This window comes from Pinus tabuliformis, chromosome 1_2 (assembly GCF_031772625.1).
Source record: "Pinus tabuliformis cultivar Carrire ecotype Pingquan chromosome 1_2, CPIR1, whole genome shotgun sequence".
Lineage (NCBI taxonomy): Eukaryota > Viridiplantae > Streptophyta > Pinopsida > Pinales > Pinaceae > Pinus > Pinus tabuliformis.
Window position 1 is genome coordinate 212,367,137 of NC_142298.1, and position 144,179 is coordinate 212,511,315.

Below are 144,179 nucleotides of genomic sequence, written 5' to 3' on the forward strand. Positions count from 1 at the left end.
ACACTCTCTCTTAACTAGGGAGGTATTCATAATACATACAAGGTACTTGAACATTCTCAATCTAAAGGATTCTCATAAGAGTCGGATTGGTAACCCATCTCTTTAGCATCATATCATCTAACATTGTCACATAGAAAGGCCTTGACTAACAGCTCTATCTCTCCACAATATCATAGCACAACGCTGGTGAGACCAATGATTTATAGACATTGACATCATTGTCTCTCAAGGAACATACCCCACCCAGTTGTTCACAGAGTATGTCCTTCCAACACTGATCTTATCTTGGATTCCTAGTCCTCAAAGAATATCGGTCCTCTACGACTACTCTTATCTTGGATGCCCTACCACATATTCAAAGAGTATCGGATGTTAGATGCTTACCCAATCCTCCATTCTTTCTTCCCAAAGTGAAGACAAGAATGATGTGTCTATCTCTCCCTCTCAAGTGGGGGGGGTTACCCATTCCTATAAAGGAATGTACTCATTCCTACAAAAGGAATGTGCCCAAGTTCCCTCTCATCTTGGAACTTGTCTAAGCTCCCTCTTAACTAGGCACTTGTTTCCAGCAACACTGATCTATTCTTTAGTGGAGATCATGGGACCCATATCATTTTGTAGGGCTTCTCCTTTCGATGTCATGAATTTCTTCTTCATTATTATGGAGCCTTCATCTTTTCTTTGTAGGGCATAGACCATCAATCACTTTCCTTCACCAACAATGTCAGTGATGTCATCATTTTCTTCATCGAAAAGTGATCTTCTAATCCACATCTGGTTTTCCTTCACACAGGTACCTTTTCCACGTCATGTTTATTTAAGGATCTTCTATCCCAGCACATGAGTGCTAGTTGTAGGTGACATCTACAACTCTTTTTCTAGTAGCCTTGCATTAACCCGTCCAGATGTTGTTCAAAAATTAAAAATATGAACATCAAATAAAAGTTACCTTTTGTGATGGCCCTTCATCATGACATCTGCTTATAGTAACATCAACCTCATGCATACATATTGATACATATCCAAGATACTCAATGTCAAGGGTCTCCTTTCTTTCCAAACTTCATCAGAGTCTATACCTTTTCCATGGAGATGTCATGGTCAATTCTCCTAGTCATTGGATGTTGATTTCCTTTTCTACATGCTCATGGTTGCATCTTTCACGATATTTTTTTTATTTCTTCACATATTGCTCCCTAGGAAATTTCATTCATAGTTCCTTCATCTTTGTCAACAACCTCATATTCCATATGAGGACATATTATGTTGATTTCATCTAGTCAATATGTGAACCATGCCCTCATGCATCTTTCCAAAGAAGGAGATCCATTTTCTTTGATCATGATCATGAGATAGAACATTTACTCATGCAACTGTTGAAGAAAGTGTAACTAGGTTCGGTCTTCATGACATTGTAATTATGATTTTTGTAAACAAGAAAATGAATTATTTTTGTATGCCTTGTTGCATGGGTTTCATGAGAAAGAAGTTTATTTATTCGTGGCTCCCATTGAGAGCCATAAGATTTATTATTAAAAATTCAAAGTCATGAAGAGCTCTTCTTGAGCAAATATGAAATGTATATGAGTCAATCTAGTGTCTAGATCAGCCCTCCAAGACAAGCACAATCCTCTTGAAGAAGACGGCCAACAAAACGAAGTAAATAGTCATGTCGGCTCAAAAATGAAGACACGATAGTTCACTTGGTCATGTCAGCTTAATATGTGGGTCAAACCACTATCAATAGGTGTGTAAGTTCAGAATTACAGTCAAGAAATTTCGGTCAAGTCTCTGCAACTTCGGATGAGGACAGAACCTCGGCATATCTCTGAAATCTTGGTCAGGTTCAGGGGTACAGGAATCTCGAATGAAGTAGTACAGTGTTTCGGTTAGGAAAAGGATCCCAGTGGTTTTCGAATAGGTATTACAGGGGTACACACTCTAAATATACTCTCACAATTTCGCTTAAGAAGGAGCTCAATAATTCCACAGTGATGTATTCTCGGCATAGTCATGACAATTAAGATCTCGGTGAAGATCTTAGTGCAATCATGATGAACATAGTTACATTCTCGGTCAAGGTGCAGTCATGATCCTAACATGGTTATGATCTCGGTGAAGGAACAGCTGTGATGAGACAGTCATGATCTCGGTGAATTAAAATGCAGTTCTTTTATACATATCTCAATACGAAGATCTAGTTGATGAAGACCTCAATGAAGGTACAACAAATATGTTGCAGCAGTAATGAAGTGGTGCAGTAGTGATGGCCTCAATGGTGTAGCAATGATGATGGACTTAGCATTGACAAAGAAGAGGATTGATGTCTTGGTATTGAAGTGGTCTAATAGGTCAAGGGTCATGGTGTTGGTATTCGTCAATTGGAATCTCTATAAGAAGAATTTTGTGCGGGTTTTCCTCTCAAAGAGTGAGAGGTTTTGGCCCTTGCAAAAAGCCAACATCTTGTGTTCTTGTCTCTTTGTTTTGGTAGCTATTTGATGAACTAGAGAAGACACACTCTAATAATAACAAATGAAGATTGTGCTAAGAAGAAAAGTTAACATACCTCACAAATAGTTATCATGAAAGAAGAATCTCATTAACTTTAATTGCCCTAGATTCTTCAACATGGTATCAGAGCTAAGGTGTTGAAGTCAAAGGAAGGGCAGAAAAAAGAGACATTCAAGGATCAGCTTCAAGAAGGGCGTCAAAACAAGTTGAAGGGCTTTGACAAATTTGAGGATCAGTCTACAACAACATTCTACATCAGCGAAGATTTTTGTCTATGCAATCAAGGAGACAGTCTACAACAGAAAGAGATTTTATCTCCATAGTCATCATCAAAAGGAAACCAAGACCCTCATCAAGTTGTCTACAAAGTAAGGTAGCTCAAAGGACCTCAAAAACAAAGATTACATCATCTTGGAGAAGATCGAAACTCTAGGAGCAATCCTGATCTACAAGAAAAGGAAAAATATATTGAAGGCAATAAGGCATGGTCATCTTCAAGAAAGAATCATCTCCTTGCCCTAGAAGAAGATCACCCAAGGAAGCAACAAATCATCCTCATCAAAAGGAGCAACCTTTTCTATTGAGGAAAGGCTTTCTCATTTAAAAGAAGATCATTCAAGAGGAAGCTCTAATGCATCTACCACTTCCAACATGATCAAGGTGAAGATTTCATCTTCACATCTCAAGTAAGTATTTTCATTAATCAATTTGGTAAAATGACTTCATGATTGCAAGGAGATCTATAGGTTGGATGGGTCATCAAAATTCCTTGCATGAAGAAGGAGGATAGACATAGTCCTCTAAGTAACTAAAGTCATTAAACACATCAAAAGGTCTCCTCTAAATCCATGGAAAGAGATACTTGTGAAAGATCCCCTCGTTGGAGAATTAAAGAGATGTCTATGATAAACTCATTCTCTAAAGGTGCAATGGCGAAGGTCACACGAAATTTGATCTACATAAAAGTAAAGGGTATCAAAGGATGTAGGATATCTTCATAAGGTCCCATCTACAAGATCTAGGAAGGAAGATAGCCATCATTGATTCATAATGCACTAATAATCAAGGTAACAAATATCCATGGGATAAGAAAGTTACCTCATTCGACAATTTATGGTCTCTATGCTAAATAGAGTAAGACAAGTTGATGGCAAAAGTATTGAAGGTTAAAAGAACTCAAACATGTGCAGAAAGGAAAGGCAAGTTTGGTCCTCAAGCAAGACAGAGTAAGTATAGCTAAGATTCAATGCTATGGAAAGATTATAGAAAGAAGCTCATATCATTGGAAAGATGGAGGAAGCTAAAGAAAAGGGGCCAAGGAAAGGGGGAGTAACAAATCTCTACTATGAGTAAGATGGTATCCCTCTCAAAAGGGTCCTATCATAAGCTCTTAAATCTTGTATTATAGATATGACCAAGATAATAAGATGCATTGTGGCATCATGGAATCATTCGAACTCGTGACATCATCATAGGAATCATGAAGGACAAAACCCATGGAAATCAAACATGAAGGATATAGCTCTTGGGAATCTCATTGAACATTGAAGGAAAGGATGAAGTCATCCAGGACAAGGTTCATCATTCATCAAGGCAAAAAGGAACCATCTACCAGATGGGGATATACAAGATCCTCAAGATTCTCTGATGAAATCCTCATCGGAGGGTTCACTAATCTAGAAAGGAAGGAAGTGTTTCAACAGAAACTCCAACTTGTAGAATTTGTGGATGATGTTATGGTGACATAAGAGAAGAAACAGATCAAGGGGTTGAAGAAACTTCAATCAAGGAAGTTGTTGGAAGAAACCTAGATGACCTAAAGGTAAAATAAGGTATGTATGCTTGTGTTTAATATTATAATGTCATGTCGTATGGTTGCAGGTAACATGGATCATTACTTCTATCTTAAGAAGCATGATCAAGAGAAACGGGATCTCCTCCTCTGAAAGGATGCAAGAAGGCATAAGACACACTAGATGAAATCAACATAATATGCCCTCATATGAAGTATGAGGTTGTTGACCACAATTAAGAAACTCTGATTGAAAGCACCTGGGAATGGAATGTGTGAGAAGGAAGAGATCGTGAGATATGCAACCCTGATGAAGGTGATCAACATCCAAAAGACTAAGAAGACTTAACTAGAAAATCTCCCCAAAAAATAGGAAGACTCTAATGGAAAAGATGAAGACCCTTGATACCTACAGGAAGATGTCATGATGAAGAGCCATCTCGTAAGGTACGATTTGATTTAATATGATTTCTTGATTTCTTGAATAATATCTGGATAAGTTCATGCATAGTTACTCAAACAAGAGTTGTAAATACAAGTACAACTAGCATTCAAATGGTGGATGGAAGAAGCGTGATGAGAAAGAAGTAGTCATATGACGAAGTTTCCATATATGATGAAGACCACTTTCCATGAAGAAAGGAATGACATGACAAACTAAGGATGAATGTGATCGATGGTTGTTTCCCTACAAGGAAGAGGCTCAACTAATTTCCATGACATCAAGGAGAGAAGTTGATCAAGCAGTTGAATGACCCACGAAGAAGTTGTTGATGTCTAGAAGAGTCCCTAGCTAGGAGGGAGCTCTGACAAGTTCTTGATTAAAAGGGAGCTTGGGCAAGTCCCTGATCAGAGGGAGCTTGGGCATATCTTCCCCAATTGAGAGGGAGAGATAGACACAACATTCTTGTCTTCACTATGGAAGAAAGAATGGAGGATTGTGTAATCATCTGGCATCTAATGCACTTTGAGGATGTGTAGGGCATCCAAGACAAGAGTAGACAAGAGGACCGATATTCTTTGAGGATTGGGAACCCAAGATAAAAATAGTCCTAGAAGGTCATACTCAGTGGACACCCGGGTGGTTATGTACCTTGAGAGACAATGATGAAGGTGTCTATAGTCATTGGTCTCGCCAACATTGTGCTCTAATCTGATGAGAGATAGAGTTGTCAGTCCAGGCCTTGTTGTTGGTTACTATGATGCTATACAGATGGGTTACCAATCCAATTCTTCTCATGAGAAATTCTTCAGATTGAGAATGACCAAGTACCATCATGAATACCTCTCTAGTTGAGAGAGAGTGTTGAAGAAAGTGTAACTAGGTTCAGTCTTCATGACATTGTAATTATGATTTTTGTAAACAAGAAAATGAATTATTTTTGTATGTCTTGCTGCATGGGTTTCATGATCAAGAATTTTATTTATTAGTGGCTCCCATTGAGAGCCTTGGGATTTATTATTAAAAAGTCAAAGTCATAAAGAGCTCTTCTTGAGCAAATATGAAATGTATATGAGTCAATCTAGTGTCTAGATCAGCCCTCCAAGACAAGCATAATCCTCTTGAAGAAGAGAGCCAACAAAACGAAGTAAATACAGTCTTGTCAGCTCAAAAATGAAGACATAATAATTCACTTGGTCATGTCGGCTTAATATGTGGGTCAAACCACTATAAATAATTGTGTAAGTTCAAAACTACAGTTAAGAAATTTCAGACAAGTCTCTGCAACTTCGGATGAGGACAAAACCTCGGCATATCTCTGAAATCTCGATCAAGTTCAGGGGTACAGGAATCTCGGATGAAGAAGTAGTACAGTGTTTCGATTAGGAGAAGAATACCTGTGATTTTCGGATAGGTATTACAAGGGTACACACTCTCAGCATACTCTCACAGACTCAATTAAGAAGGAGCTCAGTAATTCCATAGTGATGTATTCTCGGCACAGCCATGACAAGTAAGATCTTGGTGAACACAGTCACATTTTTTATGAAGATCTCAGTGCAATCATGATGAACACAGTTACATTCTCGGTCAAGGTGCAGTGATGATCCTAACATGGTTATGATCTCGGTGAAGGAATAGCTATGATAGACAGTCATGATCTCGGTGAATCAAAATGCAGCTCTTCTATACATATCTCAATATGAAGATCTAGTTGATGAAGACCTCCGTGAAGGTACAGCAAAGATGTTGCAGCAGTAATGAAGTGGTAAAGTAGTGATGGCCTCAATGTGCAACAATGACGATGAACTTAGCATTGACAAAGAAGATGATTGGTGTCTTGGTCTTGAAGTGGCCAAATAGGTCAAGGGTCATGGTCTTGGTAATCTCTATAAGAAGAATTTTGTGTGGGTTTTCCTCCCAAAGAGTGAGAGGTTTTGGCCCTGGCAGAAAGCCAACATATTGTGTTCTTGTCTCTTTGTTTTGGTCATTATTTGATGAACTAAAGAAGACACACTCTAATAATAACAAATGAAGATTGTGCTAAGAAGAAAAGTTAACATACCTCACAAATAGTTATCATGAAAGAAGAATCTCATTAACTCTAATTGCCCTAGATTCTTCAACAGCAACCATATTACGACATTACTCAATTAAATACATGCATACATACTCTTTCCTTCTTTTGGTCACCTAGGCTTCCTTCAACAGCTTCCTTTCCTCGATTGAGAGTACTTCAACCATATTGACATGTTGCATTCCTTTGTCATCATACCATCATTCTTCGAAACAATGAATCCCATACAAGGTTGAATTCTCAGTGAGGCACTTGCTTCTTCCTAGAGGTGAACCTTTGAATGAAGATTCCAACAGAGTATCTTGATTATCTTCATCCTGCAAATGCTTCTTCCTAATGATGTATGATGATCTTTACACTAGATGACTTTCTTCTAACCATAAGTACTACTTATGCTTTCAATGAGGTTACCAAGAGCCACTTTCTTCTATGATGACTGCTATAACCATGTAGACTTCAACTCCATAAGCTTTTATAAGGATGTCTCGAGCTCTCACTTTAATCGTATGCTTCTAACATGATTCCATCTTCTATCTCATCATAATGCTTCTCATCTTGATTGCCATGGTGGAGGTATTTTCACCTCCCATTTCTCCTTGCTATGAATTGGAGAAACCCTAATAGTGAAGATCTATCCCTTTGGATTTCTTCTCATCGTGTTCTTCTACTTCTTCAGTGATATGAGCCTCATTTCTTTCTTTCCTTTTGTTTTCCTTCTTGAATTTCGGACAATCTTTCTTGTGATGCCCATATTCCTGACAGCCATAGCATTGGATCTTCGACATATCCTTCTTCTTCTTTTTCTGAGGACCAAATTTTCCAAACCTTCCTTCTCTCTTAGTCATGGCAACAAATGCCTGAAATTGTTCACCTGGTCCCACGTCGCTCTTTGCTTTTAACCTAGTCTCTTCAATTTTACACAATGGCCAAAGTTTATTGAAAGAGGTGGCTTCCTTCCTTCCAAAAATGCTTGATACTAAGTTGCCCCATTCATCAGGCAGTGCATTGAGCACCACAGTGGTCATTTCTCTATCCGACATTATTTTCCCCAACTCTTTCAGTTGGTCTTGTATTTCTAACACCCTCATGAAATATGAGGCTATTCCTTCTTCCTTTGATATCTTCATCTTGTAGAGCTTGAGCTTCTTCTTTTGGCATTTCGACAATTAAACCCTTAACATGACCAATGAGTTCATTTTCTATGAGGATCAAATTTGTCCTCTTTTTCCATGCAAGATAGTTTGTTGACCCAACCAATTTGTTGCTCTCCTTGCAAAATGAAGTCATTTTGATAGATTCAAACATAAATATAAAGATACTTACTTGTGAAGATACTCCTTGATGACAATATCTTCAACTTGATGCCTTCTTGATTTTTTATGATGATGTTGATAATAGAAGATGTCTTCTTGATGAAGATGTCTTCCTTCAAAAGTGATCCTTGACTCAAAGAGAGGGAGATCACCTTGAATCCTTGATGATGATGACAACGCCTTCTTCTCGCTTCCTTGAATTGGAGACTTCAAGATGCTTCAATGTGTAATCCTTCTTTGAGTTGATGTAGGGTCTTTGAGGTCTTCTTTTCCTTGTGATGGAGATTACAAGCTTCCCAATAATGCTTCAGTTGAAGAACCTTATCTTTGAGTGAGCTACGATTTTGAGAATTTTCTCCTTGTTGCTTTGAGTAGTCCTTAATGCTTTTTAGTTTGTTCGGCCCTTATAAATCCTTTCTTGATGATTTGATGTCCTTGATGTTGAATGATTTTGTGCTTTGACCCTTGTGTATCCTTCTTTAAGTTGCCCTTCCTTGATGTAGTCACCTTATCTTTGATTCCATGTTGAGAAATCTAGGGGCAACAAGTGTAGGTGATTTCTCTTACTTTGATAATTGTTTTTGATGTGTTTTTACTTTAACTTCTTCTTTGCTTTATTATTATTAGAGTTCTCTATCATCAAACAGCGACCAAATCATAAAGAACAATGCGACAACAGGACACAAGATGTAGGTGATCAGCCATGGCCAAAACATATCCAACTGAGAGGAAAACCCACCAGAATTCTTCTCTTCTTATAGAACTTCAAATGAGAATTCCAAGACTTATGATCCTTGACCAAAACCCTCCATGACCTAGTCAACCATCCTTTTTGATGAGTTTTCCTTTCACAGCGTCCAGCAACAAACTTTGACCTTCTAGCAACTTCAACCCCAGCAACAATTTGTACAACTTTGACCTAACAGCTTCAACAACTTCGACCTAGTCCCTTCATGAAGGTCAACTTGGTCTTCGCAACATGACGAGGTCTTGGAGGGTCTTTTGACTTTTTTTTTACTCAAATTTTCTTTACAATATGTAACATGCCCAAAATGGTCTTTCATACATGACAATGACTCAATTGACTTGTAGACTCAATGACACACCCTAGAAGCACTCAACGGGTGCTTGACCTAAAAATAAATCTCCCTTGAGCATGAAACCCATGCCTCAAGAATAATAATAATTATTATTATTTTCATTATTTCATTAAATACATAAAATCATGATTACATAAGTCATTATGAAGACTAAACCTAGTTACATATTTCAACACCTTAGGCTAGTGCCAACAGCGTACAAGCTAGTGCCTAGCAGGAAACTTAAGACTTAGCAAGGACCAAGACATCCAGAGACAAACCTACAAGGGAGGTCCCTCTCACGAAGGGGTGGTTTACCCTTCTAGCCTTATCACAAGGGAACAACATGTCATTTTTTGGGAGTTGAAACCGGGTGGGGAAGAAAACAAATCATCTGCACAACCACCCGAGTTATAAATCCTTGATTTTTATGCAAACCTTTATTTTTTTAAACAAAATTAGATTTGATAGGGAACTAGCAACCTCCCCAGATATATGCAACACGCTGCAAGCCACATATATCAGGAACTCATAGTTCAGCTTGCCAAACCCACAAATCCTAAATGTAAAACAATTGTCGAACTGCACCCACTCCTGAAAATTTCTGATACACACCCATGAATTGTGACCTTCGTGTGACCTTGTTATTCACAGAGTTCGTCCTCGTGTAGTAAGCATAGAAATGAGATCATATTTAAAGGAAAAAAAAAAAAATTACTCGATGACTACCTCATACAATGTTCTATCATCTACATTAGCCTAGTGTAAGACCTGTTTGTAAATATGTCAATATTAGTTACAATTGTCATCAATGTCTGCCATTTTTTAAGTCAGTCTGAGGCTTGTCCTTACTCCAAGGTTTTCTTTAATATATTCTCAACACCAATACTTTGTACCCGTTGCATAATAGAAACAGACACAAACCAAAGCTTGCAACCTATGTCCATTGCCATTCACTTGTACCCAACAATTCCGATGCAACTTGAAGTGTTCAAAAAAGAGTTCTTGATTCACAAAAGAATCCACAGAATCTAGAACTCAATTGTTGCCTTTCAAAATCGAAATTCAACGATTTCATGATGCACATCAAAGTGTTTGAATTTCAAATCAAAGAGTTTGTGGAAATCCTGTGTCTTTCCATATGACAAATTAAACAAAAAGGAAAAACCTTGCATCAGCATAAATTTTCATGTTGAAATATCCAATTTATTATTCAATATTTAATAGACAAAAAATTAAAAAATAACATATATATATATATACACACTACCTTAAAGGTACCGAAAAGATTCTTAGATTTAATGCAAAGCTCTTGCATTATATTTTTTAAGTCACTCTGAGGCATGTCCTTACTCCAAGGTTTTCTTTGATATATGCTCATCGCCAATACTTTGTACCCTTTCCACAATAGAAAACAGACACAAACCAAAGCTCGCAACCTATGCCCATTGTCATTCACATGTACCCAACAATTCCAGTGCAACTTGAAGTGTTCAAAAAAGAGTTCTTGATTCACAAAAGAATCCACAGAATCTAGAACTCAGTTGTTGCCTTTCAAAATCAAAATTCAAAGATTTCATGATGCTCAGACCTCAAGATTGTGGGATGCAAAGCATCAACAACAACAAAACCCAACATAGCTTCTAGGCATCCAAAGAATGTTTGTCAGATGTTCTCACTGAAGGCCTATATAATACATTGTAGTAAAAGGTGGTTTTTCAACGACCATTCCACTGCTCCATGAGCATAAATAAGGGTTCATATAACTTTTACTTGCTCTTTCAAAAAATCGAAGGTTTAATCCTCTCCAAATCGAGGGTCATAAATTGGAATAGGTTTACAATACAATTAAATCCAAATGGAAATAGAAAAAATAAACCAAATACAAGTATAAATATAATTTTTTGGATCAAATTTTCATCTAGTATCTACAAAAAACAACCAATGAACAAATCAAGCCCCAATAGATAACCTTTATTGTTAGCAAGCAATGGCAATATGTGTTCAATAGAGCTAGAAGTATGAATTGCAAATCAAAGAGTTTGTGGAAATCCTTTGTCTCTCCATATGGCAAATTAAACAAAAAGGAAAAACCTTCCATCAGGATAAATTTTCATGTTGAAATATCCAATTTATTATTCAATATTTAATAGACAACAAATTAAAAAATAATATATATATATATATATATACATACTAGGAATGGAGAATAACAAAATAGTCATCAAATTGCTACTGTGCAAAAATAAAATATTACATGATATGAAATATTTTTTCCTTTGTGCAAAAATGTTAAGGTGGAATTCAGTACGCTCTCCTGTGTCTCTTGCCTTCGTGAATGGGCTAATAGGCTCCAAAATTAACACCAATCAGGATAATTTTGTAGGTTTAATGTGTTTCACTTTCAACAACCTATTATAGACTACAGTAATGCATCTGTTTATAGGCTTGTCATCTGATGGAAATCGGTGATGCAATTCGCATTACATATTTTATAGTAGACATCGTCTCAAACCATAATAGCTGTTTTTTATTCACTTCACCATCAACATCTAACTCGAGATACAATAAAGCATGCATGGACCCCTCTTGTATTGGCTTCACAAGCATTGATGGCATGTCAGAGCAGAGTTAACCGTAACAGTAATCAATGACTCAAGCATGTGGGGAGATTCTGCTATCGCGCATCAGTTCATGACATGTAAACCACACTTAGTCAGGCATGAGAAGCCTCATATGTATTGGTTTCGGCAATTGAAAATCCGTTTTGCCATTCATTGACATGTTTTTACATGGCAAACTAAACACATACGGACACCATATAAAGCCAACCATTTCCCTTTGTACACAATCCTTCATTGAGCTCTAATTTCTATAAACTTCAAAATAATTGTCAACCCACGTGAATTTTGTTAAGCATTCCTAAGACTTGAACTCATGCATTGATCAAAATGAACTAGCACAGTTTAGTAAAGTTGACAGCTATTACATAACCTTCCTTGCAAATAATGCATCAGAGTAAAGACAACCAACCTCCCATGGTAATAGAGGTCTCATCTACTGGCCCATATCACTGATGCCAATTTCACTCTTCCATGTATATATGGCACGACTTAGAGAAATGGAATTCATTACCAGCTGGCACAACCACCAGCTGTTCATCGCTATAGCACACTTGCTTTGTTGATCTATTCAGGATAGATGCTAACATATTTATAATTTACAGAAACAAAAGTGGAAATTTTAGCATTAATTCTAGCTGTTACCCAGCCACTCCAGCATTGTAACTCACTTTTTCCTCCAGTTCATAATTATCCCAGAAATGGAATATTATGTCTCAGTGCTTACTCTGACATAGGAACAGTTCCACCAGCTTCTACAATCTGTTTCTCAAGCTGCAGTTTAAGAGAAATGTATCCCATCAATGATGCAGAAACTCAACAACAAACATTGAAGTCTGGGCTCATTTCAGTAAAGCAAAAATCAGCCAACCAATGCAGTAGTTCCTTAACCAAAAATCAACTTCTCAAGATAACATTCACTTGGGAGAAGAGTCAGATATGTTAGAACGGTAAAAAATCCAGGCTTCGTGTTCAAACTAGTTTGGTAAGGGACATCATTTAACACTTTGCACATCTCTTCCAAATACAGTTTGCCAACAATCTGTTAGATATTTCTCATGCACATATTTCCCTTCCACGCTAATATATTTTCCAAACATAATGACGTGATATAATTGAAATTTTCAAAATTCATTACCAAAGCATGAGTGTAACCAGCTTACCTGAAACAAAGTCTCCAGCTTGTTTTTCACGAGGTAACACTCCTGCTTCATTTGTTGTAAGCAATATAAGCATCTGCATATGAAGTGCATAGAATTAACAACTACTCAAGAAGCCTCACACCCTCGGTTGACAAGATAGAATGCAAAATAGGAAGATCTTGAAGCTTTGCAAAGTAAAAACCATCAAATTTGATTATTTCAGAAGAAAGAACAAACAACAATGGAGGAAATAACAAATTCTGTTGATGACATAGAAGAAAGAATCCAACTTACCCTTCTCTATTTTTATCTTGACAAAATGCACGAAACGTTACACACGTATTCATTACTCGCCGCGCTCCTATACTGTTGCCATACAATAATTTCAAATCAGCGTTTTTCAATAAACAGAAATTACATTGATCCCAGTTCTCAAACATATGTACTTTATTCAAATTCTGCATCAAGTTCAGGTAGAAAATTATGACACTGATTATTTGTAAAGGATGACACTGCTTTCATCCAAGCCATTCAGCTACAATCAAGATATTAGAACTAGCAAAACAGAAAATTCTCAATGCATAAACATTCTCCGTTTCAACATAGAAAACTGCAAAATGCTCAATGCAATAAATTTGAGAACAGAGAAGGAAAAACTCAGAAAGATGTTGAAAATTGAAGTAGAACATAGATAATTCAAAGCCAACCTTCCATAGAAGATGAATTCCCCAACTTTCATACATATTTTGAATATCAACATTATCCATATTAGACCTCAATACTATGATGATTCACCTGGTATGTGCTTCCCAGCATTAGCCATTTCTTGTAGAATAGTGAGACAATTCACGTGCCCAAAGTAGGTCTGGCATAAGTCAGTATACATATGCTTAAAATAGCTACACCTAGATATATACTTATGTGCCCACAAATGTGCAAACACATGCCTGCATGTATTGCATCTCAAAATCTGGACGGTGATGGGTCCATCTCCAAAAACCACTACCTTCTAATTCTAATTCAAGTTGGAACAGCCCGTGTATAAATATATATATATATATATATATATATGTTTGTATTACAAGGTTGACTCTGTTTATGCCCAAGAACACTTCAAAATGCAGACTGTACAGTTTTGCATGTCTGCATTTTGAAGTGTCCTTGGGTATAATCAGAGTCAACCTTTTTCAGCATGAACTGTACAGTATATGCACGCAATATGCCCTACACAAGACATACACTTGTCTGGTTTTAAAAATATCATTTCTGACTTGCTATACATCAAATGTTTATGATCTCTACAACCTAGCATAGGTTGGAGCTCTTAATTTATTATTTTTGCCATGAATATTCTCATCTTCTAAAACTTTAAATTCAGAAAAAATCATGACTACTTTATTGTAGTTATCTTTCTTTCCTTTATCATAGTGATCTTTCTTCGACATTCAAATGAGTGCTTGCTAATATTGTAATGTATGCATATTAATTCACGTACAACTAACACTAAACCATAGCAAGTTCTCTGCTACATGTTACGACTACTGTCTATATACATGTAAATCACTTAATACAACTCCTCTGTAAAAGCAATATAGAACAACATTAAAAGCAATTTATATGCGTAAACATCGCCTAATGCAATAATATTACACAGATATGCATATACAGGGTAACGTAGGCATGAACGGGTATAGAATATAAACAGTAGATATATAAGAGACAGCAAAAGACAGATGTAGATGATTTTAAATAACAACTTATTTCAAAAAAACATTATGTTTGTCCTTTAAATTTCATAGTTATTCATGCTCTCATTTTGACTTTTAAGGGCCTGAACCCTGCTGCATTCCTATTGTCTAAATCCTAGATATTTTGACAGTCCAACATCTGCTTCTGCATTCCTTGTAACTGTATTTTGCCTATTGCAAAGAATTTCTGGGAGATAGAGATCAGAGTATGATTGTTGAGTTTTAGACCATAGTAAACAGATTCTGCATTCAGATAGATTAACCTAAAGCTAGGTAGCTTTAAAACTGAAATCCTCAGTCAAAAACAGCAAACTCTGAATATGTTAATCTACAAAAACATACTCCTGGAAATTACTAACAGCAAATACACAATACTAAACACTCCATACTGCATCTATCTTCTATTCACTGAAAAAAGGAAATTACATTGCTATACCTCGAAACTAAAACTCACCAACCAACACAGCAGTGCGCCCTATGTCCCTGGAATAGAACAAAAGACAGAGGAAAGATACAGTAATACAATGCATCTGGCCACAAGCATGCAGCACCCAAACTGACCCAGTCAAACCCCAACCCTAATCTACTCCACCTATGTACCCTCCTGCATGGATAGAAGTGCCAGAGATATTCCACCCCAACTAGAGGATAACTATCGCATGCATACGCCCTCACCCTCTCCCTCCTACATAACTCCAGCACTGCTCCCAAAAACACTAGTGCTGTCCCATCATACTGATCCACTGCAATCTCATACCGACTGCATAGGAATAACAGTAGCCTCAGTTCAAACCACTATGCCATATGGAACAAGAACCAACCATCCAGAAACAAGCTAAAATTCTAACATTCCTTCTTTGCAAGGAAGGTGTTCTCCACCAAGCCCAGTGTCCCCTTTGACATTTAACAAAAACCTTCATCAGTGGCTACATTAAAATATCTCTAACCTATGACTTTGAAGAAACATACTCAAGAATCACCTCCCCTTTCTAAACTTTGTCCATGAAGAAATGGTGCAAAATGTCTATATGCTTGGAGATATCATGAAACATTAAAATCTTAAAGAGAGTGATACAATTTTGAGTGTCACAATATACCATAGTGCATTCCATTCTCTAATCAGTTAGCTCTACAATCAACTTGCAAAGCCAAATCACTTCACAACTAGCAGAACTGGTTGCCATGTACTCTGCCTCTACTAAACTAAGTGCCACTAATGCTTGCTTCCTTTTGAACCAATATATCATACCTGAACAAAAATTGAAGTAGAACCTTGAAGTACTACTCTTCATGGCATTTGCATCATTTGCCCAATCAGAATTTACAAAACCATGTAGCAACAACTCACCATCTCCAACATACCTAAAACCATAATGTACTATGCCCTTCAACTATCGAAGCACATGCTTTGCTCAAAGGGTTTAGTGTATTACCCCTCATATAGCATGAGGATTTTGAGCCAGGTTGATGACCGTACCCAAGCAGGCTTTGTTGGAGTTGAGATGGCTTAAGGAGCCATATTTTTGTGATCTTGGATGCATATTGTTCATGGATTATAATCTTTTGTTGACATAATCATCTCACACTTTGAAGGTTTGCATCTAGCACATATGGATATTGATAGTGTTGGGTGCCTTCACGGGGTGTTCCTTGGAGTAATGCACTCTTGATTAACCCCTAGCACGTTCAAAGAAAAAATAACCATCAACTAAGGGATTTCCTACGTAATATTGGTTATTAGCTGCTCCTCGATGTTGTGCATTGGTGGCTTGGTGTGATTACATGGTTTCCCTAAGTTTATTGTGTTATTATTGCTTCATTATGTTGTTTGGGAGCTCCTTGAGGTAATGCTTGGTCTACTTTACATGTGCCATTCATATTGGTCTTGGTGCACCTTGAGATTTGTGATGATAGATCAGATGTCTTTTTGAGGAGCACTTACATATGCACACTATCCTAGAGCACCCTCATTCTTTGGGGTTTTTTGGTTGTTATGTACAGTCAAACTCTCATGTTATGCACATTCTCCTAGCTCCTCCCACTTATGGCTTGTGGTTTGAGGAAAATTGGTTGTTTGCATGTGGATCTATGTCTTCGCACATATTCGTAGGACATCCCTCTCTTGGAGGTCGTTATAACAACCAAAGTGGACCTTCTTGCACATATTTCTATGGCATTTCTTGAGGGACGAGTTAATTATTGCATTGGAGAAAATTCCCTAACTATGCTATCATTGGTATTGTTTTGGCATCTCAAGGTGGTTAAGTAACTTCTCTAGAACAGCGCTCCCATTTTGCACATTTATTGAGCATGACATAACTACCTTGCACCTCTATCTAGGGTGCTCAAGTTGTGGATGATTATTTTATTATTGTGGTCCCAGATCAAAGGGAGGCTTTAAATACTACTGGCACACTTCTCAATATGGGCATAGTCAATGTGGTCCCATAACCACCCTTCGCAAACATCTCAAGGGCACACCTCTTCTAGGGGGATTATATTAGTATTTTGATTGATCAAGGCCCACCTTAGAGAGTGCTTTATTCCTTTTGACTTGGCATATATTTTATTGAAGGAATTTAATGATGATTGTTTTGAAAGGCATTCTAAAGGAGAAGATGACAAGTGGCACCTTGCATGGTGAATAGGTGAAAATTGGCATGTCCACTCTTGTCTCTTATTTTATATGTATTGTTTGACTTCTTGTTTGACTTCTCCATTAAGAGTTGGTTATGAGATGGTATTTGTTTATGTTTTCCTACGAGAATTATAGGATCTAATTCATGGGTATTATTACCCTATTTGTATGAGGGTTTGTGCTTCAACTCTATACAAGTGAAGCCCTTCCTATTGTAATTGTTGTTGGAGAATGAAATAGAATACTGTAAAGTTTCACTTTTTCTTATTTTCTTGGAAAGACTATATGAGTTCAACGGTATTCCAATTATGTGTGGCTGACCAGTCATCCATTTTTGCTAATTTGATATGAATAAGTCTAAAATATTATAAAATTTGGACTTTAATGGCAATTACCACTGGAATCTTACTATATAATTTTTGGTCATTGCGATTTTTCATTACTGAAATTGCATTTTTTGAATGCATAAGTGAATCTCACACCCTCCAATACCCCTATTGCACCCAGATTTTGCAATCTCAATAATTGATATCTGCAATTCCAGCAATTATTTTGAATTTTTGACTCGATTTTGGGCAAAAACAGTTGGAAAAAATGCAACTAGAAAAGCTACAAATTCATAGCATGGTTAGACTAAATTATTTGACATGCTGGAAGATACAAATTAATTCTGATATAATAAGGTCTTCAACTAGACAGATTTACCATAGACGAAGGGGACTAAACAAGTTGCAACCTTTTTACTACTTGTTTCTATTTTCAGATAGGTACATCTATGTTATCGCATTTGAAATTTGAATGAAAGAATAATTGATGCATTTTATCCTAACGTAGAACCTCACCCTATTGATCCAGCATGTGCATAAGTAGTGCACCTTTTGGGGCCTACATATCATATAATTTCCAGGAATGTTCCACCAAATTTTTGGGACACAAAAGCATGGGAGTAGGGAACACACAAGGGGGACGTATGGAGACACACCCCAAATTTTAAGGAAATTCAAGGGAAACAGGGGGACATTGGGATCCCTAGCATGGGGGGCATCCCTAAAATTATATAAATTAAAATTAAAATCCCAATAATAAGAATTCATCTCATTTGAATTCATCATCATGCAATGTCATACTAGGTTCAAATTTGTAAACGATATATATTATAAACAAAATTCAAAATCAGATTCGGAAACGAAATACATTTATTCAGAGTCATCATTCATCATTCTATATAGTACTAGGCAATGTGTTTTGCAGCCTGATACCCACCACTTGTCGAAATATATATAGGAGAATTTTTTTCTCCTAGATGGTCCTCATCCGGCAGCCAGCAGCCTCTTGCAGCCACCGGATAGCTCAATGTGCCATTATCTTCGCCACCTGAGACAGCGATGTGGTCCCTCGCCCACTTCTTATGATCATATGTTTGAAGGTGGGCAACCAAAGGTATGACTTTTCACTGGTATAGTTGAGTAATTTTTCTTACTTGTCATGGGCACTTTGGGCATGGATTAGTGGGGGGATTCGGCAGAAAGAGTGGGCTAGGTCTGTACTCTTGTCTCCAATGCCCGATTTTGTGGTTAGCCTTGTATCCTAGTCCCATGGGATCTCCTTTACTGGCCTCTAGCTTCATGGTTGGCACTACTTTGGAAATCCTGACTTTGGTTGTGTGGTCCCACTGCTAGACACCACATACATTCCCCCCTTCCACTCATTTTAGCCCATTCAACTCTTTTCCCATCCGGGTCCACATGGGGTTAGTCTCCCCCTCCCCTTCTCCACACCTTGGATCGGGCCTAGAACGATGCCCCGGAGGTTGATGCAGCTAAAAGAAAAGGGCATAATTTGGCCACTCTCAACAGAAAAGGTACCACAAAATGCAAAAGATGGTCAGGACATACAAATTTAGCACGTGGGCAAAAGTCAAACATGAGCTCTACCCCTTATCCATGGTCATCACCTTGGTTCCTATGGGCCCTAGATGAGCCCCCTCCATCATTAAGGAACCCATGATTGTCCTACCCGTGGTGGGCGATGAACTGCCCCACCTTAAGGGGGTATCCACTATTATATACTACACATCATGCTCACATCCCCTGGAGCCCCAAGCAGTTATGAAGAAAAATCAGTCAAAGGCAAAAGGCATATGAAGAAGGGTGGAAAAACAAAGGCCGGGGTAACCCATGTACCACGATTTTCTCCCTCCTACACTCATACCAAGGTGTGGGTTTCCCTTATTATAGCTACCCTTGTACCATGACATGTGGTCTAGATGTTTCCCCTAATGCCCACTTTATTCCATTACTATATCATTTGCCACCTACCACTTGGAAGATGTAACATGGATATGTCACCCCCTTTAGAGGTTGAAAGTTGAAACCACCTAATAGGGTCCTTGATTAACCTCCTTATTCAGTTTGGAGACATTTGTACATGCCAAAGCCCACTATGGAGGGGCATACCACCATGAAGTGCCACATTGGTTCCATGACTTATAAGCCCTTTTACTTGATTATTCTTATGATTTGTTGTATTGGAGAGCAAGGGGATGCATTGGATCTTATGCAGAATTGCAAATGGGTCCCCATTTAAGACTTGGTCTCCCTATACAAGGTCCTTGCCCTCCAGAGGGCCACATTGGTACTTGTAGAGAGCCATGGACCTCCACCATAGCAAAGAGTACTTCATGGATCCTCAACACCACTTATTGATTGCTCGTGTTCCACCTTTTGGATGAGGACGATGCACCTGGTTTACCACACTTGCACCATACATTTGGCACATGATTTGGGGTCCAGATGAGGGTTATGTCATCATCCTAGCCCTTACAGATGGTCTACAGGTGTTTTCGATCCATTTGGAGACCCATGAGGTTTCCTTGTGCCCCTCACACCGACTTGGGTGTACCACAAGGATTTACTTCGAAAACAAGGGCCCAACCCCTTGTCCATTACGTTTGAGGTCCATTCTTGCACTATGGCACACTCAGGACTTCATTAGGCCTCCTCAAAGGCTCAAAGTTCACTTTATTGATCATTCTACCCTCTTGAGAGGCTTATTCTTATGTTATTGAGCAATTCTGGTGGGCTTGTCACCAATATTGCACATTATTTTATTATTTGGGGCTCAATTAGGCCAAAATTAGGCAAATTGAACTCATTAGAGATTGTATAAATAGATGAGAGGTGATTCATTCTCTCATCATCACTTGGATTGGATTAGTATCTCTTATGAGATTTTCGCACTTTTTGCTGGGATGATTTTTTGGAGCTTTCCTTGATGCACTATTATGTTTGGATTTCGCTATTGTCTTTGGAGCTAAGTTGCACGAAACGCCAAAACATTTCGGAGTTTCCGAAACGAGTACGTTTAGAAAAGTCACCTCCTGAAAATGGGAACGTTGGCATATATAAGTGAATAACACATTATCTTGCAAGAAAAAAGGGAATAAGACCCATAGATGACAATTTAGAAGGAAAAACAAGTTTATATTAACTATCATAGATTATTATATGATGGTCGAGTTTTGGCCAAGTTTCGGAGTTTCGAGTACGGGTACGGCCCGAAATGTCGGGTTCCTAGAAGTTTCATGCAACATAGCTTTGGAGCTTCTCTAATACGAAGTTGATAAATGGATATACACTCTCTCTCATGTAAGTCGAAATTTTGATGTTATTCTTGTTATCTTACTGGTTAACTGCATGTATTTGTTATCTTTATTCTTGTATGGGTTAAATTTAATGTGAAATTCTTCTAGGACCTTGAATAAGTGATTAAATGCATGTGTTGACCTTTGAGGGACTAGGCGAATGTTCCTAGAAGCACCTCTCAGGTTAAAGACCTCAAAACTTTGTCTCCTTCGCATATTTGACCTTGGAGAAACTAGCAAAGATCAATTAGGGCTCCTTAGCTCACCAAAATTCATGATCTATGTGTATCTTGACTCCATTAAGCCCAAGCAATAAGGCACTGATCCTCGTATCCCTTTGGTGGTCAAATTTACCTCGCTTTCCTTCACTTCTCCAATTTCTAGGCCTAACCCTAGAAGGTCACCTAGGGCATCAAACGAATCTCTTTATAGCCATCCAAACACCTTGAAAATTGGTCCACTACAGTGTTATAATTTGCTCAAGGGGTCCTCCAAATTTCAAGCAATTCCGACATCCCAAGATATAGCAAGCCATAGCCTCGTGACCATCTCTTGGGTTAGTGTCCTCACTTGGGTGATTGTGTCTGTGTTTCAAAAGAAAAATCATCTATTGATCTTAATCTCCTCCCCAATTAGGTCAAGCCCCTCTTTGAGTGATCAACTCCATACCCTTGACCTAGTTCGAATCCACTTGGTCTTTGTGGTGCCACAACTTTACAACTCTAATTTCACAAAGATCACATAAAGGCCAATTCTCCATAAGGATTATCGGGTCTAGGGAACCTCTTGGCACAATATACTCCCAAACCCTAGCCTCAAGAATCCTCCTAGCCTTTCCTAAAGGGCCTTCACCTTGCTTTCCAAGCAAGAAAACCATATTATTGAGTCTCTTTTGTGAATGGGCCTTGGGAATCACCTTTCGTCCTTTCATTAACCTATTCCTTCTCACGATTCCTAACACTGGGTCTCTTCCCATCAGTGAAAGTTCATAAAGAGCTAGGATCCTTAGCTGAGGTGACAATGGGCTATCGCTCCATTGTTGTCCCTTGACCTAGTGGTTGCTCTATAGGATCCCCTGCTAGTTTGAGCAGTAACACAGCTCCAATGTGTTTTGTACCATTCATCATTTTCTTAGCGTCCCTACGAAATGTGTTTTGCATATTGGCAAAACGTTAGTGTGCATTTCCCTGCATTTTGGAAAAAGGGGGATATGCTGAAATGTTTCACTAGGTGCCCTTAAATCCCCGAAGCATGGGAAGCATGAAGCGGGTGCCCCTAGCCCTAAGGGATGCATCCCTGTGGATGCAGTGGTTTCCAAAGATCTATTTAACAGCCATAGATACACTTTGCATGCTTTTAACAACACACCATCCATAATCACATACTTTTCAGCCCTCTTGGTCACCTATCGACTCCATCAGCTCAAATGGGTTTTTGGTACTAGTCAACCACCATAAAAGTAAACCTAATCAATCATTCAAATTTCTATTTTGTTGAACTAACTCTTTACATCACCTTGAGCCTTACTTGCCTAAACTTAGCAATCCTAGCTCTAGGTACATTGTTAGACTTTCCTGAAACCAGCACCTGGTATTCGGCTCCCAACAATTATTGACTGAATGAATACAAGGCTAAGTTCCTAACCAAATACATTTAATAGAAGCAAGATTACTCGATCTAAATCACAAACACGTAAACAGATTTCTACCCAGTAAACAACTCTTAATTAATAAATTAATCATGGAACTTACTTGGGCTCCCATCTTGGGATAATGGTCCAACTGAGAAAATACAAAACTAATCACTAGCCTCACTACACTCTCTCGAACCCAAGCACACGCTCACTGAGAAACCTCTCTAAATCTTGTGTTGTTTTTGTGTCTTGGCTCCTCACTTTAGGCTCAACTTTTACCTTTCCTAGGCTAAGATTGACAGCCAAAATTAGCTTGTCAAGTTAACTGAAGGTAAGTAACTTTACATTAGTTAACTATCCTATCTTTATCTTTCTCTACTTTAACTCAAGTACAAGTCATAAATTTAGCTTGCTTTACATGCACATCTCATTTATGTCACATGTAACACATTTGCATGCATGCAACTCACTTGCACACTCTGCATATCGCATGCAAGCTCCTAACGAGGCAAATCAAGGTCCTTCTAGACAATGCACAAGACTAGAAGTACATTCCAAGCTACAAAACTCAACACTCCCTCTTAGCGAGGGAGGTACTTCTAGAAGAATCTCCTCCACCTAAAATTGTCTCCAACACCACCAAGTCATCTGATGTTGTAGTTGCTCCCTCTAAACTAGAAAACTTCCATGCAATATGTTGCATAATCTAATCTGAATACCTATTCCTTCCAACCATGCTCCTAGGATCCTGCTCCTGAGCATCTAACAATGTCATATCATACCAGCTGAGGCTCCTGGTAGTACCTAAAGAATCACTCTTTCTCGCCACCTCTTCCCTCTCAGTAACTAACATCGATCCTGTATCCAAGATCCCCTCAGATATACCCACAAGCTATCCCAACAACCTATATGACTGCCCCTGTCTAATGCCAAGCACTACAGCTACATCCAAGGTTGGAAGCACTTGTTCATCTTGAAACAAAACTCTATATCCAAGATCCCCTCAGATATACCCACAAGCTATCCCAACAACCTATATGACTGCACCTGTCTAATGCCAAGCACTACAGCTACATCCAAGGTTGGAAGCACTTGTTCATCTTGAAACAAAACTCTATATCCAACATCCTCCAAGGTTGATACTAAGAGCACGTATATCTTCAACCCTGGAACAAATAATATCCCTGTCACCTCCAGAAATCCTCCTAACTCTAGTTGGAATCTGACACATCCAAACCCCTTCACGGCATACATGGTACTAGTCCCACTAAACACACTGCAGTTTGAGCCAGTCTCTAAAACACTGTTGAACACTAACCTCATCCCTGTCACATGAGGTATATCATAGTCTTTAATGGAGTCCAGGATTATTCTCTTGGCCTTCACGTTCTTCTTATTAAACTCAGCCCACTAACTGGGATATGCATGAATTGGGATAGCGTTTTCCACGATGTCCCACAACACCTGCTCCTCAAATAACTGAACAATTTGCTCCTTCCATGTGTTGAAATTTCCTACCCTATCCAACTGATCCTTAAAACATAACCTAGTAGTCATCTCAAACCCCATCGCGAACAGTAATTTTCACCCATTTTTCCTTAAAAAAAAGCTAGCCCATTTTTTTGCGTTTTTATTTCGCTCGTAAAAAAGAATCCTTGGCCTCCAAAATTATAAAATAAAATAAAAGAACTCACAGCCTTAATAAAAATTCCATTCGTATGATCCCAACCAACTTGGCTCCAATGATCCAACACAAACCTGACCCCTGTAATTCCGAGATCGAGTCAGAGTTGGGGCTCTAATCCCATGTTAGACTTTCCTGAACCTAACACCCGGTATTCGGTTCCCAACAGTTATTGACTGAATATATACATGGCTAGGTTCCCAATCAAAAATATTTAGCAGATGCAAAATTACTTGACTGAATCACATACACGCATAGATTTATGCCCAATCAACAGCTCTTCATTAATAAATTAATCACAGAACTTACTTGGGCTCTTATCCTAGGATAATGCCCCAACTGAGAAAATACAAAACTAATCAACAACCTCAATGCACTCTCTCGGACCCAGCACATACTCACTAACAAGCCTCTCTCAATCTTGTGTTGTTGTTGTGTCTTAGCTCCTCACGTTAGGCTCAATTTATAACTTTCCTAAGCTAAGATTGACGACCAAAATTAGCTTTCTCTACTTTAACTCAAGTACAAGTCATAAATTTAACTTGTTCTACATGCACATCTCACGCATGTCACATGTAACATATTTGCATGTGTGCAACTCACTTGCACACTCTGCATGTTGCATGCAAGCTCCTAATGAGGCAAATCAAGGTCCTTTTAGTCAATACACAAGATCAAAAGTACCTTCCGAGCTACAAAACTCAACATACGCCTCACTTATGCCAAAGAAAACCAGCCTAAAGCGAGAGAGGGAGACACTTTGGTGACAGTATGTAGCCCCTTTTAGTTCCCTCAAGGTTGCACTAGTGTTTTGGGGCTTTACCACTTAAGGCGCAATTTTGGGAGGTAAGATTGTGCAAAACAAATACCTAGTTTATTCATCAAATATATGAGGTAACCTTTCAACTACCTATACACAAATTGATCTACCAAATCTAATGATAAATTTAGATTTGATATCATAGAAGTAACCATTGGTTATCCATCATCTGAAATCTCTTTAGAATCTCAACTATAGAGTACCTACTTACCTTTCCCAAGGAAGACCTTACCACGCCTCTAGACCCAAGAAACAGTGCTAAGGTTGATGTCTTTCATATCGAATTTGCATGCCAACATAAATTTGCACCATGTTATCATCTCCTCAAAAATACTTGCGAGTATAAGATATCTACATACAACAATAAAATTTTAATGTTCTCAAGGTTTTTAATTTGTTAAAATAATTTATGTATTTATAAATGTGATTTAGATAATGTAAAAGTTGTGGTTTCATTAAAAATTAAGTTGTCATATAAAGTAATAAAAGAGATTTCTGGTGAAATTCAAAAACTTAAAATGTTTCAAATCTTTGCATATTTATTAAATTTTATTTGTATTTGTATTTTATTATTTTATCTTTTATTTAAATTTTCAAATTTTAATCATAGCATGTGAATAAAATGCAGAAATATTTGCAATGGAACCTCCAAAGTCAAGAGCAGAAGCATGGAAATATGTGGAGAAATTGGATGGGGCTCATGGGAGAAATTTGAAATGCAAACTATGTAATGTCGAGTTTGTTGGGTCTTTAACTAGAGTGATAAATCACTTGTTGTTTGTCTCTAATGGTAAAAGGAGGTGGTGTTTATGGTTGCAAGAATGTGCCTTCAGACCTCAAGGAAAAACTTCAACAAGATTATGACAAAATGAAAGGTGCCAAGCAGGTGAAAGAAAACAAAAGGCAACGTGTTCAAGCAGAAATTGCAATGAATTATAGCTCCTTTTCCTCACTTTCATCAAGCATGGTTGGCATTGGAAGTTCATCTCAGCCAAAAAGCAATAAATCAAGTGGGATAGCAACATTAAATTCTCTTTGGAAGCCCGCACAAAAGCAAGATGTTGATAATGCTATAGATGATATGTTCTTTGAATCTGCCATTCCTTTTAATGTTGCAAGAAGTCCCTATTTCATCAATGCCTGTAAGATGATAGCAAATTTTCGTAAAAGTTATGCCCCTCCTAGTTCTGAGACTATAAGGACCACTCTTTTGAAGAGGTCAAAAGAAAGGGTGACAAATAAATTGCAAAAGATCAAAGAATCTTGGAGGGAAACAGGGTGCACAATTCTATTGGATGGTTGGTCAGATATGAATCATAGACCTCTAATTAATGTGTTGGTTTATTGCCCTAAAGGGGTACTTTTTTTGAGGGCAGTTGATGCATCAGGGCACAAGAAAACCTCTTAATACATTTTCAAGATTTTAGAGGAAGCTATTTTTGAAGTTGGAGAAGCAAATGTGGTCCAAGTTGTAACTAATAGTGCTTCAAATTGTGTGGGAGCAGGAAAGATGATCATGGAAAAATACAAAAAAATATATTGGACACCTTGTGTTGCTCATTGCCTTGACTTATTGTTGCATGACTTGGCAAAGTTCCCATGGATTAATGAGACAGTTCGGAAGGGGAAACAAATTTCTTACTTCATATTCAACCATCAACTCACTTTGAGTTTGTATAGGAGTAAAGCATCTAGAGAGCTGCTAAGGCCTTGTGACACCAAATTTGCTACATATTACATCACTCTCAAAAGATTGGTTGAAGAAAAATCAAGCATAAGAGGTGTTTTTTGCCACAATGATTGGGAAAACTCTCCCCTTTCAAAGGAAGCTAAAGGAAAGGAATTGGAACAGGTGATTTTAGGGAATGCTTTTTGGGACAATGCTCTAAAGGTCTTAAAAGCATGTGAACCAATTGTTGATATGTTTCGCATGGTTGATAGTGATACTCCTTCCATGGGTTTTGTTTATGAGGGTATGGATCATGCCAAAGAAGCCATTGCAAAATCTTTTAATAATGAGGAAAATGAGTACATTGAAATATGGGAGGTGATCGATGAAAGATGGAAGATGTTACATAGCCCTTTGCATGCAACAACTTGTTATTTGGATCCTAGACTCTTTGGGATAGAAAGAAAAAATGATGCAGAAGTCATGAATGGCCTTTATGAAGCAATTGAACAGTTGATTCCTGATTTAGAAGAATCCAGGAAAATTAGAGAGCAGCGTCGGGCATACAGGTGTGAAGAGGGAATATTTGCAAGGACCAGTGTTGTACAGGATAGGCCCAATGTTCCTCCAGGGAGATGGTGGTAGTTTTATGGATCAGAGACCCCTGAATTGCAACGTTTTGCAATTCGTGTTTTGAGCCAGGGATCAAGTGCTTCTGCTTGTGAAAGGAACTGGAGCAACTTTAACCATATTCAATCCAAGAAAAGAAACAAATTATTGTCTACAAGGTTGGAAGACCTTATTTATGTTTGCAGTAATTTGAAGTTGGCCTTGAGTAGTGTGGCCAAAGATGCATCTAGTTCTTCTCAATCGTGGTTTGAGACCATGCCAGAAGAAGATGATATTAGCATTGATGATGACTCACTAGATGATTTTGATGATCACCATTCTAGTGGCTTTACTAGGCCATGTGCTTCTGATGATTTAGAGCTTTTTTTATGTTGTAAGTAGGCCATAAGGATAGATCATCTATGCTTTTGAATTTTGTAGAACAATTTTATGGATTATAACTACTTGACATTATGGACTTCCTTTTTAAAATTTTGAAATTTGAAGATGTTCTCCATGATTTTGCAATATAATTCTATTGTAATGTGTATGTTTAAATTTTGAATATGTTTTAATTATATGATTTTTTTGAGAACACAAGTCTTTGACATTATAGTCATTCTTTTAAATTTGGAAATTGGAAATTATGCATCCCTTTTTGTATTTGCACATTGCAAAGTTGCAAACTACTATGGTGTATGTTTACATTTAACTAATGTCATTGATAATTAGATGCTATAGTATGATTAAGTTATTCATGTATGCATACCAATGAGAATTCTTACTCATATAGCTTTATTGATTGATTTCAATTTTTTTATTATTTCATGTCATATATATGTATATATATGTTGAAAAATATGTATAGTCGAACTTAATGTCGAACCTCATACAAACCTCATCCGAAAATTCGAATTCGAATCGAACCTAATCATTGCCGAACTCGAATTCAAACCTGAAACGTGTGACATAGAGACCAAGTGACTTGTAATAAAATAATTTAGCCAATTAGCTAAAATTATTTTCAAGTCACTTTTACAAAGACTCGATCTAGAACACTAAGACTCGCCTAAGATCTTGACAACAAAATCCACCCTAGCTTTTGGGTGAGGGTGGAGGAAAAAACTCTCTCGATCATCTAGAGACAGATGAATCAATGAGACAAAAAACCTTCTAGAATGGAAATAGTCATGAAAACATTAGATTTACCTAGGATGTTACATATAAACGTGGTCATACTAGGATTATTTACTTTATACACATGCATAATCGGTTGACATATTTACAAAAATGCCGACTAATGATGAAATCTGAAAGGTGCAAACACTTGAACACGATAGATCCATTTTGCGAACAAATAGGTGTATTGCTATGGGGTCGTTGACACAGAGTGGTCAACACTCCCAAAACCTATTCAATACCACTGCGTCTTAGAGAGTCCCTAATCTGCTTCGGTCCTACATTAATTCTTCTATAGTTGCCTCAGAAAGTGCCCCTCCAAGCTCTGTACAAGAGCAACAAATTTCTTCAAAATTTCAAACCTATTTTAAAGCACAAATAAATCCTGAATGGCCTTAGTAATGGGGTTCGACTTTGGCTTGGATTGGCCTCCTTTGATGGTCAAGAAAATTCAGATTAATTTGCCTCAGAATAATTATGTAGATGCCCATCCTTAGGGTTTTGTCTTCCTCTTAATCGTGACAATAGTCTGCCTCAGATTGTTCTTCTTCTGCCTCAGGATGAACTCGTAGGGAATCAATCTCAGAATAATTCGATTTTCTGCCTCAGTATAAATCCTTCTAACCTTACAAGAAATTAGGATGCCTTTGTTTGCGACTTGACCTTGTAACTACGTCCCTGTGGCTCAATGCTATGGCTCGATTCTGCGACTCGGCCCTGTGGCTTGGGTCCTCACATGCTTAGGTATATATATGTGGGTCCTCGCTGTAACATTCATCACTTGTACATTTTTATATATAATAAATTATTATTACAAAATACCTTTTGTGTATTTAACATTTAAATTCAACAAGCTATAAGTTTTGTCGCTTCACAACGATACAGCCTGCCACAAAGAAAAGCCTAAAGCGAAAAAAGAAAAAGACTAAGGAATCTGTTTGATGCATCTGATCCCCGCGAGCAGCTCAATTTTCTGATAAGACAAAGTCCTACCATATGCAGGATTGAACATGGCACATTTGAAAAACAACCCACCGATTTGCCTGAAAGCAGGCAAATGCTCAGTATGCACTATATTGAACACATCTGATGCCACAAGGCATCCTTTGTATTGTATCTGTAACCTTACACCCTGTTATTTCAATATTTTCACTTTGTAGTTAGATTAAATTTATATTTTCATGTTAGTAGAATAGTTAATGGTAGAAGAGCTTCTATTTTCATGTGCTTAATGTTATATGATGATTTTTGGATGGAGCCTACTTATGTAATCTTGTGTGTTGTTTCGATACAGATTATGAATTCTCACATTCCTCCGATGAAGCAATATGTACCCAAGTACAGCCAGATGTTGACCACTTTGTGTCAACGACCCCATAGCAGTACACCCCTTTTTTCGCAAAAGGGATCTATCATGTTCAAGTGTTTGCGCCTTTCAAATTTCATCATCAGTCGGCAGTTTTGTAAAGATGTCAACCCATTCTGCATATGTATAATGTAAATAATCCTAGTATGACCACATCTGTATGTAATAGCCTAGGTAAACCTATTGTTTTGTTGACGATTTCCATTCTATGAGGTTTTTTGTCTCACTGATTCATCTGTGTCTCTAGACACAAATGATCGACAGAGTTTTTCCCTCCACCCTCACCCCAAAGCTAGGGTGGATTTTGTCATCAAGATCTTAGGCGAGTCCTAGTGTTTTAGATCAAGTCTTTGTAAAAGTGACTCAAAAATAATTTTAGCTAATTGATTAAATTATTTTATTACAAGTCACTTGGTCTACTAGATTATATTTTGTATCGCATAAATGGGTAAATGTAAGGGGTCTATAACGAACAGGTTTTCCCCCTTCATATATTAAAATGTAAAATCTTCATGTAAAAAAATATTTTAGTGCATGGTCCCTCATATTTAGACACCATGGCTAAATTATTTGAGGGTTGGAAAATTTATTAATCCCCCCATGTATCAAATAATTAAATTTTCTGGCAAAAAATCAATTAAAAAAATCTTAGGCCAGAAATTTAGTTGATTAGAATCAAATTAAAGTTAATTAATTAAATTTTCTGACAAAAATAAATTAAAATATTAAACTATAAATTTAATTAATTTTGTGTCCTAGGAAAAATTAATTCTCCAAATTAAAAAAATCGTGGGTCCCAAAAATTTTAATTTTTGGAGGTCCCCAGCCAAGGGAATATTGAAAATTTCAAGAGATTTTGGACCCTTGAGTCTTGGTAGTTAAGTCAAAGTCAAGTTTTCAAGGAAATCAACTCAAAATAATTAATTTTGAGTTGATTAAAATTCAATTAAATGAAAAATTCAAATTTCCTCGAAATAAAATAATTTCGACGGAAGAGATTAAAAAACAATTAAATATTTTTTAACGGTCAAGATTACTTTGACAGGGATCAAGCCAACTAGTCGTTGGAGTATTAATCTATAAATTAGAGATCATTTTTCATTTGAAATCATCCAATCTTTTGATCATGTACTAGCTCTTGAAGCTCTTGTAAACTTTTATGGAATAAATGCAAAAGTCTTTGAGGTTTCAACTTGCAGTGGTGTTCCTCTTCATGAATTTATGGTAACATTGTTTTAATTTCTGCTTAATATTATGTGAAAACTATCAATCAATAGCTCTCTTCAAATAATCTAAATACATGTATCCTATTCAGTTTGTTGGATCTAGGGTAACATTTTTAATTTTGATTGAAGTAGAAGGTATCTCTATTTCCTCATAATTTCATTGTTGTTCTATTTCTCTACTTGATTTGATGGTTGATCTAGTGTTTGCAGAAGATTTCTCAGGTTCTCATTGAGCGTTTGGGGACCAGCCAACTCTTAGCACATATTTTCTGAAGAACCTACTTCATATAAGCCCCAGGATTTATCTAACGATTAATCTATTTTTTGTAAGGTGTTTTGGGGCTGGTACCTCTCTAAACTTTCAAAATTTATTTTTATATAGTTTTTGGAAAAATTGATAGATCTTTGGCTATTAAGAGCCTAAGATTATCAGATCTGGGACTGGAGTTGGACTCATACTCCTCATATCTGATAGATATGTAAATTATTTGTATACATTTGTTATTTACTTGTGTAGATCTGAAATTTTATAACATAATTTTGAATTTTAACACTTGGGTTTTTGGGACTTTCTTTATTTTTGTACATATTGGGTATTGGGTTCTTCTCTTTTCACTTGTGCAAGAATAGATATAAGAAATCAGCAAAGGAAATCTCCAGATCTAAACCCTGGAGGGCAAGATCTGGGCTCAAAGATTGCTTGCAGGAATAGATCTAAGAAATTAGCCAAGGAAATCTTCAGATTTGAGATTTTTTAAAAGAGATTTGAAGGTTTTAAGACAAATCTAGGCCGTGGAAGGCAAGATCTTATCCCAAGTATTTTTGTAGAGCCATCCATTAAATATTTTGCAACAAATCTGAAGATTTGAAGCAAAATAATTTTTTCAGAACACGGGTTTCAAGTTTTGGGGCTCCTAAGCCCAGATTTGCCTTCTCCTAGCCCAACACTAATCCTATTGGACCTAATGCCAGCGCTCATTGGCCCTAGATTCCCCTTGCTCCATTTCTGATCTAAATATATAATTTTCTAAAGCTAATCATTGGTGGTTTTTGCAGAAGAATTGGTAAAAAATTGTGTTTCAGGTATTGAAATTTTTTTGGCAACTTGGGCAAGTGATCTTTAAGGCCTAGGGCCTAAGAGTTTGATCTATAAACCCTCTTTTTCCTCATTGTTTGCTACAACAGTCTGTTGAAGCCCCAAAAATTGGGTCTACAAAGGGGATACCCACCCAGTCCGGACCTTGGTTAACAACTCCTTTTCTGTTTGGTATAGTGGGTCCGACTGGGGATATGGGACCAGTTTCCCAATTTATGTGTGTGTGTGTTGAGAATTGATATTTCCTTCCTAATAATTTCTAAGAAAAATGCTTTTATTCTAAATCTAATGTAATTGTATTCTAACGAACAGAAATATCTAATTCTAAAACTAACCCGGGATTTAATATTTCAGTTATGCGATCTAAAATGATTTCAAATGGCAATTGGTAATAAAGATCATTCAACTGCTATGAGAAAATAATTCAATAAAGATAAATCGTTTCGTATAAAAAGTTAGACGAAACAATTGTGAATAACATATCGCGTAATAAGTCACTCATATATTAAGCATAAATAAATAGCTATCACCGTATAAAGTGCCAACTGATAACTCAAGCATTCATATATAAATAATTGAACATGAATATCACCTTAACACATAAGCAGAAATAGTTAAGAGATAAAAGAACCATTTATAACTAGTTCTACTCATGAGCTTCAGCAATAATGATCTATCTCTTCTTAATCCAACATCTACTAAGAGTACAAAAGTGCAACATCAGTAGTAGATATTAAACGCAGATATCAATAAATCATGTTCCATTCATTCATCAAAACCTCCTCGGAGGGTGCAAAAGTACATGTTTTGAAGACAAGTTTTTGACAAATTTCAAGACCCTTCTCTAAATGCATGAGAAGGGTTTAAATACTACTAGCTAAATATAAAAATAATTTATTACAAAAATGTAGGATACGGTTTAAATGACCGTCCTCATTTCAGGCAAAAATAAAGCAAAATTAAAATTAAAACTGAATCTAAAACTAAAACTGGCAACTAACTATCTATGTATCTATTCCTTGTAGTCACAAGCGTTCAGCGTTTGCTTGAAGAGAGTTGGTTGGCCGACTTCCGACTTTCGTTGTCCTGCGAAAACGGAATCGGCAAGTGTTGGCGCCATCTTCTCGGCAGAGTTAATGATACATTTGAGAGTCACGCACTGGCTGTGTGGTTTTACCAAGTACGTCCAATAAGAATCCCAATTCAACTTGGTTAAACTTTTGATGGACTCTGTTCTTTCTTGAGCCTTCTGTCTCTAGCTTGTCTGTAGATGTTGTACATTTGGTAGATATTTACATACCACTTGAGGATATCCCTGATAAATACCACTGGTTTCAGAATTCAAGTTTTGCCTTTCGCCTTTAGCACTATTTCCTACAAATTTCCAGGTTTACAGGCGACTGAGTGATTAGAGGCTTTCCTTCTCGAGGGGTTATATCCATCGAAAATTGCCTCTGTTTCTCGATCCGGGCTTCCCTAGTGCGATTTTCGCCTCTTGCGCGCTTTTTGTTAGAGAATATAAACTTTAAATTTTGTGGAAAGAACAACTCCATGAGTTCTTCGTTTTGAGTTTTAAATTCTCTATTCGTAATATCAGCACTATCCAGTACCCATTTGACCATGTCTGTGTATGGAAGAATTTTGGGCCTCGCTACTATCCGGTGCAAGAACGAACATGCTAGTTCTATAATAGATGCCTCAAACAACCCGCGTGAATCTGCAGTCGTCGTAACTTCCATTACTCTGGGATTTCCTTCCTCGAGTAGGCTATGCATGCTTTCCCAAGTAGTAACACCAGCATCTCTATTACAGGTGGTGTCTGTGTACAAGGGCGTCATTTCTTTATCTTCAGAACTCGGAGCTTTACCCTTCTTTCCCATAATATTCTGAACACTGTTATGTATACTTCTCTAGTCTTCGCTCCTGTAGTTTACAAATGAGGCAAGAGTAACGATAAGAAAAAAGGTGACGGGAAAGCTTTAAATGCCGAAAACATATAAAATATATCACCTTACGTGAAATGGGTCTTCGATCAGATCAAAACCATATTTCATTAATGATTACCAACTAACTTATTAATTAACATTAACGCGCATAACTGGGCATCGGTTTATAGAAAAACTTTTTCGAACGACAAGCCCTAAAGATCTGCGATAAGTCGATTTTGCGATTTGCTTCGCAATATCGCAGCTCGCAATATCGCTAATTCGTTGCGTGTGGCAATCATCCATTAATGTGTTTTCTGCGAAATGCGATTTGCGAGATGCGCCATCGCATATCGGCTGTTTGAGGCATTTCACTTTAAGTGATATTTGAGGCATGCGATGCGATGAGTATCTTTTAGTGCGTGATTTCGCATCGCGATTTCGCAATCTTAGAATTGCGCTTGTAGGAAAGCATCCATTACATTTTTGCGATGCGACGCTCTTTATTGAGACAGTGGTTTTATTCGAACTTTATCATAAAACTTAGTCTTTGTTCTCCTAAGTTTCGGATAGTAAGTTTTATTCAAAAAGGAATACAAGCACTAATTTATTTTTTTTATTTTTTGAATAAGGGTCCTCACTTATTTAGTATTAGTGATAAAACTAAATAAGAAGGGGAGTTGTTGTTGGCCACGACACAATCATATACCTTTCTAATAGTGGTGAAAAACACATCTAAGTGGTTCGAAATTAACCAAAAAAATTGTTAAATACATTAATAAGTCATTTATGTTTGATGGGTATCAAAAATTTGCCCTAGATCTGCAGTTTTGGGTCACTGTTATCTCTGAATAATTATGTTTCTGAAGTCTGAAATATAACAGTGGCAAAATTTCAGGTGGATTAACCTAAAATCAATTCCTAAATTGTCTAATACATTAAGGAATTAATTTCTTGAATAAATTGGCATCCATCATTAGGCCTATTTCATGTTTCGTTGTAATAAGTATATCAGAGTTGATATAATTCTAGAAATCACATCATAACACGCTGAAAAAATTTTATAATTCATGTGGGCAACTTTGGAAAATTTTCGGTAAATTTTTTGCATAAAGATAGCATTGATAGCTTACTGTTTTCATTGTCATATTGTTGTTGTCATAAACTTTTTCTTACTGTTGTCCTAAAAACCAAATTCTGAAAATTAAGTACTCTGTCATGGAATTGTGATAAATTGCATATTTTTTGTTTCATAAACCAAGTATTTTTTTGAGCATTTGATATTAATTTGTGAAGAAGCATTTGTTCTCTTTGAACTATAATTGTATTTGAAAGAATCCAAAAATATTTGAAGTAAGCTTGTGGTCTAATTGTGATATTGCTAAGAAGTTTATCTTTCAATCTTTATCCAGTGAAGTGAACATTCATTTTGACAATTAAGGGCCTTGATATATAACTTTGAAGCAGATCGTAGCATAAGCACTTTTCATCCTTGAATCTAACTTCTTCTCATATTCTAATCATCTTGTGCATTTGCATATTAAGTTAGTTCTACATACTAAAATTTACTTCCAAGCATAAGCTTGGTCGATAGAGAGATAGGTACCCATCCATCTTTGCTTGAGAAGCCTGCGTTTAATAGTACTTAAAACAGTGACCTTGCAGTGGTCAGAGCCACAGCTCTTTGCAGCGTCGGAGACACCGAGTATGTTAAATTTTCAAGAGATGTATCATTAATCACACCTTAGTATGCTTCGCCTTATCTTCTCTCTGCTAATTACTACGAAATTGGACTCAATATAGAAAGGATCGAAGGGTTAAAACTTAGATAGGCATTTAATTGAAATTAACCAAGATTTTTGCCTCTCATATTAGCTTTAGGATCTACACTTCATATAAGATAGTCATTCATCCAAGCAGCAGTTGCAAATCAATTATTTAGTCCTATATTTCCTAGCAAGATAGTTGACTCCATAAGGCACTAGTATCAATTGCTTAAAATCTAATCAAATCCTATAAGTCTTGTTAAATCTAAATCAAGTACTTGGTCGCTTCACTGTGTCTCCTAAAATGGTTGGTTCCCAACTAGTGCTCCTTCATTCCATTTTTGTAGGGTCTACCCCCCTTAGCCTTACTGTAGGGAGACATCTTAAACAAAGAGATTGGGGACCAGGGTGACAGCCCCCGATTTGAGCCGTTGTCACAATGCCTAGACATTATGTGCGACAACAGGGAGAATTTTCAGAAGAAATTTCAAGGCAAAAGAAGAGTTTGATCCTTCGTCCTGACCCATGAGACCATTCGGACAGTAGCCCTAATCAGAATTCGCAAAGGTTTATTCAGGTCTACAGATTACTCTAAACCACTCAGGTTTCTCGTTAGAATACAGTTACTATTTAATCAAGCTTTGTTCAAATGGAATTATACTGAAACTGTTTGAAACTATATTTTTTGTTGAGCAATGAATGCATAGCAGCCATCAGATCTGGCCGATCAACAGTCCAGATCCAGTTGGTGGGTCGCAATCGGCGATGGCAATTGACAGATATCAGCGCAGACTAGATAGAACTTGCGATGGCGATCGACGGAGTCAACATGGACCGTCGATCAAGTGCACAGATCGACGGCCCACGTTGCATCGCAGAATCGTAACCGGCGAACACAACAGAGCACTCACCAAACGGCCCGGGGTTATAGCGATATGCAGTTGCGATCAATCGCATCGCGATATTGCATCGGAGCTTCACAGAGAAGCGGGACTTATATCTATATAAATGTCCGTTGCGATAAGACCCGGACCCGAAAGGGATCGTGAAGGGAAATATATAATGTTTGAAGTCCGGAGGGAGCCAATTTTCACGTTATTTTCAATGTTTTAAATGTATTTCTAGAATACAAAGGGAAGCCTTGGAACAACGCTGAAGCGACTTGCGACAGCGATTGAGGATGAACCTGATAGGAGAATAGACCAGATTTAAGGACTTTTGAAGTCCGAATGAGCAGTGTTCACAGCGGATTTAAACAGTTTGAACGTGTTTCTCTGTGTAAAATAGAAAGCAGTCGTTTCAGGGATTCGAGCAAACAGAAAGCCGAAAAAAAGAAAAACAACAGCGCAACACAGCCGAACCAACAGCAATGGTCATGGAGCATCGTTGGCACGAGCGAGCTACCGGACAAGAAGGCAAAATTACTAGAATTTGGTTACTGTTGTTAGAAAAAAGAGACCTCCGAACTCATGCGTGTCTGGTCATGGCATCAAGTCGTTAAAAAGACAGAGAGGATAGATTAAGACCTCTCGAGCCTCAGAAGGTTCGAGAGCATTGTAAAAGGCCTATAAAATGTTGAAAGTTCAGAGGATCAAGGGTTCAACTTTTGGAGACTGTGGAGACTCTGCTCCTCTCAACGTCTCATCTTCATTCCAGTGATACAAGCTTCTTTTATTGTTATATGTTCAATCCCCATCTCTCCCTCTGTTTTAAGCTTGCACTTGAATGGGTTATTCATGTTTTCTTCTATGTCAAATGCCAGATAACTGTCATCTTATCTCTGCATTCATAAATTAGATTTGTAAGCCTCATTTTCTTTCTGTAGCTAGCCATTCATATGTGTTTATGTATGCATCTGCTGGTACAATCAGTATTCTCCATCTATCCATTGAATCTATAAATTATTGAGCATTAGTGGTCTAAAGCCTTGTAAAGCTGAGGGTGTTCATGCATGTTTTGAGTGAAAACAGAGTTCAAACAGTCATCTGACTTGATCCAAACCATCATCCATTCCAATAGTTCCGAGAACGATATTGAAGATTTATATGTTACCAGGCATCTCCGAGCTACAACCTAAGAGAGCTTCCTGGAGTGCTAACATAATTAGCGTCGTTGCCAGGGAGAAGAGACTGAAGCTCAGCTTCCCTGGGAGACGACACAAATCCAGCTTTGATGATAGACAAAGTCTGGGCACTTTTTCGGTTGTAATCTTCTATTTGGTGACTCTACTGAAGGACGAACCTCTTGGTGACTCCACTTGATAGTTTTGGCTCAGTTTGTGAGGCATACTCGGAGAAATCCTCAAAAGCCACAAGCTGACCCAGTATCTGACCCTGAAAAAATCATCGAAAAAATAAAAGCATTGCAGAAAGGAGCATCAGGTTCAGGTAGCTCTAAACAATATTCTATATCTCTTCAAGAAAATCCTGTAATAGAACAAATACATGTTGAGAGTATAGCATTTAATACTAGCAGTGAAGAAAAAATCTCAAAAATTCATAAAGCTCTTTATTCTTTAGGTTCTCCTTTAAATGTTATGCCTACTAGAGAATATCAAAAGTATAGGCCTAAGTTCACCGGGACTGAAGGTGTTACAGCTAAGGAACATCTTGAATCATTCTATAGCTATACTGATAACCTGAACATTAGTCAAGACGATGTATGGATGAGAGTCTTTGTCCAAAGTCTAGATGGAGAGGCTAGAAAATGGTTCAGAGAGCTAGCCCCAAGGTCTATAGTAGATATTGAGGCTTTAGATGATGCATTCCTAAAACAATGGAGGGGTAAGAATGATCTACTCTACTACCACAGCGAGTTTGGGAACTTAAAGAGGGAAAATGGTGAGTTGTTGTCTGATTTTAATAAGAGGTTTAACCGCATGTACAACAAGATACCCGCTGAAGTAAAACCCACCACTACCTCTGCTAAACTCACCTATGCCAGTGCCTTTGATTCTGATTTCTGTCTACTGTTGAGGGAGAGACGATGTGCTACCTTCGCTGATATGCAAGATGCAGCCTTGGAAGTGGAATCGAACATCATGGCTGCAGAGAAGCTTAAGGGGAATGTTGATAGAAGGAGACAGAGGGGCGAATCTTCATCATCTTCAAATCCCAAGATAGATAAAATGACCAAGATGATAGAGTCATTAGCCTCTGAAATCTCCAAATTAAAGGTTGAACAGCACTCTGGGAAAGGAAGAGTTCCTAATACCTTTGATCCTAGAAACCCAGATCCATATAGAAGAGCTAATGAGCAGTTGCAGATTCTGCAAAGAAACAAAGATGCTAATGAAGACCAAAGGGTAAAGACCCCTTTCCAGAATGTAGTCATGGAAGAAGAGCAGTTTGAAGAAGCTAATGAGATCCATTGTCTTGAAGACAAAGGCAGTGCCTCCTTTTTTACCTCAGCTGCCTATGAAAAGTCATTATTCAATGACCAGATCAGCCAAGAATGGGATAGTGAAGTTGTTCTGCAAACTGAAGATCGGCACAGATATGATCTGAGGTCGAAGATGAATAATGCCAAGGAAACTCTTGTTCAGAGAGTTATTGTCCCTGCAATACAACAAGCTAAAAAGCAGAAACGACCGGCAGTTGATCCCATCATCCTCAAAAGCTTCAGCTCACAAGGTAAGAGGCCTTGACAACTCTCCTTCTCCTTTCAGTATTGAATCAGAAATTCAGAAGCTAAGCATACCTATACCTCTGATTGAACTAGTGAAGAATGAGTCCTTCAAGAGATCTATCCTCGAGGCCCTTGAGCCTAAAGCCATCCAAGCCTCCACTGACTATGTAAATCTGCAAGACGATAAACCAGTTGTTGTTCTCAGCCCAATGATTGAAAATTGTGATGACAGCTCCCCATCATTCTATGTATCTTTTACTATTCATGACAAAATCCTTCACAACTGCCTTCTGGACACAAGAGCCAACCATAATCTAATGCCCAAGGTTGTCATGGATGAGTTGGGTCTTGACATTACCAAGTCTTTATCATGACCTGTTTTCTTTTGACTCTAGAAAAGTGAAATGTTTAAGATTAATCAAATACCTAGCCATCAACTTGTCTCAGCTGCCCAAGAAGAGCATGGTGATGGATATTGTGGTAGCAGATGTCCCTCCCAAGTTTGGCATGTTGCTCTCCAGAGGTTGGATCAAGAGATTAGGTGGAACATTGCAAAATGATCTATCTTATGCTACTGTCCCAGTTTTTGGAGGTGAGAGCAAGAGATTATACAGAGAAGCTCAGTTGGCTTATATCATCACTGATGAAAGGAATCCCACTAATCATACCATCGATGCTGTCGACACTAATTTTGGAGCCTGTATCCTTCGGATTGAAGAATCCAAGTTGGCCTCCACACAGCTTAACAAACCAGTTTGCCAGATCGCAGAAGAAGAAGCCCCACAAATTTGGGACATGTTCTTTGATGGAGCTTGCTTTAAGGAAGCTACAAGGGCAAGTGTAGTCCTTGTGTCCCACACACAATAATGCATTCATTTATCTTTCAAGCTAACTTTTCAGGTCACAAATAACATAACAGAATACAAAGCTTTGATATTGGGCTTAAACGCTGCTAAAGAAATGGGCATCAAAGGTCTGAAGGTGTTTAGAGATGCAGACCTTATCATTCAGCAGGTCAACAAAACTTTCCAAGCAAAGCATCCAATGCTGAAAGCATACAGAGATGAGGTATGAAAGCTCAAGGACTCTTTTAATATTTTCAGCATTTCTTACATCCCGAGAATGAAGAACTGGTTTGCTGATTCCCTTGTTGTGTCTGCTAGCATGTTTATTCCTCCTTTGCCTCCTAAATTGACTTATGAAGTTCAGGTGAAATATATACCATCTCTGCCTGACAGTGTTAAACACTGGAAAGTTTTTGAAGATGATGATGAAATTAATAGATTTTTACAAGTCGTCAAGGAATTTTTTGAAATACACATCAACCAAGAAAACGAAACCATGGAAGAATGCAACCAGTCCAAGCTAAAGGACGAGATTGGTCAGGACAGCATTGTTCAGCTGCCTAGTAACCATATACCCAAAGGATTGGTGCCCCTAGAGAAGTTGTTTGATCATAATGATGTACCTTATAAGCCTGCCAAAAAAGAAATTGAGTCTGTTGTTCATAAACATAATGTAGGGAGTCCAGTCCATCCCAAGTACATAAATCTATCCACTGACTTATCTTCTACCCAAAGTTCTGAGTATTGCACCCTGATGAAACAATTTGCTGATATTTTTGCTTGGGAATACAAGGAGCTTAAGACCTATGACACCAACATCATTTACCATAAAATCCCACCGGAGAAGAACACTATCCCTTTTAAGCAGAAATTAAGACCTATCAACCCTCTCTTATTGCCTTTAATTGAAAAGGAAATCAAGACGCTGTTGGATGCCAAGATCATAGTTCCCCTAAGTGGATAGCTAACCTTGTGGTAGTAATAAAGAAGAATGGAAAAATCAGACTTTGTGTTGACTTTAGGAATTTGAACAAATGCTCTAAAAAAGACAACTACCCCTGCCTAAGATGGAACACTTACTGCAAAAAATTTCAGGGGGTAGGGTCATGTCTTTCTTAGATGCAATTTCAGGTTACAATCAGATTGTTGTACATCCAGAAGATCAGAAAAAAGACTGCCTTCACTACTCCTTGGGGCACTTTCATGTACTCCAAGATGCCTTTTGCACTGATGAATGTTGGGGCTACTTTTCAGAGGGCCATGGACATAGCCTTCGTGGGAGAAAGGGACAAGTTTGTCCTTATTTACCTTGATGACATAACAGTGTTTTCAAGTAATCACAAGGACCATTTGCAGCATTTGAGAAAGGTGTTTCTAAAGTGCAGACAGTTTGGAATTTCTGTGAACCCAAAGAAGTCACAATTTGCTCTAGAAGAAGGCAAACTTTTGGGACATATTGTTTCTGCCGAAGGTGTGAAGATCGATCCAGCAAGGGTTCAAGCAATTCAAACATTGTCCATCCCAAGATCAAAGAGGGACATTCAATCTTTTCTGGGTAAGATTAACTTTGTCAGGAGGTTTATTCCAAACTTAGCAAAGCTAGTGAAGCACATCACTTCCATGCTGAAGAAAGGATCAGAAATAAAATGGACAGAAGGTGCAAGAAGCTCTTTTGAAGCCATTAAATAAGCTATCATGGAAGCTCCCACTCTTATCAACCCAAATTATAACAAGGAGTTTTATATCTAACCTTTTGCCTCTTATGATACACTTGCAGCAGTTCTATTGCAGAAAAACGGTGAAAGTGTAGAACACCCTGTGGCCTTTTTCAGCAAAACTCTCAGGGACACTAAACTAAGGTATGACCTTATTGAAAAACAAGCTTATGCTCTCATAAAATCTTTAAAGGCATTCAGAATTTATATTATTCATTCCAAAGTGATTGCATATGTATCGTCAACCTCAGTAAAAGATGTTCTAACTCAGCCAGATATTGATGGAAAGAGAGCTAAATGGATTGCAAAATTCATAGAGTTCAACATAGAGGTGAAGCCCACCAAGCTTGTCAAATGCCAGGGCTTGTCTAAGCTTATGGCTGAGGAAAATTGTAGTTTGTTAGACATCAATTGCGTGGGTTCAAATTCAAGTGGTGAGCGGACAGAGGAAGCAACAGTAGAGCGAGAGCCGAATCAGTCTTTGGCCGAAAATCTAGCCACCTGTGAATGGTATTCCAGTGTAGTTCATTTTTTGCCGAAGCTAGAAGTCCCTCCAGGGCTTAGCTCGAGTCAAGCTCGGGCCATTAAGCTCAAATCAGCCAAATTTTGTATTAATGAAAACCTGCTCTGTTGGAAAGACCTATCAGGGATCCACTTGAGATGTCTAGACAAAGGACAATCTATGGAAGTCATGCACCAGTTCTATTCTAGCATCTGCAGAGGGCATCATTATTGGAAAACCACGGCCCACAAGATCCTGAGAGCTAGGTATTATTGGCCTACTCTATTCTCTGATGTTTTTTCTTTTGTGAAGTCTTGTGACAAATGTCAGAGGTTTGCAGGAAGACAACAGCTAAAATCTCTGCCTTTGAAGCCAGTACACGTCAACGGTCCCTTCTAGCAATGGGGCTTGGACTTCATAGGTGAGATCAATCCACATTCCAATGTCCATCACAAATGGATCTTGGTAGCCATTGATTATTTCACCAAATGGATTGAGGCCATAGTTACTAAAAACGCTAATCATCAGGTTATCATGAAGTTCTTGAATCAAAATATTTTCACTAGATTTGGTTGCCCAACCAAACTAGTCATTGATAATGCAGCAGCTTCCAAGGCAGAAGAATTGGTGGACATGTGTAAATCCATGGGCATTCAATTGGTGCATTCTACCTCATATTATCCTCAAGGCAATGGCCTGGCATAATCATCTAACAAGAGTCTTGTAAGGATAATCAAAAAACTGTTGGAGGACAACAAAAAGAACTGGGATTCCAAGTTGAAGTTTGCACTATGGGCTGACAGAGTTGCCAACAAGAAATCCATAGGAAATTCTCCATTTAAGCTGGTTTATGGCGTTGATGTTGTTTTTCCTATCCAGCTGATTCTCCCTGTGGATAAATTCTTGAAAGAAGAGCAGGATGAAGAGAATGACATAGCGAGGAGAATGAGTAACTTGGTTGAATTACAGCAAATCAGAGAACAACTAGTTGAGAAGTCAAGAATTCATCAGAAGAAGATCAAAGAGACCTTCGATAGAAAGGCAAAAAGGGACAATTTCAAGTTGGTGACTAGGTTTTCAAATGGGATGCGTTGAAGGAAGAGAAGGGCAACCATGGTAAATTCAATGCCTTGTGGACGGGACCGTTTGTCATTGCTCAAGTTCAGATGAACAACACTTTCATTCTGCACAATTTGGAGGGGGAAGGTGTCTTTGATGGCCCAGTCAATGGGCGGTTTTTAAAATTTTACTTCATATGAGGCTTTAAGGCCTTAATATTGTAATAGGTTTTTTAGTTTTTGTTTTTATGCAAATAAACTCCATGCCCAATGGAACACTAGGAGATAAGTTTGTTTTGATTGTTACTGGAAAGGCAGTGGTCTACAGTTCTTGAAACCTCACAAGGAGGCTTTCATCCCCAGAAGGAGCCAGTGTTAGCCCCTGAGGTGCAGTGCTGCTACTTTTAGCAGAAATGTCCCCTATTTTAGCTCCAACAGCCACATCTCTTCTTGCTCCGCTTTGGCCATAAGCCATGTTACCCCTGAGGTGCTGATTCAAACAGATCCAAAATGGATCCAAGAACTCTCCAAGTCTTTAAAAAATCTTTTAGAAGATCAAAATAATCACAAGAGAAAACCTTCAACCATGCGGAAAAACACTATCGGGAGGCGAAAAACACTAGAAAGCAGTGAAAAACAGAGCAACAAAGGCTTGAGTAATGAATGCACAGCAGCCGTCAAATCTGGTCGATCAACGGTCCAGATCTAGTGGGCAGATCGCAATCTGCAGTTGCAATCAGCGGATATCGGCGCAGACAAGATGGAACTTGCGATGGCGATCGGCGAAGTCAACATGGACCGTCGATCAAGCGCGCAAAACGATGGCCCACGTTGCATCACAGAATCACAATCGGCCAACACAATAGAGCACTCACCAAACGGCCCGGGGTCATAGCGATATGCGATTACGATTAATCGCATCGCGATATCGCATCGGAGCTTCACAGAGGAGCGGGGCTTATACCTATATAGATGTCTGATGCGATAAGACTCGGACCCGAAAGGGTTCGTGAAGGGAAATATATAATGTTTGAAGGCCGAAGCGACTTGCTGTCTTGCGACAGCAATTGAGGACGGACCTGATAGGAGAATAGACCAAATTTAAGGACTTTTAAAGTCTGGATGAGCAGTGTTCGCGGCGGATTTTCACAGTTTGAACATGTTTCTCTGTGTAAAACAGAAAGCGGTCGTTTCAGGGATTCGAGTAGACAGAAAGCCGAAAAAGGGAAAAACAACAGTGCAACACAGCTGAACCAACAGCAATGGTCATGGAGCATCGCTGGCACGAGCGAGCTACCGGACAGCAAGGCAAAATTACCAGAATTTGGTTACTGTTGTTAGAAAAAAGAGACCTCCGAGCTCATGCGTGTCTAGTCATGGCATCAAGTCATTAAAAAGACAGAGAGGATAGATTAAGACCTCTCGAGCCTCAAAAGGTTCGAGAGCATTGTAAAAGGCCTATAAAATGTTGAAAGTTCAGAGGATCAAGGGTTCAACTTTTGGAGACTCTGCTCCTCTTAGCATCTCATCTTCATTCCAATAATACAAACTTCTTTTGTTGTTATATGTTCAATCCCCATCTTTCCCTTTGTTCTAAGCTTGCACTTGAATGGGTTATTCATGTTTTCCTCTGTGTCAAATGCCAGATAACTGTCATCTTATCTCTGCATTGATAAATTAGATTTGTAAGCCTCATTTGATTTCTGTAGTTAGCCATTCATATTTGTTTATGTATGCATCTGCTGGTACAATCAGTATTCTCCATCTATCCATTGAATCTATAAACTATTGAGCATTAGTGGTCTAAAGCCTTGTAAAACTAAGGGTGTTCATGCATGTTTTGAGTGAAAATAGAGTTGAAACAGTCGTTTGACTTGATCCAAACCATCATCCATTCCAATAGTTCCAAGAACGATATTGAAGATTTATATGTTACCAAGCATCTCCGAGCTACAACCTAGGAGAGCTTCCTGGAGTGCTAACAGGGGTCACTTGACCAAGTTTGAGAATGCAATAAAAATTCAGTGCAAGGGTTAGATTCCCTAAAGAAGCGGATCATTCAAACAGACAAGGATGTACAAACCATTAAGAAACAATTAGGAGTTTGAATGTTGGTTTAAGGCATTTAGAGGGTCAATATCTTACTATAGATTCTATTAGACGACAAGTTTTAAAAATCCCAAAGAGGCAACCGAAATATAAACCCCAACTAGCTGGCGAAGAATGGGATGATGAAGGGACTGTTGGAACAAGAAAAATAGAGGTAAGAGATCAGATCATCTTCTATAAAGAGCAAATATTCCTTGGTCCAAAATCAGCATTCAGGAAGAAACTTCTTAGGACAACACCCAGCAGGGCAACTGAAGACACAATGAAGTTTCTTCCTCACAATAGGGATTGCATAAACAATGGAAACTTAATTGCAGCAACAGAGAAAGGGAGGAATACAAGCCATACAAGTTGTAGGAAACACCGCAAAAAGCATCAAGGAAGCATGAAGGCACAATGTCCTGCCAATACCCATGCTCTTTATATTAACCAGCATGTTGTCAAACACATTGGGCCAAACAAGACTGTCACATTTTTACCAAGCGTGATTTTGAACTTGAGGAAGCTCATTATCTATCACTCTTATCTTGGGGTGAAGCATATTTTATATGCTAGCAGCCTTTAGTGTACAATGCAAAATATGGTTGATTCAATTTTGACAAGTTTCTATCCTAGGTGTTGTCAGGCTAGGAAAACGAATTGCATTTTTTCATTAAGGCTACTCATGGTTATATACAAACAGGGAGGGACTCTTAGGTTTCACCTCCCAATGTCTCTTCATTTTCTTATTCTCCATTATTTACTATTTACATTATTTACAAATGTTCGTCCAATCCCAGTGATTAGGTGTCAACAATCCCCCCTTAATTTGAAAGGATTTTGGTAAGCCCAAGCATCATTTTGAATCTTTCGAACTTTTTTCTTCCAAGCGCTTTGGTGAAGATGTCTGCAATCTACTCATTAGTGGAACAATGGCGTAGATGGATTGTTTTGGCCTCAACATGTTGTCGAATCAGATGGTATTTTGTATTGATGTGTTTCGTTCAATCATGGAACTTTGGGTTCTTGGCCAACTTTATTGCAGAGGTGTTGTCAATCAAAAGTGGAGTTGAATGTACTTGTTTTACTTGCAAATCTTCCAGAATTTTCCTGAGCCACACAATTTCTTTTGTTGCCTCGTAGCTGCCACATATTCTGCCTCTGTTGTGGAATTTGTTGGAACTGATTGTTTGCATGATCTCCAGGAGACAGCTCCTAATCCAAGACTCATAGCATAACCTGAAGTAGATACCCCAGTTTCTTTGTCTCCATCGAAGTTTGAATCAAAGTATCCAATCAAGCTGAAGTAGCCCACCTATGTATACTTGAGTCCAAAGTCTTGAGTTCCCTTCAAGTATTTTAGAACTCTTTTTGTAGCAAACCAATGTTTGGTAGTAGTCGGGTAGTTGAGACTTCCTACAAGCTATCTATACTTTGTTGCATCCTCAAATTCTTTTCCTTCAATGGATGTGAGCTTTAAGTTTTGTTCCATTGGAGTAGTCAAAGGATTGCACTCAGCGATGCCAAACTTGTTCAACAGATCTCCAACGTACTTCTTTTGAGAGAGGAATATAGACTTTGGACATTGAGTTACTTGAATACCAAGATAGCAGTGAACATAGCCCAAGTCAGTCATTTCAAAACCTTTCCTCGATTCCTTCTTTATGGAAGCAATGTAGCTCTCATTATTCCCTGTCATCAAAAGATCATCTACATATACCACAAGATATACAACGGTTTTGCCAACTTTCTTGACAAACAAAGTTGCATCATCAAGATCATAATGTTTGAAGTTGAGTTTCAGAAGATGCTCAATTAACTTTTCATACCAGGCTCGCGATGCTTGCTTGAGGCCATACAAGGATTTCACAAGTTTGCATACTTTATGTTCATGTCCCTTCACAACAAATCCTTCATGTTGGGACATAAAAACATTCTCTTTCAGATCTCCATTCAAGAAAGCAGTTTTTACATCTATTTGATAGACTTTCCAACCATTTTGGGTTGTTAAGGCAAAGAGTGCCTAGATGGTAGCCCATTTTGCTGTGGGCGCAAAAGTCTCATCATAATCGACCCCTTCCTTCTGTGCAAAACCTTTTGCCACAAGCCTGGCTTTGTGCTTGTCAAGTGAGCCATCACCTTTATATTTGTTCTTGTAAACCCACTTGCAGCCAATTGGTTTGGTTCCCAATGGAAGATCAACCAACTTCCAAGTGCCATTCTTTATCAATGCATCATACTCCTTTTGCATCACTTCTTTCCATTCATCATGAGAAGCGGCTTCTTTGAAGGAAGTTGGTTCAAAATTTGTAGACAAATTTAGTTCGCAATCATAATAAACGTCCATATCAACAGGTGAATCAGAATCATCTACATCACCTCCATTTTGCCTGGTTGAATTTCTTGTTCCTGTCTTTCCAACCTCATCAAAATGAACATTTTCAAGTGTCTTTGTCAGCCATTTTGGGGGACCTTTCTGAGATGGTCCAAGCTGCTCAGTTGACTGAGTTGGGGCTGAATCAAGATCGAGTCTCCCAATTCTATCAATCACATCACCCGAAGTATCATCAGTGGTTGGAGCTTCATGTGGTGGAGAGAGTGCTTCAGAAGAAGATTCCACAGATTGATCCAGTGTAGGAATCCCCCTTCAAGATGTGGAATTTGATTATCAAATATGATTTTGCATGTCCGAATCTATCCAAGCAATCAAGTTGCCACTTAACAACATTGTCAGCTTTGGAAGATTCAAGAAAGATTACATCTCTAGATACAACAAGCTTCTTATTAACTTCATCATAGAGACAGTTTGCTTTGGAGGTATTTGAATACCCCAAGAAGATACATTTACGACTCCTTGCACCAAGTTTGTCTCTTTGTACCTTTGGTATCAAGGCATAACAGGTGGAACCAAAGACTCTGAGATGCTTTACTAAAGGAATGTGGCCATACCACATTTCATAAGGAGTCTTGTTTCTAACAGCATTAGATGGACATCTATTCTTTACATATACAGCACATAGAACTACATCAGCCCAAAACATCAATTTTACATTCTTGAAAAACATCATGGAACGTACCATATTTAAGATTGTCCTATTCATTGTTTCAGCTACTCCATTATATTATTACAAGGCACAGTTGTTTGATGTTTGATCCCATGCTGGCTAAGATAGTCTTCAAATTCATTTGAAGTGTCTTCTTTTCCATTATCAGTGCGAATAGAGCCAATATGAGATTGTGCATCATTTTCAATCCATTTATGAAAGTTCTTTAATGTTTGAAAAGCATCAAATTTGTTTTAAATAAACCCAACACATTTTGGTGTAGTCATCAATAAATGTCAACATATATTTATTTCCATTTGCAGAAGGAACAGGCATTGGACTGCATAAATCTGAATGAATTGAGTTCAAGTTTTCTATGTGCTTTAGAATGTGAATCATGAAAACACTGTTTGTTATGCTTTCCTAGAATACAAGCATCACATTGCTTAATTTTCCTAAGAATTGTAGGCAAACCAGTAACACCATTTTTCTTCAACAAGCGAAGGTTGTCATAGTTCAAGTGTCCAAATCTAGCATTGCATAAAAGACTTGATGGAAATGTACCTTCATCATAATGAAAAATGTATGAGAAATTTTGTGCACGAGCAAAGGTGCCTTGCAGATTCAGAAATCTTTCTTCTTCTATCCCCGTCATGACAAATGAGTGATCTGATGCTTTTCTCACCTCAACCTTGCCATCAAACATATGAATGGAGTGTCCTTGCTGGAGGATGCAGACCAAGGACAACAAGTTTCTCCTTAGTTGTGGGAGATATAAAACATCATGCAAAACAAAGTCTGGAAGACCAAGTAATTTGAGTCTGATTGTGCCAAGCCTTGATGGCTTGAGTTTTGATTTGTCTGCAAAGTATACTGCTCCATGAACATTGTCAGTAAATTCTTCAAAAAAATCTCCTCTAAACGTCATGTGGCAAGTTGCATCTAAATCAAGCAACCAATCATTTTTCCAAGAAAGCAAGTGAAGCATTAAGCAATTCTTCAGTTACTTCAATATTACAATGTGCCACAACATAGTGAGCGGATTCAGGTGCTTTACCTTTCCCTTTGTCATTGGTTTTACCATTGGCTTGATTTCTTTCCTGCTCAATTTTGCCCCAAGGCAACTTGCATGTGGATGCATCATGTGATCCATCTCTATTGCAACATATGCAAAAAAATGGCAGAATGGAGTTACAAGGGCAGAAAGGGATGCCAAAAATGGAGCTAGCTGTAATACCATGCCAAGCCAGGAGGTAACTCCTCAAAACAAATTGGATTTCTTCATTAAGGCTGCTCATGGTTATATACAAGCAGGGAGAAACTCTTGGGCTTCACCTCCCAGTGTCTCTTCATTTTCTTATTTTCCATTATTTACTATTTACGTTATTTACAAATGTTCACCCAATCCCAATGATTAGGTGTCAACAGGTGTTATTCCAATATTGTGTGCAATGAAAGGCGCAAAGTAACCTCACCTGCAAAAATGCCTTTGCATCAAACTCCAGATAGATCATTTCTTGATGTCATAAGGAACACATATGATCTCATCTTATCTTGTATTATCCAAATGCATGAGGTTGAAGATAATGGTTGTTATCGATATTCCGGACCATTTCTCCTTGTTTTTCTACATCCTGAACCACTTTGGGAGATGGTTAGGGAGAAGCATCATGAAAGTTTTGTTGCAAAAAGCTCTAAACTACAACTAGCGATTGGAGAATTTTCTTGGAAAATTGTTGAGCAAGGTGGAAGTCTTACTGAAGACATAATGATTCATTTGACTACTACATAACAGGGAGAAAGATGCAACCTACACATTATTGAAATCTTTGATAGATGAATTGATTAGATTGTATATTGGCAGCATAAATTTTGCAAATTGGAGTTGGTGAAGTTTGTGCCTCATAGAAGTGCGGGATTTGTAGCATATATGAATCAACACTTTCAAGTAACTAATGAAGATATGGGTGAGAAAACATCGAATTGCATCATCTACAACAACACAACAAGTTGGTAGTAGCCAAATAGAACAAGAGCCATGGCTAGGATTTCAGGAAACGGGGACTATGCTGCCGCCACTCTGCAAACCAAAGAAGGGAGAATCCCGGGCTCGGATCACAGCCCTTACGCAGATGGGCGAACGGATCATGATTCGGATCTGAGCATGAAGTTACAGTACGTCCGAGCTGTGTTTTATTTTGAGAAGAGGTCTGTGGAAAATCTTTGCGATGGAAAATGGAAGGAAGCGCTCTTAGATCCTCTCCTGGACTACAGACAGGACGCGGGGAGGTTGAATTCAGCGACGGATGGCAGACTTTTTGTGAAATGTAACGACGCTGGGGTCAGAATTTTCGAAGCTTTCTCAGATATTAATTTGAAGGATTGGGAGGATTTGAAGGATTGTTGCTTGGAGCCGAAGCTTAGCCGGACGGATCAGAATCGTGGAAGCGATCTCAGCAGCGTCAAACCCTTGGTTATTGTCCAGATCTGCAGCCTTCGAATCCTCTGGGTAACAGATCTGCCTTTATTACAGATCTGCGGCCCTCGAATCCTCAAGATCCGATGTCAAGGGTCATGGATCTGCTCTGAATCAGGAGCACAGAATAGGCATGGTACTCAGATGATCAGATCTGCAGGTAAACCATCAAATCTGGAGCCCAGAAGATCTTGGGGCCTTAAAAAAACCCAGATCGATGGACAAGCAGCTTACAGATGGCCAGTTCAGACGAGATCAACTCTGCAGCAGCTTTCGATCGTGAACCAGCTGGATCTACCAGAAGAACCTCATGCATTCCAGATCCAAGTTAATCTTTCAGGCAAAACAACGATGTTATGGGTTTGCCCATCAGATCTTGTGCAGGATCTTCTGCAAAAACTTGAATGCCGGCTGGGGATTCCCTCCTCCTGCCTCAGATTGTTGTATAAGGGTAAGCAGCTTATGCATTCTCTTCCTCTTTCTTTTTACAGCATTCAAAAGGACGCATCTATTGGGGTTTCTTTCCGTCTAAGAGGTGGTTCATTTGGGCAAACCTCCTCTGCCCCTTCTTTCTCTTACAAAGATGCAGCACGCAAAAACGCTGCCCAACCTCAGTCTTCTACAAAGGCATCCCAGCTACATGAAGCTCCAAAGCCGTTTCTGGTAGACAAATCAGAGGAAATTCCCTCCATTGACTTCTCTAATCCTAGGGTTGAAAGCCGCTACCAGAGCTTTGCAGAATCCGCACTCATTTGCAGATTTAATGGCCTTTGGCCTCGCACAGCAGATCTTTATCAATGGGTCCATACCTCTTGGACTAAAAAGTGTAAAATCTTCTTATGTTCAAAAGGTTTTTTCTTAGTGCTTTTTGAATCAAGCGAAGACTACCAGAAAGCCTTAACGGGAGGCCCTTGGTTCTGGGGTTCAGCTGGGCTTTTTCTGACCCCCTGGTTTCCTGATTTCGACCCCTCTACAGCAGTCATCTCCAAGCTCCCCATTTGGGTCAGGTTCCCGAACCTTCCGGCACATTTTTGGGACTTCTCTGTCTTCCTAGCTATTGGAAACACTTTGGGACAATACCTGGCTACAGATACTTCAAGAAGGGAAAATGGTCTCTACACGTATGGCAGACTATGCGCAGAAATAGATATCAGCAAAGGACTGCCGGATCAGATTAATCTCAAGTTTGGAGATTTCCATTGGACTCAACCACTGGATTATGAGAACACAGCCTTCCGCTGTCGCCATTGTCATCAAACAGGGCACCTTCAGAGTACATGTTCACAGCTCAAAGATAAAAAGAAGAATCTGAATCGTAAGCCCAAATCCAAGAGATGGAATCCTGTTAAACCACTCCATCGGATGGACGATTTAGGCTTCTCGAGTTCGGAGGAGGAGGAATCTGAGGCAGATGAGCAGGTTGATGAGGAAATTGAAACTGAGCTACAGAATGAGGAAATTCCGAAGGACGCCCCCTCGGCTCACCAGGAGGCTCCCTCTATCCAGCAGATTTCTCAGAAACGTACCCATCTCTCTTCGCCCTCAGACTCTGACAAGGATGATCAGCCTTCAGGACAAAATAATCTACAACTTGTCATGACACAGCCAAACTCCATTGGGTGGATAAAAGTGAGCAAGAAAAAAGGCAAAAAAGGTCGATTTGAAGGAAACAACCCTTCGAGGTAGCCTTTTGATTAGTACTTTCCTTTGTAATCCTTTGCTTCTTTGAACTGTCCCTGGTCTGTCTATTTGGTGCAAGGTTGATCCCCTATCACCTTCGGCTCCATAGCTACTCTGATAAGCCTGTTTACAGGCTTGATTGTACTATATTTTCCATTACTTAATAGAATTAGTCTTTACTCAGAAAAAAAAACTAATGAAGATATGGGTGCAGGTAGTAGAATGCAACCTCTAATGGATGAAATGATATCTTGCAATGTCAGTATGTTCAGAATGGTAACTCTAAAGTTTGAAGGCAATTTTTCATGTTCAAGGATTGATGAGAAAAAGTTGCAGCACCCAAATTTATTATTGCTTGGGGACAAGCAATGTCAGAAAGGGGGGACTGTAATGCAGTGTTCCATGGGGTCTCGTCCCCGCACCTGGGGGTCGAGTTTCCTAGCTCCCTCGCGCTCCAGGGACTTGGGGACGAGAGGGGTTCGTTTCCCCATGCTCCCAAAAAATAGGGTACGCGAGGAAACTTGAAAGGGATTGTTTCCTCCATTTTTGGGGTCGTTTCCTAGGCGAAAGAGGTCTTAAGGGGTCTTGAGGGGTCATTTCCTAGGCGAGTGGTCTTAAGGGGTCTTGAGGGGTCGTTTCCCTAGAAAAAATTCACAATTTTTTTTATGAAACAAAAAAATCGTAATTTTTAATATTCGTTGACTGACCAAAAAGGGTTTACGTTATGTTCATTTCACATTTCATTTTTTGTTTGCTCCTTCGTTGAACTAAACACTGTCGCCATCACCAAGCAACCTTCTGTCTGCTCCTTTGTTGAATGGAACGCTGCCGCCATCGCCAAGCAACCTTCTGTCTGCTCCTTCGTTGAACGGATTACCTTGAGCAATTATGCTCATTTATCTTTTGATATGTTCTTATGTTATTTTGACTCTATAAAATTAAAAAATTTGACTCTTGATGTATTAAACTTGTCTTTATAATTTTATTTCAATATTCAGTATTCAATGTTCATAGTTGGAAGTGGAACATCAATATGGTTTAAAGTTTAAAAGTTTAAACATTTATAATTTTATAATTTATTTTCATTGTGCATTGTTAGTAAGTTAGTAGACTAGTAGTTACATTGTACAGTTACAAACTTACATGTATGATGTATGATTATAATTTATATGATAAAGATATCAATGATCATGCTTTTCGTTTTAAATTTGTTTCAGTTATATGATTCATCGATTTATATTTTATATTTTTAAGTTTTTAAGACCCTGACGTCCCCCCACGTTTCCTAAAAATTGGTGGGGAGCTTTTGCATAGGCCACTCCTGCGTATCCCTACTCCCTCTCCTCCTCGTCCCAGAAACTTGGTGGAACATTGTTGTAATGTCCCCAAAGGACGAAGTAGCCTACGATCCTCATAGGCTATAGTTTTGGGTAAAGGGAAAAACCACAAAATTCCCAATGCTTGGGCAGCAGGGCACAAGTTTTGCAGCAGCTAAGGCAAAAAAGCCCAAAGTTGGGGTTTGTTGTGAACCCCACTCAATTAATTAAGGAAAAAAATCCCCTCAAGGAAATCTATAAATACAAGAGGGTTAGATTCATTTAAGGCATGATTTGATTGGATCATTTTGTCTCTGTTTTTTCTTGAGACTGAGGCTCTGAGAGTTTTAAGACCCCATTTCCTCTTTGACTAGTTTTGATGAAGGTGATCCCACCCTACCTAGTCACCTATCTTTATTTACTATTTCTATTTTAGAAAACAGGGAAGTCATCCATTTAAAGAATAGCAAAGAATTCTGTGGGAGATATGAAGCAAGCTAATCAAAATTATCTTGAAGGAATGTAAATCTGTTCTGAGGCAAAGGTGGAAAATTTTCTGAGGTAGACGAAATTTGGAGGCTAAGACTATATGCAAAATTTCCCTGAGACAAACCAGCAGTATTCTCACTGAATCAGACTGTGGTTTTTTTGAACCTAGATGGAATTCGTGCAAATAGAAAACGAACTCTGCCTGAGACCAATTGGAGGGTTGTCTTTACCCTATGACAAAACTAAGTCATAGGGCCGAGCCGCAGATCTAAGCCGCAGGGTCAAGCCACAAGGTCGAGCCGCAGGCAAAGGCATCTGAAATTCTTCTGGGGTTAGACGGATCTGTACCGAGGCAAAAAATCGAATTATTCTGAGGTCGATTCCCAGCAAGTTTATCCTGATTCTTGAGGCAGAAGCAGAACTATCTGAGGCAGGATATTATCACAATTCTGAGGAAAACAAAACCCTGACGCTGGGCATTTACGTAATTATTCTGAGGCAAATTAATCTGAACTTTTTGAGCATCAAAGGAGGCTAATTGATGCAGGAGCATCCAGCTCAGAAATTTCATTGTATTTTAGTAAACATAGGGGGTCTTGTGTTTTCAAGGAAGTTGGTTCCTTGAGTATTAAATTAATATAATTATTAAGGTTTTTGAGTGATTTTAATAAGAGATATTTCGAATAGGGTTTAATTAAGTATTGTGAGGCATATTTGTAAATGTTCTCGAATGTTGGAGAACATGAGAGAATTAGGATAGTTGAGAGATTGAGAGATTTGGGAATTAATTGTAAATCTTAGATTAAGAATTGGTTTCATGATTTGTGGAACTAGAGGAGGATCCTTAGGGATTAGTTGAGTCAAAAGTGGACTTAGAGGATATTTAGGATTTAGTTCAAAAGATTAAGGATCTGAACCGAAATGGGTTACAGAACCTTTTGTATAAATGTAAGCCTAAAAGGCATAGAGAGTTAGTTAGAAAGTTAGGAATTAGAGGAGATTGATTGTAGCCTACGGGAAGATAAAGGGAAGTAGTGTCAAAAGGCCACTGATATAGAAGATCAGGCCGAGAAGGAATTCATGGTGTAAATATTTATTTATCAATACAGAAGTGCAATTTCTGAGTTGTGTGGTGTGTATTGAGTAATTGAATTACAAATTGTGTGTGGATTAAAGTAATTTTGTGCAACATAGGTTTGCAGGTGTGTAGAATCGAAGAAGAAGGCAGAGAAGAGTGTTATGGGCTTGCACACAGACAGTATTGGAGAAAATCTTTAATGTTACATTGAAGGTATAACTGCGAGGTTTCCTAAAACCTAAGGATTTATGAAGGAATCATAAAGGCACAAAGAAATAAAGTAACAGAGTGGAGATCAAGATCAGAACAAGTGAAGACCATAAGGCGAGAACAAATACACAGGCAGAAAACCGAATAGGCTATTACACAGTAAGAAACAAAAGAACGTAACAGTGCACAATAATTGTTGGATCAGTCGGATCAATGGACAGGGTTAATGGAAGATGAGGGGCAGAGATCTTATTGCAGAAGATTAAGTTAAGAGATAGACGGCTAGGATTAAGTTACGCAAAATAAAGTCAAGAAGATGAATGGCGGAGATTAACACCACGTGTTAGCACAAGGATGGAGCGGTCATCGCAAGTGGTCAGCGGTATCTCACGCACCCTAAAAGTTGTAAATGGTATTCTACAATTTCACACGATTAACCTGAGGGGTTGACACGTAGCACACGATGGAAAGAGAAAACCATTTTTCTCATGCGCTCTCGACCTGGTATCGGTCGTGCAAGATTTCACGCGAGATTACCCGATAGTCGTTGGATCGAGCGGGATTGGTCGACAAAGGAGATCGTCCAAGCTAGTTGGCGAGCGGGTGACGCAATACCCATTGGATCTGAAGGAATGAGATCAACGGTGGAGATTTAATGCGCTAAAGAGAGCATCGATATATGTGCAAAGGTTTGTGGAATGGCGAAAAGGTAAGGTTTAAGTGTGGGTTATGAAATATTTCTATTATACAAGAGTTATAATAGAAATGAGCAGAATAAATGTATTATGGTTAATGTTGGGTTAAACTGAAACCAGAGTTAAAAGGGTACTATTGATATGCACGGGTAATAAGAATTAACCAAAGATTATGAAGGGTTGTATAAGGTTCCGCTCAAAGGTTTATTAAAGTTTAGACTTGGGATAGTTACATGAAATGTTTCCGCATAGAGTTTATTTAAGGAGCCTTAAACCTTGATTTGTGAAGGTTTTACTAGGTATGGAATTTTAAATTCCTGGGACATGTATATGACATGCATTTTATATCCATACTGTGGGTATTTACGGCTTAGGTTGCATCACTAATCCCAACCAAATTCGAACTCCCTTCCTCAGGCCACTCAAGGATTATTTGTGCTCTGCAATAGGTCTTAACTTCTGTAGAAATTTGCTACTCTTATATAGTGCTCGGAGTCGTTGTCTGAGGCAAGTATAGAGGAATTGATTTAGGACCGAAGCAGATCCAGGACTCTCTAAGACGACACAATGGTATTGGATAGATTCTGGGAGAATTTTTTGAAGGAAATCAAGGAAGAACAAGAGTTTTATCCTCCGTCTTGACCCTTGAAACCATTCGGATACTAGCCCTGATCATAATTTGCAAAGGTTTATTCAAATATATGGATTACTCTAAACCACTCAGGTTTCTGGTTAGAATACAATTATTATTTAGTCAAGCTTTGTCCAATACAAAATTATACTGCAACAGTTTGAAACTATACTAAACTATTAAATTTGGAGAATATAGTGTTACTATGAAATTCTGTTGCTTGGTTGAACTGTAGTATTGTTTACTGTAATGTTGAGATGGCAATGTTATTTACTGAAGACTTCATTAATTTCTATTGAATGAATCTTGGAGTCATTGTCTGAAAAAGAGTTTGTTGAAACCCTAACTTCTTAAGAAACCCTAGGGTGAAAATTTCCCTTGGATCTCACAAAAACAAGCAAATCAAATTACCAATTAAATAATAAAGATCAAGATCTGCAATAGCTATAGTAAAGCTTGAACCTAACAATTACTCTTCCATCCTAGAGTACCGAGCATGCGATGCCAACTTCATCCCATAAAAATCCTTCAATTTGCATACATGGATCTCTCACCCACGCACCTCAAAGCCTCTCAACTGATTGAAGTATATTGCCTCCCCAATTATACCATTAAGAAACAATGTTTTTACATCCATTTGATATAAATGCCAACCAAAAATTGATGCTAACGATATGGCGAACTTGATGCAAGTACACCAGCAACTAGAGTAAATGTGTCCTCATAGTCAACTCCTCTCTAGAGAATAGTCTCACTGTGAACTGAACCTTAGTATTTTTTATGTTATCCGTTGCAATCTTCACCTCAAACATCCCCTAGAATAAATCATAAACTTCCCCACTTGTGTTGGCACAATCTCCCAAACAGCATTCTTCATTATAGAGTTGTTATTGATCTAATTGCCTCCTTGATTAGACCATTAAGAAACAATGTTCTTACATCATTTGATATCAATGCCAACCAAGAATTGATGATAAAGACATAACGAACATAATGCAAGTACACTAGCAACTAGAGTAAATGTCCTCATAGTCAACTCCTCGCTAGAGAATACTCTCACTATGAACAGAACCTTTGTACTTTTTTTGTCTGTTGCAAGCTTCACCTCAGACATCCACCTAGAACAAATCACAAACTTCCCCACTTGTGTTGGCACAATCTCCCAAACATCATTCTTCAGTATAGAGTTTTCCATGTCCACCACAGCGTTTTGTCATACCTACTCACCAACTAGCTCCTCATAACTAAAAGGCTCTACAACAATGATGTAAGACATCAGTGCAACATAATTTATAAACTTTTTAGATAGATGACTCACTAAAAAGGATGGCTTTCGAGATCCAACATGCTCCTATGCATCCTACTATGTTTAGGTACCACCTAGGCTACCTTGTTGAATCAAAAAATACTAAAGCATCACTTCCACCTCCAAAACCTTGCTAATCAGCATTAGGACAGAAAAGGTTTCTCCCTCCTAAACCTCTACTAAGAGGCTCCTGAGACCTTGAGGGACCATGCATCATCACAAGGTTCACATCTCAGTCCACTATTATTTTCCAATGCAACAGAAAGTAGACTTCATAAGCATCACTTCCACCATTATATCCAACGAAAACACCCTTCAAATTAAATTGTTTCAGTTTAGTTCATTTCTTCTAAAAAATATGAATATATACTGGACAACAACACAAAAAGTGTGATACCTAGGATTTCTCAACAAGAAAAGCTTCCTTTGGAGTTTTTTCCTTCAATACCTAGAGGAGGAAACATGTTTAGGATGTAGACAGTTGTACCACATGCCTCTACCCAAAGGAACATAAGAAAATCCAGGTCATGAACCATAGCCTCAGTTGTCTCAACAATCAACCTATTCTTCCTTCCTCCAACCTTGAGGGACCATGCATCCTCGTCATGTTTTACATCTTAGCTCACTACCATTTTCCAATGCGACAAAATATTAGAGTCCATAAGCCTTGGAGTACTCACTCCATCCAACAAAAACACCCTTCAATTTGAACTTTGAAGGGTTCCAATTTGGTTATTTTCTTCTTGGGGATATGAATATATACAAGACAACAAAATACACAAAGTGTGATACCTAGGATTCTGTTGAGAATTCAATAGGGCAATGAATATGTGAATTCTCTTCGACTTGATAATTGTTTGCATTACCTTTTTACTTATTAGCTTTGTTCCTTATTATTATAATGTGAGAAACATCAAACAACTACCAAAACAATAAGAACAGTGACACAGTATATAAGTTGCAAGCCAGGGCCAAAACACCTCCTCTTGAGGGAAAACCCTTAAATCTCTTCTCTTCTTATGGATCTTTCGATTGACAAATAACAAGACCTTATGGATTAGACCAATACCCTCCAAGATCAAGATCAACCACTTGAAATAATGTGAAAACCTTGTACTTGCCAAACCCAGATAAATCTCTCCCAATTACACCAACTCGGCCTCCAACAGCAAGAACTTCGACCTCCTACTTCATATCTGAAATTTCGACTTCCAAGCAATTGTTGCTGCCACACATGGGAACTTTGATCTTCTTCCTAGAGCCTTCTTTTGTCCTTCACTTGCCTTTCCTTGTGACTTAGGGCTTGAGAGATACCCTTAGTAGCCTTCACTTGCCTTCTTTCCTTCCTTCGTTCCAAGATCGAACTAGATGAGACCCTTGCGCAAAAACCCTAGCTTTCTCTAGCACGTGAGAGAGAGAGAACTAGCCCAAAACACTTCGTCCTTCTTTGACCTCTTCTTCGTCCTCTTCTTCGCATAGAATAAGAGATAAGTAAGTGAGTCTTTGGAGGACGAGTTCCTCTCCTTATATAGGCTTCTTTAAGGGGTAGACATAGCTCTTCAATTAGGCCGACTTCGGCCGACTTGACAACTTCTAGGCCGACGTGATCTTGTAGGGTATTCCAACTCTTTAAAGACAAATAATTTTTCTTTACAAGTTATAATGTGCCCACTGGGGTCTTAAATATTTGACAATGACTCTTTTGACTTCTTGACCTTGGACAAACCCTAGAAGCACTAAATGGGTGCTTGACCTATAAAATAAAAGCGTCCTTTGGTGTTTTTTCCTCCAATACCTAGTGAGAAAACATGTTTAGGATGTAGACAATTGTACTATATGCCTCTGCCCATAGGAACATAAGCAAATCTAGTAATGAAGCACAACCTTTGTTGTCTCAACAATGGACCTGTTCTTCCTTCCTCCAACGCCATGTTGTTGCAGCGTGCACGTTGTAAGGCATTGTCAACTCCCCCTTGATCCCCACTTCTATACAAAAGGAATCAAACTCCTTAGAGGTATTACTCTCCTCCATTCTCATATATAAAGTATCTTCATCTCCTTGCCAATCCAATTTTCCACAAGAGCTTTGAACTCCTAAAACCTACTAAAGGCCTTATCCTTGGTCTTCATAAAATAAATCCATGTTTTCCAAGAATCATTAATAAACGAAACTTAATAGATATTACCTATCACTGAAGTTGGTTGAATGGGTCCACACAATTGTATGTACCCAATCAAGAATTGAACTACGTATATGCTCACTAATTGGGGACATAGTCTTATCATGCTTGCCAAGAGCACATCCCTTAGATACTCCAATCCTCTCCAACATGAAATTAGGTATTCCCACCACCATGTCCTTCAAGAGAGGCAAAGCTCCATAGCACAAGTGACCTAATTGTTTGTTCTAAAGCTTAGAAAAAATTGTGACTACTATACTATGCACCAAAGCTCCATGCTTGATAAGCTTTGTTAGCAACCTGTAAAGGCCACCCTTACTCCTCTAGCCAAAAGTAAACTAGGATCAGGGGCCAAGGATACATTTAAAAATTCAAATGATCACTTGTTGATCATCAAACTCAATCATACATTTTAGATATGTTAGACAAGAAACCAAAAGAAGATTTTTTGTTAAACCTAGGACATCTAATACCTCACATAGCTCAAGAACCTCTTCTGCTATCATGTGGATTGAGATAGAACTTGTCACCTAAGTCCACATGCATGTCAAAATCTCATTCTTCTAGTTTGAAGAATGCTAGTCTTGTGTCTAGAAGTTCCACTATCCACATAACATCTGACACCAAAAGCAGTCTTAGTGGACAAGCATGACAACATGGAGAAGGCTCTCTACAATTTGGATGCAAGCTCATTAGCTCATGTAGAAGTTTCTACACTCTTTGCAAATCACTTATGTTTCGGTCGCTACTTACCTTTCTCCTTCTCATCAAGACACTAAGATGCATAGTGAAGAAACTTGTACTGCTTAAACCAACATAGTGCCCAAGATGACACGATCAAACCCTGACCCTGATCTACACAACCAATGCACCATCACACATGGATAGAAGTGCCAAAATAGTGCACCCCTACTGGAGAATAAATGTGTTATGCTCCATAGGATCTGCACCCTCAACTCCTTAAGTAAACACTCTAGCAATCCTAGGGATCTACACCTAATTAGAACAGTAGATAATGCATTCAAAAACAAACTTTGCAATAGTAAATCTCACTGAAGTGGATCAAGTTTCAATAATTTAGAATAGGAATGGGAAGATGTTGGCACATACATGCACTCTCACCCTCTCTCTCCTACATAACTTCAGCACTACTCCCAAGAACACTAGTGTCATGCAGTGCACCATTGTAATGATATGTTGTGCCCTCATACTAATTGCACAAGAATTGAGTTAGCCTCAGCAAGAATTGCTACATCATATAGAAGGACAATCAATGACTGACAAACAAGGTAAAAATCTAACACAAAAAGCATTCAAAGAAAAAACGTACTTTCATAACAACATTTTCTACTAGAATATGCTCGCTCCTGGAAAATATAATCAGAACCAAACCATTTATTAATGATGATATAAGACCTAAGGGATTTGAATGGACAACTGACAAAACTACTAAGAAAGGGGTCCTCAAGCCCAAAAGCATCTTATATGTTCAAATAAAAGAACGAGAGAGCACTGAGTTTACTTAAATCCCATTATAGCTATATTCTAATTACGTGGTTAGGAGGGGACATAAGAGTCATGACACCATCAAGTATTTCATAAATCAATAACAACTTCTAAGATTTATTATGACTCATGAGCCATGTTGTCGCACAAAGTGTCTAGGCAGCGCAACAACGCCCAGAGTAAGGGTTGTCACTCTTAATCCTTACTCCATTTAGACTCTCTCCTAGACAAGTCAATGGAGGTAGTCCCTAAGGTAAATGGATGAGGATAGCCTGTGAAACACAGGCTCTAGGAGATTTTAATGATGGACAATTTGATGAATCTAAAGTGAATCTCAGTCAAATGAGATAGATAGATTAAAATAAGACACAACCACAATATAACAATGATTAGAGACCAATGGCTTAGTATTCGATTAACCATACACTTATAAGAAACAAGATATCCCAAGTAATTTATGTATGTGACGAATAGTGGCAATCATGAATGATCAATGTAAATGCCCAAAAGTTAAAACTATATCATGCAATAGATTCTAGATTTAAAATAATTTTCATTAATGACCCAGACCTAAAATTTAATTAACTTGCTCCAGTATGATTTATAACATTTCTCGCACCTTGACCATAGAAAAATCATGAAAAATTAATTTAATCACCAAATAACACCAAGGAAATTTAAATTTGTGTTTCAATTATTCCTTAGGCAATTGCTTTAATGAAGAAATCAAAATCCTTTAATATGACGGAATTAAAATGAATCAAAGGTTTAATAAATTAAAATTTTAATAGGCCATAGGGCACATAAAAAAATTCAATGTGAAAGCAAATCCCTTTAATTTATTTCTTTTAAATCAATTTCTTTAAAATTTTTAAATGTTTTAGATTTTTTATTTTTTTTAATTTAGAAAAAAAATAATAAATAAATAAATAAATTTAGAACTTTTTTGTGTTTTTTGTATAAGAAAATCAAAATAAAAAATGAAAAAGGTAAAACAGAAATTAAAAAAAATGTAAAACAAACTTAAAATCAAATCAAAAAATAAATAAACAAAAAATCGATAAAAGACTAAATGAATGTAACCAAAGTTTCAAATGAAATCGGATTAAAAATAAATAAATAAAAGAACTAAATTAAGCCCTAACCAAAAACCAAAAAGCAAATACAAAACAAGAAAAATAAACAAATGAAACAAAAATAAAAATCAAATGAAAAATAAAAAAATCAAGATGTCTAAAGTCTAAAGCTAACCCACGCACAAAAGAACGCACAAAGAAAAGGATGTATTTCATTTTGCAGGTTACGGCGGTGAGCAACTCGACGGCGACGAAGATGGAGCTCGAAAGTTTGGACAAAGGTCTGAGTTTCACTGTTGCAGCGGGAATGGACATAGGCAGCGGTAGGTATGGCAGCGAGGAGCACGTGGATCTGTGGGCAGTGGATTGATGGAAAAGAGTTACGTGGAGAGGAGGGTGAAGATTGTCGCGGGAAAGCCGAGAGGGACGTAGGCAGCAGCGAGGAACTGGATGCAGTTTCGAATGCGGATGGGTAGCATATGGAAGAGCTATAGCTGCAAGTCGAGGAGCAAAAGGATGGTTGCGTGGAGGGAAGAGGATTTGAAGAGGAGAATGGATGGGAAACCGCAGGGTTTATAGCTGCGGTTTAATGGTGGACAACAGATGAAAATGGAGAAGGAAGAACTGAGGTGAAGGGACGGCAAGAGAAAAAAAGGGCAGCAAGGGTTTTGAGGGTAAATGCAGTTCCAAGCAACGATAAAGGAGACAAACCTGGGCGATGAGAGGGTTAAATAAAAAAAATTGAATTTTGCAACAAACCCAAAAACCCAAGCAGTAGATAAAAAAAAATCGGACAAATGGTAGCCACTAAACCCCAGAAACTCTGGTTAAAATTTTCTGCTTCAGATTTATTAATGAAACCCTTAAAAAATTCTCCAAATTTAAAGAAATTTAAAACCTTGGACTGCAAAATTTTTTGAATAATCTTCCTGCAAAATTATGCAAATAAAACCCCAGAGGTCCAGATCTTACCCTCCATGGCCTAGATCCGGACTCTACACGGATTCTTTCCTCAGATCTAAAGTTGCAAGACAACAAGAAACACCCAAACGATATATACAATGATAAAACTAAAACCCAGAAAAACCCAAGTCAGAAAACCAAAAAAAAATCGTTTACAAATCTATGTACAAGAATGGCAGATCTATCAGATCTGGGGAGTGTGAGTCCAACTTTACTCCCAGATCTGATAATCTAAGGCTCTCAATAGCCAGATTCATCAATTTCGCACATAAAAAATAAAAATAAAAAATAAAAAAATTAATTTTAGAGGAGGTGCTTGTAGCTCAAAACCCTTCATGCATCACCAATAAAAGTCTTATGATAAGCCCAGGATCAAATTAAGATGGGTTCCTCAGAAAACACAGATCGGGAGTTGGCTGGTCCAACTAAAAACTTCCCCAAACACCCGATGATCTAAAAATCAAGACTTTCCTGCAAAACTCAATCCAGCCATCAACATAGAGCAAGAAAACAATAATAAAACTCAGACAAATAGAGATACATGCTATTACATTCAGAATTTAGATTATTATTCAAACCCCAGCGACTGAGCAAAATACTTATACTCAAATCACTCTTCCAAAACTATTATCAATAGCTTAAAAAAATTACGCATGAAAAGCGACACATCTTACAGTATTTCCACGAAGAGTAACACTAGCGAAGATTAACCCTAAAGTCTTTCTTTATTATTCAAAAAAGATTACACGAGAGCTTTTCGCTTAGCACAAGACTCAAAGGTCGGATGAATGGTCTGACAGATGACTTCCTATTTAAATATAGTTTCTCCAACAGCTAGTTCGAGTGATCCTCGTCAAAGCAATCTCAACCGTTGATGAGGATCAAAATTTCTTTTAATATCATCCGTCGAAATTTTAAATTCATGAGGAAATTCGAATTTTTCAATTAAATGCATTTTAATTAATTCAAAAAAAATTTTTGAATTAATTTCCTCAAAATTTTGACTTTGACTTAACTCCAGGGTTCAAAGGCTTAAAATTATCAAAATAATTAATTTACCTTAGTCCCTGAACCTCTTAAAATTTAATTTTTAAGGACCAACGAATTTTGCCTTCAGAGAATTTAAGTTTACCTAGGACCTAGAATTAATTAAATTTATGGCTTAGGATTTTAATTAATTTTTTGCCAGAAAATTTAATTAATTAACCTATGAGGGAATAAATTATTTTTCCAACCCTCAAGACACTTTACATCATAATTTTCATGTTTTTTACATCTCAAGGGAGAAAACCCATTTGTGATAAACCCTCACAGACTACCCATTTCTGCGACACAAATATAATCCAGCAGACCAAGCAATTTGTAATAAAATAACCTAACCAAACAGTTAGGATTATTCCCAAATCACTTTTACATAGACTCGATCTAGAACACTAGGACTCACCTAAGATCGTAATGACAAAATCCATTCTTGCTTTGGGGTGAGACTGAAGGAAAACTTTGTCGACCATCTGAGAATGGATCTGTGAGACAAAAACCTCCCGGAATGTAAATCATCATCAGAAAATTAGGTTTACCTAGGCAATTACATACATGACACAAATCTGCTAAGATTATTTACATCATATACATGCAGAATGGGTTTAGATTATAACATGACAATCAAGCTGATGATGATAGTTGGACGGCACGAACACATCAATCAAGGGCTATCCCTTTTGTGAAAAAAGGGGGTGTAATGCTATGGGTCATTGACACGTAGTGATCAACATCTGGCTCTACTTGGGGACACGTTGTTGCACCAAAGGAATGTGAGAATTCAGACTTTGCATCCACGCAACACACAACATAACACAAGTAGCGTCCATCCAAAAATCATCATATAACATTAAGCACAGGAAAGATATAAGCTCTTCATTTATTAACTATCATAATAACATGAAAAACATAAATCTAACTACAAAATGAAATACTTAAATAACAGGGCATAAGGTTAGAAATACAATACAAAGATATCCCATGGCATCAGATGTGTTCAATATAGTGCATACTAAGCATTTGCCTACTTTTAGGCAAATTTGTCGGCTATTTCTCAGGTGTGCCATGTCCAATCCTGCACATAATGGGACTTTTTCCTATCCGAAAATCAAGATGCTCGCAGCCATCAGATGCATCAAACAACTTTTTCATTCTCTTTCTCTTGCATCTTTTCTTTGTGGCAGGTTGTATCACTGATGATGTGGAACATTCTGCTTCAAAACTCTTAGATGAAGTATGTAAGATATGCATGACATGTCTTTCTTCATTCTTTATCTGATTCTTATTAATCTCCATTTTATCCAAGTCACCTTTAATTAGCCACTTTTCAATGGAACAAATGACCTCCTCGTAATAAGATGGAGCTTGTTGCAGCAGACAAGGAGGCTTCTGATCTATTGATGATTCCTTGTTTCTTTCATCCTCTGACTGATGCTGAAATTTTTGTACCTATATTGTTATGGCATCCATCTGGTTAGAGTGTTCAACCTTCATAGCACTGACTTCTTTGGCATGGTTTTCCTCTATGGTCAATAACTTATTTTGAAGACATATCTGACCAACTTTCATATCTTTTATTACTTTTTCATTGCCTGCTTTTATGGTCATCAAGCAATTTTGCATAAAGCTCGTTTCTCTGTAACGATCAGCTTTCATGGTTTCCACTCCTTAGCATGCTGACTCTGTATGTCAGTCCTCATAGCCTCCATATTCTGAGCACACTTTTCTACTACGGTGGCTACATGATCGGAGTGTTTAATTTTCATGATTTCCATCTCCTCATCACATTTTTCCAGTTGAGTGTACACAGTTCTCATATCTTTGACGTAATCAGTTATAAAAAAATTTTGATTAAAATCCATATTTTTTACCAGCTATGTTTGACTGAACTGCATGTCTTTAACCAACTACTTTAGTTCTTCTATAAGATGTTTATCATTCTTCCTTTCATTGGCGACACTGATTTGATAACTTGTTCCTGCTTTTCCACTAGCATGGATTCGTCCTGCAACGGTACAAGTGGATGGCACATTCTGATATGGAGAATTGTCTTGAAATCTTTCACTGAAAGTTGGATCCTTTACAGGATTACTTTCATTTTGTTGCATAGTATTAGGGGCACAAGGCAAGCCACCTTGATCACCATATCTATCTTTAAAAGCATTGATGATGTCTTGTAAAGAAGCGAAAGAGTCTTCAAGACAATATTGAAACCAATTCAAAACATCGCCTTCTAAAGAAAAGGCAAATAGACGCATCTTGACATCTTCATGTTTACATTCGGAAGAACTACAATATCTAACTATTGTATGAGTAACCCTGGATAGATGTTTTCTAGTAGAGGTTGAATCACTGCCCGAGAACAAAGGCAATTTATGGATAGCCTCTTCCGGCATATCATGGAGAAAATTAGTAAAATGACACAGGGTAAACAAATCATCCATGATGACTTGCTTGAAGGGATAAGGAGGGACCAAATGGATGCTAGAAAGGGAACCCCTGCTCAAGAAAATCAAGAGATCCACAAGAAGCGAGCTTCTAATAGAAATTCTTATAAGAAATGAAAGAAGTGGAGTTGCCACTTGAACATGAATCTAGCTCTAAGATCCAAAAGACAAACAATTGGATATAAGGGAGGGTTTCTTGTTTGATAAATAATGGATGAATAAGTGGAGTCGCCACCCAAACAAGAAACGAACCAATATGTCCAAGTGCTAAAAGTACAGATGAAACAATTAATGAGATGACGAAAGATAAGGCGATGAAAAGATCAAATGACGCCAGGAAGTGTTGTGTCGCTTGACAAGCAAATGAATGGCGAAAAAGATGAGATGATTAAAACGATGTCGAAGAAACCAAAGATAGAAAAACTCTATCCCTGGCAACGGCGCCAAAAAATGTTGTCGTTGTCGGCTCAAATGAAAAGATGAGAAATGAGAAAAATGATGAGGAAATGTCATTGAAACGCCGAGAATAAAATATCCCCGGCAACGGCACCAAAAAATGTTATCGCACAAAGTGTCTAGGCAGCGCGATAACGCTCAGAGTAAGGGTTGTCACTCTTAATCCTTTACTCCGTTTAGACTCTCTCCTAGACAAGTCAAGGGGGATAGTCCCTAAGGTAAATGGATGAGGATAGCCTGTGAAACACAGGCTCTAGGAGATTTTAATGATGGACAACTTGATGAATCTAAAGCGAGTCTCGGTCAAATGAAATAGATAGATTAAAATAAGACACAACCGCAAGCTAACAATGATTAGGGACCAGTGCCTTAATATTCGATTAACCATACAATGAAAAGAAACAAGATATCCCATGTAATTTATGTATGTGACGAATAGTGACAATCATGAATGATCAATGTAAATGCCCAAAACTGTATCATGCAAGAGATTCTAGATTTAAAATAATTTTCATTAATGACCCAGACCTAGAATTTAATTAACTTTCTCTAGTATGATTTAAAACAATTATTGCACCTTAACCATAGAAAAACCATGAAAATTTAATTTAATCACCAAATAACACCAAAGAAATTTAAATTTGTGTTTCAAGTATTCCTTAGGCAATTGCTTTAATGAAGAAATCAAAATCTTTTAATATGACAGAATTAAAATGAATCAAAGAGTCAATAAATTAGAATTTTAATGGGCATAGGCCACATAAAAAAATTTAATGTGAAAGCAAATCCCTTTAATTTATTTCTTTTAATTCAATTCCTTTAAAATTTTTTAATGTTTTGGATTTTTAATTTTTAGATTTTTAATTTTTTTTTAATTTAAAAAGAATAGAACTTTTTGTGTTTTTTGAAATGCTTTTCAAATGAAAAATGAAAAAATATAAGAAAATCAAAATAAAAAATGAAAAAGGTAAAACAGAAATAATTAAAAAAAAAATTTAAAACAAACTTAAAATCAAATCAAAAAATAAATAAACAAAAGTCAAAACAAAAGATCGAAAAAAGATTAAATGAATTTAACCAAAGTTTCGAATGAAATCGGATTAAAATTAAAAATAAAAATAAAAGAGAACTAAATTAAGCCCTAACGAAAAACCTAAAAGAAAATACAAAACAAGAAAAATAAACAAATGCAACAAAAATAAAAATCAAATGAAACAAAAAAAATCAAAATGTCTAAAGTCTAAAGCTAACCCACACACAAAAGAACGCACAAAGAAAAGAATGTATTTCGTTTTGCAGGTTACGGCAATGAGCAACTCGACGGCAAGGAGGATGGAGCTCGGAGGTTTGGACAAAGGTCTAAATTTGCTTGTTGCAGCGGGAATGGATATAGACAACGTGCAAGTATGGCAGCGAGGAGCATGCGGATCTGTGAGCATTGGATTGATGGAAAAGAGCTACGTGGAGAGGAGGGTGCAGGTCGAGGAGCGGAAGGATGGTTGCGTGGAGGGAAGAGGATTCGAAGGGGAGAATGGATGGGTAATCGCAGGGTTTACAGTTGCGGTTTAATGGTGGGCAGCGGATGAAACTGGAGAAGGAAGAACTAAGGTGAAGGGGCGGCAAGAAAAAAAAGGGTAGCAAGGGTTTTGAGGGTAAATGCAGTTCCAAGCAACGATAATGGAGACAAACTCGGGCGATGAGAGGGCTAAAAAAAAATCGAATGTTGCAGCAAACCCAAAAGCCCAGGCAGTAGATAAAAAAAAAAATCAAACAAATTGTAGCCAGTAAGCCCCAGAAACTCTAATTAAGATGTTAAAATTTTTTGCTTTAGATTTATTAATGAAACCTTTGAAAAATTTTCTCCAAATTTAAAAAAATAAAAATAAAACCTTGGACTGCAAAATCCTTTGAATAATCTTCCTACAAAATTATGCAAATAAAACACCAAAAGTCCAGATCTTACCCTCCAAGGCCTAGAATTGGACTCTACACGGATTCTTTCCTCAGATCTGTAGCTGCAAGACAACAAGAAACACCCAAACAATATATCCAATGGTAAAACTCAAACCCAGAAAAACCCGTCAGAAAACCAAAAAAAAAATAATTTACGAATCTATGTACAAGAATGGCAAATCTATCAGATTTGGGGAGTGTGAGTCCAGCTCCGCTCCCAGATCTGATAATTTAAGGCTCTCAATAGCCAAATTCATCAATTTCGCACATAAAAATTTAAAAAAAAATAAAGGAGGTGCTTAGCTCGAAACCCTTCATGCATCACCAATAGAAATCTTATGATAAGCCCGGGATCAAATTAAGCTGGGCTCTTCAGAAAACACGGATCGGGAGTTGGTTGGTCCAACTGAAAACTTCCCCAAACGCCCGATGATCTAAAAATCAAGACTTTCCTGCAAAACTCAATTCAACCATCAACATAGAGCAAGAAAACAATAATAAAACTCAAACAAATAGAGATACCTGCTATTACATTCAGAATTTAAATTATCATTCAGACCCCAGCGACTAAGGAAGATACATGTACTCAAATCACTCTTCAAAAGCTATTATCAATGGCTAAAAAAAATTACGCATGAAAAATGACACATCTTACAGTATTTCCACGAAGAGTAACACCGGCGAAGATTAACCCCAAAGTCTTTCTTTATTATTCAAAAAAGATTACACGAGAGCTTTTCGCTTAGCACACGACTCAAAGGTCGGATGAATGGACTGACAAATGACTTCCTATTTAAAGATAAATTCTCTAACAACTAATTCGAGTGATTCTCGTCAAGCAATCTCAACCGTTGATGAGGATCAAAATTTCTTTTAATCTCATCCGTCGAAATTTTACATTCTTGAGAAAATTTGAATTTTTCAATTAAATGCATTTTAATTAATTCAAAATCAATGTTGTTAAAAGCGCGAGCGGGATTAAATCGGCGCCGGGAATAAAGCGGAAAAAATCGGCAAAAGCGGGAAAAAAGCGTTTGGCACAAAAATATTCATTTTTTTTCATTTTTTTTCAATTTTTTTAATATCTAAACCATCTACAACATAAAATAAATACATTGACACATAAATATGATAAAAAAACTAATATATAAGATGTTTAATATCATTTCTAGCGCTAAAATCACACATAACATTGAATCATGTCCTGAATAGTAAGTCCTGAGTCCCAACTCAGCCTCAAAATATCAACAAAAAATATGATAATGTATCTCATCATGTCATAATGTCATATACAATAAAATGAAAGTCTAATCCTATTGATTTCCTCTGCCCCTCTTGCGAGAAAATGGCACAGCTTTCTCTTTCCCTCTAGATGTAGAAGCTGGTGCCTGTGCTGGTGGAAATGGCAGTGGAGTCTGACGTGCTCTAGAAGCTGAAGAACTAGTAGTAGCAGCTACAGGAGGCTGAGGTAGACGGAGACCACGTCCTCTACTGGTGGTAGTGGTAGCCCGGGTAGGCGGTGTCACCTCCTCCTCCTGCTCCTCCTCCTCCTCCTGCCTCCTCCCCCTCCTCCTCCCCCTCATCCTGCACTAATCAATCATCAGTGGGATCCATGAGAGGCCTCTCGGTCTCAACCCTCCATTCAGCAGTGGTGTCAATCCCATCCAATGAGATGGCTTCCATATCAGGTGTCCTCTCTAGTTGCCTCACCCACAATCAAAGATTGTAGTAGACATAGACCATGTCATTAAGTCTATGGGACTCCAACCTGTACAAAGTTCATGAAATAATAATTAATAATTAATATTATAAAAAAAATATTGTTTAAAACTTTACTGAATTCAAAAATTTATTTGGAAATTTGTAATATTTTAAATGTTTAAGTGTTAACCTATTGCGCTTCTTGTTGTGTATTTTTTCAAATACACTCCAATTGCGCTCACATCCTGAGGAGCTGCATGTTTGGCTGAGGATGCGTACGGCAAGCTTTTGCAAAAGGGGTACTCTGCCACCATACATCTTCCACCATGCGTCTACAACAAAATTACAAATAAAATTTTAAATAAACATAAGAAAAAAATGGAATTTGAAGAGACAATGAAATTTGAAACAAAGTACAAACTAAAAAATACCTGGCATTTTAATCGTCCTATCAGTGACAGCCATCTCAAAGCCAAATGTGCCACCTGACATCTTATATGTCTCAATTTGTCTAGAAATCTCTATACGTTGTTCTGGAGATCTCACCATCTTCTGGACACAGGTTAATAATCCTTCCACGACCTCAGCATCAAAATCAAACCCACATGCATAAGAAAATGCAGGGTTCAGGAAAAGCCCAGCAGCATGAATGGGACGATGGAGTGTGTTGTTCCATCACTCATCAATCACTTCCCATAGAAGGAGTTGTTTCTGAAACCCATCATCTCCCTTATCATCATAGTAGGACCGAATGGCTTCTTTGGCCCTGTCCATGGCTTCATACAAATAGCCCATTGCGGGCTTCTCACCATCAACCAACCGAAGAACCTTTACCAAAGGTTCAGTAACGGCGCACACCTCCTGCACTCCCGCCCAGAAGTCTTCCTGGTATGAAACTAGTCTGCATACCGCCTCTCCTTCTGGTTTGCGGCTCATTGACGAAGCACGCCACTCCTCTGAAAGAAACATTCTCTTCAAATCCCACATAGAATTCAAAAGGGATTGAAGAGATATGAAACTCGTCGCAAACCGTGTAATGGCGGGGCGCACCAACTCTTTGTTGTTGGTGAATCTTCTCATCAAGCTAAGCACAGATGTATGATTATATATAAATTTTGTGATGCTTTTTGATGAGTCAACAATATCTTTGACAAAGGGAATTTTCCCTATGTCCTCTAACATCAAATCAATACAATGGGCAGCACAAGGTGTCCAAAATAAAGTAGGATGCCTGTCCATAAGCATTCTACCAGCAGCAACATAATTTGCAGCATTGTCCGTTATGACTTGGACAACATTTTCTGCACCCACCTCCAAAATAAACACATCCAGCAAATCACATAAAGTTCTTGCATCTTTGATTTGATGAGTTGCATCAATAGATTTGATAAACATAGTCCCCTTGGGACAACTAACCAAGAAGTTTATAAGGGTTCTCCCCTTTTGGTCAGTCCAACCATCTGACATAACAGTGCATCCTGTTTGTGCCCATGATGCCCTAAAATCCTCCAATCTTTGGGTGCAGTCACGCTTTTCCTCTTGAAGAATCAGGCCTCTGAAATCATGATAAGAAGGGATTTTGTACCCCCGGCCAACACTGGCAATAGCATCAACAGCAGGTTGGAAAAATGGATTATTCCTTACAATGCTGAAAGGAATATCACTCCAGAGGAGAAATTTTGCCATCAACCTATCAGCTTGTTCTTTTTCAGTTCTTTTTAGCATTGAACCGATAGTTGGTTGTGAACCAGGTGTGGTTCGAGGAACAAAAAATGATGATGCAGCTACCGGATTGACTGACGCTGCAGTAGAACCAGTGCCACTTGGTCCACTTCCTTCAGCTGACCTTCTTAGTTGCCTTTTGAGTTCTTCTTTGGCCTCTCTAGTGTGCTCTAATTCTCCCAATGCTCTCATGGCTCTTTGGATAAGTTCAGGATTTGTATTTATACAGGGCCCCACATCACGTCCAGGGATTTGTGCAAGGTGGTACTTCAACCTGTACACCCCCCCGCTTATCTCCTTTCCACACAACTTGCAATTCAAGTTTTGTCTATCATTCGGAGCTTTAGGTTCACCATATTCCCAGAAAGGATCCAATTTCCTTGGCATGTTTGTTTTTGAATTTTGAATTTGCAAACCTATGGAAAAATAAGGATTAGGAAATAGGAATTTAGGATTACATAATACAAATTACAATTTAGCATTTACAAAATTACAAAATACAAATTTCCAAAATCCCAATTTCCAAACCCAAGTTACCCAACCAAATGCCAATGCCAAAAAACAATGAAAAAACATAAACAATGTTTAAAAAAAATGAAAAATAAAATAAAATTGGTTCCCATACTCATACCAAGTTACCCATCCCAAATCAATGAAAAAATACAATAAATTCTTTAAAAACAAAAGGAAAATGGTGTCAACTGCCCATATGAAATTTGCCAACCAAAAACAATGAAAAACAAAGTTTTTAAACAAGGAAAACAAAAAAAAAATAATCTACATACCGTTTTTATGGAGAAATTTGTGATCTCCTCTTGAAATTCTCCAACAAGCACTTGGATTTGCTTCCAAACCCTTCAGCTCCTCTCTCCCAACACTTCTCCTCCTCCAACGCGCGCCCAAGTCAAAAATGACATAAAAAAAAAATCGCATTTTGGTTATTATAACCCGCTGCCCCGCGCCTCGCCGCTTTTTTCCATAAAAAGCGTGCTTTTTTCGAAAAAAACGCGCTTTTTTCGGAAAAAAACGCTATAAAAAAAATCCGCCGATTTTTTGGGATAAAACGCGCGATTTATGCGTTAAGGTGAAAAAATCGCGATTTTTTGAAAAAAGCGCGATAAAATCGCGCTTTTAACAACACTGTTCAAAATTTTAATTTTTGAATTAATTTCCTCAAAATTTTGACTTTGACTTGACCCTAGGGATCAAAGGCTTAAAATTTATCAAAATATTAATTTACCTTAATCCCTAGACCTCTTGAAATTTAATTTTTAAGAACAGACGAATTTTGCCTTCGGAGAATTTAAATTTACCCTAGGACCTAGAATTAATTAAATTTATGGCTTAGGATTTTAATTAATTTTTGGCCAGAAAATTTAATTAATTAACCTATGAGAGGATAAATTATTTTTCCAACCCTCAAGACACTTTACATCATAATTTTCATGTTTTTTACATCTCAAGGGGGAAAACCCATTTGTGATAGACCCTCAAAGACTACCCATTTCTGCGACACAAATATAATCCAGCAAACCAAGCAGTTTGTAATAAAATAACCTAACCAAACAATTAGGATTATTCCCAAATCACTTTTACAAAGACTCGATCTAGAACACTAGGACTCACCTAAGATCTCAGTGACAAAACCCATTCCGGCCTTGGGGTGAGACTGAAGGAAAACTCTGTCGACCATCCGAGAATGGATCGATGAAACAAAAAACATCCCGAAATGTAGATCATCACCAGAAAAGTAGGTTTGCCTAGGCAACTACATACATGACACAAATCTATTGAGATTATTTACATCATATACATGCAAAATGGGTTTACATTATAACATGACAATCAGGCTGATGATGATAGTTGGACGGCACGAACACATTGATCAGGCGCTATCCCTTTTGCGAAAAAAGAGGGTGTACTGCGATGGGTCATTGACACGTAGTGGTCAACAAGCCACACCAAACATCTCCCTAGGTGCACATGCTTATTGGAGCAGATATAAAATCCATGGGAGTCCTAAGGTCCTATATTCTCATGCTTGCAATGGTAACAAGGGGTTTATGGAGGTAAGGACAAAGCTATTTTCCCCAAATTTGGTTATAATGGAGATCTCTTTACTTGATACGAGCATTCAATCCTCTTCAATCAATATGTATGGAATTATTTCTCAACATTTTTCTCCATCTCTCAATAGAGTTTACTTTGAGTTTCTCCTCTTTTCTCTAGGTCAAAGCCATCAAAGTCTAAAAATATGCTTCAAGCCCTTTTTTATTTTACTTCCCTCTAACTTTTAATGGAATGTTGCGCCTGCTACCCTACAACAGCGGGTGATGTGACGAAAGTGCACAATTGTGTGAATGCTTGCTCTATCAAATTAACAACCATCAAAACTACTCTATCTCCCACCATTAGAAATCTGCATAGTGGCATGGGATATGCTTTTGAGAGTGGGGGAGCCCATACCTAGCATATTCCCACTCTTAGGTTCGAAATCCTTGGTTAAAGTGCCAAAAAATAATTGAATTATTGTAATTTCTCATGCTAAAACGGAGCCAAATGAAAAAAAAAAACAAACAAACAAACAATTGAATCTATCAATCATGCCATTCTTAAATTTTCAAGGTTATATGACTTAAGAAGGCTTTTCCCTTTAGCTATTTGGATTCGTTTACAAAAGATATGCCACCAATGTCCTATGTCAGTTACTATGGATCTTTCTACATTAGTACTAATATATTGAATGACTCTAATTCATGTTTTAGATGCTTATAGTTGGCTCACATTATTCCTATTGATGATTTAGCAATTTAGAATCATAAACAACATCGAATCCAAAATATTAAAGACCAAAAGTTTGATGTGAAAGTTTGATATTAGTAGAAACAACCAATTCATTCACAAAAGAAATGGTTATGGTTTACCATCTAAAAAAAGGTGGAGGAACCCAAGCATCAACCACTCTTGGGAGCAATAATGGACATTAGCACTATTACAACAACTTAGCACCCACAAAAGTGTAAAGCCTCAATCACCAAAGTGTTAGTTGTGTGCAGCTTAGGAAGGCTAGCCTACCCACTGTCACCTCAGTAGCTCTTCCTTTCTCTTGACGTTACCTCTTCTCCAACTCAAGGGGGGATTCCCTAAGGATAAGAATATGAAGGCTATGGGGTGGGGGCTCAACGTTATAAATCAAGAGTAAGCTTTGATAAAGCAAAGTGGTTGTAGTAATGGTATGTGGTAGTGAAAATGGAAAAGGGGGTATGGAAAGCAAATGAAAGGGAAATGACAGGAAGAAGGAAATGGGATGATGCAAGACTAATGCCTATCAATCTAAGGTCTAATGGGGTGATGAAACATCGAAATGAATGAAAGTACTAGTGTGTAACAATCAATTATTTTGAGGTAGGCTATAAGGCTGACAAGGGATAGTTTACCACATTCAACCTCTTGGATGAAAAAACTTGTTCGATGCATTCATCACTTGGGGCGGTGTACTTTGGTGTAATTCAAAATGTTTGCTGAAAATAAGATATAGAATCAAGTCTTCAAGGGCTAAGGGTGCCACTCATCAAGACAAATGTGAACGAACTGCCTTATGGCTGAAATGTACTTCCAAATCTACAACTTAATAGATAGAAGAAATGAGAACAAGTGTAGAAATAAAACAGCGAATAAATGAATTGAAATTCATTATCAAGCCTTCACATAAATATGATAACAAGAAAATTCTACAACATATAAACAACAATTGAAAAGCATATCATAACCATACAACAAAGTAGATCAATACCTCAATGTTTCATTAGTCTTCAAAGGTTTGATACACAAGAGAAGCTCAACATCATCTCCAAACTCCTACAATTTCCTTCATTTCTTTCACATCTTCACAATCCCTAATTGGTAAAATCCGTCTTTGAAATGGAGAGAAACTCCTCTTTATATAAAGTGAGTTAAATCTCTCATACAATAAAATATATTATGTTAGATTTTAAGCTTCTGTGGTAGTTTTTTGCAGTGGCATGATCCGGATAATCCACAGTATTGTGTTCATTCTGTCGACGTTTCAAACCCCAAAGGGGTTTGGGGTTTGAAACGTCGACAGAATGAACACAATACTGTGGATTATATGGATCATGCCACTGCAAAATATATTATCTTTTCAACTAACTCTATGACAAGTCAACAAATTATAAAATATTGTAGTAGTTAGATCCATGGTTGACAATATCAAAACATGTAGACACTAACCTCCTCAAGAGAAATCACCCTCTCCAAAAATAGGTATTATACTACGTTGTCAGGAAACGTGGGTTCGGGGACAAGTGCATCACTTTTTGAAGCAGGGCACGTGGGTTTGTCAGAGGTATATTATAATTTATATATATATATATATATATATATTATATATTTTGCAAATTATGAGATATATGAATTTTGAAATCTTCCAACTCACAAGAAGTAAAATAAATCATTTAAAGACTTGAGCATGAACATTCACTTTGAAATTTCAAATTTGATATCAAGTGGAAATTGCAATTTACATATTGATGTGAATCATGATATTAGATATTAGAATCATAAGTATATGTCCATTGTCATACTACATTCAAAATTTCCCCAAGGCATTTCCAAACATGAAATAGAAATTTTCAAAATTCCAAAAAAAGTGAAACTGAACAATGAACAAGATTAGGCTTCATCAATATCCATGTCATCAACTTCACTAAGCTATTCAGCCAAGAGGCTCTCTAGGGAGGGATCACTCTCATCTGGAGCCTCCTGCTCATCCATAGTAACTGGAAGTAGCTCAATAAGACCATCTAGTTGTATCTCCTCGTCCACACATGTAGCATCATCTGTGTATTGGTCCCATCTCTTGAAATGACCCTTCCTGTACCTTGGGTCTTTACATGATATGAGAAGAAGTGTGTTACGAGTGTAGACTAAGTTCTCAGCCTTCTTTGATCCCAACATGTTTCTCTTTAATGAATGGATGAAAGCATATGTACTCTAATTCCTCTCACAAGCTAAGAAACTAGCTACCTGCCCAAGTTTAAACACCTTCGAACTGTCGAACTATCGGACACTGCCAAACCTTCGAACTGTCGAACTATCGGACACGACCAAACCTTGCACCATCGTCAAACTGGACATGTGTGAATGGCAAAGCCACAAATAAAAAGTTAAAACAAATGCAATTGCCAATTTAGGGTCGTCAGTAAATGTATTTTCACCTTTTTTTGTTTAATTAAAAACCATATTTTGCTTGCCCCGTGCCACAGACGAACCCCTCACGCACCCGTTTTGCGGTTCCGCACACCCATTTTGCCAAATGAACCCATCTTGAGGTTTGAGCATATCAGGTTCTTATGCGACGAACCTGGTTCTTCGGGGTTCTTTTGGCAAGCACCCGTAACAGCGCCTAGTTCGTGGGGGCGAGAACCCGAGATGGGTTCACGAACTCCCCGAGCTTCACAGGTATTATACCAAGTCAAATGCTAAATGGTCCACATAAAATTTGTCCAAAAATAGGTGTTATACTCGGTCAAATGCTAAATGGGTCCTGTTACCGCTCAAACTAGCAAGGGACCTAAGGGGGATCCCTAAAGGGCAAATGCTAGGCCAAGGGCAACAAATAGAGACTTAGCCCATTATCACCTCAGCTAAGGCTCCCTTTGATTTACGAACTTTCACCGATGGGAGAAGACCCAATATGTATTGGAGTCACTAATGAATGATAAGTCAATGAATATGAGTGACCCAAACAAACCCTTTCCCAGAAGAGTTTGAAAGATGGAGCTTGCTTGCTCACTAAGCATGGTAGTATAGATTCTAGGGAAAGGAAGCGAGGATTTTGGGGGTTAGGTTTATGGGAATAGGCTTGTTAAGGAGTTCCCCAAACCCTAAAATCCTTGTTAGAATTGGTATCCCAAATGGTTCTTGAAGAATGGTCCTTTAAAAGAGCGGGACGACACGGGGGCGAAGTGGACTCGGTCTAGGGTATGAGGAAAGTCTGAAGCAACCAGTAATATTCTTACCCTAGACAAGGTGGGGAAGAATCAAGGAGAGAATTTCACTTGAAGATGTTGTCTTGACCCTATGAGACACTAACATTGGGCTTGGCAAGGCAAGTTTTGATTCCAGAGCTCGGCCTTGACTTTTCTCCCAACTCCTCAGTCGGAATGGCTTCAAAATTGGAGAGCTAGAAGAAAGGCCAGCGCAGGAGACCCTAGAAAATCGAATTTTTTTTATGGCTAGCTTGTCGAGAAATTGATGCCCTTGGTAGCCCAATGTGGCTAGTCCCGGAAGGATGTGAGAAAATATGGATTTTAGTGACCATCCTTGGTAGATCAGTGCCTTAATCTTTGGGAGAATGGAGTCTACGTTGAGTAAGAGTAGGATTTCTTGGTTCCCAGTCAAGGAGGCCTCAAGATTACTTCATTTGCCTTCTAGGTCAAAAAGAAGCAACCTTGTAGCTTTTATAATTCAATATGTAAGAGGAATGGCTTGTCAAGATCAAATTTTACCCCTAGGAGATTTTGCTCACATTACATGGCCCATACATTGAAGGAATGCTATAATAGAGACAAATTCCACAATATTAAGCAGTAAATGCATGCAGCAACTAGCCCTAGAACAGCGAAAATCCCAATCCAATATATATGACAAAAGTAAACAAGAATAACATCAAAAGTACGTACTTACATGTAATAGAGTATATCCAACCATTCATAATTCACAATAAAGAAGCTACAAGAGAAGATAGACCAATATCCACAAATCAAAACTCATCCATAAAGCTCCAATTCATCCTTAGAAAAAGTGCAAAAATCTCAAGAGAGATAAGAGATCCAAACCAAAGTGATGATGGGAAAATGAGCTCATCTCACTTGTATTTATACACAACTTAGGAGTTCAAATTAGCCTCCTTGCCCTGCATAAGCCCCAAAAATAAAAATAATGTTCTAATAATACAACTTTTAGTGACAAGCCTGCCAAACTCGCTCATAAATGAAAAGGTAATCCTCGCAAGAGGTCAAATAATAGTTTGTACATGTCGTAGGGCCCTCTAAGACGCCTAATGAAGTCCATGGGTGCCACAATGAAAAATAGGACCCTCAAAAGCAGTGGACAAGGGGTTGGCCCCTTGTAGTAACTTGTGGTGCTCCAAATGACGTGGGGGCACACAAGTGTCCTCATGGGTCTCCAAACAAATCAAATATGCTTGCAGATCACCTGCAAAGGCTAAGATGACGGTGTAGTTGATGCCACATCATCGTGCAAGACCTGGATCATTTGCCAAGTGTGTGGTGTAGATCTAGGGCCAGCTAAGCATGATGGATTAGGTGCATCCTCCTTGTCCAATAAGTGAACCACGAGCAATCTCTAAATGGATGTGGGGATCCATGGAGTGCAATCTGTTGTTGTGGAGGCCCGTGTATCTAAAGGTTCACCTTACATGCCCCTTGTTATAACTTGTGGTGCTCCAAATGACGTGGGGGCACACAAATGTCCTCATGGGTCTCCAAACAAATCAAAGATGCTTGTAGATCACCTGCAAGGGCTAGGATGATGGTGTAGTTGATGCCACATCGTCCTACAAGGCCTGGATCATCTGCTAAGTGTATGGTGTAGATCTAGGGCCAGTTGGGCATGATGGATTAGGTGCCTCCTTGTCCAATAAGTGAACCACGAGCAATCTCTAAATGGCTGTGTGGATCCATGGAGTGCAATCTACTGTTGTGGAGGCTCGTGGCTCTAAAGGTTCAACCTACACGTGCCAATGTAGCCCTCTGGAGGCTTAGGACCTCGTATGGGGAGACCAAACCCCAAATGGAAACCATTTGCAATCCTTTATAAGATCCAATGCCTTCCCCAGCCTTCCAGTACAACAAGTCATTAGAGAAATAAAGTAAATGATCTTACCTAATCATGGATCACAGGTGGGGACTTCATAATGGTTTTCCCTTCCATAATGGGCTTCAAGATATGCCAATGTCTCCTAAACTCCAAATGAGGTTAACCAATAATCTTATTAGGTGATTTCTACTTCTAAAGGGGATAATATAGTCAAGGTACATCCTTCAAAAGGTGATGGCATGTGGCAAATAGGTGAATGAAGTAGGGAATGAGAAGGGGCAGCCTTGGGTCACATGTTGGGGTACAAGGGTAGCTAATAATAGGGAAGCCCACACTTCGGTTTATAATGTATAGGAGGGAGCAATCGTTGCACGTGAGATGCCCCGACCTTGACCTTTCCACCATTCTTTATATGCTTTTTGCCTTCTTATGATTTTTTTTTATTAATTGGTCAGGGCTCAAGGGGTTAGCGCATGATGTATAAGATACAGCAGTGAAATCCCCCTTGTAAGGTTGGGTGGTTCATCACCCACCAAGTGTTGGGACAATCATGGGTTCTTATATGATGAAGAAGGCTCATAGAACCTGTAGGAACCAGGGTGATGGCCATGATGATGGGGTAGAGCTCATGTATTGGCTTTTGCTCACATGTTAAATATTTTTGTCCCAACCATTTTTTGCATTTTGTGGTACATTTTCCTGTTGAATGTGGCCATATATGCTTTTAACTTTCTTTTCAACTGCATCAACCTTCGGGCTTCATTCAAGACCATGACCCAAGGTGTGGGCGAGGGGAAGGGGCAAGCTAACCCTATGTGAACCCAATGGAGGAATGTGGACCCAGGAGGGAAAAATGATGGATGGGGTAATAATGGATGGAAAGAGAGTAATATAAGCGGATAAGGAAACAGGACCACGCAACCAAAATCAAGGTTTTCCATGAACTACCATCCCTGGAATCAAATGATCAATAAAAGAAATCCCACAGGACTAGAAACCAAGGTTAATTCCTAAAAGGGATCTAGGGAACAGAAGCATAGACCTAACCCCATTAATCCATGCCCAGAAGTGTCCATGATAAGCAAACTACAATACTCAATTTCCAAATGACAAGGCATACCTTTAGATTCTGGAGGCCCACCTTCAAACATACGATCATGGCAAATGGGCAAGGTACCACATGGTTGGCTCAGGTGGTGAATAGCACAATGAGCTAGCTGGTGGCTTCAAGGGGTTGTTGGCTGTCGGCTGAGGATCATCTTGGAGAAAAAATTCTCCTAAGGATATTACCCACAAAATGGTGGGTAACAGGTCCATATAAAAGATGCCCTCTAAGAATGGATGGATAAAAGATTAATAAAATACTCTTCAATCTAGGAGGATGTGATCAAGGGCCCACCTAGAGGCTAGAAGTAGCCCACAAAGTGCACCCCACATGAGAGATACAACAATAAAATATTCCTCTAAGAGAATAATCCATAACCAACCTCCACAAATAAAAAGTGGTCCACCAGATGAATGCAACCAATCAACATGTGCAAATTCCAAGTCAATCAACTCCATGGATTAATGTGCTATATGAAGTCATCAGACCTGAAAACAATAAAGTGGATCATCTCCACTAGACAAATCCAAGGGGACGAGGGTAAATTAGGGTTTTGACCGTGCCAAAACTCCATGACATAATAAAATATATATCTTCAAGAATAGCAAGAAAAGTCTCCACAAGTACACCCCCAAGGATATGTTCAAAACTTCAAAAATAGTAATAGGACCTGTTGATGTCGCCTAGCACACACACCTAAGTTAGTGTGAGAAAGCCCTTAACCCCACAAAGTGTTGCTTGGTGGCAAACCTAAGAGATGGGGTTGTCACCTATTCCCAACTCTCTCCATTAAAGCTCTCTCCTAAGTCAAGCTAAGGGGGGTGGTCCCTAATGAAAAGTTAGATGAAATGATGTAAGTTTCTAGGAGATCCTAAGTCAATGGGACTACTTCAAAACTATGAGCAATCTTAATGAATATGATGAGCAATACAAGATATGGATTCAATAATCAAATAAAGATATTTTCAATGATCATCAACACATAATTCAAAAGATAAGCATGTAAAACCAATGCCTTAATGATTGCTTCAAAAAATATAGTAAAAGACTTGCTCAAATGTAAATGTTCAAGATGAGATAACAAGTAATCCTACAAAAGAAATCAATGTTAGATAAATAGATATCAATTTGCAAGATATAAATTGCACTTTAAAGAAATGCAAATTATGTTAATATGCCTAAATGAGATGCATGTAAGTTTTTTCCCAAAAGAAACGTTGATTGCAATTCTTCAAAATAAAAATAATGAGATAGTGTGCAACATAAAATTGCAATAATGATTCCAATTGGAGAAAACAAAGTGGAAATTAGCTCACAAGTGTTGCAAGTGCTTCACCAATTGATAGAAAGTAGACAAGTTAAATGAAATGAGGCATGTAAATTGCTTGAGACACAATTTCTTCAAGTGAAATGTAATGCTCCAATAATTACCAAAATGTGTAGCATAAGCATATATCCAAATAGTATTGCAACAATTAAACAAGTTGAGTGCAAATGGAATAAACCAAAGCTTGTCAACCAAAGTAAAATGCTTGCACATAAATGAAATTGCTCAAGAAGCAAGTTGTCAATGTTGAAACTTAGGTATGCAAGAGCTTAAATAGCAAAATTTACAAATGAAATGTGATGTAAGGTTGTGTTAATTCCCGATTAAACATGTAAATGAAATAAGTAGGAAAACAAGGAAAATGAGATGCAAGTCAATCCACCCACAAAGTCCTTCCTCTAAATGAAGAGGAATGCCATGGGTAAAATCCCAAGCTCTCACAAGCAAATTTGATCTTTTATTAATTTGTTACAATGAGTAGAAATCATTTTAGAAGGTTGGCCAAAAGATGAAGGAGAAACTTTTACAAAAGAGGAACTATAAGGACTATAGTCTCCTTCCAAAAATTGGCAACCACAATGGCCAATGGAAATCTCTCAAAATTTGAAAATTACAAGGACTAAATCAGCCCCAAAGGGCCATAGCCTAGCTAATTTTCTGTTGTCCTCTAATGCTCACAGCCTCCTTGAAATTGGTGCTCAAGTGTGTGAGAGGTTTTGCAAAAAATAGTTAGAAGTTTCCAAAGTTTCTCCTCAAGATTATTGTTGCCAAAAGCTCCAAATATGGGTTGCAAAACAAAAGAGACTATTAGTGGAGAGAGGATGCAAAAGAAGCAAAATATAGTACATACTAAGATACAAGAAACCAAAGTATGTAATGGGAGTGAACCCCCATACTTGTTTAACTTAGAAAATTTCTCTTAAGTAGCTTATGTAATCTTGAAAGCTCTAGATCAAAGAAACATGTAATTTAAATAAATGGATGATTCAAGTAGATAATGAGAAAGTGAAACTCCCCTCTTGCTCCTCTTTGTATGAAAAACTTAAAGTGAAAATTGATGAGTCTTGAGCCACTTTGAATCCGGGAGTGAGTTGATTTATGTGATACTTCTCCCACGCCCAAATGGATTCCTACACACAAATTTAAATAGATTTCTCCCTAAACACTTCAAACAAATATTAGCTCGCAAATGGGTTAGAGCAAGTCAATGGGTGAGATAGACCAAATATTCCTGCAAAAATAAATTGGCAAGCTCACTCTTAGTATGCTACTCTAAATCAAGGATATGTGCAAGATAGTTTGCACATATCAATCCAAAATATATGGCAAATATAAGCTAACAACATTCAAATATGTAAGAAAATTGAAGAATAATAACAAGATTATGGAAGGATATCACCTCAAAATGCTAAGAGAACACCACCAAAATTGCCCCAAAATCTTTTATTATATTAACAAATTGCAAGTACAAAACGGCAGAGTTTCCTCAAGCCCAATAGCTCATAACATGAATGCATAGTGAGAGCCCAATGCTCACTTATATAGAAATTTGGGAGCAAATCCCAATGAGAGATCCAAGTGACAAGTGGAGTTGGAGAAGATCCCAAGAAGAGAAATTGAATTCCAAGTGGAGAGATGAGATGCCATGTGTGGAGCTTCAACCAAATCGAATTCCTTGAGGTGGCCCATCAAATCTTCATCAAGCAAGTCGAAATTTCATGTGTGAGACCAAGAGATGCCAAATATGCAACAAGAGGGAGTTAACTCCCCAACCATCAAGCCATGAAGTGCCACATCAAATTGATGTTCCCAATGAGCCATACGTTGAACCTCTATCATGAACTGCGTGGGTCTTCCTTGAGATTTGCATTGATCCAAGAGATGCCAAGTGTAAAAGGAGTGGAGTTGTGTTGGAGACAAGTCTCCACCAAAATCTCAATCAAAAAATCCATCAAATATTCCCTCATGTGCATTAACTCCAATAAAATCGATTTTCCCAGTCAGCAAATCAAACTCCCTTTTTGTAGCAAGAAAATCGATTTTCCCATGTGATAAATGCTTTGATGATGTCAGGTGCCAAATCATTTCCCACTTGTCCTTTGACTTAACTCTTGACTTGAGATAATTTTCAAGTCATTTCCATGTCATTTTCTCACATGGAGTTATTTATTTCTCTCCATTTATTTAATTTATGGGCTAATTTATTCCCACATTTTCCACTAAACTTAGGAAAAATGGGTTTTGAGGGTCTAGAACTTATTTTTTACCCCTCAAAGTGTGTCATGGTAGAAAGTTGAGGGTGAGAGGTGTAATTTTGAACACACACTCCATACGACTTTTCTAGATGTCACTTATTACATTTTACATTCAAAATTTATTTAAATTTTCGCCCAGCGGAGAATTTAAAAAATTAAAAAGCTGGCCCCTAGACCTATTCAAATTCCACGAAATTTTACGAGAGATGTAGTATGGTAATATACAATAACTCTAGACACTAAGACTCACCTAAGGCAAATTCTTTTAAAACATATACCCCATACAACTTCTCTAGACATCACTTATTACATTTTACATTCAGATTTTATTCAAATTTCCACCCTGCGGAAAATTTAAAAATTTTAAAAATTGGCCCCTAGACTTGTTCAAATTCCACGAAATTTTACAAGTGATCTAGAATGGTAATATACAATGACTGTAGACATTAGGAATCACCCAAGGATTTGTCATCAAGTCGCACTCCGGCTTTGGGGCTATGCTTGGAGGAAAAAACTCAATTAGTTATTAGGTCCTCGAAAGAACCTGATAATTAACCAAGTAAAAAAAAACCTCCTAGAGTAAACTCACTTGATGACAATGTCCCAAGTTACTTAGGCCTTTTACATGACTCAATTCATCACACTAGCATCACTTTACATCACCCCACAGGGCTTGTGGAATCTAAATACAACATGAAAAGAAAAAGTAAGAGTTAAAAGAACTTTGATGATATATGAACTCTAATGGTACATGAAGCCTCTGACATATCCTTGGGCATGGAGTCTTCAAAAAAAATTAGGTGCACTTCAGTGGTCAACAAGACCAAGCAAACACATGCCAAAGGCACACATGTGGACCTCCAAGTATGCCACACACTCCCCCATAAAACTCCTCCATAACTGCCTCCAATAAATTATATACGCCAAGTCAAAGAGGTGAGTGTGCTCTCCAATGAAAGTCAAATGATGACAAGTGTAGTTGAAGTTCCAGTGTTTTCAAAACCGTTTTTAAAAACCGGTTACCGGTCTAACCGGCCGGTTAGCAAGGCCGCCGGTCTAAACCGGCCAAAAAACCCGGTTGGAAAGGCCATTTCGCCATTTTTTTGCCCTAACCGGTGAAAACTAGCCGGTTTGTATCAAATCCGCCGGTTTTGTCCTAAACCGGCCGGTTTTAGGCACGCCCACTGTAAAGTTAAAAAAGCATATTTTTTACTGTGTTTTAGGGGTTTTGGGGGGAAACTAAGGGTGTTTCAACCCTAACAATGTTGGAAATTAATGGTAATGTTAAATTCTTAAAGTAAAAGTGACATTTCCTTTAATTTTCATTTTCATCCTTTTACTTAAATTTTTAACATTACCATGAAATGACTCAGGATGTTTGAGAGTGGTTTCGACCTCATTGGATTTCATATGGAGAAACTAGAATTTTAGATTTCACTCAAAATTCAGCAGACTTAATGGTTTTCAGGATTTCATGGTTTGGGGGTAAACAATAAATGCAATCGGAGCTCCAAATGATGAGCAAAACTCCTGATCTAGATCCCATTGTGTTGGACGATATTGATCCAACATCAGAATGGGTGGAGGAGACTGAAGAACCTGTGTTTGAGGCTGATTTTGATATCGACATCGCTTTAACAGGGGATGAAGCAGATTATGTGGTGGAATCAGAACCAAGATCAGTAGCGGCATCAAGGAAAGGCAAAGAACCAATGGAAGGCTCTAGTCATGCAGGTCGACAAACTCGTGCTTCCATTAGGTCCACTTCTATTGTCATTGGCGACATTGATACTGAGGTTGCAGATCAGGCTGAGGCATCCTCAGACTCTGAACCAAATGATGTCTATGTAGCTCCTGATGATGATCTTGTGTCTAGTAGTGGTGATGAACTTGATGATTGATCATGTGTACACCGTAGACTTGTAGTAGGCCAATGGCCTCATAGCTTGCAACATTGTTTTTGGACTTTATAGGCCATTTAGAGCCTCATTTCTTATGTATTTTGCTATTTTGTCGATGATATGTATTGCACTCGGTGCCATTTTGATATATTCACCTTTACATGGTATATAAATGAGCAAACTTTGCATATTTTGTCTCTATTGGCTTCGAATCATGGTTTTACATCTTAAAAATAGTTTGTTTCATTAAAAATTAGTTATTTAATGTATTTTTTTAAAACCGGTTCGTTTAGACCAAACCAGTTCCGGTTGGTAAACCGGTTCATTAGGTGGATTGTTCCCGTCACCGGTTCCGGTTTTAAAAACATTGAGTTGAACTATCCATGCAATAAAGTTGTGAGAGAACCTAGAAGAGATGTGCCCTAGAAAAGTGTGCCATGTATTGACCTCAACCACCCACGAGTCAATGAAGTGCACCCTAGAAGAATGTGCCAAGAGTGGTTAGACATCAATAACAAAATGTGACTCCATATTCCATGTCATAAAGATGTCTAACCAAAACAAGAGGGTGCACCCCAAAGAAGTGTGTTGACCTCTCCAAGAACAATAAATAATGCATGCTTTGGTAACTATGCCCAAGAGAGGTTCACACTAGAATGTTTCAACAACTCCAACTAACACCTTCAAGTGTGAAAAGGAAGTCAATGAAGTAGGGTACATTAGCTATTAACCTTAATCTAGATAAATTAGATTAATTTAAAGATTGAAAAATTAAATTATCCTCAACATATGTGCACAAAGGTTAATGCTGAAAATAAATGCGTAGTTCCCCCAAATAGTCAATGAAAGATGCGCCCAAATAAAGTGTTGTGCTATGTAAATAACAAATGTTCACCCTAGTAACACCTCACCGTGATAACAACAAAACATAAAGTCTAACCTACGATGCACCACCACCAAAGGATTATTACATCAAAATTCATCACCCAACCTTAAGAAATGTTAGATCACCATCAAATCATATGTAATCCCCCTTTTCTAACTCAAACCTAGGAAGTAACATCTCAATGAGGGTACCAAAATCATGAAACACATTCTTCCCTAGGTCATGTCTAGCAAATGTTAGATCACAAAGTTAAATCACCTAGGAAAATCCCTCCAAGACAACATGAATCATCCTACCATAGCACCATCATAAGAAAAGGGGATATAAAGAAATGCCAACCCCACCTAATCATCAAGTGTGTTCCCCATAACACATCCAAGCATGGGGACCATATACAAAGCCCCATCCTAGTGACAGCAACATCATACATTAACAATTTAACACACTAATTCACTAGGAAACATCAAACATCATGAAATATCTACCTCTTAACATCATCATCCAAACAGTTGGGAGACTAGAACCATCATTCATATCCAAAATAAGCATATAAACCAAATCACCATCATGAGATATTATGCTCTGCATCCATCAAAAGTGTAACCAAGGGGTAATCAACAACACTGGCACATGTGAGAATACCACCAAGCAGCAAGCACAATCATCCAAGCAAGCAAAAGTGAGACTCCCCCAAACCAAAGATTTCCATCAAATGACCCAAGGCCACAAAGAAAAGGGGCTCCATGAAGATAAATCTCCCCAAGTCAATCCAAAAGCTCCAAGGAATCAACAGAAAATCTTCATAAATGTGATGAAATCACAATGTGGAACCCCAAGGCTCATACAGTATGAGGTGTAACAGGAACTATCAGCAATAAATATTTTAACAAACACATAAAGAGGGATGAAGTTGTAGGTAAAGCCTAAAACACATACCATAGCACTAACTATACTGCATGGCTGATTTAATGTCACATAAACCCAATCTATGCGTCTCTCAACATGGACATAGGAGTGTGAGAAAATTTACAAAACCAAATATATGACCACTGCTAGAGGCTTAATAGGCTAAAATAGTTTCATGTATGAAATTAATCAATTGTGTTCTATTTCAATTCATGAAAATTTACCTTATTTTTTTATTTTTTCATATATTTCTAAATTTTATAATTATATTATTACCACTCCCTAGTCCCCACCTCTCATTTACTGCAAATCTGATCAAGTGTCTAATTGTACCAGATACTCATACCCATATACCCAACATATCCACGTTCCAAAAACTCATGCATGTAGAAAAATCTTGCATGTGTCCTATAGCTCCACTCGGTTTCAATTTGTTTTGCATACAAGTTTAATGCCCAACCCCATAGTTCATTGCATATTTAAACATGGATACAAATTGCAATTAAAACACTGCTAGGCTACCATTACTCTTTCACTTTCACTTTCCGCTGATTAGAAAATTTAGCAAGCACACAGAAATTTAGGACACTGATATTTTTGGTCAATCACAGACCCTGGAGAAACCCCAAAGGGGAAAACCAGTTTGAAGAGAGGATTTTATTTACTTCTATCACAGAATTTTTACACAGCATTAAATAGACATCAAGGGTACTTATCTCTCCCTTGAAACTCATGTCAGGTTCCTAGAAAATCGAGCCACTCTAAAAACTTGTGCCACTTCAGCAATCTCTGCCTGTCAAACTGTGTGCCATTGTCAGACTTTCATACCTCTAAAGTCATGCCACTGTTCAGCTATAAATGCCCTTGATTTCAGCACCCTCTACTCCGACATTTCCTCCTGAAAATGCGTGCCACAGTCTGACAAATATCATCCTGAAATCTGCGCTGCCAGATGAGGAATCTCGCCTCAAATTTTGCACTGACAGACCTCAGTAATCTCCTCAACCTGTGTGCCACTGCTCAGCCTTAAAACTTGTGCCTAGCTAATGGTCTTCCTTACTGTTGTAACCCGTTCCCTCCTTCAGCAATGGCTATCTTAGCATGTCTCCTTGTTCTCTCCCTCTTCTACAACTTTGCTTGAAGAATGAATTTCCTCTTTGTATTTTTCCTCCTTTTGGTCTCATAATGATGAGAAGCCCTATACCCAGCATCAAGGGTTGAGATTAGATCTCAACTCTCATTGATCAAGGGTGGAGATCTAATCTCCCATTAACCCCCTCTTATGTCTCCTCCTTCATTAATGAGCCTCCCTAGTCACTTTAATGTCTTTTTGTACCTTGTACTTTTTTCTCATAAAGTTACTTTAAAAACGTAAAGTAACTTTAATTTAATAAAATACCATGTACTTTTTGTAACTCAAAGTGACTGAAAAGCCACATGACTTTAATAACTCATAAAGTCATACTAAAAAGTGGATCTCATGTGTTTTCCTAGGCTAAAAGCAAAAAGCACTAAGAAACACAATTGATAACTACTTCTATTGATGCAATCAATTCCTTCTTTATACTTTAATCAACAAGTAGCTATACATGAAAAGCTTCAACCATTCAAATCTTCAACAAGAGCAGTAAATACTAAATAGAGATCACAATAGACAATAAACAATAAGAGACAAGAGACACTAGGATTAGGCTCACAGCCAGGGCAAGCTGCAAAACCCACAAGGGGAAAACCAAAATTCTTTCCTTATGAGAGAGAGATTTTATCCATCAAAAGTACATCAAAATGTTCCAATAAATTCAAATCACTCTTCAATGAGAAATACCAGTCAAAATCCGTCAATGTAGAGAGAAAGATCAACTTTAATTCATCTGTACTAGACTCCACAACTAGGTCGAAGTTCGATAATGTGATCATTGTAAAAAGAGGCCGAAAATAATCCTTAAGCCACCACATAGAAGTCAACGGACTATCCAAAAACTTGGCCCAAAAAATCACAGTCAAAACCCTTGGTCAACTCAAGTCAACATCACACCAAAAGAGAGAAGTTATAGTCAGCGAAAGTCAAGGTGCTTCTGAAGTTTTCGGCCTCCAAGATAAATAGAACAGATGTCAATTTGAATCCAAGTCAACTGTAGTCAACGAGCCTTGAAAGAGATAGTCAACGTAGACAAAAAGAATCATCTATCTGATCTTTTCACGTGTGGATAACCTCTGAAATTGTAGACCAAACTTGTGATGTTGTGATGATCAAATGAGAGCCAATGAGTACATATTTATATGAGTTGTGTTGGCTAGTTAACCCTAATGGGGGTTGTTGACCACTACGTGTCAACGACCCATAGCAATACAGCCCCCTTTTTCACAAAACGGATAGCACCTAATCAATGTGTTCGTGTCATACATCTATCATCATCAGTTTCACTTCCAAGATGTTACGTAAACCCTTTCTGCGTGTGTATAATGTAAATAATCTCAGCAGATCCGTGTCGTGTATGTAATTCGCTAGGTAAACCTACTTTTCTAGTGAAAATCTACATTCCGAGAGGTTTTTTGTCTTACCGATCCATTCTCGGATGGTCGACAAAGTTTTCCTTCAGTCTTACCCCAAAGTCGGAATGTATTTTGTCACTGGGATCTTAGGCAAGTCCTAGTGTTATAGATCGAGTCTATGAAAAAGTGATTTGGGAATAATCCTAACTATTTGGTTAGGTTATTTTATTACAAATTGCTTGGTCTGTTGGATTATATTGGTGTCACAGAAATGGGTAATCTGGGAGGGTCTATTACAAATGGGATTTCACCCTCGTGATGTAAAAAATATAAAAATCGTGATGTAAAGTGTCTTGAGGGTTAGAAAAATACTTTATCCCCTCATAGGTTAATTAATTAAATTTTTCGGCCATTAATTAAAACCCTAAGCCATAAATTCGATTAATTCTAGGTCCTAGGTAAATTTAAATTCTCCAAAGGCAAAATTCGTTGGTCCTTAAAAACCAAAATTTAAAAGGTTCCAGGACTAAGGTAAATTAATTATTTTGCTAAATTTTAAGCCTTTGGTCCCTGGGGTTAAGTCAAAGTCAATTTTTTGAGGAAATTAACTCAAAATTTGTATTTTTGAGTTAATTAAAATGCATTTAATTGAAAATTCGAATTTCCTCAAGAATTAGAAAATTTGGACAAATGAGATTAAAAAAAATTTTAATCCTTATCAACGGTCAAGATTGCTTTGATAAGGATCACTCGAACTAGCCATTGGAGGATGTATTTTTAAATAAGAAGTCATTCGTCAGTCAATTTATCCGACCTTTGAGTCGTGTGCTAAGCAATGTTGCACTAATCGGGAAATAATCGCGATTATATCGTTTAATCGCGATTATTTCAACTAAACCATAAAATCACGCCTATTAATCAGATAAAAAAATTACCCGATTTTTTTGAGAAAAATCGCAATTTTTTGGGGAAAAATCATGGGAAAAAAAATTAATTAATTAAAATTAAAATATATATATATATATATATATATATATATATTTTGAGGAGGTGACCCAAGCTACCCCTGTCACAAGCAGAGGACGTGGTCTACCTCCTGTAGCTCCTAGTTCTTCAGCTTCTAGAGCACAGCAGACTCCATAGTCTACTGCGGCCTGCCAATTCCACCGACATCTACATCTAGAGGGGCAAAGGTAATCAATGGTATTAGACTTTAGTTATTTGGTTCATTTCATTGTATATGACATTATGACACATGATATGAGATACATTATTATATTTTTTGTTGATATTTTGAGGTTGAGTTGGAACTCAGGAGTCAGGACTTACTATTCAGGACATGATTCACTGTTATGTGTAATTTTAGCACTAGAAATGATATTAAACATCTTATATATTAGTTCTTTTATCATATTTATGTGTCATGTATTTATTTTATGTTGTAGATGGTTTAGACATTAAAAAATTTGAAAAAAAAAATGAATATTTTTGTACCAAACGATTTTTTCCCAATTATTACCGATTTTTTCCCGATTACTACGATTTTTTCTGATTTTTTTCCTCGCGCCAATATTAACTCGATAATGATTAGTGCAACATTGGTGCTAAGCGAAAAGCTCTCGTATAATCTTTTTTGAATAATACAGAGACTTTGGGGTTAATTTTCACCGGTGTTACTCTTCATGGAAACACTGTAAGATGTGTCATTTTCATGCGTAAATTTTTTTTTAGCCATTGATGATAGCTTCTAAAGAGTGATTTGAGTACAGGTATCTTGCTCAGTCGCTAGGGTTTAAGTGATAATTTAAATTTTGAATGTAATAGCAAGTATATCTATTTATCTGCATTTTATTATTATTTTCTCGCTCTATTTTGATGGCTGAATTGAGGTTTGCACAAAAGTCTTGACTTTTAGATCCTCGAGCATTAGGGGAAGTTTTCAATTGGACTAGCCAACTCCCGATCCGTGTTTTCTGAAGAGCCCAGCTTAATTTGATCTCGGGCTTATCATAAGATTTTCATTGGTGATGCATGAAGGGTTTCGAGCTAAAAACCTCCTCTAAACTTTAAAAAAAATAATTTTTATGTGGGAAATTGATAGATTTGGCTGTTGAGAGCCTTAAATTATCAGATCTGAGAGCGGAGTTGGACTCATACTCCTCAGATATGATAGATCTACCATTCTTGTACATAGATTTGTAAATTATTTTCAGTTTTCTGACTTGGGTTTTTCTGGGTTTTAGTTTTTATCATTGTATATATCATTTGGGTGTTTTCTTGTTGTCGTGTAGCTACAGATCTGAGGAGGAAATTTATGTAGAGTCCAGATCTAGGCCCTGGAGGGTAAGATCTAGATCTCTGAGGTTTATCAACGTGATTTTCCAGGGATATTATTCAGTTTTGTTGTGTCGTCCAAGGGTTGAAATTTAAATTTTTATTTTAGATTTGGAAATTTCGTGAGAGTTTCAACTTTCAAGGTTAAATCTGAAGCAAGTGGATTCAACATTTTAATTAAGATTTCCCGAAATTTCTCAAAGAGTTTCTGGGCTACCATTTTTCTGATTGGTTTGCCGCCTTTTTTTTTGGGGGGTCCCTGCAAAATTTCAAAAAAAATTATGTTTTGAGGTTTCTGGAAAATTTTGGGTTTCTTTGTTGCATTCTCCCTTCTCATCGCTCTTCCTCTTGCTGCCATACATTTGTGTTTTTCAACTCCCGTTGTTGCCTTCAAAACCTCAGATCCCTCACCTAACCTCGTTGCCATTCTTCCACAAATCCGCAGCCCTCCTCTCCCACTGTATCGACCTGCAGAAAATCTCACATCCTTCCCTCACCCTCATTTCTGCGCTCAACTCCACATGTCTAAACTCCAAACGTTGTTGTCTGTTGCCTCTCTTCGCTCTTCTATCTTGTCACCATCTAGACCTGCAAACCTTCCACACACATCTGCCAACCCTCATCCACTGCATTCCTCACATGCTAATGCAGCCTTATCCTCCTCGTAAGTGCAGCCTGCGGCCCTCATCAATCCGCTGGTGCCTTTCTTCCCAAACACGCAAGCCCTCACTGTTATTGTGGCTTTCCTTTTTCTACTACCGTCGAACCATCCTCACTGCCATCCGCGTCTCCCTTCCTCGTTCGCCCTCCTCTCCATTTGCGTGTGGCCTCCCGTTGCCGCTATCCTCTCGTTGTATATCCAACAGCTCATCCCATTTCGTTGTCCATCGTCGAAGCCTTTTCTCACCTGCACACAACAAAGCACTCGACTTTTCCTTTTTTTTTTACATTTCACTTGTATTTTATGAATACTTAGGGTTAGTTTCATTTCACCTGATTTCATTTGACCCTTTTTTATTTTCATTCGACTTTTATGTGTTTGTATATGGTTAGGGTTATATATATATATGTGTGTGTGTGTGTGTGTGTGTGTGTTAAGTTTCATTTGAAATTCATTTAGGTTTGATTTTTTTTTTGGTTTGCTTAATTTCATTCAACGATTTGAATTTACTTATTTTGTTTGGGCTTTTGTTTTTCAATTTTTTTGTTAATGATTTTATTTTATTTTGTTTTACCTTTCTTCCTTCTCTTTTTTTAACTTTTGATTTTATTTATTTTCATTAAAAAATCTAAAAAATCCTAAAAATTAAAAATCTAAAAGATTAAAAAAAAAATCTAAAACATTTAAAAAATCTAAAAAAAAATAAATTCTGGTGACTAAGGAATTAAATTAAAAGAGGATTTACGCTTTCACATTAAAAATTTTAATGTGGCCTATGGCCCATTAAAATTTCAATTTATTAACCCTTTTGATTTACTTTGTCATATTAAAAGATTTTGATTTCTTCATTTACCACATTTAATTAATTTCCTAAGGAACAATTGAATTGATTACATAAATTTCCTTGGTGTCATTTTGTGGTAATATTTCTCTATTGTCAAGTGCGATTAATGTTTTAAAAATTATATTGGCGATAGGAGAAAGTTAATTAATTCTAGATCTGGGTCATTAATGAAAATCATTTTAAATCTGGAATCTCTTGCATGATAGAGTTTTGGGTGTTTACATTTGATCGTTCATGATTGTCACTATTCGTCACATTTGTAAATTGCTCTGGATAAATTGTTTTTACTTAATCTATGGTTAATCGAATACTAAGGCACTGGTCTATAATCATTTCTATCCTGTAGTTGTGTCTTGTGCTTAATCTATTCATCTCAGTTGACCAAGATTTATCCTAAGTTCATCTGGTTGTCCATCTTTAAGACTCGTAGAGCCTGTATTTCACAGGCTATTCTCATTCATTCACCTTAGGGACTACCCCCCTTGACTTGTCTAAGAGAGAGTCTAAACAGAGTAAGGATTAGAGTCACAGCCCTTAATCTGAGCGTTGTCACAATGCCTAGACACTTTGTTCGACAACAAGGGCGACATGTAGGACTCTTGAAACCGACTTGTAGGAACCAGTAAATTAATTTCTTCTTCATGTTTTGCAATGAAAAATGTCAACCATAGCTACATCATTCTTCAACACTCCCTCTTAGCTAGGGAGGTAGTTTTTCATTCTCTCTCAAGATCAATCTTCTCGACCAATTCATAAGTCTCACGAGCCACGGCCTAAGGAAGAGAACACAATCCAAGTTTCTCTCTCTCAAACTCATCATAAAAAAAGATACATAGCATCCATCTTAAAGCATCTCCCTGACCACAAGGTCGCATAGCACACAGCTTAAGGGAGGAAACAACAAAGCATCTCCTGCACCACAACATCTCACAGCACACAACCTATAGGAGGAATACATCTTCCGGACCATAAGGTCTCACAGCACACAACCTATAGGAGGAATACATCTCCCAGACCATAAGGTCTCAACAATACATCTCCCGGACAACAATGTCTCATGACACATAGCCTACAAGAGGAATCAAGAATACATCTCCCAAACAACAATGTCTTATGGCACACAGCCTACAGGAGGAACAACAATATATCTCCCAGACAACAAGGTCTCACGACACACAACCTATGAGAGGAACCAATACATCTCCCAAACCACAAGGTGTAACGGCACAACCTATGGGGGATGGTCCATAATATGATGTTATGTAATCAGTCCTCCCTCTTTCTCAAAGAGGGGTTTTCAACAACTCCAAGTTGTTCTCTGCAATAGCCAAACTTCATTTGAGATAACAACTCTGTCAATACATCAACAACCTGTTCATCAATAGGAACATATTCAAGCTTCACAGCTCCTCTTTGGACAATGTTTTGGATGAAGTGATATTTAATTTCAATGTGCTTTGATCTGTCATGGAACACCGGGTTCTCAGGTAGCTTCACACAACTTTGATTATCACAATATATAATAGTAGGCTCCAACATTTGATTAAATAAATCAAAGAACAATTTTCGAAACCATATAGTCTCACAACACGCATCATTAGTAGCAATGTATTTAGTGTCAGTTGTACTCAGAGCAATTGAGGTTTGTTTTCTACTAGACCAAGAAACAATAGTCCAGCCCAAGCTAAAACAACATCCAGAGGTGCTCTTTCTATCATCAGAGCTACCAGCCTGATCAGTGTCAATGAAACCATATAGTTGCCATTCCCTTAGCAAGAGTGGGCTAGGTTTGTACTCTTGTCTCCTATGCCCGATTCATTGGTTAACCTTCTATCCTAGTCCCATGGGATCTCCTTTACTGGCCATTAGCTTTAGGGCTGGCACTACATGGGAAATCTTGATTTTGATTGTGTGGTTTTGCTTACTGACACCATATACATCACTCCCTTCCACTCATTTTAACCCCAGTCATCACTTTTCCCATCTGGGTCCACATAGGGTTAGCCCCTTCCCCCCCTTGTCCACACTTTGGGTCGAGCCTGGAATGATGCCCAGAGGTTGATCCAGCTAAAAAGAAAAGAAAAGCATAATTGGCCACTTACAACAAGAAATGTACCACAAAATGCAAAAGATGTCCGGGACATACAAATTTAGCATGTGGGCAAAAGCCAAACATGAACTCTACCCCTCATTCATGGCCATCACCCTAGTTCCTATGGGCCCTAGATGAGCCCCCTTCACACTAAGGAACCCATGATTGTCCCAACTTTGTACTCTTGTCTCCTATGCCCGATTCATTGGTTAACCTTCTATCCTAGTCCCATGGGATCTCCTTTACTGGCCATTAGCTTTAGGGCTGGCACTACATGGGAAATCTTGATTTTGATTGTGTGGTTTTGCTTACTGACACCATATACATCACTCCCTTCCACTCATTTTAACCCCAGTCATCACTTTTCCCATCTGGGTCCACATAGGGTTAGCCCCTTCCCCCCCTTGTCCACACTTTGGGTCGAGCCTGGAATGATGCCCAGAGGTTGATCCAGCTAAAAAGAAAAGAAAAGCATAATTGGCCACTTACAACAAGAAATGTACCACAAAATGCAAAAGATGTCCGGGACATACAAATTTAGCATGTGGGCAAAAGCCAAACATGAGCTCTACCCCTCATTCATGGCCATCACCCTAGTTCCTATGGGCCCTAGATGAGCCCCCTTCACACTAAGGAACCCATGATTGTCCCAACCCCTGGTGGGCAATGAGTTGCCCCACCTTAAAAGGGAGTATCTACTGTTATATCCTACACTTCATGCTCTCATCCCCTGAAGCCCCGAGCAGTTATAAAGAAAAATCAATCAAAGGCAAAAGGCATATGAAGAAGGGTGTAAAAACAAAGGTTGGGGTAACTCATATACCACGATTTGCTCCCTCCTATATTCATATACCCAAGTGTGGGCTTCCCTCATCATAGCTACCCTTGTACCATGACATGTGAGAAGAAGCCTTCCCTTGATCCCCACTATGTTCCATCACTATATCACATGCCACCTACCCATTGATGGATGTACCATGGACATGTCACCCCCTTTAAAGGTTGAAACCACCTAATAGGGTCCTTGGTTAACCCCCTTATTGAGCTTGGAGACACCTGTACATGCCAAAGCCCACTATGGAAGGGCATGCCACCATGAAGTGCCCAATTGATTCCATGATTTGTAAGCTCTTTTACTTGATTACTCTAATGATTTTTTGTATTGGAGGGCAAGGGGATGCATTGGATCTTATGCAGGATTGCAGGTGGGTCTCCATTTGGGGTTTGGTCTCCCTATACGAGGTCCAAGCCCTCCAGAGGGTCATAATGGCACTTATAGGGTGAGCGTAGAGAGCCATGGGCCTCCACCATAGCAGACAGCACTTCATGAATCCCCAGCACCATTCAGTGATTGCTCGTGTTCCACCTTTCGAATGAGGATGATGCACCTAGTTCACCATGCCCAGCCAGCTCCATACTTGCACCAGACATTAGACAAATGTTCTAGGGTCCAAATGAGAATTTGTCTCACTGCAAGAGACAAAGGGCGGGCTTATGTTATCATCCTAGCCCTTATAGATGGTTTACAGGCATTATTGATCCACTTGGAGACCCATGACGATGTAACTGTGCCCCCACACCCACATGGGAGCACCACATGTAACTTGATTGGAAAACAAGGGGCCAACCCCTTGTCCACTATGTTTGGAGCCTTTTTGGCACATTTGGACTCAACCAGGCCTCCTCAATGGCCCCCTTGAGAGGTTCTTCTTTGTATTATTGGGCTATCTTGGTGGGCTTGTCACCAAGTCATGTCATTATTATCTATTATTTTATTATTTGGGGCTAAATTAGGCCAATTAGGCAAATCGAATCCCCTTTCATTCTAACCTCTCATCATCATTGGGATTGGATTAGTATCTCTTAAGAGATTTTTGCACTTTTTGTTGGGATGAACTTTTTGGAGCTTTCTTAATGCACTATGATGTTTGGATTTTCGCTATTGTCTTCAGAACTTCTTTCTAATGTGAAATTGAAGAATGGATATACTCTCTCTCTCACACATGTAAGTCGAATTTTTGATACCATTCTTGTTATCTTACTTATCAAATGCATGTATCTTGTTATCATTATTCTTGTATGGGTTAATGTAATGCAAAATTCTTTTCGGACCTTGAGTAAGTGATTAAATGCATGTGTTGATCTTCGAGGGATTGGGTGAATGTTCCTAGAGGCACCTTTAGGTTGAAGACCTCAAAACTTTGTCTCCTTCGCATATTTGAAGTATAAATCTATATTGACCTAGTTGTTGCCCTTGGAGAGGCTAGCAAAGATAAATTAGGGCTCCTTAGCTCACGAAAATTCTCGATCTATGTGTATCTTGAATCCATTAAGCCCAAGCAATAAGGCATTGATCCATATCCCTTTGGTGGTCAAATTTACCTCTCTTTTCTTCACTTTTCCAGATTCAAAACCCTTGAGATTTGGTTCACAACTGCGCTGGGATTTTCTCAAGGAGTCCTCCAACTTTGGGGCAAATCTGACTATGGAATCTCGAGATACAGCAAGCCCTAGCTGCAGGACCAATTCTTGCCCTAGGTTGATTTGGGTTAGTATCCTAATTTGGATCATTACATTCAAATCTCAAAAGAAAATTAGTCCTTTGATCCTATTCTCCTAGTCAGGTCAAGCCCCTCAACTGGTGATCAACTCCATACCCTTGACCTAGCTTGGGTCCACTTGGGTTCTTTGTGGTCCCACAACTTTATAACTCAAATTTCACAAGGATTACATAGAAGTTATTCCTCCACAAGGATTCTTAGGTCTAGGAAACTTATTATCAAGAGATATCATCCAAACCTAGGCTCAAGTGTCCTCTTAGCCCTTCCTAGAGAGCCCATCACCTTACTTCTCAAGCAAGTAAGCCATTTATTTGAGCCTCTCTTGTGAATAGGCTTTAGGAATCACTCCTTATCCGATCATTGATTTATTCATCATTGTGATTCCTCTTATACTGGGTCTCCTCCCATCGATGAAAGTCTGTAAAGAGCAGGGAGCCTTAGCTGAGGTGACAGTGGGCTATCGCTCCATTGTTGCCCCTTGACCTAGTAGTTGCTTTATATGATCCCCTCCTAGGACCCCTGCTAGTTTGAGCGGTAACGCCATGCCGAGGGGCCTCCTTGAAGCCATACAGGGCCTTCAACTTACAAACATGTGTCTCTCTATCATGGACCTCAAACCTTTGAGGTTGTTCACTATAGACTTATTCTTCAATGACCCAATTCAAAAAAGTTGTTTTGACATTCATTTGATGCAACTTCCAACCTGTAATAGAGGCAAGAGCAATAACAAATCTAATAGATGCATACCTAGCAATGGGAGCAAAGGTGTCTTCATAATCCTCTCCCTCTTTCTGGGAGAATCCATCAGCCATGAATCTAGCCTTGTACTTTTCCATACTTCCATCAACAACATGCTTTATCTTGTAGATCCATTTTGAAGACACAACGGACTTTCCTTCAGATCTAGGCAAAATCTCCCAAACATCGTTCTTCAATATAGATTGGAATTTTTCAGTCATTGCATCATTCCATACTTGCTCTTCAACAGCTTCTTCATAGGAGGATGGCTAGAACTCAATGATCTTGTACATCAAGGTTGTATAACCAGAGAACTTCTTACGCTTCTTGCTTTCCCCGAAAGTCCCACGAGCAGCAACATGACCTTCAGCTTCCTTCAATGTTTTCTCTAACCAGGCAGGTCTGTTTCTTCTCTCGGCTACAAGAGCTTTTGTAGATTCAATAGGTTCCTGATCAATGTCTTCTTCATGTGGCGTTTCATTCATAAGTTCAGGTTGTTGGAGCCTTGGTTCCACATTCTTTGGAGCAGTTTGTACTTCATCATCAAAGTCCAAGTGTGAACCCTTGGACTTCCATAATGCAGTATCCTCATCAAATATAACATCCCTGCAAGTCTCAATATGTCGTTGCCCTGGAATATAGACCCTAAAGATCGTTGAATTCTCACTATAACCAACAAAGGTTCCCTTCTTTTTGGATGGTTCCAACTTTGTCCTTTTCTCTTTGGGCACATGAATAAAAACAGGACAACCAAATATTCTTAAATGTTCAACATTTGGTCTCTCACCTGTAAAAATTTCTTCAGGAGTCTTGTAATCCAAAATTCGATGTGGGCATCCACAATTTGATGTGAGCACCGCTTTTAAACGTAGACAGTAGTCCTTGCAGCTTCTCCCCAATGAAACATGAGTAATTCTTGATCATGAAGCGCTTTGGCAACTTCCATTATAGTAATATTCTTTCTCTCTGCAGTTCCATTTTGTTCGGGGTAGTAAGGAACTATCAGCTCCCTCTTAATTCCAGCATCCCTGCAAAAATCAATCAATTCATTTGACACATGTTCCCCACCATTATCGAACCTTAGAGTCTTGATTCTTCTCCATGTAGTATTTTCAACTTGTGCCTTGAGCTCATGAAACTTCTCAAATACTTGATCCTTGGAAGTGATGATTGATGCTATGTGATTCGTTCTCCACATTTCACTAGTTTCAATCCCACTTCTTCACCCCTGTGAGCATCACCCGATGCAATGAGTGCTAAGTGAACTATTCAAATAATCATGAGAAATTAGTCAGTTACGACTACCTCTCATGGAAATGGTCATACGTTTGAATGACTTACTTAACGCAGTTGAATCCCAAAAATGATATCTAATATAATGCACTGCGTAATCCCCCATACTTAAATTCAAAAAGAGTCAAGGGATCTCTACTTGAATGGTTCATGAGGCACAATACTTGCTAAGGTTTTGCAAATGGGGTAGCAAGCTAAGTGGGCTTGATTGTGGGAAAAACTCCACAGTTAAGCGCGCTTGAGCCAGAGGAGTTCTGGGATGGGTGACCTCCTGGGAAGTCTTGGTTACCGAGTGCAAGCCCCGGAAGTGATGATTGATGCTATGTGATTCGTTCTCCACATTTCACTAGTTTCAATCCCACTTCTTCACCCCTGTGAGCATCACCCGATGCAATGAGTGCTAAGTGAACTATTCAAATAATCATGAGAAATTAGTCAGTTACGACTACCTCTCATGGAAATGGTCATACGTTTGAATGACTTACTTAACGCAGTTGAATCCCAAAAATGATATCAGATATATCCATGTTTTGCGAGAATAGTCATCAATGAAAGATACATAATACAAGCATCCACCCAAAGGTTTTATCAAGCATGGGCCCACAGACATTAGAATGCACAAGTTCCAATATTCCCAAAGCTTTGTAGTGCATATGAGCGTGCCTTCAATGCCAAATCTCACTAAGTTTAGAAGTGTTGTGTAGACGACCATGGATTGAGTGACCAAGGAGACGATATAGTCCTACAATTCATACCCCAATGACTTTAGCAGTTTAAAAAGATGCATTCTTCTTCCATACTAAGACTTGTTCATCAACAATGACTTTAGCAGTTTAAAAAGATGCATTCTTCTTCCATACTAAGACTTGTTCATCAACAAAATCAACTATATATCCTTTGTCTTCAAAGAGATGATATGGACAACAATTTTTTCTTCAAACCAAGAACATATAAGATATTGTTAATAGATACATCACCTTTGGATTCTAATTGAAAGGATGACGTACCAATGCCCTTGACTTCATATTTTCCATTATCTCCAAGCTCAACCTTCTGAGTAAACTTATTTTCAGTCAATTCAGATAGATGACCACGGCTTCATTTGCCTAGAAGCACCACTATCCACGAGCCAAATTTCATCAACAGCAGATGCATGATGTCTTCTTCTTCTTTTACAATCATCATCCCTTTCATAGTCATCTCTTTGATTCCTTTAAGAACTCTTTGACTCCTTTGAGAACACTAAGCTTGATAGTGACCATAAGCTTGACACTGAAAACATTGAACGTTTGAGAGATCTCTTTTATCTCTTTTGTCTCTTCCATCTCTTCTATCTCTTTTATCGCTTCTATCTCTTCTATCTGGAGAGGGAGAAGGAGGTCTTCTTTGTGAAATAGAATCCTTCTTGAAGCAAATCTAGGACCTTGTCTTTTATCGGCACTTCTTTAAACTTGCCAAAATTTGGTTTCTTCTTATTTCCCTTCACATAAGCTGCAAATGCTTCTATACTTGGATATTCAATGTCTCCTCTAGAATAGAGTCTTGACTCTTCTTGAGTACATGTTGCCCATAGCTTGTCAAAAGTTGGAGCATTTTCCCTTGCACTAATACCTGATAAAAAGGAATCCCAAGATCTACGAAGACCACCCAAAGCAATCGCTACCAATTCCTTATCAGATACTTCTTCATTGATGGCTTTGAGTTGATCTCTAATCTAAGATATCTTGATAAAATATGATGCCATTGTGTCATTCTTTGTCATCTTGATATTACAAAGTTGTCCCCTCAAATTGATGGCTTGATTCACATTATTAATGGTATGCAATCCAATGATGGCATCATACCTAGGTTTAGCAATCTTATGTTCAGCAATATAGGAAACAAATGATCTCTAACAAAATCCAATAAAATGCTTCTTGCCAAAATATCATCTTCATGATACTTATCTTTTCGTGTTTGATCAGATGGTTTAGTGACTTTACCTATGACAATTCCCAAGACTTTGTTCCTTTCAAGACTGATTTCAACCTTTGCCTTCCAAGCCATGTAATTAGTGGCTCCTTCAAGCTTGCTTTCAATCTTCATGAAGTGTTGAGAAATCAATGCTAGTAGTAATTAGGGTTTGATTTCTCTTCTTTAATAATTACTTGTGAATTATGTTGGCTTCTTCTACTTCATTATTATATTATGTTTCATCAAGCAATTACCAATTTGTGTAAATGAAGAACACAAGAACAAGAGACACAATATACAGCCAGGGCAAAAAACCCCTATAAGGGGAAAACCCAGTCAGAACTCTTCCTTCAGTAGATTCAAAGACAAGATGAGATAGTCCAAGGCTTCTTTGACCAAGACATAGACTTCCTCCAATCACCAAGTCAACCCTCCTTCTCCAAATGAGAGCTTCCCGGCAACAACTTCGACCTTGCAGCAGTAGAATTTCGGCCTCCCCCGCAACAAAACTTCGACCTTTGTAGTAGCAGAACTTCGACCTGCAGTAGAGTTCAGAATTTCAGCCCCAGCAAATGCCCAATAACTTCACACATGTGAAGAATTGATAGCCCAAAACATCAAATATCTTCCTTCCAGTAAACTTCTTCCTTCCTTGGGAATTTCACACTTTTTCTACCTCTCTTTCTTGACTATCAAACTTGTTGAGTTGGTATAGCAAATGAATCGAACTGCCTCTTATATATAGCCTTCTTGTGGGTCGAATTGCCCTAATGTAGGCCGACTTCATCAAGATAGGGCCAACTTGGTGTGGAGATGTCAAATGACTTATTTGACTCAAAAATAATTATTTTTACATGATACAAAAGCCCAAGAAGTGTCTAATAAAATTGACAATAACTCTATTGACTCAACATAGAACCTAGAAGCCTACAATGGAGGCTTTGACCTATAAACATGATGACCCAAGCATGAAAATTTCTTTTGACAAATAAATTACATTATACAATTATGAAGACCGAACCTAGTTACATTCTTCAACATGAAGGACAAATTCATGATGAAGATTGCTGGTTATAAAAGAGGACAAAACCCAAATACCTTCAAAGGCTCTTCAAGTGCTCTTCAAGATGATCTCTGTTAAACACACACATGGCAGAAAGAGTATGAAAGATAAAACATGAGAGTACATTTATTATTAACAAATGATATACATTTATAGTACATTATGTGGTCGTTGGGTTCCACATCCCAAGGTCTCTTGGACTTCCTTTGTCTATTCGGCTTCCACACTAACCCTTAGAGGATTAGGTGTCCAACATTCCCCCCCCTTAATCCGAAGGGTTATGTATGAGTCCAAGAAGAGAGCTGTAATACAAAACGTGCAAAAATGCATGGCAACACTAAGCTGAATGTGCTCTCTGAAATGTTGGTATAAAGGGCGGTGGTTTAAGGATGGCGACCAACACTGGAATGCTTAGTGCAATTCCTAGAACTCTTCGAAAACCGGCAAGAAGCTTAAGTCTTTTGCTAAAGGAAGTGCTCCTATTGTTTTGAAGAGGGAAACCTTCAACCATGAAAGGGAGGTCTCACCCCGCATAAAAGGGAGAACTTCAACCTAAAAAGGGAAGTCTCAACCTGTGATGGTTTAAGGATGACCAACAACTCTGGAATGCTTAAAGCAATTCCTGGAACTCTTCTGAAACTGGCAAGAAGCTAAAGTCTTCTGCAAGAGGAAGTGTCCCAAATTACCAACTGAAGGCATGCTCAGGGGCATCTTTGTCTCTGGCTACAACTCTGAATCTGGTATGGCAGGTTGTGGCTCAGGCTCGCTTGATGTGGCTTTGAAGCTTGTAGATGAGCATCATTTCTCCCCCTGTCAAATACAAGGTGAGATGATGGAGAAAACTCAACTGCAAGACTGTTCAATACTCTAGAACAAGTTCTGACATGTGATTGGAATATCTTCTTGGTTGTTGATGCCCATTGCCAAGAAGCGATCCATCCAAGATGAATCTTTGTTCTTGCAGGAGGTTTGTTTCTGAAGCATCTGTTTGAAGAATGACTGGTTTTATGACAGTGCTTATATGGATGAAGATCAAAACAGTGATCTTTCAAATGGCCAACTCGGTCACAGTGTTGGAATTTCACAATTTGTTGTGGCTGTTATGAAAGAGAACCAGAATCTGAAACAGCTGAAGGTGAAGATGAACTGTCCTAAAGAAATCCAACACTTTGAAACTGAATGGGCTTTGAGTAGTCTGGAATATGAAAGGACACGTCCTTCTCATATCCAAGACCTGTTTTGTGCTTGTTGTGGACAAGCTCTTCCCACGGTCTGATGATTGGCTTGGGAAGTGTAGGCTGAATTTTTGCGTTTGCATGTACAATTGTTGCTTTATTGGGCAATGGATCTGAATCAACTGTAACATTATTGTCTTGCTGCTGATGGGTTGTTGTCTCAATGTTCTGAACAGAAACAGGTTCAGAATGATGATTCCTCTGTTTTAATTCTTCTTGCTGAAGCTGAGATTCAAGCTGTAAAAAATCAATCTTTTCATGTACATCTTGTAAACAACTATGAATATCGGTGAGAAAATCCTTGCTGATTTTGATTGCATTATCCATAGTAGAGAGTATTAGATTGTTCAGTAACTCTAATATTGCACCAATTGGAGCCATTTTTTACCTCAAAAATAGTAAAACGATGAGGATCTCAACACACTCCAAACTCTAATACAATGCTAAGACAAAGAAGCTTTCAATAGTCTCCAATCTCCAAATTAGTTCAAATATCGAAAACCCCACATGCTATAACTCTTCTGCTAAACTAAACATGATGTCCATAAATAAGAATTTCACCACAACAATATATTGGCTGCACCAGTCCTTTCCCAGTCTAGCCCAATTTTTCACATAAAAGGTGGCTTACATACCTGTACATAATCTCATAAACTACAAAAAGCTGAAAGCACATAAGAGGCGCCTTACATTTGCCAATTTTGTAGAACTTACAAGTAGTTTTTGATGATGTATGAATAATCGATTGTCTTCTACTTTTCGGTAAGAGCCTCTGAGTAATCCATCATGCTCAGTGTGATATTTCTTTATTCAAATTTCATGGTCTTGACAAAACATGCACTCACTTTAACTCTAAGCATCAAAGCACTTTATATATGTGCCAACTATAAAAAAGGGCTTCAATGAATTTAAATGCATACCATTTCGGTCTTCAAGAAAGGACATTCTATTGAATGCACAACACACCATTCATGACATTCAACGCAAAGGGTTCAAACGCATCACCTCGATGCTCCACGACTCAATCAAGAAAATACTCATTTCATAACCTTGTTCCTGTGCTCGCCTGCTCATTTGCAACCTTAATCTTCCACACTCTAAAATTCAACATGTTAGGCCACGACCTTCAAAAGAAACATTGATACTCGACCAATGAACTTCTAAAACATGGATTTATGCAGAGCTCCGAGCACACAGTCTCACGGTCATTATATCAGTTGTTCCTGTTATTATTTTACATTGTAAATTTCTTCTTTTTCTCCATGGGGAATGACAGAGTAGAGATTAAAGATGTTTGGCATGCAAAGTCAATCGAATGGAGGCTCTCCATTCTCCGGAGGCAGCTTTATGCCCTCTCAGGCCACCCAAGTTAACGAAGGTGCCGGTACCGCTTTTCCTAACAGTAAAACAGATAAGCCAGGCAACCCAGAAGCTCTCGGATGACAATTCGAATTTTACAATAGATGGCGTGGATGTCAACAATGTCACCCTTTTTGGGATGGTTTTCAACAAGGAAGAGAGGGTTACTGATGTGTCGTTTTATCTCGATGACGGTACAAGGAGATTAGAAGTGAAATGATGGGTTAATGACGCAATGGAATCTGCAGAGATGGCTGAAGTGCACAATGGTGCATATGTTTGTATCCATGGGCATTTAAGGAGCTTTCAGAACAAGAAACTTGTCAATGCTTTCTCTATAAGGCCTGTAACTAATTTTAATGAAGTCACTTTTCACTCCTTGGAATGCATTTTTGTGCATCTCTATAATATGAAAGTTCAGGTTGGTGCCACTCAGCCCAACGCAGCAAGTCCAGCTGCTAAGGTTGGATCAATGGGACCACCAACTGGATTGAGTAACGAGCCAACACAAAAAACACAAAAACAATTCAATGCTCCAATCCTCATAACATGAACCATGTAGCATGTGGCAAGACCAATTTTCAACAGGTTTCAACTCACAACAAGAACGACTCGACCCACAGTCTTCACGTAGCAAAAACGCGATCAAGCGTTTAAAAGTTCTAGCTTTCAACCTCTCTACACATCGCACAAGACTTTAATCTTCAATCAAAGGCCGAGAAGCATCACAACGTTCAATCAAATGAAGCACCAGTCATTTAATTCAACATAAAAGAATGAGACAGAACGCACAAATATTTGAGATTCCAAAAGAATTTGAAACTGAACTTGAGGAGACAGAGGTATACAAGCTTCAACGTAATACAAAATTGTGTATTAACTAGACAATGGTGGTAGCCAATGGCGAGTGCCCGTAATGCTGAGAGGAGGATGCCATTGCTAACACGCCGAGTATCAATGACCATGTCCGAGCAACACCATCACCAAAACGAGGAAGCGCAGACGCCAACAAAGCGTTAAACCCTCAGGGCCTAACCAGTAGAAGAGGTTTGATGATCGAGACACCCTTTTCATGCAACCTGCCTCCACCCAAGAAAGGAGATGTTGGACGTTGTTATATGCAATTGTGTGAATCGTCACTATGTTGTTAGGCTTCGGTCGGAAAAACATGGATGGGTATATAGCTGTCAAGCACACCGCTGCCGCAAGGTTTTCCAGGAACTCGTGTTCCTATACAAACACCTTCACGGGAAACACCCAAAACTTATCCGGGAGGTGATAATCATTGCAGGCGACGGAATGTATTTGCACAACTACATGAAGGATCCAAATGCATCGTATCCTGAACAGATAAGCGACCTGCCCAGTGCTCCGCCAGTAGTGGTGCCTATAACAAGAGTGGAGGGAGCCGAGATCGCCAAAATATGCAATGATGGCAGTGGGTGTAATGAAGGGGAAGTATGTGGATTCATAAAATGGCCTGCGTGTTGGCTACAGCATGCAGGATGGAATGACTGACCATAGCAGTGAAGACCGTTACCCTAAATTGCAGGTATGAGAGAGGAGCGCTATTAGCCCACACCAATGCAATATTCTCGCTGGGAGCGCCAGAGAGCAGCACTATTATGAAAGGCAAAACATAGGCAGAATAGCGAGTTACAAAGCAGAGGGAAGCCAAAAATGGCACTAGAGAAATGACAAAGGTTGCAACTAGAATTTAGCTGAGAAAATATACATGAAATGCAGAAGTGATGGCAGAAATGACCTGCACAGAAAGGCCATAAAACAAATGGCTCAAAGTAATTATGGAGGGCAAGAATACGCCTACTCTGATACCATATTAAACACACACATGGCAGAAAGAGTATGAAAGATAAAACATGAGAGTACATTTATTATTAACAAATGATATACATTTATAGTACATTATGTGACTGTTGGGTTCCACATCCCAAGGTCTCTTGGACTTCCTTAGTCTATTCGGCTTCCACACTAACCCTTAGAGGATTAGGTGTCCAACAATCTCTTTGCTCTTTTCTTTCACCAAAGCTCTCATACCATGTTGAAATTCTAGTGTATCTAGGACTAGAATAGTTGTTCACAATTGATAACTACTTCTATCGATGCAATGTAGAGAGAAAAAAGAACTTCAATTCAGTTGTACTAGACTCCGCAACTAGGCCAAAGTTTGGTCTTGTGATCACTGTAACAAGAGGCCGAAAATAATCCTTAAGCCACCACAAAGAAGTCAACGAACTGTCCAAAAACTTGGCCCAAAAAAACACAATCCAAACCATCGGTCAACTCATGTCAACATCACACCAAAAGAGCAAAGTTACAGTGCTTCTGAAGTTTTCGGCCTCCAAGATTAACAGAACAGAAGTCAATTTGATGCCAAAATCACCCAAGTCAATTGTTGTCAATGAGCCTTGAAAGAAATAGTCAACGTAGCCAAAAAGAATCCTCTATCTGATCTTTGCACGTGTAGATAAGCTCTGAAATTGTAGACCAAACTTGTGATGTTGTGATGATCAAATAAGAGCCAACTTGTAGGAGACAACAAATTTTTCTTCATATTTTGCAAATGAAAATGCCAACCATAGCTACATTAATCTTCAACACTTGCTACCTTTTTCAACAATGGAACCTAGGAAATTTGAGGCTTGGAGTAACACAACTCGAGGCTAAAGATGGTGTGGCGGAGAAAAGCAAAGACCGCCTCTAATACAGCAAAGCAAATCTTACCCGTGGAAGGAGTAATCTACTTCAGCTCTCACCATTCTTTGGAATTCACTGGTAGGCCATTCCAAGCTGCTTCTGATCTTAAACTGATCCCCAACCCATGGACCCACCAGAATACCATTTCAAGAAAGAACGAAAAAATGTAGGGGTAAAAAAGGAAAATTCAGCCATAAATGGTAATATTAAATTCCTAAAGTAAAGTTGTCTTTCTCCTTTATCTTTTATTTTCTATCCTTTCACTTAAATTTTTAATGTTACAATTAATAGTTCCAAGTGTTTGAGAGTGGTTCAAACCTCAGTGGACTTCATATGATGAAAGTTGAATTTCATATATACCATACAAAGTTCAGCGAACTGAACAGTTTTTAGGATTTCAGCATTTGAGGGCTAACAAGATTGTAACATTTCAGGACTGGATTTTATCATGTCCCTAAGGGGGTATAGGATTGACATTTAATCAAGAGCACCAAGCCCTCTATTTACCCCAATACTGGTGGTGTTAACTGTTGAAATCCTCTATCATGACCTTTGCAAAAATATATCATTCACTCAATCCAAAACTACTGATTAGGCATGTTAAATTTTCTGCCTCATTTTAACACTTTGTATTAGCCAAATTCATCAAAATTGGAGGGATTTGACTTGAGCAACAACAGCGTGGAATCTGGACGAACACGGATCCACAAGTAGCACCAAGCACTAGTCCTGATGTCGCTGGAGGATCTAGGCAGAGGAGAGATAGAAGGCGGAAGAAGGCACTATTATGATGAGGATCCCAATATAGGCAATAATTTTGATGAGATGAGATATAAATTTTCTTGTAGCATGGTGTTTTTGATTTGGACTATCAAGGCCTCTTAATGCTTCAATTTGTATATATTTTGCTTCATACATTTATCATACCCAATGCCATTTTTCTATATTCTCCCTTAAAGGCTACAAATAAATGAGCAACCTTTGCATAAGTGGTGTATAATGGTTTGGATTTACACTGATGTAGGCAAATACATATAAGTTTTAATTTTGCATATTTTATGTAATTTTTGTAGACCAGTTCCTCAACCCAGTTTTGCAGTTACAAATTTGGTCTGGTCTAGTGCTCCTGAACTCTAGTTTCTTTTGGCTCATATATGTTGAAGCCATACAATTAAAGTCACTGCCATTATGTTCATTAATATAAATACCCATTACTGTTACAGAATTGATGGTATAAGACCTGAATTTTGGACTCAGCTACATGATGGCAGCTAAAAGATAACAGAACTTGATGAACGTTCCTACAATCAGTTGTTATGTCCATGATAGTGAAAAGAACTAAAGAGACCCATTATACACTAGCAAGCCAGCAACAGAATTTTATAAACTTTCTTGCAATAAGTTTCTATGTCCAATATCATGTGAGATAACTACTGAAGACTCTGTCCTTCACTACCAAAGACTTCTGATTCAGACAACTAGGTCCAAACAATAACACAAATAGAGACAGTTGTCAAAACGTACCATCAGAAACAGTAGACAGCATATTAAGTCACCCAATATAAGAGAAAAGATTGACTTTATATCATACAATGCATGTTACAATAGCAATTTCAAACTTTAACTTTGAAGTCTTAAAATGTGCTATTTCGTTATAATACTGCCTGCCCATAATAATAAAACAACATCAGTATGGCAAAAATTTGAACCCCATAAGCCTCGATTTAGCTTTGGTTAAATAATAGAGCTAAGAGAAGCATTTCATTACCTTTAGTTGTATATTATCAACACCATTTCCACTAATCAAGAATACAAACAATAAACAGCTATTCTGTTGACAAAGTTTGAAAATGAAAAGCATTGAGATAATGAATTATGAGCCAATGCCATGTCATGCAAGACTGGGTGCCACAGGTCTTTGCATCTCGACATTTTCCTCACCAAATGCGTCTTTGAGTACAGAAAAGACAAGTAAATTTTACTCCATTACTTGAAACTAATAACAAATGCTTCATGTTGGAAGAACGGGAAATTCCAATATTTGAAATTCAGCCAGGGATTGCTTCTATAGAATAATGAATTCTGGTGCCTTCCAATGTATTAGAAAAAAAAGTTTGTGCATACCTTGAGCTGCTACCCTTGAATTGGTGCACACAGCCATCAACTCTCTTGAAATCAACTGGTTCCTGATTGCTGTCCCAGATTTTAAATTTCGAAGGGTCAGTTATCCTTTCCTTATTGTTCAACACTTACTGGCACAAAAGCCCAGAAAAACTGAAAGCAATTACACACAATCTCCATTTGCAACCTTTATTCTCCCAGTAACGATAGGCTCACACGTTGCTTTATAATAATAAAATAATCTTTTCATTTGAAGCATCTATTAAAACCAAGGGCCGAAGACAGAATAAACAAGAGATGTTTCTCTTAGACAAGAACCAATAGACCATGGAAAAGTATGCAGTGACATACAGAGTCTTTGACAAGTCAGCCAGTAGTTTATCAGAATCCTCAAAGAACAAAAAAACAACCTCCGCAACAAAATCAGGATTACTCTCATCTTGCAGCTGCTGAAGTTGTGTGAATTGTTCATCCACGAATCCCTACAGCAATGTGCAGAATCATGAGATTTATGGACAGCACTCTCTTGAAGCAGTGCCAGAATTAAATCAAAAGAAAAACCTGTGGCGTGTGCCACACCTTCTCTTCTAGTTGTCAAAACAGGCATATAAAGATGAATAACTGGAACTGCAGTGTGGATTACAAAGAAAACATATAACTGTTCTTTACAAGACCACTGTGCAGAGTACAATTCTTGAAGGAGGTTATGAAAACACTATGCTTTGTTGCATTACCCATCAGAAACGTTGATGTCACCACGACCACTTTAATTGCTCGTTTTTCTAATTCCATAAGAAACATGACCTTCTGGTCTAATGGAAAAGTGAAGAAATCATTGAACGCAGGTTTCAAGTTCCATTTCTCCTACAGAGGGGAACTAGTTGACATAACAACAGCCTATACTTATCTAGGGCTCCGTTTTCAGGGGCTTCTTTCAGTTCGAGACCTGCGGCTATGCAAGGGATCTATATTGCACTGACAAAAATAGGGAAATGGCTACAGAGATGGGGGAAATGAATATGGCAACTTATTATAAAAGCTGGATATGATACATCATACAAACAACAAAAACTATATAAATTGTGTGTGTGTATACAAGAAGACAAACACGAGACATTAAAAATTCAAAATTACCAGAAATTGCTTATTATTGATCAATACTTTCTAAATATTGTTTTCTAACTATATTTATCAGGATTTCTTCCAAACATTCATATATGGCACGTGAGTATATATTTTCTGGAGTGTATATGCTTTTTTGTTATTTTTCCATGCCAAAATGTGTGCTTTTTTGTCTGCTTAAATCCTGAAACGTTGACAAAATCTGCTCAAAACAGCCATGAAATGGCAGTGAAGCACTAAAACAACGTTTCTAATTTGATACAGCCCTGAAACTTTTCAGGATATCCCCAATGTATTCTCTCCGTTTCAGTATCTGTGAAGCTAAATTGTTTCAGGAAGTTTAAGAGTAGTTCCAACCTCATTGCCTTTGATATGGAAAATGTAGAACTTTGAATCCCACTCAAAATCCAGCAGACTTAATAGTTTTGGGAATTTCAAGATTTGGGGCATTGCAGCATTTCCATTGGATTCCATTGTGTATGAAGGTATGGTACTAGCATCTAATTAAGAGTACCAAGCAATCCATGTACCTTGATGTTAGTGACAATGATTGTTGAACTCCTTTGTCATGACCTTAGTGAAAATGTACCCATCACTCAAACAAAATCTTGATTTAACATTTTAACTTTTTCTATCTCATTGTAATGCTTAGAGGGTAACACTGATGATGAGGATCCAAATATAGGCAATCATTTTGATGATACATATGTATTTGTTGTAACTTGATTCTTTTTGGACACTAGAGGCCATCTAGAGCTTCTTTGTTGATGTATTCTCGGTTCAGAGATTGTAATGGCTCCAACAATTTCGGAGGCATGAGGGATTTCCACTAGCCTAATAAAGTTCCTGTAGGCTAAGGTAGGGACAAAATTAACTAAGGGAACATGATTCGCCTAAGAAAAATATTATAAATGCTAAAGTGACAAAAAGGAGGAATGAAGAATTACTTTTAATTTATAAAGTGAAAAAGCCACCAAAGTGACTTTATAAAAATAAAAAGGTAAAAAGGTGGCAAATGTGGCAAACAAGTTATAAAAAGAGGAAAATGAGGAGTTTCTAACTTTCTCCTGATTCTAATCTTTTGCCATTTGAGAAAAATGAATTTTGGAGAGATTTGGAGAAGAGATTAGGGTTTTGGAAACTCTTCTTGCAAATTGCTAGTTTCAGTGTTGAAACTTGAAACCATACACCCTAGCTAGTTAGGGAGCAGAATCAGTCAGATTTCGCCATTGTGCTTCATTGAGGAAGAAGATTTGAAGAAGATAAAGGAGGTAAAGGTGTTATTAGTTGATTTTATCTTCTAACATTGAGTTTTTTAATATATCTTTGACAAGCTGAGAATACCCATGAAGACACCCAGTTCCCAAGCCATTCTAGTGGGTCCAGTTGCTGAGTAAAGAAACATCATTTGAGGCTGAGCTGTATTCTCTGTTGGTCGACCGTCGAATCTCTTATTGCTGGAAGGACCAAGTCTTATTGAAGGAAGAGAACGTGTATTTGCTTCAGTTGGGGTAAAGATTCTTGCCATGGTTGACTGAGCTCTTGTGCGGGCAAAGAGATGTGTTTTCACTGTTGAAAGGGGTCGAGCTTGTTACCCAAAAGAAGACCATATTAATTCAGCCCTCTTGGCCAAATACCCCTGCTCTCACAGGCTGTGAATAATATACTAAGGAGGACCGAGTTTCCATTGCTGAGAAAGGGGATGAGTCACCTCTGTGTGTTCATGAAGTCTGGGCCGTGTTCTCCTTGCTGTCATGGACAGAACTGAGACCAAAATCTCCTCCTTGCTGGCTGTGGGAGTTCCTACAGTCAACACTTAGTAAAGTATCAACTGCGCAGAGACTATATTGGCCACAAAGACCACGAGTTCATCAATACTGGGCTAATCATTGCTGCAAAACGTGTGGCTGTGCCTGTCTGTTTCTTCCTGGGCATACTTGGGCATTTGGAGGTGAAATATATAGTTTATATCTCTGTTGGAAAGTGCTTGTGTTGCTGATATTATCCTGAGGAGAGATCTCCACATACAGTCATCTCTCTCTCAACTGCTCACTGCTATTTCTCAATTTGTTCATCTTATTGGCTGGAGTGCGTGTTACCAGTGGTATGTGTGCCTTTATTTTTTATGCAAAGTCGTAATGGCTGATTGAAGCATTGTTTTCATGTGGGTGTAGCACTGTCCATGTTATATTGAAGCTTCATTTTAATATATATGATCACTGTACATGCACATTTGGAAACAATTCTCAAAAAGTCACCTACAGCACCTTGTATGCAAAACGTTTGTTAAAATATCACAGTGAACCTTACCATATAAACTCAGAATTTTTGTGGGTTTTCCAAGATATTCTGGAAAGGGTATTCTACAGAGATGAATTGCACTTTGTGCTATTTTGGTTGTATCTACCCTGTATAATCGTTTGGACTCATATGGATGAACATGAATATATATATGGTTTTTTTTTTAAATTTGAATGTTTATGTAGTTTTTGGTCAACTGGTTTTTTTCCAGTTCCCGGTTTTGGAGTCGACTGGTTCGATGACCAATTCCAGGTTCAGTTCTGATAACATTAGTTCATTCCCCCAGTCCCCAGTCATTCAGTCCAAACTTAGCCTTCTATGCTGAGACGTTTCTAAGAATCTCAGATGGAAGTATTGGCTGACCAGGATACCTACAATTGCATTGGACCAAATGACTGTGATCCCACAAGCTTAGGATTGAGACCAACCATCATACTCCATGAGGATGAGATTTGAAAATAGCACACTCCATGAGGATGAGATTTGAAAATTGCATACACTCCATGAGATTGAGACCGATGAGCATTTTTCTTTCCAGTGCCCCATCTACCGTCAGTCTGCGTCAGATTTGAAAGAGAAATTATTGCCTCTCCAGGGACACTAGAGGGAGCATGTGTGCCTGTTTCTGGTAACCTAAACCAAAGATGTTTGGCTCTCTTCACGAGATGACAACTTTCTGACACCAGACTCTACAAGGACTACTTTCTTCCTCTTCAATGGCAATGGTACAAAACATCATGCAGACACTTCTATAGAGGGAGGAACTACCATGACAATTGTGAGATGCACTACTTCCCTCACAGATACAATATCAACCAACACCCTTAAAGCCAATTGTTGACTTAGGGAAACAAGTTACAACCACTCCTGGAACCTACAAAAACCAGATCCAGACCTTATCACCAGATGCCTCACCAGCTTCATCACCAATTATTCACCGACCTTGTTATTCGAAGAGCATATAGCCATCTGCTACCCTTGGGGTTAGTGCCACCGATTTCCCTCATCCTATGCTTCGGATAGTACTTGTGTAGATTAGCAGGACCGACTACATAGTTGCTCCCATTGGATCCCATTTGGGCTGTACTCTTTTAACTGTTTTGGCACATTCTGATATGCTTTGGGAGGACGGTTTTCTGATTTATTCTATTGGATTTCACTGGAAATGCATTAGGCACTCCCACTTGACTCTTGAGCTACTTGCGCTTTTACCTAATTTTGTCATTTGTGGATAATTTCTTTCTTTCATGTTCTAGATCTGAGGCAGCTATCATCTGGGCCTGGTCTCATCACTAAGGGGTTATAGTGATTATCCAGTCTGAGCTAACATCGAATTCTCATGTCTAGGATGCCTACTTTCAGCGATGTCCTCATCTACTGTAGAAACTCTTGTAATCATACCTAGTACTGCCGTGTAATAAAAAAAAAATATAACTTCCAAAGAAGTTTCTGCGATATCAGAGTGGTTTTCATGGTTAGAAGCATGAAAGACAAAAAAACTGCTATAGAAAACGCTAAACTCATATCATATATTAAGCCAATGCGGCCACCCTGAAACACAGTAATAATTAGAACAACCAAATGGCAAAACCACAACAATATAGAGCAACAATGCTAACCCTGTGTTGGCCCAGAATGCACAATAGCTACTTCAGATAGCTTGTATAGGGACAAATTAACATTAGAGCTGAAGGAGAAGTCAGCTGGCAGAAAATACAATGAACAACAGAAGATACTCCAAATACCAAAAACTAAAAATGTCAAAAGCTCTTCATCCTGCCAAGGAGGTCGATGGAGTATTACGCCACCAACCAGGGTTGCATTCCTTCATTCCACCCTAATGGCATGAGTATGAGGCCAGATATAAGACGGGTGATTTTTGTGAAATAGTTACCCCTCACACCCAAGCACCTAAGTCGAAGGAAACCCATTATATATACCCCACTGCAAGAGGGGAAATGAGCCGAATTTTCAAACGAATAGTCACACAGAAGTAGCGAAAGAGTTACAAAAAATTTGAAGAGAAAAGATTGATCTGCAGAATTAAAATACCTCCTGGAAAAGAGAATTAGTGAAATTAATGTAACGCTGCTGCATCTGTGAAACTGCCATCCCTCCCTCTGCTACCTCTTCTTCTTCGTGTGGGCTGAATTAAGGTGGAGCCTGAAAGATTCAGAGAAATACAGAACGAGATCTCGGAAATTTCTGCCAATAGCCGTGAGATCCGTAATATTAATGATAAATGATCAATCCGTTGAAGCCACACATCCCTTCTCACCTCCCTGCTCACCTCTGTCCTCTGCGCCAAAATCGCAAATCCATTCGCCCAAGAAATGGATGTTGCCTCGCTTTTCTCTTTCACCTGGGCCTTCACTGTCCTCTAGCCGCTAGCAAGTGAGTCCCGTGGTCACATGGTAGCATTCATGTCTAGACCAACCGAGGTCACATGGTAGCATTCATGTCTAGACCAATGGAGGACCTAGAATGGAGTCCTTGTCCAAGAGTCCGGTGGTCACATGGTAGAATTCATGGGTAGACCAACGGTGGAGCTAGCATGGAGTCGTTGTCCAGTGATAATAGGTTTGTCTTCTGGTGGGCCCATGCACATTGCGTGGTCTGAGTGGACAAAGTGAAAGTGAAGAGTCTTAGCTTTTCCTCCCTACCAAGTGGAAAATATAGTACATCTGTTGGATTATAGGGGATTCTCTTTTTCACAAACAAACAAAAGAGAGAGTTGTATACATTTGGAAGAGATTATACACTTTTTCCAATATATTTTTACAAAGTACAAATAAAATGAAATGATATTTTAACGTTTACGAGATTAAAAATAGTTTATTGGATTGTTAGTTCCTTGATTTTCGTCTTTTGCAATTCAATTATTTTTTTGTTCAAATTGATGATGCGCTGGCCCAACTTTCCAACAATCTCCTCACAATGCCAAGAAACCGATGCTAGCATATTCCCATAACTTTCTATGATGTCTTTGAATGCATCACATTCCAAAATGAAATGTTTTTCCGATTCCACTACCGAGACGTGCAAAATGTACACACTCGTTCTTCCCAAGCTTCTTAAGGCCTTTTCCACTATCCTGTTTCACACCGAAGTTGATGCGAGTTGGTTCTTAATTGAGCAATAAGAACCTTTGCCCTCCACGGAATGCTAGCTCCAATGAACTCTTTTTTTTATAGATCACATGTAGGGTTGAATTCCTCAATGTAGTACTTCTTCTTTCTACACAACTCTTTTTCCCATACTTGTTTACGAAACTTCTCCATAACAAGATTTTTTAACTCCTTGCTATTTGTGGGACAGGCATTGAGGTAGATATTCCATTTTTGTATTCATATGTAGTTTCATTTCATCCATGTTTTCTTTCTTTCACTCATGCCTTCATTGACGATAACATTAGGCCATCTACCTACTCCCATTTGCTCAATTCTTTTTAGATATCTTATGAGCCGCACCATATCAATTGTTTCGATGGGAGTTGCTCATGTTTCACTCAACATTATCCCATAAGATACTGAATTTTTATTTTGAACTTGCTCATGATCAAGCATTTTTTTATTTTCTCAATTTGTTTCCATTTTGAGACGGGGGCGCTACGAGCCCACAATTCACACCCATATAGCATCACTGTACAAACTAGGAGTCCAAAAAGTGTTTTAGTCGTTTTCCAATCCCATAACTCTGCCTTTCTACCTTTGTTTTGAAGAGCATATAATGCTTTCCACCCTCCTAAAATTCTCTTCTTTTTGTAGTCCTCCCAATTAAGTTTGTTGTTGAAATCAATCCCAAGGTACTTGTACTCATTTACTTCTTCAAGAATGTTGCCTTCAAAGAAGAACGTATATTGGCGCTGCTTCCTTTTATTAGAGAAAATCATTATTTTAGTCTTCCTAGTATTGACTTGCATCCCCACTTCTCTACAAAAATGCTCAAGATCATCCGCATATAAAAGAAGCTTTATCACAAACTCCCCCAACCAAACACCATCTCCACCTTGTAGATTTATCCACTCTTCCAGTTTATCAATATATAAGCCAAAAAGAGTAGGAGATAGAGGGCAACCTTGCTTGACTCCAATGTCACTTCTAAAGCTTTCTGAAATACCTGTTGAGGTTCTAATTTTGACTTTCACTTCTTCATAAAGTCTATGGACAGCGGCTCTATAATGCAAAGGAATTTCAAGTTCTTCCATTCTACGCCACAACTTATCTCTAGGGACTGTGTCAAATGCCTTTTTGAAGTCAACAAAGCAGCAAAATGCTTCTTCTTTGTCCTCCCAAACCTTTTCAACAATGTGTCTCAACGTGATACCATGATCCACTGTAGAATGCTTCGGCCTAAAACCCGCTTGTCCTCTTGCCCTCTTTTCTTTTACTTCTGCCCACTTACTGATTCTATTTTCTACCATGCTGCCAAAAAGCTTTGCAAACAAAGGATTGATCATAATGGTTCTATAATTGGAAGGATTATTAATGTCTCCACTTTTAAAAAGGGGTATTGCTAGGCTAGTTGTTCAGTCCCTTGGGAATCCTCGTTGAATGATGTTGTTAAATATTTCCATGATGTGCGGTGCAGGAGTGTTCATTCCCCATCTTAGATACTCTTCTTGAAGCTCAACCAATTCCTTTGCCTTTCTATTTTTAGCTTCTTAATTCTAATCTCCACTTCTTGTAACATGAAGAGCTTTGTAGTTGTGTTAATCCTGGAGGGAGGCTCCACCTCTCATTCTTTCTCATAGAGTTGTTTTGCATATTCAAACCATTGTTGGGCTATAATATTATTTTCGATTTGCTTCTTCCTTGGTTGAAGTTCCTACCAGAAAAGCTTTGGGTTATTCTTGCTTAGATATACAAACTCTTCTCACCCTGTTTGCATGAACTCATCTTTTTTCCTTTTTAGTATATGCTTATAGAACTTTACATTCATCTTCTCCTTGCCTACCTTTTTCAAGGTTCTCCTTCCCATTTTGCATTCCTCATCAAACCAAGCATTTACAGGAAAACAATTTGATTGTGATTTCCTATTTTTTGCTCTTTTGCACTTCTCAAGTGCACTTTAGATAATATTTGTTAACTCATGACTATTGAAACTTTTGAAACCAATTTTCTCCTTCTGAATTAATCTCTCTAACATTGTCTTCAAGATAGTACATTTTTCTTGTGTTAGAAGAATTTTGCCCCTTGATAGTGATTGCGGAGAGCATTGGGTTTTTCTTCCATTCTATCTTTCTTCTAACCATGATAACTTTATATAAATTGGGTTATGGTCTGATTGTAAGTCTCAAATATGGTCTCCAATCTTAACTTCATTTATATTTTCTATCAAGCTTTGTGAAAATATCACATAGTCAACGACACTTGCCCCATTGTATGTGTTGCAAGTGAAGTTCCCAGACCTTTTCCATCCATCTAGGCCATTGCAAATAATTAGGTTGAAAGCCGCACACAATGTAAGCAACTCCTCTCCAAAATGATTGCTAACTTTATCATCTTATGAGCACCTCACCCATTGGGGATTCTCCTCTCCAGTGAGCCAAATAAGATTGTGATCCTCTTTACAACAAAGAATACTAGCTTGATGATTTAATGTTCTAGCATTGAAATCTCCGACTAAAAGAACTTCTCCCTGCAGAGAGTACACGATAATATCTTGCTCTAAAGCTGCATATGGATCCTTGTTGTCTGGCCCCTTATTTTTGTAAGTTTTTGAGACTTGAGGGGCAAAATAACATGCTGCAATTCTTATGTGACTCTCATTCTCTTATATTTTGAACCATAAATATTGTTTATTTGCATCTTTTTTAATTAACCGAATGTGATGACCTCTTTTTCTTTCACTAAAACTAGTATTCCCCCATACCCTTTGCCATTTTCTGCTACCTTGTTCCAAACTGCTAACTTCAAATAACCGTCAAACACGGGAGTTTTGGGACCATCATGTTCGTGAGTTTTCGTGAGACAAATTATGTCTCTACCTTCCGCAATAGGCCCTAACCCAGGTCCCCTCCTCCGAGGGTAACCTCGACAATTCCAACAAACTAAACTTAGGTAGACCTGGGTAGGATTTGACTGCTATGAAGTTTGGCACATAAGACTCAAATTTGAGTCTTCACCCCTTTTCACCCATGTTGATCTTGTTGTTTTCCTCCCTATCATCGAATTCTCTGCTTTTTTTTTACTGCCAGCTTACTGCCCTATTTTGCTTGGAGGCCCAAACACTGCAATAACAGCTTTACCATTGTACAAGCATGCCCTTTTCCCTTCATTTATTGCTGCTCTAATTTTCTCTACTTCTTCCCTTCTCTCTTATTGTTGCTTACTCTTTAAATTTTCATAAAAAAAGTGTGAGCCTTTTAAGAGTTTCTTTAACCCACACAAACGAAACTTTTGATGTAATTTTTTTAAGATCGTTATTTGTTGAACGTTGAAAATTAATGGCTTAATGGCAACCGTACCATTTAGTTTTTTAAATTTCCGAATTTACATTGAGAATTTTGTTTAATAATTAAGTCTTTCGAATAGCAATGTATTACTTCGTTAAATGGATTTTGAAATTTTATAACTTTTTATAATGAATGAAATATATATTTTAATTTTCCTTATTGAATTTTTAGTATCACATTTAAAATTGATGTGAGATGTATAATAATATTATAGTTATGAGATATAGTGGAAATAAGATTTGTTTTGTATGTGGAAAATATGTCGTTAATCTATAACCCCTCTATAATTGTTACTAAATTATTGCATATGTAATTAATTTTTATTGTATAGTGTAGAGGTACAAACAAATAATTCAATCTTTTTAGACTATATTTTCACTTTACCATGTATTTTTTTTTGTCAAGTATGTCTGTAATGAGTGGGAATATAGGTATATTGTCCGATACATGTTATATGAGATTATTAAATGTTAACTTCCTTTCTAACATCATTATTTATAAGCTTGAGAACAAATAAGGATTACACTCTTCAAAGTACTTCAAGATGAAGTAAACCCTCTTGTTTTCAAACTATTGTTAGGCATAGGGACGGTATCGTTGATTGTCCATGTTTTCTTATATTATGCTATGTTGTTGCTAAGATTTGCAATAAATGCCTTCACACAACCACAACTTGCATTGTGTATAAGAATATTTGATATCAATTAAGGTTTTGGGTGAGGTGCAAGAAGGGGGTTGTTATCGACTCTAGAGAAACAATTGTATATGTATTTGCATGGGTCTTGATATATCCCCTAGCAACTAGGTTTAACTCTACAATTTTGTGTAAGGTATTAAAATTGTCCTTTCTCTCCATATTTAGAATTTGTTGTGGCAGACTCTAAAAAAAATATTAAATATCTAGGATTGAGAACTATTATTATGGACTCCCTCCTAGCTTAAATGGCAAAAAGGATAAATCGTGCCACAATGTCATTCTCAAAAGTTCAATTTTTCCATGTGTTGAGGGAAAACAATCCTATTTCAGATAGGTATGCAAATGTAACAACCCTGGTGAAAATTTCATGTAATAAAATTTAATAAAGGCTAAATAAGGCCGTAGTTAAGGGACACTTATTCCACGCTGAATGCTGGGCAAAGATATCTTATAGAGCATCACTCGATGTGTGTTTTGGCTAAGGAAAATTGGCAAAGGCTAAGGCAAAGTCATTAAAAGGCAAAAAGGCATTTTTGGCACATTTATTTATGAAAATAAAGGAAATTAGGAGAAGTAAGGTGAAAGGTCACAGGTTGCATGTGAGGAGGAAATTGAAGGAAAATAATGGAAAAAAAATAATAAAAAATAGAGGCCTCATTAATAAAAAGACTTATGAGGATCAGTGGGCAAGTGTTTTGTCAGTTTAACCTTTTCTCATTTCAAGTTTGGAGCTCTCCCATTACACACACTCTCTCTCTCTCTCTCACTCTTGGTCACTTAGAGTTTTCTTGGAGCACTCTCAAGCAAAGGGAAAGGAAGGAAAGCAAGAATCAAAGGAAAGCAAAGTGAGATCAAGCAGATTCAACAAGAATACTTGCAGGTAACCTTTTGCATGTGTGATTTCCTAGCTGGTTTGAACATGCATGGCTTTGCATAGTTGTGCATGCTTCTCTTGTTGTTGGTGGCATGGTTTTGTCGGGTTATGACAGTGGTTTTCAACCTAGCCCTGATTTTCCTGATGCCATGGTGATGGGATGTTTATTTCGGTTTTGAGCTTTGGTTTGCCAGATGGATTTCAGAATACGAGGCAGAGGTGATCTCAAGGTTCATTCCCAAAGGCCTAGGAATCCCTTTACCGGTTTTGGCAGGATACATGGTAAGCCTGATGGAGAAGTCTCGGTTTAGGGCCTAGTGATCCGGATTTGGATTACGATAAAGCCAGAGAGACTAGCCTCCATTTAGGGCCTAATGATCCAGGATTGGATTATGGTAAAGCCTGAGAGACAAGGAGACAAAAAATTCCTTAAGGATAGTGATGGATTTCAAAAGGCATTCCAAGTTCGGTTCGGTTGTGATCAAAGCACCGATTTTGATATGATCATGATTTGGTGAGTGTGGAGGTGGTTTAACCTTTGGATTCCCTTGTTTGTTCTTGGATTGGTTGTTCTATAAGATCCCACATTCATGCTTGGAATATGGCACGGGGGGTAACTGGACGAAAGAGAGATTTGGTTCAGCCATGTTTGTTGGGCGCGGGATCCCCCAAGAGAAGTTTTGGGGCTTAGAGCCCAGATTTTGGTCAAAAATTGTAACTCCGATGTAAAGACTCCGCATTTTGTGGGTGCGGAGCGCGTACCTTGCAAAAGAGTCATAGGGTTGTCCGCCCTCAATTTTGTAATGTAATGTCGGTTGTAGAGATCTACCCATGGTTCATGGACCATGGGATTGTATAAATAGAGCGAGGCTCTAAGTAGTTTGATAGAGTCATAATGGAAGAATGAATGATGTATGCGAGATAGGTCTGAGGAGTAAAGTCTAGTTTCGGGTCCTATAGTAGGATAAGGCTCTGCACTAAGTGCGCAGAGGCCTAGTAGTCCGCAGCTGAGTGCACAGGGCGAGTCGAGTCTGTAACAGTTGGAAGTATTAATAAAGAGAAGTTTCATATCAATTTTGTGTATTTATCTCATGTTTTATGCATTGAATATATTGGGTATAAATTGCACTTCTACAGTTTATATGATGCATGAATGTGTATAATTGTATTAATTAAGTGAATGCAAGATAGGATATCTATTTATGCAAAGTTAACTAAGATCTGTTAAGAAGATAAGTAAGATACACGGTGTAGTTTGGGGAAATAGTGCAGTACGCTGCCATAACAGTGCGAAAGCATCTCAGCCCCTAGTTAGGGCTACGCGAAAGACGATTGTAACAGATCATGAGGGTATTGAAGGTTAGATCAGTGCACAGAGTAACATGTGCGAAGGTAGGCACAGTTGGACTAAATCAACACCACAGACATCTCAAGGGTGCGGAAACTTGGTTCCAGCATCCCCCATACTGCTTCGGGTGAGACTTCAATCCGTGCTCTATAGGTTGCTGCCGAAAGGGCTAGTAGTGTAGCGATTTGTTTGGCTAAATAACTTTGAACCTGGGTCAGGCCCCCATAAGCCAACAAATGGTTTCGTTGCCAAGACCGGAATCTGCATAGAGATTTCTGATGTCGTATCATTGGAATCCAACTAAGAAGGAAATTGAAGGCTGGTGGGATAGACGAATTCACGAGTTCGCAGCACAGGAGAACAAGAACCCGCGACTGTCAAAAGAAGAGTGGTTAGACTGCTACCTATACACGGAGATCCACAAAATCTTCTTTTCATTCTTCCCTACTGAGCTATACGAGTGGACCGCGAAGCTAGCAGATAGCCAAAGAAGGTGGAAAGTTAACCGTCCTATTGTGTGGACCCCAGAGTTAGTGCGAAGTTTGGAAGCCTCGGAGGATAAGATCGTGCGCATCGTTGATAATTGGCTCAATCGTATTATAAGAGGATTCATTACTGAGTTTGCGGTTGACACCTCGGTTAGCTACAGCAAGGCAGAGCGATGCTTTCTCAAAGGACCGCGAGGTAAGTACGTAAAGTTTTTGAATGCTTGGATTAAAATGTTATTGTGAGAAAAGAGGGTTATGCAGTTACCTTGATGTTCGGGGCTACGCGAAGTGGAAAAGCTTACAGAAACGAAGGAAATAAGGGACCAAAAACTAGCCCCTTGATTTCATCTCCGCGAAGGGACAAGGAAGAGCTTGCGAAGGTCTCACTGCGAAGTGTTATCCATCTGATAAGGCAAAGAATTCCACAAATACCACCTCCACCCACACCACCATCGACTTCACCACCATCACCTCCATCTTCACCCGTACCACCTCCACCACCATTGCGATTCAATATGACAAGCACAGTGAAGTTGCATGTGTTCAAAGGTTTGGGAAATGAGGATCTGGACCAATTCTGGTTCATGGCAAGGGTTGTATGGGAAGCGCAAGGAGTTATGGATGACAATATAAAGAAAGCAACACTGGTTAGCGCCCTGCAGGACCGCGCGCTAACCTGGTATATTATGCACTCCAATGATAATCCAAATGTGGGAATCACAGATATCCAAGCAATGTTAAATAGAGAATTTAGCAGGCCGAAGTCTTAAGCACAGTTGATCATTGGACTCAAAGAGATCACGATGCTACCAGGTGAAACACCTTGGGAGTTGGATCAGAGGCTAAAATGTACGATTCACGAAGCTAATATGAATCTGATAGATGGACAACATCGCGAGTGGTTTGTAGCTTCGCTAATGCCACATTTAAGGAGTGCGCTATCGTAGCAAAAAATAATGACTCAGGCGGAGGCCTTAGAGATTTCTATGAGGCTACATGAGACCCCGATGCAGGATCCTAACTTGGGAGTTTAGCAGATCCACACTCAGCTAAGGAATTTATGCCTTGAGATACAGAGTTTGAAACAGGAGAGGACAACTCGACCAGAAGTGGACGAAGAGGTATGGTGTGTAAAATGCAAGGGTCAAGGTCATGACAAGGACCACTGCCCGGTTTTCTCAAATTACCTCGTAGGAGGACGACCAATGCCCTTAAGACCGGAAGCTCAAGAGGGACCTAGCGCGGAACCTGCTTTGTGGTGCGCGATTTGTCAAATAACAGGAAAACATGCCACGAACAATTGTCACTTGTTACAAAAGTATATGCAATTTTCGCAACAATTGTTCTGCAACTTTTGTAGGTCAGTGGGACACGACGAGCACACTTATAGAAGCTATGAGTTAATGATGAATAGAATTCCCACCTACAGAGTTCAAGCCGAAAAGTGGCCCCTTGACCAAAATGCAGGAATGGCACGAATAGGATTTCAGGGGCGCGGATGAGGCTGAGGTGGAGGAGGACTTGGAAGAGGTCGCAGACAGTTGATATGCTACAATTGCGGAGGGCTAGGAAATTATGCCCACGATTGCATGAATCCAACACGCTCGTTGTGTTTGTGTTGCACCTTGTTTGATCATGAGACAAAAGATTTCCCTACACTGATAGCTAGGATACGCGGCAAAGGAGCACTACCGCCTCCCCCGACTTAGAACCTGCAGATGATGAGGTCTGAGCCACGCGAGGAAGATCCAAATGTGAACATTGTGCTCTGAAGTGGAATCACGACGGGAGATGACAAAGGCAAACAACCAGAAGATAGTACTTGGGTTCACAAAGCTCCGACGAAAGAAGCAGAGTTTGATTTGGAGCGCACTTGGGAAACCTTCATGGAAGCTAAGAAGAGCTTCGTTGATGCCTCCACTTCAGGAAGCAAAGATAAACCGAAGCCAAAGATGGACCCATCTATGCTCACAATGTTCCTGGAAACATGTATGAAGCTACTGTGCGATAGTAAGGTGGTGAAAGGGTTACAGGAACTCATTAACAGATGCGCTGGGACTGCACAAGGAGAACTGCGCATAGTCAGGAAGAACAGTAAACATAAGACAAGAACGCGAAGAGAGATGAGACTAACCACGCAGATTGAAGAATATGAGATGGATCAAGTTATCTTGGATTTAGGATCAGATGAAAATGTTCTGTCGAAGAAGACATGGGAATGAACGGGGCAACCTGTGCTGCAATGTTCCCCAGTGGTCTCCAATTCAGCTACGAATGGTGAACCAACAGAAAATAATACCCATGGGGTGATTGCAAGGAATAACTGTGGATATTGAGGGAGAGAGAACGTTGGTAGACTTTGAAGTGATAGAGATTGTTGATGACAACAATCCCTACCTCGCGCTCTTAGGAATTGATTGGGCCACTGACATGAATGGGGTGATCAATCTGAAAAAGAGAAAAATGATTTTTAAAATAAGTCACTACGCGTAATTATACCCCTGGACCTTGCGGAAGGATCGCGCTATATGGAGCTGGTGCATGACTATGAAAGCGATGATGATTTGGACTGCATCTATAACATAAGAGCGCGAAACCAGGACTGGTTGAATCCCACAGCGGATGGTCGGATTGCATGGGAGCACGAAAGCTCCTGTACTTCGGATTCGGATGAGGAAACAAAGCGATGGAAAAATCGGTTACATGAGGTAACTACATTAAATTGTAATATGATGACAAGGTTGTTGCGCTGCGTATCGACAAAAGTAAGAGACCTGCCTACTTATGATGGTTTAAGTGAGGTAAAACCTTCTTGAATAAGTTTGAAAGGGAGGGGCCGAAAAAGCAACGCTTCTAGGCCTTGGACTGGGTACTGCGCGCTACACCCGCGAGATGGTTGGGTATACATAAAGGGAGCTTTGACGACTAGCGCGAGCGTAGGAGAATAATGCGCATGCGATTTGGGAAGCCTAAGGTGCAATTGACAGACAAGTACAATGGACAGGATGATCCGCGCACACATCTAGCTATGTTGGGTCCCTATAATACTAGTGATTACCCCATTACTATTGTAGTTATACCCCTTATTTATATTGATGTACCCATGTAGTGCCCATATTGTTACTATTGTGCCACATAGAAGCCCACTATTGTTATTGTTGTGCCCTACAATATTATTGTTATATAGGCTTTGATTGTATTGGGACCACTTAGACTCCTATATATAGAAAGGAGGTATTTTCATTTGTATCATCCAAGAATTGTTCATTTATGTAATGTAAAGGAGGTTGCCCCCTCGAAGAGGCTGAATTCTAAGGCGTTGATCTTTCTTTTCTATCTTTTCTTGAGCTGGTTTCATAACATTTGGTATCAGAGCTTTGGATTCTAGGGTTTCGCTGCTCCAAACAGGTCATCGTGGCATTTTCGCTATAACTTTTTTTCTGTGACGTTTCAGAAGTCGCAAAAAAAACCCATTTGAGAAGAATTGGCGCTGAACCTTGGGTCCGAATTTCAGAGATTTTCGCGCGATATTTTCGGAGATATGATCTAAGGAAGTTGGCCTTTTTGCAGACTCCTGAATTACATTCAAAACAGGTGACCTAGGGAAAATCGTCATAACTCTCTCTCTGAGGATCGGATTGAAATTTCGTAAAAAGGTACAGAAAGAGGACGGACTGTAGTTTCTTGTATGTGTGTTTTAGATTCAAAGGTTGAAACAGTGGCTCGTGGCACGTCGTACAAGTTCGCTCTACTGAACCAGTCTAAAAGCAAGTCACGGTGGGAGATTTCACATAAATCTTCCTTGGAGAATCCAATTTGGCTCAGACTTGTGGCATTGGAAAGAGGACGCAGAAGGATACTGCAGGTAGCAATTTCAGAACTGGATGATTCGAAATTACAGAGACACATCAGATTCAATATCAGGCTTCTATAAAGTGAAAAAAAGGTGTGTAGTTTTTTTTTAAATTTTTGTGTAAGCTTGGTTTAACGGAATTCAAATGGCATAGTAAAGAATTATTATCGGTAACTGATGCCCCGAGGAAAGAAAATGCAAACACCTAGTAAGGAACCTGAAAGCTCTAGCATGACTCATGAAGAAGAAGAAGAAATGCTACGTGATATATCAAAATTACAAGAACAAGTGCAACAAATGTCACGCTCACAAAAGCTAACAGAAGCTAAGATAAGTGGCGTGGAATCTAAGATAAAGGGCATGGAAGCTAAGATGGATGATTCAAAGACAGATTTGAAGAGAGACATGGCAGATTTGAAGATAGATTTGAAGACAGATTTGAAGAGAGACATGGCAGATTTGAAGATAGATTTGAAGACAGATGTGGAAGAATTGAAGAAGTTGCTACAAGAAAGTGTCACTAATGGTGAAAAGGTAGTAAAGGAAACTCATGATGAGAACAAAAGAAATGTTAATCATGATACCATAGACGCTAATGTTGGATCGAAGACTCATCATGTTCCAAAAATCGATATGAGGAAGTTTGATGGCAAGGATCCCGCCACATGGATATTACAGATGGAGCAATTCTTCGATCTCAATAATGTGCAAAACACACAAAAGGTACGTATGGCAACTTTATATTTGGAACCAAATCAGTTTGTATGGTATCAATGGCTTTGTTCTCGTAAACAATTTATCACTTGGGCAATTTTTACGGAAGAATTGATAGCACATTATGAGGATACAAAAAGCAACACTTTTTTTTAGCCAATTGATGAGTCTCAAACAAAAGGGTTCAATAATGGAGCACATTGAGGAGTTCCAAAAATTGAACATAAGGATAAAAGATATTCCAGAGGAGCATAGGATTGATGTGTTCATAGGGTCTTTAAAGGATAATATCCAACATGATGTGCGCCTTTGGGAACCTGATTCATTAGAGAAGGCATTCAGGTTAGCAAGAAAAATGGAAAGCAAAATTATGGCAACTAGGAAGCATACCATTCACAACTATAAAGATGGAAGTGTTGTTGCCCATAGTCTTCCACAACCTACAAGGTTGACACCACAACAATTGGAAGAAAAAAGAGCAAAAGGGCTTTGTTACAATTGTGATAGCAAATACACAAAAGGTCATAAGTGTGCTGAGAAGAAATTATTCTACATAGATTGTGAAGAGGAAGAAGAAAAGGAGCAAGAAAGGTCAAAAGAAGAGGATATATTCCAGGAACAAAGCCTATATGAAGAACAAATAAATCCGACCATATCTTGTAATGCATTGGCGGGAATTACCACTCCTCAAACCATCAAGATAGAAGGACAAATCAAGAAGAAAAAGGTGATAGTGTTGATTGATTCAGGAAGCACCCACAATTTTATTCATTGTAGGGTAGCAAAAGAATTGAATTGCTTCCTATATCCAGCACCAGAGTGTCAAGTGATGATTGCAAATGGAGGAACAATAAATTGCTCTGGAAAGTGCCATAATATCAAGCTATCCATGGGAGAATATGTATTGACTAGCCCAATGCTTTCCATTCCAATGGGAGGTGCTGATGTTGTACTAGGAGTCCAATGGCTACAATCCTTGGGTACAATAGCTTTTAATTTTCAAGAACTTTTCATGAAATTTTCTGTGGAAGGAAAGGAAGTTGAATTAAGGGGTATTGCAGGGAAACCAGGAAAGATAATCAGCTCTAATGGTATGACAAAGCTTCTAAAAAAGGAGCAAAGGGGTGTAATTGCACAATTATGTTCGCTAGATGTTTCCACATTAGAATCATCTATTTCTCCAGATCTCCAAAAAGTCCTGGACAATCATTCCAAGGTATTTGAGACTCCCAAAGGTCTCCCACCTATGCGTGATCATGATCATGCTATTCATCTGATTCCAGGAAGTGTTCCTCCAAACATCAGGCCGTACAGATATCCCTATGTCCAAAAAAGTGAAATTGAACGTATGGTTGCAGAAATGCTAGAGGCTGGTATAATTCAACCGAGTCAAAGTTCTTTCTCTGCTCCAGTAGTATTGGTGCACAAGAAGGATGGATCATGGCGCATGTGTCCGGATTATAGGGAGCTCAACAAGCTCACTATTAAAGATAAGTTCCCCATTCCTGTCATTGATGAATTACTGGATGAATTGCATGGATCAATTTACTTCACCAAGTTGGATCTTCGTTCAGGATATCATCAAATCAGAATGAAGATTGAAGACATTCCGAAAACGGCATTTAGAACTCATGAGGGTCATTATGAATTTTTGGTCATGCCTTTTGGCCTTACCAATGCACCTTCAACATTTCAAGGTTTGATGAATTCAATTTTCAAACCATTCCTTAGAAAATTTGTGTTAGTATTTTTTGATGATATACTTATCTACAGCAAGTCTTGGAAGGATCATGTTGAACATGTCGACAGGGTGCTACAACTATTGGAAGAGAAACAATTATATGCCAAAAGATCCAAATGTTTCTTTGGAGTCCAGGAGGTGGAATATTTGGGTCATATTGTATCTCATGAAGGAGTTAAGGTAGACCCTACCAAAATTAAAGCCATTAAGGAATGGAAAATCCCCACATCCATAAAGCATTTGCGCGGATTTCTTGGGTTGACAGGGTATTATCGCAAGTTTGTTAAGAATTATGGGAGAATAGCAGCACCTCTAACGACATTATTGAAGAAAGATGCATTTTCATGGACTCCGGAAGCAACAAAGGCCTTTGAACATCTTAAAGAGGCAATGTGCCAAGCACCGGTCTTAGCTACACCGGACTTCACAAAAACCTTTATTGTGGAATGTGATGCTTCAGGAAATGGAATTGGTGCTGTTCTAATGCAAGATGAAAGACCCATTGCCTTTGAAAGTCGTCCAATCAAGGGAAAGTTTCTAAGAAAAGCTATTTATGAGAAGGAAATGTTGGCAATACTCCATGCACTTAAGAAATGACGACCCTACCTAATGGGAAGACACTTCAAGGTAAAAACAGATCATGATAGCCTTAAATACTTTTTAGAACAAAGATTATCCTCTGAAGAGCAACAAAAGTGGGTCACAAAGATGTTGGGTTATGACTTTGAAATCATCTACAAAAAGGGAAGCAAAATGTGGTGGCAAATGCACTCTCAAGGAAGGATGAGGATGTGGAAGCATTGTTGTGCGCTATTTCTATCATCCAACCAGATTGGATAAATGAAGCAAGGGAGGAATGGAAGAATGACGAAGAAGTGTGGGCACTTATTCGAAAGCTACAACAAGATTCCAGTACGTCTGATACATTTAGCTGGAAAAATGATTCGTTATGGTACAAAGATCGCTTATACCTCTGTAAGAATTCCCAGCTAAAACAAAAGATTCTTATGGAATTGCACACTTCTCCCTTAGGAGGGCACTCAGGATTTTTAAAAACTTACCACAGGGTTAAGAAGGAATTTTTTTGGGATGGCCTTAAATCAGATATTCAAAAGTTTGTGGCAGAATGTTTGGTTTGCCAGCAAAATAAAGTTGAAACAATTAAGACACCGGGTCTATTACAACCTTTACCCATTCCAAGCCAACGTTGGGAGGAGGTATCAATGGATTTTATCACAGGTTTACCCAAGTCTGAGGGAAAAAGTGTCATCATGGTGGTAGTTGACAGACTTACCAAGTATGCACACTTTTGTGCATTATCACATCCATTTAAAGCCAGTACAGTTTCTACTGCATTTATGGAAACAATTCAAAAGCTACATGGAAACCCAAAGATTATTGTAAGTGACAGAGATCCCATTTTCACTGGAAATTTTTGGACAGAATTATTTTCTTGTCTTGGTACTCAGTTAGCTCATAGCTCATCTTATCATCCTCAATCTGATGGGCAAACTGAGATAGTAAACAAATGTTTGGAAGGATACCTTCGTTGCTTTGTATCTGATAAACAGACACAATGGGTCAAATGGTTGCCTCTGGCTGAATGGTGGTATAACACTTCCTTTCATACAACAACAAAAATGACCCCATTTATGGCACTTTATGGGTATCAACCACCATCCATCACATCATATTTAAGAGAAAATTCTAAGGTTCAGGCAGTGGAACATCACATCGAACATCAACAACAAGTCCTCCAACTCTTAAAGGATAACCTTGTGTTGGCACAGAATAGAATGAAACAACAGGCAGATCAACATCGCAGTGAAAGAAGTTTTGATGTAGGTGATTGGGTATTCCTACGGCTACAACCATATAAGCAAATGTCCCTCAAGCAAGCTAAGAAGGATAATAAATTATCACCAAAGTATTATGGTCCGTACAAGGTGTTGCAAAAGATTGGTACTATGGCATACAAATTGGAGCTTCCTGCAGCTTCTCGATTGCACCCAGTTTTCCATGTTTCATGCTTAAAGAAGGTTATAGGCGACAAGCTCCCAGTTCAAACAATATTGCCAGAACTTGACGAAGAAGGAAAAATTATATTGGAACCGGAAGCAGTTATAGAAACAAGAACTCGACAGCTACGAAATCGATCAATTTCAGAGTACCTTATCAAGTGGAAGAACTTATCCGCTGAAGATTCCACATGGGAGGACGAGAATTTTATGCAGAAGTATCCTGAACTACTCAAGCGTTGAGGACAACACTTTTTTGAAGGAGAGGGGCATGTTGGGTCCCTATAATACTAGTGATTACCCCATTACTATTGTAGTTATACCCCTTATTTATATTGATGTACCCATGTAGTGCCCATATTGTTACTATTGTGCCACATAGAAGCCCACTATTGTTATTGTTGTGCCCTACAATATTATTGTTATGTAGGCTTTGATTGTATTGGGACCACTTAGACTCCTATATATAGAAAGGAGGTATTTTCATTTGTATCATCCAAGAATTGTTCATTTATGTAATGTAAAGGAGGTTGCCCCCTCGAAGAGGCTGAATTCTAAGGCGTTGATCTTTCTTTTCTATCTTTTCTTGAGCTGGTTTCATAACAAGCTAGGTGGGCACAGGCATGTGGAAAACAACCTACGCGGATGCACATGAACTCCGCGCTGAAATGTATGGTCAATAAGCATGTGTTGGGGATGAAAATGTGCAAATGGCTCTTAATGTTGGGGAGACATTATGTGGGAAGAACAGTCGCACAGAAGCGTTCACCAAGGTATGCAACGTGCTGAACAAAGTATGCAACGCGCAGAGAAGTGATTGGGACCTACTCGTACCTGCTATATTATGGGCTTATAGGATGACATGCAAGAAACTGACGAGACAGACACCTTTTAGGCTTGTCTATGGAGTGGAAGTTCTAATGCCTATGGAATACATCGTGCCTAGTTTGTGCATAGCAACGCTCACAGGTATGACGGATCACGGAGCCCTGGAGGAGAAGCTCGTGTAGTTGAAGGAGCTCGAAGAAGAATGGTTTTTGGCTGGCTTCCACTAGCGTGTCCAAAAGCAGCGCGAAAAGGCTTGGCACGATCGACATATTAAGTTGCGCACCTTCAAGGTGAATGATTTGATGTTGTTGTATGATAGTAAGTTCGATAAATTCCCAGGGAAGCTCAGAATGCATTGGCTGGGACCGTATGTTATTAAGGAGATCACAGATGGTGGCGCGATGCAGTTAGTAAAGTTAAATGGAGAACTCTTCCTAGGAAAAGTCAATGGCAGTCGTTTGAAGGCATACACAGGGGGCTCGGCCATCTGACTAGCCAACAGAAGCACAGTCTTAGCGCTCCAGGCAGCTAAAAGGAGGCGCGGGACTATAAACTACTCTACCTGAGAGCTGCGCAATGTCAGGACTACGTGCAGTAGCGAAGTGTCACGGGGTTCGCGACAGCGTGAGGGTAGTTGCACTGCCATGCGGGTTGGATGGAAAGTGACCATTACAGTCACTATTCACGATATGATGCTTGGTTTGAGACCAAATGGAGCGGGCGAGAGACAATTAAGGCGAACTTTATGGGCTAGATTCTTGAAAATCTACCGCCAATCGAGCATTAATGGACCGAATGTGGGGGGAATGGTTGAATTCAAATTCAAAAGGCGCTATAAATTACAAAGGGTTGTCCAGCAAACAACACTTGGCAATTTGAGGACTGAGTTGTTGCGCGCACAGACACTCATGAACCCAGACTTATTCGATATTTTGAAGGCGAATTCATTGCTTGAGCAATTACCTGAGACGTCGAGAGATTTGTGAAATCACACTATGGCAACTCCTAAAGAAGCCATGGATACCAAATTAATGACCCCCAAGGAAGCCTCGTAGGCCATGACGGAAGTGGAAGCTCCAGAAAGTGTCGGGATAGTCACATAAATCCCTAAATCGCCGCACACGCCAAGACCCAAGAAGGACAAGCAGGCTATGGTACCAGTGCGCATATCCCCTAAAAATCTGTTAAGGACTAGGCTTACTACGGAAGAAAAGGGGAAGGCTATTAATTTAGAGGCCGATGAGGAGGAAGAATTTGAAGAAATCCTGGTACAGGAGGAGGAGGATGTAGAAATGGAGGTTGACACCCAGGGTGCGAACTCTCTTACCAGGCTGCCCGCATATGTTCCTCTACGAAAGGGTAAAGCTAAGGTGCCTAAGATATAGATGAGAGAAAGAGCTCTCTGCAAGCTCTGCTGCTCCCTGACAACATTATTTTGAAGGAGCGCACTCGGGGCGACTGCCTGTACTGAAATTTGAAGCCTGGGATCTCGCGGACCACGAGAAGTTCCCACATTTGGCAACCGCGTAGCTAATGCACCAGAAGAAAGATGCGTCAATTGGAATAATAGAGTTGGAGCCACGTAAATGGCTAAGAGGTGTGGAGACGGAAGGATTGTTAAACCTGCTCTGGGTGCCGCATTACCATTGTCTAGTTAATTTAACGTCTTAAATTTCTCTACATAAATTATCAATCCGGGTATCGTAAACTGATGAAGTGTGGTGCACTATATGTGCTTAGTTAACCTTTCTCTTACTTCGTTGTTTTATGGTTTATGTTGTTTTTTGGGTTTTGTTCTTGTTGCTTTTCTAAAGTGTTTAATGCAACTAGTTCAATCGAAATAAAATGCAATAATCAAATAATGAAAGAATGACTATGAGACCCAGTATCCTTGCTGCTTCAGCAAAAGGACAAGATGATTCTATCACGTCATTAGTTCATTAAAATGCTATGTGCATCACTAATCTACAATCAACTTGAAAGCAATTTATGTACAGCTAATATACATGGTGAAATAAAATGCAAAAATAAAATGACATCTATATAAGGCAGGGGCCCCCTACCACCTATGAAATCAAATGCTTAAAGGAAAATAAAGACATCAAATAAAGGACTAATGACATCAGCCCAGTATCTCTGTTGTTGATTTAAAATGAAAATGAAATCTAAGTGACACTACATAAAGGAGACAAATCACACTACTTTAACCTTTTCTTAACCTTTTTGCCTTTCAGCTAGATTTATCATGCGAGAACAGTTATGAACAAGTCAGCAATGTGAGTCTTAAAGCAAACTAAACCAAGCTGTACTAAGTGATATTTTGGCTCCAATAAAGTTATTTGATTATGGAAAAAGAACCATCAATAGATGAACAACTTGATATCTAAGAGCAGAAAGTAAAGTGCAAGTTAAAGAAATGATACTAATGAAATTCAAACTACCGAAAAATAAAGGTCAGCAACATAGACAAGATGATCACACATGCCACTAGTCATGAAATCAAAGCAAAATTAAACACACTTGCATGAATTAAAATTGCATGAATGAAGAATCTAATCTACCTTACATTCTACAAAGTAATATTTACAAAATGAAATCTACTCTACCTTACATCCTAATATGCTCCATGACATCTACTTCACATCTCCTTCCATGTTGAGAACATCAAAGCTTTATTCAATTTCTTCAAAAGTACAAAGTACAACAAAGTCCTCCAAAGCTTTCAAAAGCCATCAAGGAAGAACTACAAACTTGAGAACTAGAAACTAAAAAGACTAAAAAGGACTAACAAATGAAGGAGAGAGATCTCCTATTTATACAAAAAGATGAGAGCCATCTCATTAATGATAGTCCATGAATCTCTCCCTCTACCTCTAGAGTCCTAATCAAAATAGGAACTGATAAGACACATGTCTTCTTAGAGTTACAATACAATTAGGAGATGTGACACATATCCTCATGATTCTTTCCACTCAAATTCGAATTTGGCCTTGGGGTGCCACATAAGGGTCTTCTAGAAGTCTCCTTTCAACCTACACATGTCAACAACCTCAACCCATTTGTTAGGTATAAGCATATGCACATTATTTTCTAATTTTTAACCACAAATTCACTTAAATGGCTTAGAAATAATAAATATTGGAAAAACATAAAGGTGGCCCAATGATAATGAAAGTGAGATGAATGTGGTGACATAGTAGTGAAATGGAGGTGATATAATGGACATAATAGTGAAAGTGTAATGGAAATGAATGACATTTTCAAGACTCAACATACCCCCCAACTGAAGCTATTGCATGTCCTCATGTAATATATATTACATTAACTCTTTTGATCCTTGAGTTTTGGCTTAACTTTGCATGATATCATTTGATAACTTCATATTTCTGCAAAGTGTTTCACTTGAATTGCAACATGGTTGGTTCTTGTGTTACAACCATTTTTTTTTTGTTGTTGCCTTCTATTTTGATCTTTGAACTTTGCATAATGATATTTTGATTATTGTTGCAAAGTATATCTTTATTGGATTTCATGATGGTTGGTTCTTGTGTGACAACCATGATTTTGTTTGTATCCAATTTATCCTTTAAGCACTTTTTCAAAAGCCATTGTATGCTCAAAATAGCAATGTAATAATTAATATATGTTGGAAGTATGTGAGCTCCTGAATATGATATGGACATGGCAAGATATGAATATGAATGTATTCCCCCCCAACTGATGGTATTGGCAATTTTATGAAATGAGGAAGAGAAATGTTTTTCCAACAATTATCATTCTAGCTTTTTATGGAATTCTATGGTCAAAAGTTAGAAAATTTCATACCTTCACTTACCCTTTGGAATGGATGAGTTGTATGTGTAGTGGCTGAAAATTTCTGATCATATTCTTCTTCAAGTGGCTGAACAAGAGGAGTCATGGATAGAGAGATAAGATGACTTTTTATTGCTTCTACTAAAACTTGTTGAATCTGCTCCAAAATGCTGAAAATAATAGTCTTCATGTCTTCAAAACTCATTGGCACAATTCTTACTATGTGAAAAGATGTTCTGATGTCGAACATAGTAGGAAATTGTTGGCTTAGTGGCCATTAATGGATGCCACTAGTCAACACGAGAACTCTCACCATTGATGACAATGAGAGTCAAGATGCCCAAACACATCTTGCTAGGTACGAATGAATTTGTTGATGTCGAGTCACCTAGAAGATCTAACGAACAAGGGACATTAATGTATTCCCATTGTTTGTCAGCATGAGGACTTGCCATTAAGGCATGCAAGCCTCAAGGTGTTTTTACAAAGAACTTAGACTCAAAGGACTATGGACTCAATAATTTGCATTGAAGCAGGGCTTATTTGCTGAATGAAAATGACAAGGAATGGAAAATGAAAATGGAAAATGGCAATGGAGAGCAGAAATGACAATGGGCAATAAGCATGTGAATGAGCCTCTTGCTTTTATTTGTGGGTTATGAATGGACAAAAAGAGATGGAAAGTGTATGTGAATGAAAATGGAAAATATGGAGGAAAATGAGATGAGGTCTGGATGTGATGGATGGATATGATGGAGACAATAGTATCTGAAAGTTTTTCAAGTGTTTGGATCTGATTTTGCATCAGCATATTTCCTCTTTGTTGTTGATCATCCTCTTATGAAACAAATTGGTCTCTTAGAGAGACACCATTCTCTTGTAGTCATTTGTCCTTCCTCCTAGAACCTGCAAAAAAAACTAATACTTCTTCTGCAATGGAATGTAAGATTATCAAAGGAGAGAGGTGATCAATCTCTCTAGTTATGATATTTACACACAAAACTAAGAATTTGTATTAATGAAACAAGTTCTCAAAGGAAAAATCAAAAGAATTTATACCTGCTTTGGAATTGGTGCCCAAGTTGAATGTTGCTTCTTTCCAGCAATTTATTTCATTAATTTCCATTTCAAACTCTAATGATAGATTTCTCATTGTATAGATCTTGTTGAGATCTTTCCAACGATACTTAAATCATCAAAATCTGATTTTGTATGAGAAAGATAGGCTGATTTGAACAATGAGGTTTTTTTGGCTGCGGAATTGGACTTTAGCTGCGGAATGTGCACAGTTCTGTAGCTAAAAATCTTGGATACAAAGTTAGCCATTCATCTTTCATCATCAGTCCAAAATTAATCAATACCTTCAGAAAAGTGAGAAAATAACTTGTTCATTTCATCGATTCAAGATTATTATTTTTTCTTGACATGCAGCGACTCAGTGTGGCGACTTAGTGATAACACACAATTTGACTTCCCTTTGACCGGGGTCTTTTTCATCAAATTTGACCGAATGAATAGGACACCATCCATGTACCAACATTCCCCCAGCTACCCATGTGACTTGTTTTGCTTGATGACACCTGCAACCTAGAGTTTAACAAAACCGCTGCGGAAAGTTTGGCTGGCTGTGGAAAGTGCAGTTTGATCATCAAGTTTTTTTTTTTTTTTTTGTCTGCAGAGCAAAATAGTTTTATTGATGAAAAAAAAACAGTCTATAACCATAGACTTTAGCCCTTCCGGTTCTGCCTTTAGTTCGGTTTGACCGTATTTGCCTCCTTGTTGACCACGGGTTTTGATGACCGGTTTGGATGAGCTGGAAGGACACACACCATGTCCTTGATCCCACAAACTTTCCCATGTGGCTCTTCTACCCGGAGGACACCTGGAACATAGCATTTAAGAAAACAGCTGCGGAATCCGGGATTGGCTGCGGAAACCGGGATCAGCTGCGGAAACTGTTGCGAGCTGCGGAAACAGTTTTCAGCTGCGGAAACGCTATGTGACATTAATAGTTTATAGCATCAGCCAAAAGAAAGTTAAGGTGTAAACGAACTGATCTTCCATATGATAGCCTTTTCCATTCTCGTTGCCTATATCAGTTCATACACCTATGTTGTAAGGTCCATGATCACACTAACAATATCTCCACTAGCAGCTTTTAGAGGTTTAACTGCCTTAACTCTCGATACTCCAGCTTGGGTCATTACCAGTTTAATGTCTTTCGGCTCCACTCCAGTGTCATCTACTTCCTCACCTTCCTCCTGTGCAGTTGTAGATGTTCCTCTTTTTTTTTTTTTTTTTTAGCATTACATGACTCATATCAGGCGCCTTGAACTTCTCAGCTACTTTTGTCTGCAATTGAACTGAAGTCCTTAATCTTAGCTTCGCCAAACACTATGTAGGTATCTGATGCAGGACTTCTGAAAGCATTAGGCAAAGAGAATCTAAAGTTGAGACTCCCGCTTACTGGAACCATAACCTTGGTCCAGCGTCTCAGAGTTCTGGATGCCCTTCACCATCTCTGCAACCAAGCAAGCTAAGCATGTACACCGATATCGGGCTTTAGAATATGTTTGTAGATGAAAACCCTGCAACAATGGTTAAACCCCAGTTTATAATAGGTAGCGGGAGTTATGCGGTGGAGAAGAGCCGTAATAAAACTGGTCACTTGGTTCACACCACGTCTATCAATCGGCTGTGAAGAGCCGTATCCAACCAGATCACGTAATGGAGAGCCGTGTTGGATTGAAACTACTGTTTAACGGGTTTTAATGAATTGCAATGGGTGGCATATGGGCAGAGGACGTGGTAGAGGTGGCAGCATAGAACCAAATTTGAATTCCCCTTCTTCAGGCACGCCGATTTCAATCACACATCAGACTATCAGTTAACTCACGTTTTTCTTCACGCGGTGGCAAAAAAGAGGCTCCAAAGAACCGAGAATTTCTCCCATACCGCCACAAATTTCTTGAAACGGTTTCTGGGTTATCTAATTAATCCACCTGGCAAAAAAACCCATGTTTTAGTTTTTCTAAATTCGTCTCTGTTTGGTCAAATCGACCGTTTGAAGTTTGACGTTTTTCTGTGTTTACGTTTTTCTGAGTTATCAATTTTTTACTGTTCTGAATTGTTGCATTCGGCCTTTGAAATGGTGGTTTTATTTGCTGAACCTCACGCCATGCAGCATTATCGACATCAAAAGTCCAAACATTCCCACTACCAACGACAATTGACAATTCTGTTTCCATGCTAAAACAGAGCATCCACAATCTGTTCAACATACAAATAATTTTCAAGGTTACCATTCCCGAATAGACAAGGGTGGTGTCAACAGACACCATGAGCAAATAAATGGCTGGCAACAGGAGGAACGAATGGTACTTCATCCTTCTCAGCCTCCGAAGCCGTAAAGGGTTCGGCCCTGTCTCTTCAGGGAGTAAACAACATCCATAGCTGTTACGGTCTTTCTCCTCGCATGCTCTGTGTATGTCACCGCATCTCTAATCACATTTCAATCTGGCTGCATCAACCAATTCCTTGTGTCGGCTCCAATCTAACTAGTAACAGGAGAGAAAGATAGATCAAATTGGGTGGGCAGAGTTGGCTTGCTTCCCAGAAAAAGCCCACAGACGTCTATGGTCTCTTGGATGAAGTTAAAAGCTCTTGGCCTAAAAAGGCTACAGGTTACATGGAAATTACAAGGAAAAAAAAAACAACTTTTCCCTGCCATTTCTTTTATTGTCAAGTGTATGACACAGATATGATAACAGGGATGAAGCACTGGGGCAATGATATCATTTTTTTTCCTCTGAATTTTTTTTGAATTTCTATATTGCTTAGTCATTCCTGCATTTTCATTTTATTGCACTAACATCTTGACTGTAAATATGAAAAACAGAGTGGTGGCTGCGGAAACCAGTATCACAGCAACCACTTAGCTAAATAGAGATAGTTAGGCAATCTTAATGGAAATGATCATGGGGAAAAAACTTTTATTGATGAAATGGATGACATGGAGTGAAAATGGAAATGAAGTGAAGTTTTTTTTTTTTTTTTCTTTTTTTTTTTTTTTAATCAATTGAAGTGATGAAGTTTATTTTTTCTCCTATTTTTTCTTAACAATTCTTTTTCTGATCCTCCAGATCACACAAAGTGCAAGAGGAGAGCATACTCAAGAATTATTAACCTTCTTCTTCTTCTTCTTTTTTTTTTTTTTTTTTTTTTTTTTTTTTTTTTTCAGATGTAAGAAATAAAGTCTCCTAATTACACTTCCCCGGCAACGGCGCCAAAATGTCTAGTCAATTTAACGTCTTAAATTGCTCTACATAAATTATCAATCCGGGTATCGCAAACTGATGAAGTGTGGTGCACTATATGTGCTTAGTTAACCTTTCTCTTACTTCGTTGTTTTATGGTTTATGTTGTTTTTGAGGTTT

The 144,179-nt window shown here is 38.4% G+C and overlaps 1 protein-coding gene and 1 pseudogene across 1 annotated transcript; one reads left to right on the forward strand and one right to left on the reverse strand.

Moving 5' to 3' along the window:
- Positions 1 to 11,723: 11,723 nt before the first annotated feature.
- Positions 11,724 to 119,265, reverse strand: LOC149205195 (histidine-containing phosphotransfer protein 1-like). The gene is made up of 6 exons (XM_089394946.1): positions 118,965 to 119,265; positions 113,841 to 113,971; positions 113,493 to 113,561; positions 13,272 to 13,343; positions 12,999 to 13,071; positions 11,724 to 12,609 (listed from the first exon to the last, which is right to left on the reverse strand). Exons 1-6 carry the CDS (start codon positions 119,022 to 119,024, stop codon positions 12,559 to 12,561), a joined length of 456 nt encoding a protein of 151 aa, XP_089251072.1. The 5' UTR covers positions 119,025 to 119,265; the 3' UTR covers positions 11,724 to 12,558.
- On the forward strand, positions 108,582 to 109,203 carry LOC149205196 (replication protein A 32 kDa subunit B pseudogene; annotated as a pseudogene).
- Positions 119,266 to 144,179: the final 24,914 nt, after the last annotated feature.

Excerpts from the sequence above, each read along its gene's own strand:
- LOC149205195 (XM_089394946.1), bottom strand. The coding sequence starts at position 119,024 with ATGGCAGTTTCACAGATGCAGCAGCGTTACATTAATTTCACTAATTCT. Across the intron at positions 13,344-113,492 it reads TTCAAGGGTAGCAGCTCAAG|TATAGGAGCGCGGCGAGTAA; the intron begins GTATGCACAAAC and ends GTATGGCAACAG. Across the intron at positions 13,072-13,271 it reads CAAGATAAAAATAGAGAAGG|ATGCTTATATTGCTTACAAC; the intron begins GTAAGTTGGATT and ends CTTCATATGCAG.